The sequence below is a fragment of the Coturnix japonica genome, chromosome 8, assembly GCF_054131305.1.
Source record: "Coturnix japonica strain WE chromosome 8, WE-NBRP24, whole genome shotgun sequence".
NCBI lineage: Eukaryota > Metazoa > Chordata > Aves > Galliformes > Phasianidae > Coturnix > Coturnix japonica.
Genome location: NC_140670.1, coordinates 17555942 through 17673372, shown reverse-complemented (window position 1 = coordinate 17673372; position 117431 = coordinate 17555942). Strand labels below are relative to the sequence as shown.

At 39.2% G+C, this 117431-nt stretch overlaps 2 protein-coding genes across 3 annotated transcripts; one reads left to right on the top strand and one right to left on the bottom strand.

The window, feature by feature from the left end:
- Positions 1-1666: 1666 nt before the first annotated feature.
- WDFY4 (WDFY family member 4) lies at positions 1667-113151 on the bottom strand. 2 transcript variants are annotated; one of them, XM_015866825.3, is made up of 63 exons: positions 113018-113151; positions 111262-111307; positions 108759-109020; positions 104865-104979; positions 104192-104295; positions 102725-102862; positions 101961-102150; positions 100899-101088; positions 100178-100338; positions 99420-99872; positions 97744-97848; positions 96960-97150; positions 93992-94602; positions 91312-91405; positions 85627-85841; positions 84718-84830; positions 83811-84012; positions 83456-83532; positions 82555-82773; positions 81448-81632; positions 79805-80036; positions 78311-78462; positions 77738-77849; positions 77426-77616; positions 75718-75870; positions 75031-75104; positions 74042-74203; positions 72365-72456; positions 71351-71450; positions 70415-70620; positions 69663-69832; positions 69028-69153; positions 68462-68623; positions 68160-68354; positions 66830-66947; positions 66144-66301; positions 65491-65729; positions 64268-64377; positions 63252-63443; positions 62643-62782; positions 51000-51077; positions 50321-50524; positions 49577-49628; positions 48613-48779; positions 39462-39610; positions 38158-38278; positions 37215-37300; positions 36188-36250; positions 26905-26947; positions 25994-26113; positions 25307-25424; positions 24554-24663; positions 20101-20254; positions 19000-19091; positions 14234-14446; positions 13984-14131; positions 13139-13296; positions 11463-11621; positions 8434-8613; positions 6140-6322; positions 5367-5454; positions 3075-3186; positions 1667-2077 (listed from the first exon to the last, which is right to left on the bottom strand). In XM_015866825.3, the coding sequence occupies exons 3-63, from the start codon at positions 109017-109019 to the stop codon at positions 2011-2013; spliced, it is 9573 nt and encodes a 3190-aa protein (XP_015722311.2). In that variant the 5' UTR covers position 109020; positions 111262-111307; positions 113018-113151; the 3' UTR covers positions 1667-2010. The 2 variants fall into 2 exon arrangements, with proteins under 2 accessions (XP_015722311.2, XP_032301307.2); XM_032445416.2 differs by having other exon boundaries at positions 64292-64377.
- LRRC18 (leucine rich repeat containing 18) lies at positions 29949-34709 on the top strand. The gene is made up of 2 exons (XM_015866827.3): positions 29949-30068; positions 33778-34709. The coding sequence occupies exon 2, from the start codon at positions 33857-33859 to the stop codon at positions 34634-34636; it is 780 nt and encodes a 259-aa protein (XP_015722313.1). The 5' UTR covers positions 29949-30068; positions 33778-33856; the 3' UTR covers positions 34637-34709.
- Positions 113152-117431: the final 4280 nt, after the last annotated feature.

Sequence of the window (117431 nt, the reverse complement as noted above, 5' to 3'; positions counted from 1 at the left end):
CAGTTGAGGCAACCTGATGTCTCACTGAAGATCTAAGAAAAACAACGTAAAGTACACGGAGATTAGCCAGCTATATCCATGCACAGTTAATCTGCACCTTCAAGTGGCCTCTTCTTATGCCTGACAAAGCCAGGTTGCTATGTAGAGGACATGTAACATTAGTACTGCTGTGTGGGCAGCAAAGTAGTTTCTGGAGCCAGCACTAAGAAAGAGAATGTCTGCTGTTGGCAAAGACAGGCTAGACGAAAATACAAAGGGAGCAGATAATTAGGAAGCCATCAGAATGTCTGATAGGTAAATGAAAGCATGGATAGCAAGTTTTTTTCATGGCTTTTAATTACCTTTACAATGTTTCAGCACAGCTATATTCCCAACTGAAAGTAGTCCAAATCCTGCTGTGTAGACAAATCACAGTTTACTTTCAAGGAGTGCAAGGAGAGGGAGAAAGCTAAAAGGAGTGTACCTAATTGTTGAATTCTCTGACAATTGATCTTTCTCCAGTCCTCAAGAAAACTGGGCATGACAACAGGGTTATTTGAAATAATGCTGGTGAATTTGTGTCTACTTCCAAGTGTACGTTTTCACCAAACACAGGAAGATTGGTATTGGAGTCATCAAGTCATGCACTTGAACCTGGGATGTCCTCTGTGTAGACATAACACAGCCTTCCTCATATGCCTGCATCAGGAGCTGATCAGTAAAATCTACTCTAGATTCCTCCTAATGAGGCTTACAAGTTTCTAAGCACATACGGTGGTTCTTCACGTTCCTTGGTCTCCTGCTGTTCAGCACAGCACACACATGGCTTCTTTCCTGCAGCACTAAGCAGTCAGTGCAGTAGAAATCATGAAACTCCCATGGCTCTGGCTGTCCAAGGGTATGTATGGTGGCATGAACACACAGATCTTTATGGACACAATGTCCTTTGCATTCATCCAGGCTCAACCCTGATCCAGTCTGTGATGTTCAGGAAGACACTTTGCCTAACCGGTTTCCTCACGCCTTCCCTTAATAAGCTAAGAGATACAACTTCTTTACCAAAGCAAGACAGAAGAAGTGATGGGAAAGGGGCAATTATCACTAATATAGCTCCCTCAAATTTGTTAATAAAATATTAAGGAGCTTGCTTTTTCACACTTCCTCCATTTCGACTAGTAACATAAATCACCTTTATATTTGTTCTATTATGTCCTCAGCTTTCTTATAATACAAAAATCCACTTCTACCACACAGAATGATTATGAAGGTAAATCCTGATACTGATAGCCAAAATAGCATCACAACACACCCAAGAAAGGAGGCAGGAGGGGAAAATAAAGAAATATTTATCAGCTGTGTCAGATCACTGTGAAAATAAAGTCATTAATTTCAAAATAAAGACTGCTCCATGACATTTACAGCTGCATTGAATGAAGGCAACACAGTCTAGGATCTAAGAGTTCTTACCTTCATTTTGCAGACAAAATACCTTTCCTGAAGGCACACATTCATTTTCTTCATGCAGATTCAAGAAGGAGGAATGGCAGGAAGAGATGTTAACATACTTGTACGTCAGTAAGAACAAAGATTCTGCTACAAATTCAGTTAACACCAGTTTGAAGATTCAGTAGTTTTTGATCTCATGATTGTAGAACTAGAATTGGTTCATTTTACTAAGCTACGTTGCTTTCAGCATAAATCAAAAATACTTTATTTGCAAACCATTATTTGTGAACAACGAAGCGTTATGCCAAATTCAGTATTTAAAATAACATTTAAAAGACAGAAGTTTTCCAAGGACAAATACCACAAATTCTTACTGTCTGTGTGCATGTCTGTCAGTGTCTTTCCCACCACTTTGGAGTCCTTTATTTGATTTGCATTAGAGCTGACTGCACTCTCAGTCCAACAATTCCTTTGAGATTCAGTCCCCAGCCATGTACTCCAGATGTCTGTGACTCTTTCATGCTCTGAATGGCATTTTTCTCCCCATTCAAAAGGCTGAAAACATAAGTTCCTGACTAGTTCTTCCTACCCATCCACAGACCAGCAGCAGATTCTTCCCCATTCATCACCAACTAGAAGTTTGGAGGAATTTCTTGAAAAAGAGAGAAAAAAAAAGTGTTTAGGAATAAGAAGCAAATAGAGTAAGACTTTCTCCTCTCTGTGCAGCAATAAGGAGAATGCAACAGGCAGGACAGCAAGTAGTCTTTCATGTTAACAAAGATCTAGACTAGACAAAAGACTGAGCTTAGAAATAGACCCACATTTTCCTGAATGTCATGAGGTTCTTCGTAATGATCAACCCAGATCAGGCGCTTTTAACCTCCTCTGATCCAGAGAATCTTTAATTGTTAACTAAATCACCAGGGCAGCTTCAGAACTCAGACCTGTCAGCATATTGAAATCTTCGCTGTATGCAGATCAGCAACACCTTCACACCTTTCATACATATAAGTATCACATGAAGAGCTCTACCTCTCGGTATAGAGAATATTGAGATCGTTTTAGCAACCATCAAAATGCCAGCACTTCTGGAGATGAAGAGACCAGCTGTTTTACAGAACATTACAACATCATGGGGTAGAAGAGAGCAACAAATATTACTGCCAGATGACACTGCAGGAGGGGGGATTGAGTAAACTAAAATACTGCTGGCTGTGCAAGCTGAGTTTAACTGCAAAGTTATCCTTTTGCCAAAAACTTCCAGATTACATTTCTGTTAAGGAGATAGCACCTCCAGCAATTCCTCAGACAGGGTTCTTTCTGTGGTACAGAGACAGTGTAGCATCCACTAATCTCTCCAACTATTCTACTCAAAAGCTGCTGCTGCTTCTGAGCTGTCTCCCCTCTGACTATTGCCAGTTCCAACACCCTTCATGTAATGCTGCTAGCCAAGGCCAGCTCCTAGAATGACTGAATCTGGCAAAAAGCAATTTGAATGAAAACTAAAAAGCAACCCCCAAACCAAAACTTGCAAACAGAACAAAAACAAAACACAAACTTTGGAATGAAATAACCTGAGAATTTAGGACAGAAGCTGACACATTGCTCTCTGCCAGGCATACGCTATGATGCAAAGGACAGAACCATACCTGGATACAGTGACCGCTGTCACTGCTGGGCTGTTCTTACTTGGCTTTCCAGTCAAGGCAAGGCTGGGATTCAGTTCCCGAAAGAGAACAAGATGTTTTCCACACTTGTTACCTGTTGTTTGGTTTTTAAAAAATAAATATTTAGAAAGTACCTGGGGGGCAACGTGGAAGGGATTGTTATTATTTACAGTCAGCAAGTTGTTGAGAATGAATATATTCAATCCCGGCCTGTGCTGTTGCAAAATAGGCCCATCCCAATTTAATTTGTGGCTATGATAGTTACATGTGCTGACGTGTGGCTGTATCAATTGTGTGCTAAATTGGATTTGTGTATTATTGCTTTCTAAATTGCATGCCTAGTTCAGCAAAATTGTTCATCAGTTTTCACTGGCTCTATGCTTAATAAGATGCCCCACAATACCTTGCTGCCAGGATATAATACAGCTCATAATTGCCTAGTAAAAAGAAATTGCATAAAGCCCCGTTATTATCAACTTATCTAAATCTGCGCATAACAGAACCAATAATTAAATGCTGAGAACATTTCACATACACACACATACATACACAGACCTAACAACATAATTCAATCCTAGTTACTTTAGTCTTCTTAATGACTTGTGTTTTGTATTAATTTTATTTTCTTTAATGCACAGAATGAGATGTGGGAATACTCGGCCATTTAAAATAATTCTGAAATCATCTGGATACTTTTAAGGGAGAATGTCACAGCGCTGATCACACTTCAGCTCTTCAATAAGGGATGCTGTTGCTGCATGCATCTGAGAACATGCTTCTTTACTCTTGTGTGAGAACAGGTGCGTGTACATACACACCAATGGATGCCTGGTTAAAGCATATCTTTCTTTATGATCCTCCACTACAAATGCACAAACAGAAGTATCATGCTGTGCTCCCATAGGCAGCTTTTTAAGTCCTAGCTTAGAAAATTGGTTAAGAAGATCACTTTTTAAATTTTATTATTTTTAATAGCAAAAATCACAGTTTGACAGACAAAAATGACACGATTGTATTTGAGTAAAACTAAAATGGAAATATCTACCACAGGGAGTGAAGGACAAGAGTCTAGAAAATTCTTAAAATTAATTAGGTGCTCCTACATGAAAAAAGAATCTGCAAAGTAACTGCTGAACACTACAAGGATTCCAAAAAGAGTTGAAACCTGTGCTTTGACTTGCAGCAATCTCTGATTAGAGACTGCAATGAAACCAAAACAGCCCAGCTACTGCAGGCAGACTGCCTCACATCTGGCATCTCTGGTGTTCTCACTCCTTCCCTAGAAGCATCTGGCTCTACCTACTCTCAGAGATGTGACAAAAGGCAGGATGGGCATCTGGTCTGGCATTTTCAATATGCCTCTGTACCTATAAATATTTCTGCATCTCAATCTGAGTACTTCAGATGCCAAGTTCCACAAACAGCAGTTCTGAAGATCTCAGTGGTAATGTGCAATTAGTGCATAATATCTTTGTGCAGATGTTAACATCTACAACTAACTTCATGTAAACTGTATGCCTAAAACTGAAGCTATAGAGAATGTCTAACGTAGTTCAGAGCAAATAAGTGGTGTAAATTATACATGTTAACAACACAGCTTTTCTTTTTTTATTTTAAATGTATTGTGAACAGAAGCACGCTGTGCTATTAGGACATGCCTTAAAAGCTCCCTGGCAGGCTTCAGCTCCTGCATTTGTTAGAAAACAGAAGTGTTTGCCTGAGTTGTTTTTAATACCAGCCAGTACTGTATAGCACTATCACCTCGTTCATTTTGGCTCTGCAAGAACTCCAGGGCATCAGTTTGGCACTGCTTTCAATATACAGCATCACACTGCTGGAATCCCACTGGCTTGGATGAACTCTGACCTCATTTAAGGCAGCAAAGACAACAGCCTGCCTGCTGTGACTTCTCAGCCCACGCTGGTACAGGCTATCAGTAGATGTGCTAAGGAAATGGAATTTACGGAGCCAGGATAGTTCATTAGCTTCATGGGTTTATGCAGAAAGATAGTCTGTCAAGCTTAAAAGAACCTATGAAGAACCTCTCAGCTTCATCAACATATGATTTGTCCATGAGACCAGTGGCTCAGGTCCGTTCTGTAGCTCTAAGGCAGTGCAGTGGCCACCCACTACTGTTGCTCATACATTCACACTGTATGAGCCCCTGAACTGTCCTAGTCACACCACTGTGCTCTCACACCCTCTTTTTTCTCACAATAGAACAAGGCCTGCAGTAAGTCACCCTTCAGTTCACAGCCCACACTATGGTCATACCTGGGCTGCTTGCCTCTCCCACGGCTCCTCTCTGTGAGCTCGGGCCAGCAGCTTGCCCTTGACTGGTGGTGTATTCAGTCTTCCACAGCTGTGCCAGCCAAGAGGGGAAAAGGAAAATAAAAACGGATTATAACAGAACTATCACATGAGAAACAGGGCTGTTTTCTTCCTATTAAGGGCTGAAAATTGGACTTTTATGGTCTGAACAGGACTTGGCAAGGTTCTCTCTCTCCTACCACTATGTTACAGTATGTCACACTGGAGAAAGGTATGTAGGGAGCTGGCAGGGCTTCCCAGCAGGGCAGTAACCTTAATCCCAGTCACTCAGGAAGCTCTCCCACCAGACTGGAAGCAGAACCAGCAGAGAACTTCTGCTCCTGAGAACATGATTTCATAAACCAACCTGTGAACCAGCTCTCAGAAACTATGGATCCCAAAGGGCTCTGCAGTACTGACTTATGCAAAATTAAACCTCAGTGCTTTTCTCACTTTTTCCCTGCAAAGAACTGCTTCTGGTAGAAACACAGATATATTTCTGATAGGCAATAGCATTTTTGCTTTCAAAAACACACCAGGTTGAAAAGTGTATTTTCAAAACTCTTCCCAAATGACAGACATGCCTCATCGAGGAGGACAAAAGTTGACTCCAGTTTTCAGTTCTATTACTTGTGCTGCCCTGTTGAGAAAGTGGCATGGGCTTTTAGTAGTTCTGTCCCTCCATTCAGGTTTACACTGAATTAGGATTCCTCCTTTTCTCATCCCTGGCCACCTACCCTGACCACTCCATCTGTGCTTCCTGTAACGATGATGCTGCGTGTATCCCAGTCCATCACTTCAGCAAAGCAGCAGCAAGCAATACAGCTCTTGGGGTTGCAGGTGGTGTTAACACTCACAAGAGGCTGGCCATTGACTGTCCACAGGTGGAGGTAGGATCCAGCACAGGAGGCAATATCACCCTGTAACAAAACAAAAGGCAATGCTTTCAAGATCCTACACTCATCCTTCTCACAGGAGGGCAGAGGTAATGGATTTAGGATGCAAATCATCAGCAAACTTTTGGTACAAAATGGGGAGGCCTTCACATATTCACCAGAAAGCATTTAGTAACTTGGATTAGAATAGTAATGCCCATTCATAAAATAAAAGCAGCTGGATGACATTTTGAATGACACTTCCTTTTGCAAAACACTTTGAGGCTATAAAATACCCACAGAACCTTGTGCCCTCCAATCTACTTCCACTCTCCTGTAGTCTTGCTGGTTCTAAAGCATTTAATTACTAAGCACTCTTTCCTTCACATCCTCATGAATAGGCAAGCCTCAGCACCCGATTCTCCACTTTTGTGCTTGCCAAACTCTTTCCACTCTTGACTTGCCAGTAAAATCTTAGCTTCAACTTTTGATAAAAATACACAGACATGTCAGATACAGATCACCTGATGCTGTGTCCAAAAAGAAAAAGAGAAAAAGGAAAAAAACAATGCCTCATTTCATGCCAACCACAGATACAACCTTGAGATACATTTCCTATAATTGGGCAGGGGAGGACTAAAGGAGTTTCTCAGTACCATTCTGCAGTCCTGGGCACACACCACAGCCAAGCACAGGCTGCACAGGGTTACAGCACAGCGGGCTGCACCAAGATAACTGTCCATTAGCTTTATGTCAGGCAACCAAAAGAATCCTCTCCTTGCCTATCAAGAAAGACAATTTTTGAGAATGACAAATGATTTGAAGAACCATATAAAAATAGGTAAGCAGAGAAAAGAATATGGAAAGCTAACTGCTATGCTCTGCCCTTACCTTTTAGTCTGCACACAGCCCAGCTGAGCATCAGCTGATCCCCAGCTACTGCTAGGGATGGCAACTGTACACAGTCAGCACCTAGTGTAGGTTCTGGGCCAGAACTAGAGCTTTTAAATCTTACCGGTACACAAATAAAAGTTCTCTTAAATAAGGACAAAGCATTTACCTCCTTAGCTGTGAAGCCTTTGGTGATTTCACAATCTTCCTCTGCCCCTCACAGGGAGCTTAATGTCATCGCATTTTTATACTGCTTTGCATTGTAGCAATGACCAGCTCAGCATTCAGTGAGCTGTACACTGCATGCAAAAAACATCTTTGTGACAGACTTTCATCTTTTCTGTCAGTGAAGGTTCATGGTCTTACCAGTGACTGTACAGAAGGAGCAGATACACACGTAATCCCTTAGAGCAAGTAACTTAGAAAACCAAAAGCCAATGCTGCAGCTTTAAGTAATTAGTCATCAGACTGTATGGTTAGTAGAGCTCTAGTATGGCACAGGTTAAGTAGAGAATGTCTTCTTAGTCTTACTGCTAGATGCAAGATCAAATTGCCCAAGCAGCTGGAACCCTGCTCTAGTATACTAAAAGACATATAAAAGACAAAAGTGGAAGCAACAATCTTGGGTGGTAGAAGGTTGGGAAAAAAAAACACCAACACCAAGAGTGTTTACAGTTCAAACCCAACACAGAATATTTTCCTATCAGCGTGCACGCAGTTGCAGCCAGGCCACAATAGCATTTTTTCCACTGCTGGCAAATGCAAATCCAACCACTGCTATCAGCAGCATGCTTCTCAGCTGATGGTAGGAAAGAAAAAAAAAACAACCAACCTAACAAAAACAACACAACACTCTCTGCAAGGGTGTAAGAAAGTTGTCAACTGAGGTGGCAGACTGAGGTCCAACAGGTATTAGCTGAACCTGGTCTGTTGCCTGAATGTCAGGAGAAATCAATGGAATAATGGAAACAATGAGGCTATGGGTAAGCCAGATCCAATACTTCACACTCTGTAAACTAGAAGATTCTTAATCCTGCTGCCTACCTATCCAAAGATGCTTCTGCATAGCTACTCAGTCTAAGATGTTGCTTTTAGTGCTCCCCTCTCATCATTAAGAACACTATTAGCAATCTCAATAGAAAGGAAAAAAAAAAAAAATCAATGTATTAGACTCAGGATGTTTTTCTGTTGGGAAGAGTACCCATTAAGTTATCATAAAATGTTCATGGATGCATCAGAAGAAAGATGATAAATGAAGATCTTACTGTTGAATTGTTGATGGCAACAGAAGAAATACTCGCCCCGTGGGCAGGAAGCTGGGTTATGTCCGTCAGATGGTTCAGGTCCCAAATGATGCAGGTTCTGTCATCAGATCCACTCACAATGATGCTGTAGGTCACAGACACAGCAAGGCAGGTCACTGCCTGAGAGTGCCCATACAAAGCCTAGTGGGGGAAAAGTAACCAACAAATCAGAGGGTGGCTGAATTATTAGGGAACCACAGTCCTACTGCCATTTACTTATTAAGAGCAAGTGACCCAGCCACTTTCTGGAAAATCGAAAATGGTATGAAGTGAAAATCCCGAAGTATCTTACAGAATTATTCTTGTCTACAACTTGTAGTTCAGGAAAGTTGAGTCCCCAAAGAGATTAAATGGCTTGTTCTAAGCTGCCCAGTGACTCAGATGGAACAACTGAACCCTGGCTTACATTTCTGAGTCTACCACAGTGGTTTGTGTGCAGGAACAAATTGTCACCTTTTATTTCAGTCAATATTTCAGTCTTAAGCAAGTAGAATTTGGACCTGAGAATTATCACTTTTCAGAATTTAGAAAATATTTTAACATAAAACTTGTCAAATGTCAGTGACCTTCCCATCCTTTCTCTTTTTCTGAACAAGCAGTAACATTTTTCCAATTTTAGTTCAGAATAAAAATTGCATTTGTAGGAGAATTTTTGCTTTAAAAACCATACACTTCTTCCTCTCACATCAATCATTAATCCAGCACTTTTATTTTCTCCTGTTTTCCAGGTATCAGAGTCATGCAGAATACCTAGTTTAACTTGAAACAAATTTGTAATAAATACACAAGTAAATTACATTTTAAGTGATTTAATGTCACAGAAGTCATAGACAGAAATATGCTAACGACAGTTGTGTAATGCAGCACTCTCAAGTGACAACAGCATTTCTGCTGCATAATCACCAGTGACATTAAATTCTGTAGGGCAGAGAAAGACTTTCACAACTTTCCTAAAAAGCCTTTCAGGGTTCAATTATTAACTGCCTTACTGTGAAAAATCAGAGCCACCAGTTTTATTGCTAGTTTTAACAGTAACTGCATACTCCCTGCTGACTTTCGCTACATGACATAATTACCAGATCTTCAGGGTCTGTGTCAGAGAGCCTCATATCTCAAATAATTTTTGCAAACACATCTCATACTATTCCAGCCTGTGACTGTCAGACTGAACTTTTGTTGGCTAGCATGCGCTGTTAGTAGACAAGGTTATTAGGACAACAGTATTAAAACATAACACAAGGATATGGCTGAGCTGCAGCAGCCTATGATGTACAGAAAGTGTGTTGCAATTGCAAGGGACAAATTTCTGTTTGTAACTTATTCCATTGAAGAATACTGCCAATTTAAAATACTGACAAAAATGGGGCTTTCTCTCCAACAGTGGTCCTCAGAGATCCTCTCTACAGTAACTTTGGCAGTAGAACGGTCTGTTTTACAAAGGGCTGGGCATAACCTTATGCCTGTGTTCAAGAACTAAACAGGAGCACTGCAGAAAGGGCTGGGGTAAGGCAATATCAGGGGCTCCAGATTTCCCCTCCCTTCCTCAGAAGGATGAAAGGAAGCATACCTGCTGTGACAGCATCCATATTGCCAGACAAGCTATGCTTCTATGCAAATTTTAATCAAGATTTTTTCCATTTTTAACTCAGGAAGACCTCCTGCTTGGTGATGAATTACTTTAAATGCAGGCTAAGTGTGGAAAAGAAATATAGATTTGAACTCAGCTAAAAATCTCAGCTTCAATCCACTGGTGTTTCAGTATGCATTAATGCAAAAAACAGACAAGTGCTGTCTAATATCTCATTATTCCTCTGTGAAGACTTTGGGGAAAAAATGAGAGGCCTGCGTCCACAGTAAATTGACTAATATTAACAAACAAACAAGAGGATCAGCTTCACTGCAGGAATGCTCGTCCATCAAAATTAAACCAGGCTGGTTTAATTTTAATTTTAATTTTAATTAATCCAACTTAACTGGCTGACATGGGCACAACTACTCCACAGTTATGTTCAGCACCTCCCTGGCAGGTCTGCACAGCAGATATGGCACAGCTGGCCCAAGGGCTTCTCCAACCTGGTGGTTAATTTGGCCGAGACATTCTGGGGGTGGGATTGCATTGGTTGCTACACTCATGAATACTGAGGGAACCAGTAAATAGCATGGATCGATACTGAGGCTATTATGCTCAATCTTCAGTATTCCACAAAACTGTGGAAGCAGCCCCTGCTTGAGAGGAAAAAGTGACTTTTTATGGTGAAATATACTTTCTGCACTTTACTACATTCCAAACCAGAATGTGTCAGTCCCATGAGACAACTGGTAAGTGAACAGCATCCACTTTATAGCACATCAGCTTTACTTAAGCAAAGCTCACTCTCAGGAAAGATGATACCTTTTTCTTTTCTTTTTTCTTTTTTTTTTTTTCCCCTCAGAAACAAACAAAACAAAAACAAACAAACAAACAAACAAAACCACCACCAAAAACAAACAAAAAACCCAGCCCCCACAAAACTCTGAATGACATGAAAGCAACACATAATTCACTGGAAATCATTTAGAACCATGGTACAAATTTACATCTATCCCAGTCATCAAAAACCAAAACCTTTGCAAGTAAAGAAAAGGAAAAAAATAGATACAACATTTGTCACTGTATGACCTCATGCCTTTTGATGGACTAATGGGTAATATCAGATTAGTCACAGTGGAACACATCAAAGGCAATTCTGAATTTTCTTTAACAAAAGAGAAAGGCACTGTACTGAAGATAAAACAGAGCCTCTTTACTGAGTTGCTTGAAACTCAAGCAGATCCCCAGATTGATATAATTTTGATGGTTGTAAAGATTACTGCTTAAATTTTTTCTACTGCTTTTTCTTCCATTACTATGTTCATCTCCTGTCTTGGAATACTAAGCAGAGTGATTAAAAAGATCATCACTGAAGAGCTTGTCTCCTGTTTTTGGTTTCTTCTAAGAGGAAGTCTCTCACCTGTCTCAAGTGTAGACGTTTCACTTTGTCCTTGACCAAAGAAAGTTCCCACACACACACAACTGAGCTCGTTCCAGATGTGATTAGAGTAGTTGCTGAAGGACACACAGCACAGAGGCACTTTCCCCAGTCTGCCATGCACTCAAATGTAGTCATGTTCTGTATGAGAAAGCAGCTGTCAGACAAATACTCATCTGGTGATACTATGCATTTATTAAATGCAGATTTCATTTTCAGAACTCAACCTCTTTGTCTTCAAACAAAGGAAATAAAAGCTCATCCCACATCTGAGCTGACAACACGACCGCAAATTATGTACAAGGGCTTCTCCAAAAGTAACACCTCCTGTTTTATTCTGTTGGCCCACAATGTCAGATGTGGATGTTGGTGCTATGACAGTAGATGAACCCCTCCTACCAATATTTCATTACATTCTGATGCCATGTGACAGATGGCAGCAGAGAGGCAGCCTGGCAGAACAGCATCTGACACAGAAGTGGGTATGAAGCAAAAGTTTGGAATGGAATTCTTCTACCCAGGGAAAAAAAAAGTACTCATTTACAGTCATAACTCTTGCTGAATGTTTATGGAGGCCAAACAGTGGATGCCAGCAGTCAGGCAGTGGGAGGTGCATTTCAACAGTGGTGAAAGTGACGATGGGCAACCTCTGCTGGTACAAATTTTGAATGCAGTATGGAGATTCTCATTTTCATCACCAGCTAATGATGGTGATCATGTTGAAAAACAGTGTTTCGCAGAGAGAAGTTGCTTTATATGTTAACTCAGTGTCTTAGGACACCAGAGTTCCAACCTCTCACATTACGAACTTCCTACATGGCCTCAGTCCTCACTCTGCTACCATATAGTGACGATGAGCAAGCATACAATATCAAAGCTCAGCTTTTACAGCCACTCCAATATTGGAACTAACAGAAAAGTCTTTGTGATTTTATAGGGCACAGACTGCAAAATAAATCTCTTTTTTTGTTTTTTCATGTCCAGTGACTGTGGGTATGTCTATAAAAACATAACCATGTGGCATACACTGGTACCCAAGCTGAACAACATACTTTTGGTATCCAAGCTAATGTGCGTGTCTTAGCACACCATAATGTTATCCCAAACACATTCCAAATCAGTGTGTTTGTAACAGAGAAAAGCTGAATCTGCCCAGTGGCCCGGCCAGAAATGCGGTGACACAGACTCTTGATTTTTAACAGAAGAAGCAAGAGTATTAACTTCCCAGAATAGGAAACATTATTACATTGAATTAATGCATTGGACTAAACTTGCAAGCCAGAGAGGAACTGACAGATAGTCCTATCTATATTCCAGCAGAAAGTTCTGCACAATGGAATTTCTAATCAGAGGCCAGGAGACCTTGTTTTGTCCTTATAACATATGAAATGAGGTTTCTCCATTGTGATAGACAGCACAATCACTTGAAGGAAAGCTTGAGATAATTTAGAGGGGAAATGTCACATTTTTTAGCAGTTGAATGATTTTGTACTCCACTGGAATACTCAATTTGACTTTTCTCAAAAAGCCTGACTGCAAAAGAAGTATTGCAAAGCACCCTCCAGAATCAGCTCCTCAACAGCCTCTGAAAATGGTCCCCAAACAAGGCAAAGGTCACAACATAATTTCTGAAGCACTTAGATTTTGTCTTCATTTACCTTTTCAGACCCATAGTTGCCAAAGCAACAGGTGAAGTCATCAAATCCCCAGCAGAATGTTTTGTTCCAAAGAGGAGGAATCAAAACTTTATTTTTTTCAACGGCCAGAATGCCTTTCTCAGTATGAACAATGTGTCCAACAGCTCCCTTTGGATATTCTGACAAGACAGAGAATGTATTTCGTTCTATTATTTTTAGAACACTAAGGTTAGCTTATTGTCTTACACAGTTTTGTGGTGAGCTAGCAAGCCCTATAGCTGGGCTTAGTGACTGGTGGCCAGGTCCATGGAGAAACCCACTCTGCCACTGCAATTCCAGGCAACTCCCCATTTGAATAAATCCATGCAGAGACAGAGACTGACTCCAAAGGTGGGGATTTAACAGCACTGCAATTAAGCTTCTTTTCACTGGCAAAATGCCTTATGCTATGAACTAAAGGATGTCACCAACAGCCTCTGAATTACAGCTGCAGGAGCCTGTTAGCACCACAAAACTGTGATGCAACCACTGCCATGGGATTAAAAAAAATACACACAATGCATTTTTTCAGGATTCTACAACTTAAGAATAATAGACTAAAAAGAAGATCAAGACCAAGATAAAGAGTCAGGGAAAGAACATATTTATATTGCTGATTAATATAAAAAAAAAAAAAGAGAAATAGAAGGGAAAACAGTGAATAGGTACTGAATTTTAATTTGATATATTCAGAACGCTGAAGATAAAAAAGATTTAGATGTCATTAAAAAATCTGCTCTGAACTCTGCTCTTAAAAATTCAGATTAACCTCATTTAAGAATTCAGCGCTTATTAGCTCAGAAAATGGAGCACAGCCCCTGCTGTACCTTTTACCGTAACTGGTGAGAACTTCAGGTTTTGCAGGCTGTTGATAAATGGAGGAAGAGTTCCACTTGATTGAAAGGACAGTACTGCTTCTCTTCCTGATGAACTTTTACTCTGAGCATTCCTGGGTGGATGTGGCTTAGTGAAGAGCTAGAACAAAAGAATTAAATTGAAAAATGCATCTCCATCAGTCAGGTTGCAAAGGAAATTGTGCTCTCTGCCTTTCTTACTGCTCTCATAATAAAGTGATACCTGCTTTGGTATCTGTCCAAAGTTGCTGATAAAACCCAGGATGGTGCTCTTAATAAGAGGATCTTTGATATTGTTGAGATCCATCTTGTCTCCATAGAAGTAAGGATGGTAGGTGTTAACTGCTTCCACAGCAGCTGATCCCTGTTGTTTGTAGCCAAAAATCAGGTCTATCCAGCAATGGAGGTGTGCGCTGACATAGTCACTTTCCAGGGCCTGAAACCAAAGAAAATGAATTAATTCAGCAGAGCATATTCATTGCAGATATATTATCACTCCCTGTTAGAGACAAATTCTCTGCAGCACTCACTGCTGACAGAAGCTTCATTACTGCCTGGGTTTCACCAGTACACACAATTCTATTATCCTTAAAAGGTTTAAGCATAAAATGTTGCAAAAACTAGATTCCATCATGTTGGAAAACCACAGGGTCTGGTTTTTTTTTATACCAATATAAGAAATATCTATTTTTGCCTGACCAGATCTGCAATCCAAGTCACAAGCATGTGAATTAACATAACCAGAAGAAATAATTACTGCTGGAGAATACCATAAAAGACACTACAAGGCAGCACGTATCCAACCCAACATGGACTCCCTAGAAAACTGAGTGATCATAAATGAAATTTGTGCATGCAAGACCCAGACGAGTTTACAGGCAACAGCCACAAGTTCATGTCCAACCCTTGCTCATCTCCAGTTTTACCTATAAAGCCTCCGGTAAGCTTTACCTATGAAGCTTCACTAAACAGTACTGACCCTAATATTACCTGCAAATGCCAAATATTTGTATATTCCCCAGTGACCTTGCCCAATGATTCAAGCACCAGTGTTAAGCATGATTAAAACTACTTTCCTGACTCCAAATCATTTGACTGTATAATACTCCCTGATGCTCAGTTAAAGGTCTCCCAAACAGGCCATCCTACCCAAAGCACAGCAGAATTAAACATGCTAATGGGATCCAGAACAATGGCTCATTTCACAGAGCAGACAGTGAGCCCAGTACAGCTGGTTTAAATGACCATGCCCACAGCTAAACAGCTCACAGGGCAGCTCAGAGCACAAGTACAGCATGCGATCTGTCCTCTGCAAATAACATGAAAACACCTCCAAACCTACTCAGAATTCATCCTTATTAATAAAAGCAGTTAGTGCATGAATTACAAACTATACATTTTGCCTGGCATCACTACCAGAGCAAAACAAAGCAACTAACAGAGCTGCAACCATGAAGTCATTCACTTTCACTGAGCACTGTGATTTGCCCAGCAAGGAAGAGAGAACTTAATCTAAAAAGAGAGTAAACAATTACTTTATGTAAACCTAACCTATAGATTCCTAACTTAATACACATGAAACAAGAGCTACTCATAAACTTATAATCCACATCAATCTTTGCTCTCGTGTTCCTTAAAGAAATAGCCAGGTTTCACAACAGTGCTTAACTGGATCTTTTTAGTTCTTCAAACTCTGCAAAGCTTCCTAAAAAGGATGACAACACCAGTAACAAGTACATCTAGTACTGCAGGTGATTTCAGAGGAGAGAAGCTTCAGCATTGTGGAGTTCAAGACCTCTAACTCTTCACTTCAGGATTAGACAAAGCTTTCCCAGGCAGCCTAATCACAACTAAATTTCCATGACAAGCCTTCTTGCACCCTCCTGTGCAGCATCTGGTGCTAGCTATGGTTGGAGAGAAAATACTGGACTGACTGTACTTGAGGTCTGATCAGGCCTGGCAAATCATTAAGAATATGAATCTATAAGCATGATTTTCACTTGCTAAACTGCTCCTCTTTGAGATTTCAATTAATTTGTACAAGTCATGCGGCTTAATCATCTGTGCCAATGTTATCAAACAGTGCAGCTCAGTGGAAGCAGGTCTGCAAAACACAACAGCTGGTAGAGAGGACCCAATACCCACATTACATGCACTGTGGGGGCTTTACTTCAAATTAGATCTAGTCTGCTCCCTCCGGCTGAGTGCCACCAGTGGCAAGAGTATACCTTAGGTGCACAACTGGAGCAGAGCTTTTGGTTTTATTTCATCCAAAGCTAATCTAGTTAACAATCAGAGATCTCTTTACAATGAGAACAGAAGCATGCTATGCAGGGATGACTGACAGATCATTTCAAAACTGCACCCTTGCTCCAAACTACAAGGCTAAAGCAGATGGTCCTATTGTATCTAAGTGCCTTCAGAGTAGCCAGCATTACACAAGAAATAAGGAGCAAAGCTCAGTATTTTATATCCAAACAAGCCAGAATATAGGCCAGAATGCCTCCCTACACTTTTCTTTAAAAAATAACAGTAAAAATTGCAGGAGCTCCTAGGCATCTATAGATTTCTGTTTTCAGTATTTCTGTTAAGGAACAATGGTGTCATCCCCATATTTAGCTAACTGGAAGACAGAGATTAAGCACCTTGTAGGGTTACACAGTGAGCACAAGACAGAGCAGAGGAAGAAACCAGACCCTCCAAACCTACACACCTTCTTTGGAGTCTGCACACCTTCTTCAAAGACACTGGAGAACACCAAGCAAGAGTTATGTACTTGATACCAATAGCCAAAGCCTGCATGCACTGAGTTGCATCACTAAGTGATGGAACTGGGCATTCCTTAGGCTCAACTCTTCATTTTGGAAATACTTGAACCAGGCACGCTCACTGTGCCCACAACTCTTACAACAAGAATCTCCATCCTTACAGTAGATGAATTGTCATGGGGTGATGAGCACCATCTTTCAGCGTGTCTACAGCTCTGAGCCTTTAGATCACTCTCTAGGCACTTTCTGTGGCACCTCAGTAATACCCATTACTGTGTACATACAAGAGCCTGAGCAGCCGAAAATGGAATGCCGAAATGATTGAGAACTTGTCACACCAGCAACACTGAGTTATAGGTTTAACAGCTACAGAAATACAAAAGAAATCAACAAAGATAAACATAGACTCTGTGAAGTTACTTTGTATTCAGTGACTTATGAGTAAGTTCAACATACTGGTTTAAGTTATGTAGTTATGTAGCAACACACCACAGCATCTAAGTACTAAGCATGGGGAATCTGGAGACTTGCTAATAATAACAAGCAGTTATTCACTCCACTCTGTGACTTGCAATATCACTAATTCACCAGCTAACATGCAAACACTGCACATTTCCAGGAGCCTGTTTCTTTTAAAAGTGGTTTCGTAGAAGAAAACTTTTCACCAGGATGGATTTACAACATGTAAACCAGCTTATAAAGGATATATAAATTAAAAACAAAGGCAAAAACAACCATGGATAAAAAAGGTTTTGCCAAACATGGAACTAAAGCAAAATTGCTGACAGCACCCAGGTGGCTGCAGGGAGAAGAATTTGTAAGAGGAGATGAGAACAAATGAATGAAGCAGACAGAGGGAGAGGAATCTTAGGTATGAGGAGTGGAGCTAGAGAAATCCCAAAAATAAAGGCACAGAGAAGGAGGCTTGTACATAACACCAGGCACATGAAGACAGTCACCTCCTAGTTCTCTGACATGAAATAAGGTATTGGTAGAAAGGAATGAAATGAAGATTAAAGAAAATACACAGGAAAAACTGGGAAATATTTTAATAGTACAGATAGTGACAGAAAACATGCCCTAAATGCAGTGCAGAAGTGCAAAGTGAGGGATATAAAAGTAATGGTAATTTAATGGAAGAAAAGCAGTCGCTGTCAATTGTGAAGTAGAAAGTGGAGAAAAGAATATTTAGAGAAGAATGAGTCTGATTTTTGTTCAAAACAGGAATAAAAAGTTGATACAGTCATCAAGAATGTCAGAGAAAGGATTTAGGAACCAGCACACGGGGAAATAAAGATAGGCTTATTTGAAGATACCAAAACAGAGACGATCACATTCACTTTTGTGGGTTACTGTCATGTAATGAAGTGATAATAGAACAAATAATGGGCTACTTGCTTTGACAACTCAATGCTAACACACAGTTGCCTCACACCTTGTACAAAGCAGCAACACTTCATGCACTCACAAATACACCTTTTTTTTTTTTTTTTTCCCTTGAAGAAATCTGATAAAATAAGGTAGATACACCCAGAAGGGGGGCAGGTAGTACAGCCCATTCTATTATTAGCCCTAACAAATACCTACACCACAGCAGTCAGCTGCAAATTCTGTGTTCAGTGGCAAATCTTCATACAGAATTGCCTTTGTACTCATTACTATATAGAAATTCCTACACCTGTCCTGCTACCTATGGATGCATTAACTGCAGTAAGTTTCACAGCCTTATATCTATTAGCATTCAGATTGTCAAGACTGACTTTATTTAAGGCAGAAACATTAGATTTACTCCCATTAAAACACCGAATTGACTCTAAAATATTGGATTTTACTCCTTTCCTCTACCTGCCCCCAGAAAAGTAATTGCAGTGCCAGCATGCATCAGGTGGAGGAAGGTAGTTTGAATACACACGTAGCTGGTTAGCAACAACATGGAACTGCATGCATGTGGATGTCATGTGCATGCATTAAATTATGTTCACATGCTCTTAGAGGCTGAGATCAGATCTAGGTCTGTAGCTTGGATCTAATTTCATCCAGTCTGCAAAGTTGGTCTTGAGTGAATTGTCAGGCAGACAAGCAAAGTCCAAAACACAATGTGAGCTCCACAGAGGCAGGATTTATTTGGGTGTTAACCTTTGTTTGTGACTCAGGCCTTTAGGGTTTCATTTTCAATGGGAATCAGTTCAGTATTATGTCCCAAAATACCATATTCACTAACCTGTCTGTGCAGGAGAATGAACTTATGGGGATCTCCATCTGCCCAAGGAGGAAGCTGCACATCTCCCAGCACTGTTCCATTCTGCATGCATCCTGCAGGAATTAAAAGGAAGAATTAAAACCAAGAATCACACACTCTGCAAATAGTAACAGCTTTTCCAAAACAGTGAAGTCAAGGTGAATTTAGGTGACTTTCACACAAGCAACTTCAGAATCTATGCTATAGTGTCACAGAACACTGAAGAATTTTTTTCTCCTTTGGTGAGAAAGGAGCAGATGTAATTAATACAGTAATGATATCCATGTCCTCACCACAAACCATTTTAGCCCTGGATGTAAATTCAGACAAGACAGACCTGTTAACACAACTTTTTTCTTATAGATAATCCCACTGGACTAACTGCCAACTATTCCTGCTAAAGCAGCCTCTAGGAAGTATTTTTTTCTCAAGTCCTTTGCAGTCTGATTCCTTTCAGAAGGTAATCATAAGTTCTCAAATCAGGACAAGAGTTGCACAACTTGATGATCTAAGTTAAGGCTTAGGTCTGCGACTGCAAGTTTTCTAACAGGGCACTAGTGAACAGATTTGGATTATTGGATTGAACTATTGCAAAATCTTTCTATTTATTTGCTATCAGTGAGATTCTGGTTCCTTTTATTTAGGTCCTTCTGTTTAATACGTTCAGGTCAGTTTCTGGATCTTGGTATCAGACAGGCTCTGCTCCTTGGTCTCCTCTCAAAGATAAAAATGCCCAAATTCTTGACAATATTTTAACAGCCTTCTAACATCCATTCCCTACTCTGCCTTTTTTATTGCATATTTCACCCCACTGAGCTCTTATGTGAAATTTATAACTACATCTCAGCATCACCCTACAGGTCGAGAGATAGTGTCCACTCATTCAGAAGGGACTATGACACTGCTTGATGCCAAGTATGAATCTTTCGAAGTGATAGTCAGGTCACATGTGGCAAATTTAAGCACCACAGACAGATTTTAAAAAGACCATTCATCATTACTATTTAGCAACCAATCTATCTCCAAAAATCAAATTAATATATATTTCACAGCCATAGAGGTAAGGTCCCTTCTAGCACTTACCAAGTTCAAAGTGATTAGCATTGGTGAGGAACTCTGGCAAGTAGAAGAATTCAGGGATGAGCTCCCTGACATCACTCATATTGTCCCTTGATGCTGATTCCCACGTGCTCTTGACACTATGAAACATCCTGTCTGCAACATCAAAGCTCCCACCCTGTAAAATGTAGACAGACCAAAAAAACTGCATTGTGAATATTCTGTTAAACAAGAAGGAGATAGAGAATCTCAGACAATTCTGCAATCATCATCACATTTGATTAGGTGGTATCTCATGACCTGTCCCAAGTCTGTTTACTACCTCAGTCCCAATTTGCAGATAGATAAAGAATACCATACAGCTTGGAATCTGTGTAGCTTGTAATAACCTGGAAGCAAGCAGAAATGATCAAGGACTGCTTGAAAATATTGTAACCAATATTAATGCTTCTCAATGTAACTCCTTTCATCACAAAGTGATTTGTAAGTAACAAACACAGCTTTGGTGTTTTCATCTGTGACCCAAAGAGTTGTGAGAAATCTTAAGTTCAGTCCTCCAGAGAAGATACAGACAAGCAGAAAATATCCAGTGGGCAGGGGACAGCAGGAAAGGAAACACAGCGCAGAAGGGAGAAGAGGGAAAGAACGTCTGAACACAAGGCTTGAATTGCTGCATGTGAAAGGAAAAACTAACTCAAGTCCTAAGAGCTTTTGAATATGTTTACTTTAGCAGCAGTCAAGCACTAGACAGCAGCACCCTTCTTAGCCTTAACCACCATTACGAGCCAAGACCTTCAAATAAAAATAAATCAGCCACTGAGTGACAGGTGTATGCTTTATGATGGAACTGTATTTCCTACAGGATATTCTAATGGGATTTCAGATACACTATGAATTTGTGAAAATCCCACGAGCACATCTATACAGAGATCCCCGCATTGAACAAAGGATTTATTTAAAGTTTTACAGTAACAGAGATAACCCAATGGACAATCAGTTTCTGGAGATCATCAAACTGAGCTTTTTAGAATGATCAAGTTGATTCAGATTATCAACAAAAGCATCAGCTCTACATCAGAACATAACACTGCTTCATCTCTGTGCATTTCAAGTCCTTCATCCTTACCCCACCAGCAATTGTGAAGCTTTCCCACAGCCACTGAAGGGACTGAGCAAGAAAGTGGCTGCAATCACATGAGTAAGCCTAGCTGGAGTTAATCTGATACACAAGGTCATCTTGCTCTTGATCATTATTAGAGAGGGACCCTTGGAGTCAAATTCAAATTGAAATTAAAACAGAGTAGAAGAAGCACTATAAATAAATCAACAGCTAACAAGTATCTCATTGAAGCATATTAAAGGGCTTTGTATATTTAATCTACACACAGTGTGCCGTGTCTGGTGGTGATTGATGCTTTTTCATCTTTTTTTACAGCTTTTATGAGAGCCGATAGTAATCTCCTGAGAAACAATATGATTTGTAATAAAAAGATTACCTGTATTAAATAAAAATAATATATACATAGGAAATGCTGTTAGCGCGACAAATCTGGTTAAAGATATTACCACCACGAAAAAATGTGATTTTTTCCCTGGCTGTCTAATTCATTTTAGGGAAAAGTAATATCTTTAAAAGTTAAGCCTGTATTATTTATAAAGGAAGCAATAACTGATTTTCCCATTTCCTATATTAATAAATTTATTTGCATATATTTATATCAGAATTAATGAGTTTTCTCTCTCTCTATGAATGCAAAAAGTGCACTGAAAGGAAAAAAGAATCAAAAATTGCTTTATGCCTTTAGATTGTGAGTCAACGTAAACTCTTACTGCTTTTCTATAGCTAGATACACTAAGTCTGTTGGTGTACCACTAAGCGTGGTACATAAAAGACAACTGGTCAAAGTGATCTCTGCAGTGAAGTTGGAACTCCACACATTCATAAAACTAAGCAACAAGTCTTTCTTTTTTTCTTTTTCTTTTTTTTTTTTTTAAAAAAAAAAAGCCAAAGACATCCAAGCATTTCTAAGAAACACTCATAGTGCAAAGACTTACCACACCCCTCGAGATACAATTGTAGATAGTGCTTAAACTCACTAGGAGAGTGGTTAGGCCCTGGAACAGGCTGCCCAGGGAGGTTGTGGATACCCCGTCCTTGGAGGTGTTCAAGACCAGGTTGGACAGGGTCCTGGGCAACCTGATCTAGTAAAGGCATATGTTTGGTGGCCCTGCCAGGCAGGGGGGTTGGAACTACATGATCCTCTAGGTCCCTTCCAACCCGGGTGATTCTGTGATTCTGTGTAAACGACTGCTCAACAACACAATGGAGAACACGAAACCTATTCTCTCTAAGTACCTCAGAGAGGCAAACACCAGAAGGAAAATCAGCCTGCTAGCTGAAATGCAGCAGTGGGATAGGAACAAAGGGGAATAAGAACCATTCAGATATTGTACTACTGGACATGGTTTAGCAGGGAAATACGGGCGATAAAATGGATGATCTTGGGAAGTCTTTGTCAACTGTGGTGATTTTATGATTCTAAAATACAAGGTAAATCACAAGTATCACTACTTTACTGAGCCCAAGAAGCCCCAGAATACCTTTCCAACAGAAACACTAAGAACAGAAACCTTTACTATGCTTTTGTGACATGAGACCAATTCCTGAAAGGAGTTTTATGAGATACCTCAAAAAGGTAACTGCAGGAATCAGTGGAAGAAGATGTACCAGTCAATGCTTATGTGATGAGAACCTTTCATCTGTGCTAGCATAATATGCAAAGTACTTTATTTTTACTTCAGCCAGATTTCAATACACTTAAATAAATCGTGAAACATAAGGTTTTGTAACCTCCTGTACACTGACTTCTTCTGTGGCTAGGTGCAAATCACATATCCAGTGTGACAAACAGGATGTTTTGCAACATCAGTTTTCCACAAGGAGTACACCCAAGTACCTGCCTTTCCTGTCACGTGCATTCAGAAAGGCACTTTAGGATTATAAGTATAGCTTTTCCAATTTTTAAGATGTGGAGAAGCTTTCCCAGCCTCTGATTCAGCGTCTTTCCAATGCCTTAACTTCAGGAGTGCTTTCCCAATATGCTCTTTACTAAGTATAAAGGCTTCCGTTCCGCTGTTTGCCTGACTGCATCTCACTCTTAGTAATTCCTATGCCACTGTAGGACTGCTCACCTATAGGAAACAAGCACAGCTTAACATGTAGCAACAAAAGAGCAAAGGAATGAGAATGGGAGTTCAGCAGTTTTAGTGAATCCATACCCAGGCAACATTTTAAATGCTTTAGTTCTCAGCAGTCTTAGAATGTTACCATCCATGCAGAAATGGCAGTTACCTGCTAATTACAAAAGAACAACCACAAAGCAGGCTAGGAATTTGTTCTGCATAAAAACTGTGCCAGTGAGACATAGCAACCTTTATCATTTACAAGGAATAGCTGCTGCACAGAAATACATGGCTGCAGCTAACATATGGCTCACAGAGCATGATGATAACCATTGCCTCAGGTGGTTCGCTAACTCATCTACTGCTGGTAACAGCAGATATCATAGGGCTCATTATTTAATTAGCATACTGCTTTATTTGTATTAGCTCATTCTGAAAAATTAGAGAACAGCTCAACAGCAAAGCTTTTGGAGAGCTGCAGGACATATCACCATTGCTATACAAGCAGCCTGTAGAAAATTCTGGCCCAGCTGCCTCTCTCACACTGCCCCACGAACTGAGGCAAACCTCAACAAAAGGTCTCCTAAATTACATGTTTGACAACATGTCCTCCTGGTGCCAGGTTCAGAACAAGTAAAATCAAAATATTCTTTCTGGGGCACTAGATCTATCTCACTCTACTTCTACTTCTGATACATCATTTCTATGGTTCCTGTCATAATCCAGACAGCCTTCATTTGTGCCAGCTCCAAGTGTTTGCTGATAATCATGTTATTGTATGAGCGCTTGAGACTTTGGTAACAGGCATTCTAAGTGCATGCGCCCCAAAGTCAGAAGGCAACATTCAGAGCAATAGTAAAACATGGACTTGGTGGCTAAATGTCTCCAAAACTGTAAAATACAACACAGAACCAAAACAAAATAACCCTTCTGCATCATTCTGCCCCATTAAAAAATTTCCACTGAATTGAGCAGACACAACACATAGCCTTCGGTTAACCCAGAGTCCACATAGAACAGACTAGAGGTGCCAAAAGAATGAATTTATCTTCATTACATGGTCAGCATAGTGTGCTCCATGACCACAGAATGGTTTGGGCTGGAAGGGACCTTAAAAACCACCTAGTTCTAATTCCCCCTGATGTGAGCAGGGTTGCCAGTCACTAGATCAGGTTGTCCAGGGCTCCAACCAAATTGGCCTTGAACACCTCCAGGGATAGGGCATCCACAACTTCTCTGGGCAACCTATTCCAGCACCTAAGGAGGTGTAAGATAGAAGCTATCTCCCCCTTACCTGCAGAGAACAGAAGGTCTGTGTAAATGGCTCCAGTCGGACCAGATAAGATGCCACTATAATTGCTGAGGAATAGTGAGTACAATAATGGCACTGGGCTGACAAGTCTCCTGGAAATTTGACACAAAATCATATTTCAATAGAAAACTTCACAATTTCAAGTCCATAACACTAATTATTATGGCACAATTGAGTAATCCTTTAAAGTAGATGTGTTCAAAGATGTGAAAAATGCACACCTTTATGTCTGTATTGAACATGCAGTCACAACCATCTGTGTATTCTTTTGCTTTACCTCCTACCTTTCAATTTCTGATGAATAAGGTCTTTAACTTTATCCTCTTATATCACCATGTTAGTAATGAAAAATGGCCTTAATCTCCAGAGGTCAATACTTTCAATGCCTTGTGCTCTTAGTGTAGCTGTCATTAGCTATACTGCATGTAGCAGTCTTCTATGTGCAGGTGAGCTATCAGAGAAGACAGATGCATACAACCTAACTAACAGAGCAATCTTTTCTCAGACAATGCCTTCTGCTGTTGTGTCTTTCTGCCCAAGGGAAGAGGACAGAATGCAGCAGGGTAAGGCATATAAGAAGGAAACATTTGCAAGAAAGTAATTTCTCTTTCAGTCCTCAAGCAAGTGGGCCTCCTTGGTATGATTCTTCCTATGACTACAGATCCAGAAAGACCAAGGGACCTCACAAGCATGCCTTAAAGCCTCTGCTGTCTGCTAGCCTTCTAAAACACTCACCTTCACTCTTCTCCACTTCCTTGTAGCGCTGAATGAACTTTTGTTTCCTTTCCATAGTTTGTGCTCCCATTGGCTTTGACAGGTCCCGAAATGTGTGGGGATTACTAAGGTTTAGAGTCTGAAGCACAAAAATAACAAACATGGGATTTTTTAGAACACAGACTAAAGCACTGTGATCATCTCAGTGACACTGGATGATGGCACAGCTGGTTAGAAGTTCCACCTGTACAAGGTAGCCACAGATTCAGTACTGAAATACTCATCTCCAGAACTGGGAAGGGACTTGTAAACAGAATGGCAACATGCCCCACTGAAAAGACAGCATGTACAAGATGTTTCACAAATAAAGGACCTACCAGGTACTGAATAAAAGTCTTGGCATATTTCAAATTGTTTTCAAAGGCTCTTCTGCCTAGATCTCCTTAGCAAGTGACAGAAGTCTGCCCCGACTACTTACAAAGCCAGCATAGTCTTCATTTAAGTAAGCATGGAACACGTGCTTGTCCACCTTACTGAGGCAGAACACATTCCTTAGCAAGCTGACCTGAAGACAAGGCTAATGTAGAAATTTTCAGTACAGTTTGACTTTACTACATCAAACTTTGATTCTTTGGTCCAGGCCCTTCTACTGCAGTAACGTCACACAACAAATCACAGGAAGAGTCCTGCTAAGGAGCACAAACTAACCTGGGAATGATAGTCAGCAAGGACCCATGGAAACACAGGATACTGCATGTAATCATTGTAGCTGCGGCCAGCCAGTGTATTCAGGTACATGAGGTAATCAAAGTTGCTGATCTCCCTCTTCTGTTGAAGAGAAGAAGCAGACATTAAAATCTCCTAACTCCATCCCCGAAAACCATGCCTCAAAGGCAACCTCAGAGCTCCATAGCTCCCCCGTCCACCAAGGTAAACATTAAACATAGTGGAATCAATCCCCCATTGCCATTCAGATCAACACAACAGCTCTTATGCCACAGCCCATTCAACAGAATCTAAGTCTTCCTTCAGACTCTTCTTCAGACAGTCTATTTGCATTTGTCTATAATCAACCCATGCTTTTATGTGGTATTCAAGTAACAGAGCACTTGTGTTTTTTTGGATTTTAGAAGAGCCAAATGCAAACAATCTGTGTATTTGCAAATTCTGGACAACTGTTTGTAGGAAAGGATTCATAAAGTGCTGCATTTAATCAAAACGATACAGATTTCTTCAGTGTGTCTTGAACCACCAAGATCAGGAGTACAAGAAAGTGAGTGCATTTCTCAGCTCAGTATAAAGTCAGTGGAGACAAAAGATGAACATTGATTTAAATGATCTGCCACTCAACTAGGAGGCTTTTTTTGGGCTCCATTTTAAAACATGCATAGGATCACACAATCTGTCAGACAGTTGGCCATATGCTTCACAGTGGGAAGAGCAAAACCTCTGCAATAACCAGATGTAAATACTCTGCTCGTCTTGCCAATAACCCCACCTCCAGCTGTGAGAGGATAGCTTAGGTCTTGAAGCACATACACACACAACATATAACTGTGAGTGGACACATGGGTAATGAAAATCTTTGGTTAATCACACGCAGCCAAGATTTAGTTTACCTGCCACTTTTGGAGCATTGTTTTTTCTCCTCCTGAGTGTTTCCTGTATGAAACAGATATTTGATTGAAATGACTTCTTCAAAACCATAAGAGAAAAAAATCAATACATTAATGCCTCCCTGAGCCCCTGTTCTCATCCTATGACAACATTAAAAGAATACTGAGATTTCAACAGCGACCAAATAATTTCAAAATCAGAGAGCGTTGATGCTTAGGTCAGCGTTGCAGGATCCCAGTTTCATTCCTGCTTTCAGCAGGAGGCAAGGTGCTGCCTGATGAATAGGCATGGCCAGCTTCAGACAACAGATGAGGTTACCACAGCCAGTCACTCTCCCTAACTGCACAGAGTGCTAAGCTACATGTCAGATTGCTTCTGAATGAAATATCACCTCAAGTACAATAACTCTGAAACAGTTCAGAAATTGCCAAACAGGGGGAGAAGATAACCTGCAGCAGGAATGGAAAGACAGCTGAAAACAAAAGTCTCTCATTCCCCATATCAAAGATTATTTTGCATAAAGAACCTTGAAACTAATGTAGTTTTGAAAAAGTAGTTTGTTGATTTATTGCTTTTTTAGTTGCTTTTTTTTTTCATTCCTTACAATTTTAAAACTTTTTTTTTTTTTTAAACTTTCTTTGTTCTCAAAATTCAGAGCAACTTCTGCCAATGCTTTAAATTAAAACAAACCAGCCAAAGGCAGATTCTGAACAGGGAAATTTATTTGAAAAAGTGAAATGGTTAAAGAATAGGAAGAGGCAAAAGTAACTCTCCAGCTCAGCTTAACCAGCTTTGTTAATATCAGAAGGGCATGGATTTGTTCTTGCCAGCTGCAGGCAATCAAGCTGAGACAAGTGATGGCTTCTTGATTAAAGAGACTCTATCTGCCAAAATAAAGAGGTTAGCAACATGATATGACATAACTGGAGGTGGAAGATGCTTTTCCTTTTGAGTACATAGCTTCACACCAAAGCTGATGCCAGTTCAGAGATGAAGTTACTAACTTCATAAAGTATGATGGAATAAGTTCAATCACAGAAAATAAAACAGCTATAGGAAAAACTAGCTGTTACTTTGCACTCCTGTGCTCTGTATTGGATCACCCTAGCAGTCCACAAAGTTAGTCTCAAAGACCTAAATAAAATACTAGGATGGTCTATGATCATTACAATTTTATTGAATTTGTGGTAGTAAATTCTTGTAAACAGCATCTCATGATTATGAATCATTCTTTTACTGCCTATTCAGTCTCAGACCAGCTAATAGCATACATTAAGGATAAACTGTACTGTCTACTCAACAAAGTATTTTATTCCTTGCTTAGGAATTCTTGCCAGATAGGATGGTAGGTAGTTAAGGCAAGGATTTTGCACAGGCTGAATTATAATATATAATTGATTAGTTTTCCTGCTAAGCATATGAAACCTAACAATGATAGGTTATACTTGTAACAAACAGGAAACACAAAAAGGTATTCAAATAGGAAGATAGGACCTTGACTCTTCGTCAAAAAAAAAAAAAAAAAAAAAGAGATTAAATGATGTTTTAATTTACACAGCGCAAAATGGAAGAAAGTCTAAAAATGGAAAGTCTACAGACTGGAGAAGAGTTATGCTGGTTTTGCACCCAGCTTTCTGAACTATAAGTAACTCAAGAATTCTCAACTGGAAAACACATCTGTGGGCCTTTATAATACAGAACTTCCATACTACAGTTTCACTGAGAGTTTTGCTCCACTGGCCTTTGTAAGGTCTCCAACAGCTTTTGCCTTGCAGAGCATCTCAAATAGAAAGTAAGGGGATAAGGAATTCAGACAGTCTGTTGCTGGGTTAGAGTATTTGTCCAGTAATGATCAGGTTAGGCTCTTCCTAGCACAGTAAAACTGTCCAGCTTTATTTTGGATTTATGGTGAATGAGTAAAAGTGAGAGTATTATAAGAGAAGGGAACTGAAATATTACAGACAGGGCTAAACTGGCCTAGTCTGTGTGCATGTTTTACAAATGCACATAATATATGTTGATTTGTGTGTGCCACTCTCCTCCATTGGAAATCTTGCTCTGTCACAAGTCTTAGCCCAATAAGAATTCTTCAAGAGCTAAAGCAACCTCCTTTAGGTGGAAACTACCATATGACACAAAGTTCAACTCTTTATGAGAACATAAAAGGCTCAGAGTAGTCATTTCCTGAAGGAGCCATGCTTCTGGGCCTCAGTGGTCCAAATGGGATGCTCTGAGTACTTAATCTCCCTTGTCAACTCAGAAGTGCTCTGTGTATTGACTTTGTTAGCTCTTCAGAAGTTTTTTTTTGTTTTGTTTTTTGTTTTTTTTGCCCCAAATACAATTTTGAAATAATTGCAACCAGTTGCTTAAAATAATGAGCTGTAGCCATACAGAAAAATTCCAGGAAATTCACACTGTACAAGAAGAAACTGTTGTAACTGCACTTTTGAAGGGTCACAGATAAATGAATGCAAGCTGCAGCTCAGGGCTGAACAAACTTTCCCTCCTAGTCTGTATCTACCTGGTCTGACATGTGGTATGGATGGTATCACAAACGTTGGAAGTTCTAACATATACATACAGGCATTTCACACTCAGTTACAGCTAAGTAAAATGAAATAGCCAAGTTACTAAGATGGACAGCTAAGGCAGCAAGCTGACAAATAGCTTCTAACCAGGTCCAGATGCTTTTTCTTTCTGCATAATTTGAAATCTAACATTTCCAGACACGACATGCAGTTCAGTTCTTTTCCCTCCAGCCTGAACCTGCATGCTGGAACCACACATTATGCTAATGATCTCCAAGGACCCAGCACTGCTGTTGCTTAGGAACAGAAGTTTTACAGGCTGCAGACAGAGAACTGAACAGAGGCACTGTAGCCAGGGAAGTCCTTTTCCAACTCTTCTTCCCCTCAGTAAACTCATAAACACAGCAGTTTCTTGAAGGCCTACCATTTTCTTTCAAGGAAGTCCAATTCCAAATTTAAAAGCCTCTGAAAAGGAAATTATCCTGTGCTCCCCTGCTTTGCCAGCTGAAAGACAAATTCATTTCTCACAGAAGAGCAGACCAGAGGAAGAGCATGAAGGCTCATCTCACACTGCTGAAAGGAAGAAGCAGCTTGTGACATCGGTACCACAGCTTTTAAGACTTCCTAGCTGCTAGCTGGTAAGATCTTAACAGGGCAGCAGAACTGCTGAGATCAGGCAGTAACTTTGTATATCCTTGGTGGGGTGGGTATTTATTGGTTTTACAAGTGACCTTGCACGTGCTGATAGCACAGTAGCAATCTAGAAAAGAAGGAAAACTAAAGAAGGAAAATAGTATCTATTAATTCCTGGTAGTATTTAGTTTCCAACAGCCTGTTAGCAAGAGAATGCATCTAAAATAGTCAAGGAATTAATCTCTCTTCCACAATAGGTCGTATCCAACAACAAAGAAACAGTAACAGGCTTGTAAGTAGGGAAATAAAATGGTCCCATTTGGAGCTGCTTGGCTTCATGTAACTTCATTTGCTGTATGAATGCTGTATTTAAGTGGTATGTGAAATGGTTTCTTTTGAGCCAGAACATGTTGCCTCACTGTCCTGGCCCCAGAGAGGCTCTACTGGACTGGGCAGGCCTGCTGCTCTGCAACACACAATTTCCAGGAGAGAAACAGAACAAACTTTTCCATGGGCAAGTTCAAGATGGAATTGAGATAGGGTACAGTGAAGTAAGAAGCAGCAACCCACTGGAGGGAAAGAACAAGGAGAATTCCAGAGAAGGTCCTGAAACACTCAAGACAGTGTGGGCAGAAAGCATATCTCTTCCTGCCAACACAATGCTGAGGAAGGAAAAAGAAACAGTGAGAAATAAGAGAATGCACCAGGGTCAAAATCTGTATTCTTCTAGCACCAAACCTGCTTCCCACGACAGGCCTAAAATACAATGAGTCGTGGCAAGGCTGCGTGCAAGTAAGGAGTGATCTGCAAGCCTTCCTTGGCTCACAGCCCTAGTCTTCATGGTCTAGTCTTCAAACAATAAGAAATGCAGCACCTTGTCCAGGGGCAGAGGCCTCCCAGAAGCTCAGAATGGAATGTGAAGGGTTAAAGTCAAACACAAGTGAAGTTGCTATTTAGCACCATTCTTTCATAAGCAGAATGGTGCACATGTACCTCTTTTTCTGCTGCCACCAGAGATGCACTGTGAGCAGGAGATCAAATGAGCATAATTAATATTTACAGCAAGGAGGGCTCCTGTGATTCCTGAATTTTTAATATCAGTGGCAACAGAACTGGATCCCTCTTACACAAAGCTGAGGAAAACAACACGGCTAACTAAGCTCCATTATCTTCAGCTACAGCCCTGAAAAACACTGATAATTAGTTTACAAGCATACAGAGGCAAGAGCTATTCATGCTCTGCATGCCGGTGTGCTACAGTTGTGCTTCAGAAACTCTCATGCTGATCTCTGTCTCTGGGAAATTAATTTTAAAACCCAGATCCCACTTCCAGCCCAAAACAAGCAGCCCCTTAGAAGTGAGAGAACACCTTGTGCAGCAAGTTTCATTGGTAGAGAAGTACCGAAAAGATTAAACCACGCTGTTATTCCCGACCAATTTTCCTCCAGCACTTAGCTGTCCACATCAGGCTCCCTCTAGTGTTCTCAAGTGCACAAAGCATAGAGTAACAGCAGCACCGGGAACCAGCATTAATATATCGTGTTATTCTTTAAAAACTATTTTTATTTTAAGAAAATTATTCGGAATGAGAGCAGAGCTACCTTCTCTCATTGATTTCTTCCCCCCACTGAGCAACTCCCCCCCTACCTCAGGATTTGCACTGAAAAGTTTCAGAAAAAAAAATCACAAGGAAATGAACAAAATATTTTTCTTGTGAGAGTTTTAAAGATGTCTTTAAAAGTATTTTAAAAGATTATCATATTGAAATTAGAAAACAAATATTCTTTCTTGAGGCCAATTCAATTTCTATCAAAGGCTATTTAGTTGAAAAAAAAAAAAAAAGCACAAAACCTCACTGATTAAAATTGCAAGTTTTCATCAACAAGTTCAACATCAACAACAAGTTCAAGCAAAAAGGGAAAAGTCAGACCCCAGTCACCAAGTTCACATCAGTTTCAGAAAATCTCTCTCCAGCCTGCCCAAGCCTAATGCAGTTGTTCTGCAGATCTTTTTCCATCAACTCCTTTAAAATGAGAATTGCAATTTAAAAAAAAAAAAAAAGTTTTTGTTCCTGCAAAATCCTGGGCAAATTATTTAAGCTAACATTTATGAAGTGCTTGATTTTCCACAGTAATTTCTTGTTTCCTTCAGTTTCCAGTCTATACTACGAGAGCAATAGCACTGATACTGCTCCTGAGGCAGTAACTTTAAATGTAGAAAAAGGTAAGAGGTCTTCAGATACAATGTTAATATATCCCTGTTAATCACTAGTGAGAGACAGAATCTTGTAGGTTTAAACCTTTTAAATTATTATTTTTTTTAAATATCAGAAAGATTCAATTTTGGAACATACCCTCAGGGCAAGACTGACCCCACTACACTGCTTCCTGGAGTGGCTGCCTCATTATGGAACTCCCGGGAAGGCAGAGATCATTTCGCTTTTGCATCGTTTTTGGCTATGGCATGTATTTGAAAGAAGCCGAAATGCCTTCATTGTAGCCTGAGCTAACCCTTCATGTATTTGCACATGATTAATGAGGAGCCAAAGAGCCTGAAGGGTTTGTAATGAAGCCTTTTTAATAGGGCAGTGTACGGTAGACAAATCCATATTTTGTCACAATCAGTCATCCATCAAAACTGTGATTTGCCTCTTCACATCTAAATGCCGGAGCACCCAGACTATCCCATGGTTACTCAGCTCACCCCATGCTCCTCTCAGCATGGGTCATTCACCCTTTGTCACTAGCTGTGACTATTATTTGTATTTAATGATGTTCAGTTATATAGACAGGCCACCAACCCTGAGACTACAATGAGCTACTACTCACACAGATCCCCATTCACAGCACATAGTATGTATTTAGTATCAGCACTGACAAGCCTGACTAGAAAACTTACATGTGTTATTTGAGGACAACACACCTTCACCATGGGAGTTGATCTGTCCTACAACATTCATGCAACAACAAAGAAGTATCTAGAGTCTGTGCTTGAGAGGACAGAGACACAGACATCTAGCTTAGCCTATCAATAAGCAGCACTGACACAGCCCTTGTTCAGTCTGCCCTGCTAAAAATATGTGAACTGCAACCAGTTCCGGCAAATCTGTGAGCCAACTGGGTCTCTCAAATCCCACTTAAAGAAAAACTCTTGATCACTTGCTTTATAAACATTCCGTTTTTCTTTCAGGAGCGTCCAGAGTTGAAAGTCTCAGGTCCATTCAACAGGATACTTAACCAACCTATCTTCCTATGCCAAGCCTGTAAAAAAGGTTACCTCTTTGTCTGCTAGAATATATACAACGATGCTTTCTTTTAGTGCTGTCCTCAAAGACTGCATGGAGGCCCATAACATATTTCACCTGAGTCCTTATAGAGCAAATGGATAACGTATTTCATTCAGTTTCATTACATGCTGGGCTCAAACCAGTATCCAGGGATGAAAGACAGCAAATTCCTCCCACTTGTAATACTTTTAATTTCATCCTGTAACACTTATATTGCTTTACAGAGCAATGCAAGTGTCGTGGTGCAATAAAATTATATTTTTAATGATTAGAATTTCACCTACTCAAAATGCTTTCAGAAAAACCTTTCAAAGTTGCAGCCCTAGGGTTGAAAAGTCATGAGTTTAACAAAAAAAAACAACAACTTCTGAAGAGTCCTACAGTCATGTATTACTTGATGACTAAGACCTTATTTTGTTTTTAATTAGGAATTAACAGTCACTGCTTTCAAAGGCTGGGACTCCCCAATTCTTCTAGAGTCTGGTGCGTTTGTCTCACTGAGGAAAGATGGCCAAGAAAAAAGGTGGTCCTAAAGGAAGAAAAATTACTTTGAAAATGGCAAAAAATTCCATGAGGATCTCTCCTGAAGGAGGTATCCGTCTTGACTTAAGTAAGATGGGTATCACTACCTTTCCCAAGTGCATTCTAAAGCTGGCTGATGTGGATGAGCTTGATTTGAGCAGAAACATGCTTAAAAAGATTCCAAACACCATTGAGAAATTCCAGAAACTGCGCTGGCTGGACCTGCACAGCAATCAGCTTGAAGACTTGCCCAAGGCAGTAGGTACACTTCAGAATCTGTACTACCTGAATGTATGTAACAACAAGCTGACTACCAACAAGCTGCCAGAGGAGTTGAATCTTCTCAAGAACCTGCGTATTCTCAATCTTGGCTTGAACTGTCTTGAAAGTATCCCCCCCTCACTTGGGGCCCTGAAGGAACTTAAGGAGTTAGGTCTCTTTGACAATTTGTTGACCACCATCCCAAAGAGTGTGAAAAGGCTCCCTAAGCTCGAGAAAATGAATACATTAAGAAACCCATTCCCTGAGCCAAAAGAAGAGTACATTGACCCCATTAAGCGCGTAGAATCACTTTACTTAGTTCAAGAGAAAGACCTGTGCTCTTCTTGCCTGAAGAACTGTCAGGGAGAAAAGGACAAACTTAACCAGTTCAAAGACACAGAACTCTGCCCCCCCAAGAAGCTCAGTTTCCCTTCACTCCTTACACCCAACTCCACTGCAATGGATGACCAAGAACAATGGAGATTAAAAGATGAACATCTCTGAAATCTACAAATATGCTCCATGGGCAACGTCTGATGAAAATCAGCTCAAGTTAATTAAAAAGGTATCCACCTGCCTTTTTCTGCAGTTCTCTTCATTTAAAGACATCCAGTTTCAGAAGCAGATCTGAGGAGGTATATAGAACCGAATCCCAGACGAGTAAAACAAATGCACATTTAGGAAAGACTAGTTTCTAGCACCTGAACCTGTTCCTACAGCGTGGTCTTTTTTTCATTGCTTTTTCATTTTGTTCAGAATTTTGTGTCCTTGTCACATGTCCATTGAAGAAATAACTATTTTTGTGAAGATTCCTATTAACTGTCTCACACCATTTGCCCCCCAAACACTAGTCTTGTTAATTTTCACAGTGTGAGGCACAGTCATCACAGTCTCAGTGAATACAGTATACAGGTGCAAGCAATTAGCAGATTATAAAAGAAAATGAGCATGGCACAAGTAGAGGTGCTGACTGCTGCCCCAGTAACATATGGTGACAACACAGACTTAACTATATTTAAATAAACAATGAAGTTCAATGGGTGAAGCATTCAGCAGTCCAGAAATATCCAATTATCAATATTTAAATGGCCAGAGTAGCATCTAAGAGTCAGAACTCTTACATAGTATACTGACAGACTAGATTGAAAAACTTGGTATCTAATTTCCAAGAAACAACACTACTTGAAGATCACATACTAAAATAAACTAATCCTTTCTCCTTTCCATGTTTCAGCTCTGCCATTATTAATAGCATGTCTGGACAAAGACCTTAGTCTGGTCTGCCCCCATCTCATGTAAGGCAAGAGCAGGAATGCTATGGAGTGAATTAGCAGTTGCTCCACACAGAACACATCCATCTCCATAGAGTTAACAGTCACTTCTGGCTCAGATTATGCTTTAGTCAGAGCTGCTTGCACACTTCACTGATGCTTCTTGCAAGCAGATGGCTAGCACTCAAGGTGAAAGCGTTCACTTCTAAGATAGGTAATGACCTGCAACAGGTGGAGTGAAAACAAACGAAAAAGAGGCCTGCACTCAAGGCCCGCACTGAACAGTCTCATTTAACTGACACTGGAAAGAAAGCCTTCTTTTCCTGCAGTGGTAAATCTGATGGACAACAAATTGGAATCTCCACTGAGCAGTTACTGTAGTGTTCCAAAATGTCCGTGCACACATCAGTCACTGTCTACTATAAACACGCAATAGAGAGCCCATTGTGTAGAAACCTCATGGATTAGCTCTATAACCTCAGCCTCACTGACTGTCTCTATTCCACACTAACCATCTGTGTAGATTTTACCAATAAAGCCACATTAAGGAGGTAATAATTATTAACCAGCTCTGCAGTCTGTTACTTAACACATTCCTCATGCCTTCAAATCATGGATGCTGTACACCAGAACACTTCAGAGTTCTGGAGACGCAACCAAATCTTTAAAATAGAGGGTACAAACAGCAATGTTTCCAGTTTCTGTTCTTGTTTGTTTTTAAGGTACAGCTTATCCACATATTTGCTCTTATTTTCTACCATTATCCAATGATCCCCATTTTTACCTTATATTCAGGGAATCCTCTGTTACCCCCTTCGACTTCAAAGCAGGTTGGAAAAAGCAAAATCTACAGATGTAAAAGATAACAAAACAATCTTTCAAATAGTTATTTATATGCAAGATGTATGTATATAATTTAATATCTGCATATAATCTATTAAATAATGCCATATCTTAACTGCAGCTTATCCCATGAAGAATGGTTTGGGTTGGAAGGGATCTTTAAGAACATCTAGTTCCAACCTTCTGCTATAGGCAGGGACATCTTCCACTAAACCAACTTGGAGGTGTCCCCACCTATAGTAATGGAACATCCCAATATTTCACCAACCCAGGCTGGCAAAATTGGCAGAAAGGAATACCAACTCACATAGCAGCCTCCCCTCTTTACTTTGAGTAGGTATTGGTTTTTTTTTTTTTTTTTTTTTTTTTTTTTTTTTAAATGTCAGACACTAAACCCATGGGTTTGGTAACCTGCACCTAAATGGCAACACAGGCAGTTAAAGATTAATGCACTGACTTGAACTGTCTCAGCAAGATGACACCAGCAGATGCATTTCAGAGCTAAGATACAGCTAAGATAAGGACTAAAAGCAACCATCTCTCAGGCAGAATTTGGTAACTTTAAGAAGTCACACTATGCATCCAGTTTTGAAAGGAAAAAATGGATAAATTCACATTGTCTTTTTAATGAATTCTCCATTAGAGTGCTCAGACATCAGGAGCAGAAAGATCTTGGAGAGGAAGCAGCGCAGCTACAATTGCATTTCTCTGGGATGCAAGGATATATAACACAATATGTCATCTGGTGCTAGAAGAGCGTTACAGATGCATTAGCTCCCTTGATAAATCAATGACTACGTAATGCTTCAAAGAATTCACAAGTCAGCAAATGGAAAATTTCATAGCTTTGTTTATGTGTAAGTCATTAAAGACCAAAAAGTTATAATCTAAGAAAGAGACAGCACAAAGACAGACATCTGAAGCCAAGATAAAAACAAACCATTCACGTAGTATTATGAAGTTATTACCTCTTAAATATCTTTTTTCGGTCACGATCATGGAAGACAAGAAATCTGGAGTAACCATTTTTGAAGAATATTTCTAAGGCAATCTCCTAGAAAGGTAAATCATTTACAGGTTGAAGGAACGCAGAGCTAACATCAGCACTGTGAAGAGGTCACTATAGCCTGTCAAGTTCTTCAAGGCTTTAAAAACAAAGGCCATGACTTAGTAGCAAGTGTGAAAAAGCATAGCAAAATAGGCAGCAGAAAGGGTATATGAAAGCAGCTATGACAATAGACAACTTGAAGCATTTGATCTGAAGCACACCTTCACATTTTCACCCAAGGTCCAATCAGAGACTACTTTCACAAGTCTCTGTTTTTCAGTTTGGGTAACACAAAACACTTCCATTTCTCATGTTCAAAAACAAAACAAAAAACATATATATCAATTCATGTGAAGAAAGTCAGTAATTCTACTGGCAACTCTGATTTTCACAAAATGGAGGAAGAGGTGACATTCGGTTGCTCTGATAGCTCATCAGTGATGTAAGAAAACATGCTTCATACAGTTACTCATAAGAAGACTTAACATCTGTCTACATATCTGGAGAGTGACCTAACCACTGAAGTACCCCATACCCTATATATCCTGAAGTAGGTTTCACCTGCTGAAACAGGTGAAACAGTCTATTTCACATACATCATAGCATATGAACTGAATATCACTGAAAAATTAGACACTTACTAGGAACTTCAGTTAAAACAAAGCATCTTTTCAAAACCACTGGGATGGACTGTAAGAAATAGTGTCAGCCTAACAACTAATGGGCTGATCACTCAATTGAGGGGTGTCTTTTGCACAGAGAAACTCAACAGTCTAAGCAAAAATTGTACAAGTAGTTATCAAGCACCTAATATTACTGCAGCAGCAGCTTTTACTCAAACAACTGGGAATGTTATTACCTACCTGCAGAAGAAAGCGCATTAGATGGATTTCTTTTATATCATGATATGAATAACGGGAACACTTCTGATCTCCTACAACATGATCTTTATGACATAAGTTGAAAATGAATGGATCACTGATGCTGAAAAAGTAAAAACAAAAAAAAATGAATTTTAAACAAAAGAGACCTGGGAAACCTTCATGAACATGGTAAGTCCTCTTTACAAGACATCTGGAGCACACATGAATTGAAAAGAAGACTACACAACAACAGCAGTTTTGGTTTTTTTTCTTACTAGCTCCTAAAGTAATAACAAATAATTTGAAAACTGGAAAAAAAAAACATTCAATTTATTTTATTTATTTTTACACAAATGCCTGTGGAAGCTGAAGGAAGATTTGGAATGATGAATTTAGGGTATGCAAGAATGTAGACAGCAGTGCTTCCCATCTGCTGAAGTCTGAGCAGCAGCAAGGGAAAGAATTGGGTGGAAGAGCATGAAAGCCAGGGTCAAAGGCAAGCGTCTTGTGGATATGCTGCTGTTATTAACAGATATCAACTTAATGGTTAGTTCCAGTTAATAAGTCATTACTACTATACTACTATAGGTGCATACATGTACTTCAATTAATATCCACAATCTGACCCACAGCAAGCCCCGTAGAAAAGCAACTCAAGTTGTTTGTTTTTTTTTTTTTAATCAGACTGTCCAATCAATCTGGAAGTCATTCGATCAGATCGACTGGTATTGGATTTCGTAAGAATCGGATGCAGAGCAGACAGACTTTCAGTGAATAAAAATACTGAGTTGCTCACCGTCCCACTGGGCCCTGCACATGAACACACAGTATGAGCAAAGAGCTAAGTCTAAAAGACTCATTTTCAATATTGATCAGTATCAATAAATCATGAGTCAAAGATGATAGCAGTGTGCCAAATATTAATTATGATTCTCTCTGTCTTGGAGAAACAAACAGAAACTTATGAGATAATGAAGTAAAAGACTCTTGTAATGACTGCTCCGTATGAATAAAAGATGGGAGCCAGCCAGAAAGGAACATTAACAGCACTTGAAAAGAATGAAAGAACAGAGACATGTTAGACTGCTCACCATCTCCACCTGTTGGAATTGGGTGTCCCTAAAACATCTCCAAGAACCTACAGTGAATTAGGTTAAACAGTTTCACAAACATGGAAAGGATGGCAAGCTTCTTGCTGGTCTAATTTCATCCTGAAATCCCCCAAAGTCTGTGCAACATCAAAGGCTGAATGTGCTAACACTGAAGTTAATCAAGCAGATCTCTGGGAGGAAAGAATGACTCACCTGGACAAACAGTGTTGCGTACAGGAGACTTCTTCTAGAGGTGACAATACAAAGCATTCACAGATGTAGAAGTGCTCTCTGCCAAAGAGCAGTACTCCTTCCAGAGCTGTGTGCCCCTGCACAACTGCCACAGAGCACTTGAATGAGACCTATTACAGAAGTAAACATAATCAAGAGTGGTTTACACAAGCAAGAGGGACAGCAGGAGCAAGACTTGATGCAGAATGACATATTTGCACCAAAATGGACATCATATTAACTTGCAAGTCTATAGGGATGCAGTCATAAAATCACCAAAAAATTAAGAGCATATGCCTCTTTGGAACAAAAGTGGGAAGGTCTGATCTCCTTTTCACCCAATAAATCTACTCCTTTCCCATCTACCTGGGACTGCATCACTATAGAACATAAGGGTCTTGTAAATGTCACAGAAGACTCGATTGCAAAACTTTGTCAGCAATAGTAACATTACAAGAGCTTGGGGTTGAAGCAGTGAGGAAAGAAGTAGCTGACATAAAAACAGTGGCATATAACAGATATGTGTAAAGAATGCAGCAAAAGGGAAAATATTTTGAAAGTAAAAAAATACACTTATTAAAAAGAAAAACAATAACAACAACAACAACAAAAAACAAAAACAGTAACAAAACCCCACAAGCAGATTCCAAGAAGCGAAGAGTAAGGAAAGGATCTAATACTCTTAGTATCTATCCCTCTATGGTCAGGCAAATCAGAATAGAAAACCTTACACTGGTACTTTCCTATATTTTAAAATATGCCAGTCAAAATACATAAGACTACTATTCCACTTGCCATAAAAGGAAAATTTATTTTAACATTCTGGAATAGCTAAAATGGCCTCCTTCAGCTCCTAAGATTCACTACCCTTTCCTTCCAGTGTAAGAAAAAAACACAACACAAAAACTAGCCCTTAAAACAGAGGAATTTTTAATCTAAAATTAAAACACAGTGGGAATTTTCAAACAGAATTGCTTTGCAGTTTATTTTAGTTCACTGAAACATTTCTTGGGAATGAATCAGTTTTGATTAAAAAAAAATACAAAAATCTATCCCTAAGGAGCAATTTTTAAGGCTGAGAGATGGTTTGGGAAAACAACAACAACAAAACAAACAAACAAACAAAACAAACAAACAAAAAACACAACACAAAGCGATAAAGAGATCAAAAGAATCTCTCATGATTTGGAAAACTGGTGTGCAGGAAATTTAAGTAGAAGTTCTGATTTTAAATTAAGCAAGGTTTCAGTGCAAAGAGTTTTCCTAGCATTCAGAAGCAAGATGCTTTCTGTTTTTCTGCATGAGTTATTTTACTCTTAAAGACTCAGTGACCATATCTCTATGAAACTTAATCAGATCAGGAGTCTAGTATTATTTCTTGCAGATGCTAAAATAGACATGCTCAAAGAGCACTGGATATAGTAAATCACATGAAGACTACTCCAAATCACTATGATGAAGGTACATACAATAAGTCTGTTTTTCTAGAGCCTGCATGTTTTTACTTAGCTTTCTGCCTCTGTTATCTTGCTTTATTTCTGGAGGCAAACCTACAGCCTTTCTTGTGTCCATTCCAAACTGCACACAAGGTTACTCAGGAGACCTGCGCTATTACAAACCTTCCAGTCTTGGATGCTAGCATAATTTGATAAAATTATAAAGTTTTCTGCTTTGAAATTCAGTTCAGAATGATTGAAATTCAATACAGAATGAAAACTGCATGAGATGGAAAGATGCAAGAATTCAAAGTGGCAATCCATAAATAGTTCAAACAAAATTTCGATCCCATATTAAAAAAAAAATAAAAAAAAAAATAAAAAAAATGAAAAGTAGTTCTTTTCAGCAACAAAATGGAGGTGTTTCATTTTAAAAAATCATTCCTGTAGGAATAGAAGATTGATTTCATTCTGGTTACATTCCGGAGAAACAAAAGTATTCTAAAAAAATTTTTACAAACAATTTTTGATAAAAATCTCTCCCTTCCTCTTTCCTCTCCAATTATTCTTAGGAAGAACCCAGCATTTCAGTCACCTCTTCCACAGATCCCTCCAGAATGCTTCTCTCCTGGCAATATGCCACCACAGAACTCTGGAGTGCCCACATGTGCACATGCCACTGCACGATTAGAGGCATGTATGCTTGCACTGAGAGTGCTGTTGTATTCTGCTCACATTAGTGAGCCACATGGCTTCCTGAAGTCATTATATAGCAGAAAGATTGCTTCTTCCCAAATGGAAGGTAACTGAATAATGAAACATCAGGCAGTTGCATAAAAAAGCTAAATGGACATAAAATTGAAATTGAGGCTTCTAAGAAATCTGCCTCAGCAAAACCAGCACTTTGTTCCATGTGAAGGCAAAGTCAATTGACCTATTTAACTCTGCTTTATTATTATTTTGTTCTGCTGCATACACAGCTATCATGGGGTTCTGGGCAGGCAGCAGAAGAAACAGACAGAAAGAAGTCAAGTAGATAAAGGAGATTCTCAAGTAGAACTAGGCTTGAAATTGTATGGGAATAGGTAGCAAGAAAAATAAATAAGAAAGGAGCAGGGAGGTGGTGAGTAAAACAGTAAAGAAAAATAAAGACAAGTATGGCTTATATCTCTAATCTTCTTAATGTTGAAAAGCAAAGAGCCAACAGGAATGGGGTCTGGAATAACTCAAACCACAAATATGGAATTAAAGAGCATTTAGGGTAAAGCTCAGGAAGCAGTAGGGTCAGTCCCAAAATTGCAGAGCTTGATATAGAATTAAAAACAACAAGGAAGTTAAATGCACCAGTGTGAATGCACTTCTTCTATTTATGTCTTATGCTAATCTGAATGCAGATATAAGACACCAGGCACAGCATGCTGAGTCCAGCCGTATATTTACAATAATCAGATAAAAGTTTTCAGTGATAGCCCTTTGACTGTATGCATGGTATGAAATCACATGCTGGTCAGAGCAGTACAGGAGGCAAAGCTGTTTCTTGGAACAGTATAGATGAAGCAAAAAGAAAGGCAAGCATGGGAGACCAGGCAGAGCCATGAGACAGGTTGAAAACCCTGCAAAAACTGCAGCTGGTCACCTAGTTAGTTTACAGCACCCAACAAAGGTCAAACTACATACAATTCCTGGAGCTTTAATTGTGGATCAAGATTGCACAGCATGCAGTGAGGATGGTCTGCAGGTCAGCCTGAGAAAGTATTTCCACAAAACCATTCTCAGACCTCTACAAAAAACACTGCCCAAATAGGGAATTCAGACTAGAGATGACAGACTGTGGGTATATTTAAGAGGTACAGATTGTGGCGGGGGCCTGCATACAATTACTAACATGGTCTAGCACAGATAACTGCTTCAGTATTAGGGCAGGACTAGGGCACATTAACAGGTCTTGAAGAGGAAAACCCATGTACCTCTCCTTCTCAGTACAGTCTGCATTCTGTACCATCAAGCCACTAACAGTCACTGGTTCCAAATCCATTTCTTCATTTCACATTAATACCTCCAGAAGAATTAAATACATTTGCATTGTTAGAAATAGCAGAGACCTTGGGCAGAGTCAGTTCCTCTCATTTGGAGAACAGGGCTTGTTTTTATTTCAGTTGAGTACAACCCTAACAAAGTGGTGTACTACAGAACCCCCACCAGGACAGACTTGTACCTACAAGCCTTGCATCAAAACAGCAGGCAGCATGAAATTACCACAGATTAAATAAAAACTTTACTGTTCTGTCAAAACAGCACAGAATCCAGTTCATCAGCTACTAGAATCATTAATCAATGACGCAAAGCTGACATAAAATAATTGAATAATTACCTTCTAAGGTATTGCCTAAAGCTCTGCATTTCTTGATTGCTCTATTTGTTCGTATGTACAAAGGAATTAAAGCTAAAGGCTTTTTCTTTAATTGAAGGGGGCTAAGGGGAGGTGGGGGTAGGCTCCCCCTTTTCCCTGTTTTTCACAAGAGCTGTTTATAAGTGCATCCAGTTGCAGTTGAACAAACAGCAATAAAACCACACCTGTTCTATAGTTTAGGAGTCAGATTTCCAAAGGAATTACATGCCTGAAAACGCAATCAGTCTTTAAAGGGCATACAAGCACTAGGAAGTTAGCTATCTATTCCTACAGAACCTAGTAGCGTTAGCATTGTCCTTCCAGGGAAAAATACAGAGAAAGGAAATTTAAGTCATAGAACCCTACCAAAGGAACACATTTACCCATGTCATAGGGATTCTGGAGTACAGCGTTTTTACATGTGTACAGAAGAATGGATACCCTGAATCAGGGTAAGCAGCTGCCCCGAGTATTAGTAACAGAAGCCTATGGATAGACTATAAGAAACATGCTAGATATATGAAGAGGAAGAAATATTTAATATCTTCTTCTCAGCAATCAATAGCTTAGTGACATCCTGAAGCTCCCTCATCTCTTTAATACCACATCTTGTATTCCCCTATAAATGCAGCCATCTCTAGACACTTGCTTGGGGATGAGAACGGTATATATATACTATTTCTGTCTGCTCTGTTATGTATCAGGGTGCGTCAGCTACAACAAATCTGTCAGTAAAGTCAGATCAATGTTATTTAGAGACACAGAGTTTAAAACGACTAGGAGTATATGAAACGCAATACGTTGCTTTCACAACTTTTGCTAGGTAAACAGATGCATGCTTTCATAGTGATAGCCATATACGTCCAGCTCTCGACACCCCTCACAAGATCTTTCCTGCAGTGTTTGTTAGCTTGCTTGTTGTTGAAGACTCATCTTACTTTTCAACAGACACACATGCAGCTCATTAATCACAGCTTAAGAATACATGACAGATTGTTTCATTCTCCTCAGCAGCTCAGTGACCAAAGGAAACGAAACCTGCTTGTCTTTCGTGGCAGGGGTTCAGGCTCAAGTCTGATTCCATCTCAACTGTTAGAAACATTGGCTCAAATTCCTTCTACTTGGAATTAAATTAAACTATTGCAAACACCAAAAAGATAGTAACAAGCTTTGTGATGCCAACTTTGCTTCCTAAGACACACAACACAACACTTTCACAGGTAGCTTCTATCCACTCTCTTCTCCCTCCCAACATCTGTTGGAGCAAAAGCCCTATGCACAGGAGGTGTTTCCTAAGCATGCACTTATCAGGTTTTTAACAATTTCCCAAATGCTGCAGGAAAAGAATATTGGGCATTTCAGAGGAAGGAGACGGAAGAAGATTCATGCCATGGGCACTGCGGCTGCTCTTTGTCCTTGCTTTCTGTTCTGAAAGCTGCCATCTGTCCCGGCCCATTGCCAGCCTGAGAAGTTGGCATCCCTCAGCTGATGATAGCATCTGGAAGCCAGCACTAATAGGATTGTGCTCATACCTCTTGCACACTCAGACGTCTGTCTCACTCCAGGCTCCTCTCAAACAGAAAATGGTGCCAAAAACTAATATGAGTCCTTTAATTTTCCCCTCACGCTAGTTCACTTGAGTTCATGTCCTTCCTCATGACTCCCAGGAATAAACACAGCAAAGCTTGTCCACACCACACCCTGCTCCATCACTCTACAGAAAGTGACAGTGTTAAGGGGTGGGCTGTGCTAACTAGATGGTGCAGTCAGGGTCACGGAGCTGTCAGGAGCTCAGCAGAGATCCTGGGAGATACCATGGGCTTAGAACTGCAAGACATTTTTCAAAGCAAAAAAGCAGGGGAGCACATACAAAAGGAGGTGGGAGGTATTCAAAGAGTACAAAGTACCATAGTGAAGCAGTACATTCAGGAAAGCAGAGAATTAGCTGAAGATGGTCTGTTTGGATCTTTGGGCTGGTTGTCTTTTCTTGACACAGTACAAATCAGACACTGCCCTTTGTGCCTGGTAGCACACCTGTTGGCTGAGCTGGGGTAAGGCTGCAAGAAGACACTCCCAGCAGCCACTCAACTGCAGCAGAACCCCAGAGGAGGCAAGTCAGAGGAATAACCATCTGAACATGTCCTTCTTCAGGCAGTCCCATCTGAACATAGGAAAAGTTTAACACCAAAAACACTTATGAATATTCAGCACTAATTTCAGCAGCAAGGCAGCCATCAGAGCTTCTGCACATGTACCAGGGAAAAAAAAAAAAGAGGCTGAGGCACAGAAAAGGGGATGACTTGTTCCAATCTCCTGACTTCCCACCCTCCTACTTGGATCCCAAGAGGCAGTCCCTGTTCATACTGCACATTAGTACATGCAGAGTTTTTTCAGACTAACAAAGCGTCTTTGAACTGCAATGAACTGTAACTGTTCTCCCACAAAAACAAATTGCCTTGGTGTCCTACATAGCTGAGAAGTTATTGCGATGCTCCTAAGATCACTGGCTTCACTATGTGGATGCAGAGCTGCTTCACACTTCCATCTGCCCCAGATGCTGAACCTTACAGCTGCTCACTCCTTCAGCTGAACCTGTTCTTTAATAAGCTCCTTTCTTGCAGCCATGGATTTCAATCTCCCCTTTAATTGATTTATACTAGTCATTTCTATTACTGTCCTTGGCATCTTCCATGCTCTCCCCAGCCCCTCCTTTAAGGAAAGGCATTGTGCCCAGATTTCTGATAGGCCATGCCCTCTTGTTAACTTCAGATTCATTACTCCAGCTGCTTGGATTTCTTAGTCTCCAACGACTTGCTGGCAAACAGAGCTTTATCTTTCTCAACAACAACAAAAAAAGTCAGTTTCTACACCAAAAACCATTTCCCAACCCTTTCGTACTTTCTTCACCTATTACATGCTAACTGCACCTTAACAATCTGGTAGGATTGCTTCAGGCTTGAAAAGATCAGGGAGACAATCCAGCAGCTGGGGACTCAGGTTGCAGATAGAGGAATCCAGTCTCCCTGTCTCAGCTGGTAGACCAGGGTTATTTATAAAGGACTGGCCCTGTTTTTTGGTAGGCAAACAGGTTCCTATCTGCATTTCTCTCAAACAACTCCGCAGCGTCATGTTATCCACCCACCTCTTCCACCATGACATACACAGTCTCTGTACTAAAGATAAATGCAAAACCATCTTCGCCTGTATACACACACTGCTATTATACAGCTCTCCTAAGCCCACCAAGAGGTGTCCTTTGGCCTAGGTTTCACAAGTGGTCACTGCTGGGGCTATCTGTAAGGAAGGAGTAGAAGCATCAAAATTTCTCGGCACCCTGCCTGCCATTCTCCTTTGATGTGGTGACAACTGCCATGAACCTCCATTCTATGAGCCTAGACTTAGGGTGGGGTAAACTACAGACATACAAGTCTTCTTACCAGCAGCTTATTTCTTTTTGTACCAACACCAAGCTAAAAAATGGCACTCTGCATCTAGTTTCACCAGCACCACACATATAGATTTGGCTTTTGGATCTGGCACTAACAGATCACTGAAAGGTGATAAGAACTTGGGAAAACTGGTGCAGAGTATATAAAGAAACAGGAAAAGAACCTCACAGTGCCTCACAACTGGAAATTCTAGTGATAAGTTACCACTGTGAAAAGAAAATGCCTAGAGGTCAAATTCTCTTTAACTGTATAACATTGAAAGTGCAACAATGTGTGTTACACGGTCTATGGATGGAAGAGGCAAAACTTACAGTTAATACAAGTAAATTAACTACTTTCAAGGTATGAATTTGTATATACATACCTTCAATCCTATGTACTGGCAGAGCAGAAGGGAGTCCAAATCAGAGTGCTTGACTTTGAAAATCTGTTCCTCTACAGTTACTTTAATGTATTTTTTTTTTTTAAAAAAAAAAAAAGGCAAGGAAAAGGACTTGTCTAAAGGCTGAACTTCACAGTGATTGAGTGCTGTTCAAACATGATATAAGGGAGAAGTCACAATCCATTTGCCTAAACAAGTGACTAGCTGACATTAGGATAACACCCCACCTGCACCCATATGCTCCTGACTTGCTGATAAACTCTGAGCCAACAACATCAACAGCGCTGGATCTGCTGATTTTAATGCAAACAGCCACCTCACGTCTGAATACGTGAAGTTTTCTGTTTAATAGCAATACAAAAAAAAAAAGCAACAAATATCACTTCACAACAATATGAACAATATGAAACAACGACCAATATCCAGACTAGAGCCATCCCTGTGCTGCAGAAATTAATCAAGCAGCTTCCAAGGCATCACAACATGCACTCTGTGCAGTGCAGTAGGTAGGACGGCTCCAGTTGCCTGGTTAAAGTGCAAACAGCTCACGAGGCAGCCATTTACAAGGCAGGACTGCAGTGCACTAAGTGAGCACAGGACAGTTAATGTCACCCCCCACTGCTTTTTTTAATACTTCTGTCAGCAACACAGTGACTGCTGCTGGAAGAAACACGCCTAGTGTTTCTGACAGCTTCCTGTGGAGTTACACGGAGAAGAGACAGACAGCCTAAAGGCACAAAATGAGATCAGCACACGGAAAACATGCTTCACATTTTCATGCCTGTCTCCTTCTGTTGGGGGAGAGGTACATGTGGGCAGGGAAGAGGAGCAGGAACAGGGGAATGAATTATGTTGTGTAGATAGACAGTGTACCAACAGATCTAATAACATAAGGAAGCCACCACACTGGAGAGCACCAATATGACCCCTGGCAGAATGCCATAAAATTCAACTATGATATTGAGGCAAAAATAAAATAACTATTTCTATATCTAGTTGTAAACATCACGTAGCACTTGAACAGCTCAATCTGAGTGATTAAGACTGACCCCCAGCATCCACAATGGGATGCTAGCTCCTGAGCCAACTTTCCTCTGGAAGTAAGAGGTATGCTGCAGAAGACGAGAGAATGAGGTCAGCTCTGCTCTTTGTGACAAAATTCCTCACAACTGTAGGGAAAATAGCTTTGTGTGGTGTATTTCCAACATCAAGGATTTGGTCTGAAGACACCATTTGTGGGGACTATGCCAAGAGTGGAAGGCAGGTTGCCAGGTCTCTATGGCCTCAGGGGGTTGAATCTATCCAGTATTCAGGGGAAGGTGTAGAAAAAGGTGTGTGAAAGGACAATTAACATATATTGATGTTTTCTCTAGTGTAGACAGAATTAGCCTGAACCAAAAACTGAAAGGAACAGATAGGCCTTCACATCCAAATCACCCCCTGTAATGCCAACTCAAGAAAAGCTAATCTTTACTACCTTTTCATTTTCTGCAAACTCCTGCAATATGATTTGTCTCTCCACACACAGTTCCAAGAAGTCTTCTGAATGGAAACTTTCATGTAGAGCAGGGAAGAATGTTAGCTGGTTGCAGTCCAATCCTTTCTCATCCCTCTCCTCTCCTGATCCATTTAACATCAGCTCTCCTATACCAGTAAGAAAGAGATTGCAATTTTAATGGCAGCTGGATGACAGCAAAAGCATTGGCAATTTAGACATTTGCTTAAACTGTTCTATCTTGGGAAACTGCAGTATTTATCTGCCAAAAGAAAACAAAAACAGTCAAGAAGTTTCTCAGTTTCCCCCACCTCTGAAAAAAATTATCAACTTCTGTACTGCATTTCACAAGTCTGGGGTTTTTGTTTGTTTGTTTGTTTTTGTTTTTTTTTTAAATTATTTCAGTGTCTCAAGTAGCAGAAAACCTGTCCTGGAAAAATGAAATACATTGACAACCATCATATTTTGAAAAATCTGGTTCCATTTTGAACACTGAAAAACAATTTTAGAAGCTAATTTTTGGCAGTTTCTCCATCGTTCTGTCCACATCTTTGGAAAGTCACTTTTCATTTACCACTTCCCTAAGCCATTTATCATCTGGGTTTAAAGACTATTTTAGAAGTAGAACTGAAGAATCTATAAAATCAGAGGAAAGGGTACACAGTTTTCCTCCTGAAGTTAAGCCATTGAGAACTTTTCAGATGCACAGGAAAGCAAAAAAATAAAGTCTTCATTTCTATTTAGCATTTTCACTTTCAGACCTCTCTGGTGGCAACATAAAATAAATGGAATGTTTATATACTGCCAATAAAAACTGTACCCGTGCTTTTTAGGCCAGAACACTATTTTTCCCAAGACTAAATTCTAACTCGGAGCTCCATCCTCTATCTCCAGCTCTCCTTGTGTCCATCCAGTACCCCTACGTAATTTAGCCCTAAATAGTTACCTGAACCCACTTCAGCAGTAGGGGTTGTTACATTTCTGTTTGCTAGGAGAACCTGAAAAGAGACTAGATGTGATGACACTGGAATATGTTGTTAGATAAACATAACTCAAAACATTGCTGTAGAGCAAAACATAGATTTAGAACCACGTTGCAAATAAGTGCCTTGGAAATTCAAATAAATGCATTTCAAAGAACCTAAAGGAATAATTAGATGTAAGAATAAATGTCAACAATTAAGGAAAAGTCTATTGCCCTTTGAAAGGTGACCCTCCACAAGGACTTTTATAGCATAAAATGGTACAGTCCAGTCTGCAGAAGTCTGTCAGATTTAGAACTTTGCATAAGAGCTGAAAATGCCTTGAAGATGGGAACCTCTCGACACTTAAATTGCTTCATCTTCTGACTGATAGAATTTAGCACTTAGACACTATGGAGACAGACAGTACTAAACGTCTCACATATACAGTTCAAAGCTCAGTTCAAATGACTCAAACTATTTTTTCTTTTAATTCATCCACCAATTTTAGCTGCTCTAATATGCATATGACCCAGCTGGATACATACCAAAATACCGTACCTTTGGTATACTGCAAGCAAAAAAAATACCCCAGGTTATAATCAAGCTTATCATACGCACGGCAGAGCAAGTTGGTAAATCAGCTGATGGAAATCAGAGGAAAGCAGGGAATATAAATTCACTAGTAACTGCTACAGGATTTGTGCACTTCCTGTTAAAGCTTTTACCTCACTCTTCATTCGCATCATTGTCGCTCGGTTGCTTGCCTGCTGAATCCTCCTCCTCATTCGTGAAGGCCCTTCATAACAATCAAGAATCCATCGCAGCTCTAATGACTGTGAGGAAACTCCCCATGGGCCCCGCCTATGGAAGAGTTGCTCCTCAAGTACCATCCAGTCCTTAGCGGCTTTGTTGTAACCACACTGCAGCATCTATAGGACAGAACCACTCTGTGTCATTGCTGTGTGCCTACTTCCTCCCATTCAGTGACAGAACCACCCCAGATTCAGAGGGACCAATCTGCTGAATGGGATCACTGTAGACTGCCACAGACCCAGCAAATTTGGGACCAACAGCTCACTGAAAAAGTACTTTGAGAAAAGCTACTAGTCAGATACAGCAACAAATACAAGAACTTAGCAAACTCCAGTCTCGTCAAGAATAGCTGTTTCCATTAGATTGCCAGCTCAAAAGCACCAAGCCAAGAGAGCAGCATTGGAGGACTTATTCACTCAATTTTCTTTTCCTAGCCAATGCTCATGTCTAACAGCAACAACTACGCTCAGTGAAAGCAAAACCTGAAAGTCTCAGGAGTATACTGTACTCCTGCTTAGTCCAGCACGAATCTAAATACATATTCCTGGGGAAAAGGTGAAGAAGAACATGAAAAAATATTGCTGTGTTTACCTGTACATGATTCCTGTACAAAGAGGCATACAGCTCCTGTCCAGTTCTTCGGTATCGTTCCATACAGGACACAAATCCCTACGAAAAAAACATCAGAACACATTATGCTGATACAAGGTGCTAAAGGTAAACAGAAAGGCAGAAGTAGGCATTACTATGTTTTTCACAAGAATAATTAGGGACTATGGCCTGTGTTTATGAGCTTGACAGCTCTCCAGAACAGTATAGAGATGCAGCAAATATCTGAGAACAAGCTGCATGATCCAGGGAGGTGAACACCACTTTTAATGAGGGTCGTTAGTGGAATTATTCAAGAAGGAGAATGAAAACATTAAATGAGATGGTAATGTTTCTTCCGTTGAATCTGAAATAGCGTTGCAAATAGTATAAAAGACCATTATCTGTTGTTGAGATTCCAAGTGACGTAAGGATTCAAGATTTCTCACTATAGAGAGAGCTCCTTGTATAAACAGAAAGTACAGACAAAGGAATGAGCCACATCACCTTTCTGCAAACAGGAAACCAACTGTTCCTAAAAATATTTTTGATATTTAGGAGCCTGAGTCCAATTTGGCCACAAGTGATTTTCACTATAAATACACTACTTACTGGGAATGTGATGCAGAGATCTCTGAGCTAGCTCTACAGCTATAATATTGTAGAACTGTGCCAGTGTAAAAAGATACCTACAGTAACTGCCTGCTTCGCCACACAGCCCTGAACTCCATCACCACCCAGATACTTCTGGAAACACACATCCAAAAGCAGTCTGACAGAATTTCCTGGCCACCTTTCTTTCCAGAATGCACTAGACTCACAGAACAGTGAAGGTGCATCATCGCTCATGCATTTCATTTGTTATTTTATTTGAAAGAACTTCTCAAGCTGAAAGTCTCCGTTCAAGCACAAAACTGATGCAGTGTTGACAGGAGATTATGAGCTGCACTTTGAACTTCACAAACAGACGTGGCTTTCTGTATGATATGCAACTGCTTTAAGTCTACTTCTCCAGTCACATAACAGAATATAAATCTAGCATCACAGAAGTATATAGGTTAAGTGGTCCATTGTGGGGATTATTAATTTCAGGGAACAGGGAAATGAAATGAGTTTGATTATCTTCACACCTATTTCCCCAAAACCTATATCTTTATAAATATTGGATCACAAGATGTAGCACTCACAGTAGAGACCAATATAAAACACAAACCAGAGAATTTCAAACCATACATCCTGTCTAAGCCTCCCTTCTGGAATGATCAGTAGAAAAATTAAACATAATGGAATACATCATAAGCTGAACTACTATCATCTGAATAGTAGCAAAATAGAACCTAGGGTACTTAGTGTCATACTAATTCACTAAAATCTTATTTTAGGCTTCAAAGACAATCTTCCAAGCTTCGAAAATGCCAGGTTGGTTTTTTGCTATTTCCTTTCAACCTAGGAAATACTGGGTCCCAAGGACTTGAAACAAGAAGCATTAGTTGTCATTATATCTGCTGCCTGATCAAAGACACACAGCATACTGAAAGTCTGTATATACAGTTGAAGCGCTAAGCCACTGCTGAGTAAGCTGCTGGCTTGTTTTACCTTATCTCACAAAGGCACTGAAGAAACAGCTCAGGGTTTGACTTTAATAGACTCTCCTACACTCATGGGACTGCTCTCCAGTGTTGTAAAAATTTTTTCTATGCTAACAAAGATTGTTGCTCTATCCATATCTCTCTCCTTGCTCAGTATCTTACCCTGTAGCTGCCAGCAAGAAGGGGCTAGGATGAGTTCAGCACTTTATTGTTCTTAAGTTAAAAAAAAATAAACAAACAACACCCTCCTGTTTGAGGGTGCATTCCCTAGATAAATATTCTACCCTATTACAACTACAGTCTGCCATGTCTGACAGAACATGTTCAGAGATCACATAGGATAGGTTAGAGAGCCTCAAGTACCATGCTAAAGCTTTTGTGCCCACCAGATGGGTTTCCAACAAAGGTAAAAATTCAGATTGCTGCAAGTCACAGCCCATGTCTAAACTGGCTGTGGAAATTCCATATCCTTACTACCTAAAGCCATGGATCAGATGGATAACTTTTAAATGCATGGACTCTGTGCCATGCTGGCAGTGATTCCTCACAGCAAACTGTCTGACTGCTGCTTGCACTGTGCTATAATTAAGTTAACACACAAGGTCTATGTGGTGTGCCGATTACTGCTGGCTGCCAGCCAGGTCTGTACCCCTGCCGTGAAGTCACATTTATTGGTGTTTCCCTGCAGGAAGCCCCTGTTTTACACTGATGAAAGTCATTACATTTTTGTTTGTTTAAAGCATCATTAAACCTGTAATCACAGTTGTGGCCTCACAAAAGTATTCCATAATTCATATAAAACTCCCATAAAGGCTGGACCTAGTAAGCAACAGCATCTCTGTGCTGTTGAGCCAGGCTCAGTGCAGGAGGAGAGCAAAGATCCCAGTTTTTTGTGGACATAGGGTAAAAGCCACTCAGAGAAGATGACCAATTCCTCCATGTATTAGCAGCCATTTCAGATACCCGTAGGCTATTCAAGCAGAGCTGGAGCCCTACTGGCAGCTGTTTCAATGTTGCACATAGCTTGTACTTCAGTCATGGTCATCGATCAGACCCCTGAGGTCAAAGCCCACACTCCAAAGACTCTCACCGACTTTGCTGCCCCAGCCCCTCATCTTTGGAACCCATATAGGGATCTAAGAAGGAAAAACTTCTTGTCAGATGAGGCCAGCAGGAAAGACTAACACCACTTCAGCTTCCAAATAACTAGTCATCTTCAACCAGATGAACATGCCCCTCCTAGTGATCATCCTCACAAGAAATCCATCTGGTTATAAAAATGAATGGTTAACAAAACTGGAGATCACCATTACTGGGAAAAGAAAAAACACCATTTAAAAACATATCCAATAAATACAGCATATAGACTAGGCTATCATTCACTCAGTGTTTGCTCAAAACAATTAGAATATATAGCAGTGATTGATGAATGACTATTTGCCATAACCTCTGAATGAATAAGCAGGTTCCATTACAAATGCAATTGAAATCATATGCTATAAGTGGTTATCCTTTAAAATGTCAACTCTATGCAGCAGATGTAATTCAACAGTGCCACAGGTTAGTATTTCTTTCAAACAAAAAGGAAGTAACTGGCTTTGATAAGTGTTTGTACTGCGTGACATAAGGTTTGTGTTTTTACATAAAAGCAAATCTGAAGGAGGGAAACATGACTAGTATGCAAAGAAAGATCAGACCAAAAGGCCATACTGATCCATGCTTGCTTAGAAGTCCTAGGGTGGTATCATGCTTTAAGTCTTCCTTACAGCAACTCCTCTACTTTGTAGCACTTGCATTGAAGTATAATCAGGTCATCTTGTTGCTTCACATTTTCCAGATAATACTTACAAGCTTGAAAAGATGATGCGATTTATAAGCTCTCTCTCAAAAAACAAAACAAGCAAAAAAAAAAAACCACAATGAAACAGGCAACAAAAAACAAAACAACACAACCAACAAATGAACAACCAGAAACCAAAGCCATTTTTCCTCATCTTGCAGCATGGAGACATCATGCAAATAAAAACAAACGTGATTAGCATTGAGGTTGGTACGCAATAAATGATTGGAGACCTTATATGTGACAGTAAAGCATGCTTAAAACCTCTGTGGGCAGTGACTGCTAAAGCCAGTATCCAAAAAACAAGCATCACTAGAAACACAAAAAACACGTGAAACTAATGCAAGTTCTATATTTCAATCTTTTGTCCTGTCTTGAATCGAGCAGTGAAATGCATTTTTAATGACACAGAACTCAAAGAAATGTGATTTTAAAAGTTCAGTTTCACTTTCAGTTTCTACATGAAACTGAATCTAGAGCCAACAATTGTCTTGACAGAAAATTTCTGAAATGCCATTACATGCTACAGAGCTAGATTGGCAACAATTCAGTTTTGAAGCTAAACTCTTCCAAAATACAAATACCATCTTGTAGTACTCACTTCATTTCCCATATTCATCCTTTTTCTTCTAATCTAACCAGAACTTCTTTCCCCCTCCTAAAAAGATGCAACTAAATCTGAATACTTCTGGACTTTCCCTGCTAGATCAGGAAAAACACATCAGCCTCAGAAGCAGAGGAATCCAGTTCGCATCCAGAGCATTACAGACAAGCACCCAAGTGTCACAGCGAATTACTAAAGCTGGCTGAAGTCTCCAGTTCACTGACACTGTGGTGCTCAGCCACAGAAGACACAGGGCTTTCCAAGGAAAGCCAAGTCAACCACCACTTCAACATCTAACATAGTGTATCAGAGGCCAGATAACCCAAACAAGCCACCCATCCTGTGACTCAACTACTTTTTAAGTAACAGACCACACACTGGGAAGTGAGTATGTTTACTAAAGAGGATAAATTGTCCACTTCGATATCAGGTAGCAAACCAGTATACTAAGGCAAATAATGTTCTTAGCAGATCAAAAAGCAGTTTGTCCTAGTCCTTGGCACACACTCTCCACACTGAAGACTGTTTGCACTCTTTTGAATAACAAAATTGTTATTACCATGTGGATTTTGTTACTTTGCCAAAATTCATTTAGCTTTTCAACAGACTGTAGTTCCAGCAGTTAAGTGTGGCATGTGAGCTTCATGCCTCAACCCACTAGGAGGCTAATGCACACTGCCAACTGCTCCTAAGGATCATGGATGGATTCCTGGCATCACCAGTTGGTTGGGGAATAGCAGACTTAATGAGAAAAACCTCTGTATTTCAGTGCACCATAAACATTTCCACACACAGGAGTGATGAGTTTCAAGAGGATAAAACCCAAACTACAGGGTACAAGTGATGAGATTTTTACACTGTATTATCAGCTATATTTTGGCAGCACAGAATCTGCCCCACTTCTATAGCAACTATGTATAATACATATGTAAGCATGCGCACACATCCCTCTTCAACAGCTGATACTACTGAAGACATGGATTCCTATCAAAACAGTTAAAAGTCACTTCCTAATAGCAAAAAGCACAATGTAAGGTGAGGCCTGTGCTTTATTTCTGTCTCTGAGAATGGCTTCTGTGACTCTGGGACAATTCACTCCACCTCTTCAGCACAGTTTCCCTCCTGTTACAGAAGAGGTAGTGAGCACTAAAAGGTAAGGTTTCAGCAATACTGTGACACTGGTATAGGCTTTGAACTCAGGGTCCCAAACACTTCTTTCTCCTGGCTTCCAAGATTATGTTTGGTAAAATGGCACACATTTAAAGGTGATAAAATAATTCTGTAGCTTTTTAGTATCTGTAGGACAATCCTATATTCCACATGATACGCTGCAACAGAAAGCATGAACGGAACACAGACAAGTGCAGCAAAGCTGTATCTTTAACTTGGCTAACAAGGTTGAAAAGAGCATGGAATGACAGCACAGGCCTACACCCTCATTCAGGAGAAATGTTTAAGACCATTCTGCAGAGATTTCTAGGACCTCTGCTGATTTCATGTTCTTTATTTGCATGTACCACTACCGTTATACTCTCAGCTCTTTTCAAACCCCGCCCCTTGATGGAAATTTAATATCCTCACTACGTGAACTCCTATGTGTAGTTCATACTGCTCTCTGCAATATAAACCTCATAACTTGTGGAAAAGTTGATCATAATTCTTCTCCTTTTAAAGATTTTCAATAAAAAAATAATATGATTTAGAAATCCCCGTGTATAGCAATTTAAATCAAATCGTTCTCCTGAAATTAATATGAATATGAAACTCCTGAAGAAAATGGATGTCTCTGAACCAAGAAACATGGACAGTGATTTTTCTTTCCATATATTATGCAGAGAAAAATAATTCTGTTTCTAGGGCTTGCCTGTACCAAAATAAAACTTTATCTGCATTCACCCCATTCAATTCAATTGGCACAATCTCTGCTATGTGAAAACAAAACTTTGCATCCAGCAGCTCTTGAAAGATGAGATTTCAATGCTACCAGCTTTAGGCATCAATCTCCTTGGACTGGAATTCCATATCCAAGCTTAAACTTGAACCAGACAAGCTTGAATAAAAAAAATAGAAAAAAGATGAAAAAACTCAATTTTTTTTTCACATAACATGTAATTAAGAGACACAGGAATTAACTGTGTAAAAAACACTGAAAATTTCCCTTGGAAGGAAGAGCTGCCAGTAAGAAATTTTGGAAGGGTAACTGATCTTTTGTTGCAGGTTTTAGATAAACTGTAATTGCTATAAATCAAAAAAGGAAAAATGTTCCTAGGATAGATTCCCTACACTGCATTGTGCTGAGACACACCACCTCCTGTAGCAATTACTGTTGGCTTTTTATGGGGAGACAGCCCAATGATTTGTACTCTCCATTATACTATGTTTATATTCTAATTCCTCTATCAAACAGTGGAAATAAATTCCAAATATTCCAGGATTTTCTATGATTTGTAGCATATAAAATTACATAGCCTCATATTTTTTGCTTTCATTAAGCTGTTCTCCAACCTGCTGACCTCTTGGGCTATTTCTTTATCATCTTCAAAGTATCTGAAACTGATAAATGAACAGTACATCAGATAACTGCTTAAGAGGACATAAAAAATTCTTTGTTCAAAGTTAAAGAAACTTTTACAGCTTGCTGCAGCATACTGTAATTTAGCTTTGAGCCAGTTATTAAACAAGACAATAATATTATAATGGAAATTGTTTAATATACATCATTAATAGCAAAGTGCCTGCGTTCAACTAAACTAAAAATGTGTGCTATGAGCAGTTTTGAAATGAATATTTGATTCCAATCTTCCCTTGTGCATTTAATGACATGCTAATTTACATTTTAATTACTTCCTAAGAAATCAAAGCATTTGTTGACAGTAGAACATAATGTCAACTTCACAGTGCACTGTTGGTAGATGGTTAATGAACTTAATTAGATAATTAGTGATGTTAATTATCCTTCTATTATGAAGACAAAAATGTTACACAAATAATGCACTTTTCTAAGAAATACTATTACGTTTGCTTATTTTAACTCTGCTAACTTGAAATGCTGGGATAAGACCAACAGAGTGAAAAGAAAAATATTTGTATAAATAATAATTGTGATACTATGTTTCAGAAATTTATTTAACTTTTATTTCACCTACCATGAACTGTTAAGCATGTGCCTCCCTGTATCCCAAATATAACACATACATTAGTAAGTTCACTTTGTCCAATCCCTGTCTGCTCTTCACTTCACCTCCTATAGTCATTTACCAAAGGAGGTCATAACAAAACAGGAAAGAAGCAGCCAGTGTTTGAAGGCACTGACCCAGTATAAGCAGCTGAACAAAATGTTGAGCTTTACATTTGGGTGATCAAGGCCAAGTCTTTAAGTCCACATCCACCACGTTGAGATAAAGTTTCTTTCTCACAGACAAAAACAAACATCACTGGCAGCATGTTGAGTTAATACTCACTTTATGTGCTGGAGCCAAGTATTCTCAGCAAGAGTCTGGAGATGTGCATCAGCCTTCCAGTTTAATATTAAACACTCCTGCTTGAGAAGATTTAAACAAAACAACCCTCTGAAATACAGATATCTGCATGCAAATGTGTGACCCAATAGTTTGTGAATGAGCTAAGAATTTTAGTTTCAAGCAGATAATTTCTCCACGTTCCTTTGCACCTAATGCAAAAATCAGTATGTCTATGGCAACCAAAACAGGGAAGCAAAATTAACAGTCAGGAGAGAATGAAGGCATCATACTCATTTTTTAATTGACTCATGTTGGGGGAAAAAGCCAGGCTGAACTAATTCCATATCTGGAACAAAGCTACATTACAGATAAGTCAGTCCTGACACTGCACAAAACAAGTTAAAAGTCTCCTGTACAATTTGTAAGTGCTACAGAAGCACCTGACTTTGTCTAGTGGTTTGTTCTAAACCCATAGCAAATCTTATTACTGTTTCATCTTCTTTAATCTGAGTATCAAGTGCAAATAATAACCCACTAATCAACCCCTTTCCTCTCTCTGCTGTGCAAAGCTTTCATATTTTGACTGGCTTCTTACATCATTCTCAAATTCACTAAGATTTTTCCCACTTAGGAACAACAGCACTTAGTTCTCAGTAAATATATTCCATCTAGAGTACTGTGTCCAGTTGGAGGCTCCCCAGTAGAAAAAACAGATGGAGATGCAGGATAAGAGTCCTGCAAAGGATCGCTAACACGAGCAAAGATTTGAGCATCTCTTATATGATAAAATACTGGGAAAGCTGAGACTATGTTGTCTAGAAAAAGAGAAGGTTCAAGGGATTCTTAATGTGTATAAGATGCCTGACAACGCACTTGCACTTCTGAAGGCTAGGCTGTAAATGCAAAAGCAGTGCGTTCAGTGGCACCCAGTCACAGGACAACAGGCAATGGGCACAAACAAATGAATGTCTCATCTGAGCATCAGGAAACTCTTACTGTGAATGTGACTAAGCACTGAGGTTGCCCAGAAAGCTTATGAAATGTAAGTCCTTGGAGACACTCAGAAACTACTTGGACGTGTTCCTAAGTAATCTGCTCTAGGTGATACTGTTTGATCAGCAGATTTAAACAAGATACCTTCCAACTTCAGCCTTTATATGATCATCTTTTTCCTTCAACACATGCATTTAAGTTAGAGGCAATAATATAATATAATACCAAATCAAGTTCCAAGTGACATTATTTACACATTTTCCATTACAGACATTTTGACACTATAAGATACTATTTTCATCTAACAACCTGTTGCTGTAACTTATAGTCATTTCTATACTGGTACAGCAGTGTAGAGACACTCTTCAAGTCCAAAAAACTTCATCCAGGATACAGCTAAATTAAATCTGCAGAAGCTTATAAATTGCATTTGATGAGAATCTCATTTACTTTAAAGGTAACTTGTGCTCCAAGATTACTTTGTTACAGAGAAACCCATCTTTTATTTCTCTTATGAAGGCAAAGGACTACAGAAAAGCATATTTTCTTCCCCTTAAATTTTTTTATCTCTGCAAAGTGTAGCAATGTTTTTTCAAATATTGGCTGGAGGGAGAAGGAGAGTGGAGAACAATATTTGGAACTGTAGCTTTGCATCTCAATGAGAGGAACAATTTATCAGAGCTAGGGAGCTGTCAGTCCTTGACATGATAAGGAATAACATCAAATGAGTAATGTTTCCTTCAGACCCAGCTCCTTTAATTACAAGCCGCTTCCTTGCAGAAGAGAGACAGAAGATGCAGAAACACCAATTTCATGCACTTGTGCCTGAATAATGTCTCCATGCTGCCTTTTCCAGATGGCAACCTTTTCAGTGGAGGAACTAATGATGTGGGCATATTTAGGGAAAAACCAATAACGGAGTCTTTAACCTTCAACAGCAGAAAGCATGTTGTACAAAATGTTCCTTGGGATACATTTACAAATATCAATTACATTGCTCACTGAGGTGTAATCAGCTGTAATAATCAAAATTAATTTTAAAAAATAATTAAACAGACCCCAGGGCAAATAGTCAATGCTCTTGCAGTATGACATCACAGTCTACATATGTACCTGGGAAGTACTTGCTCACTCTGAGCAGCAGCATGATTTTAAGGAATGAGAAGGATGCTGTGGCATACTGAAAAGACTGCTGCTCAGCAAGGCACTATCATCAGACATATTACTATCATAGCCTCTCACCAACACACCTGGAAATGAAGCAGTGATCACTGGGAATATAGCTTCAGCATGCTGCATCTTGAGCTAGCAGATTCAAATACCCTTAGCAGGTTCTGTAGCAGACAGTCTCTTCAACAGGAGAAAAGACCTTGATACTTTCTGCACAGATGAGAATGCCAAACTCTAAGGTGACCCACTGAAACAGCTCTGAATAGTCTGCCAATACAGTGTGTCCCTACCCTATAGCTACCTGCAGTCCCGACACACACAACTAACTGGTATGCTAGACAAGCACCTAGCAAAACACAAATGTCCCCGTCTCCATTCCTAAAGGAAAAGCTTACAAATGGAAAAGCAAGTCCAGCTGCATCACTTCTACTAAGGAACATCAGAGAACATAAATGTTGGCAATAGGAATGCTGCATACACTCCAGACCTACCTTTGCTTTGTATAAGCTCTCCTTATCTCTTGACACACACAAAAAAAAAAATCAAGATCTGGACCTCTAATCTTTAGCATTAGGTAAGAAATGAGAGAACAGTGCTATGGTAACACCTGATCCTTTTTCGTAATTCAGTGTCTTAAGGACAAGGTTTACATAAGAGTCAAAAGGAGCATCATTAATACATGTTATTATGTTAAGGCTGCCTAACTAAGGCCATGGTTCGATGCTACTAGAGCATTACAAATAATATGGCCCTGGCTACTGTAACTTCTTAGAAATCACATTCAGTAAAACATACATTCTTATTGTACTCCATTTTACAGCTAGAAGTGTAGGATTCACCAAGACTCAGAAAGCTATGAATGTCATAGAGAAAGAGCAGAGTAAATAAGTGTAAAGTGAAAATGTGCCTATAGGTAGACACCACCAATTCTATCATTAGAGTTGCAGCCTAGAAATACAAATGCCAGATTTACTCCACTCAGATAAGTGGGGCAAACCTTTCTGGATTAACCATTCTCACACTTCACTCCTCCTAGTCATAAAAATCAATACTGCCAACATAAGTAGTTCATGAAGGGAGATCTCAGTGAATCCCAGTCTTTAGTTTATTACCTGGCTATTCAGTTTCCTACTCTTCCCACCCTAAAAATACATTACTCCCCTACACTTTTTTTTGCCTTGCTTTTTAAACTTGATTATTTAGAAAGTTCATAAAGTTTTTGACCGTCAGAGTTAGTTGGATTTAGAATTATAGATACTATTACGCCTCAGTTACTTAAAAGCACTACAGAACTAACAGATAGTGTTGACAAGCAGGACTTAGGTCACTAAATGTGAGGTACATGAAGGAATACGAAAAGCATATGGATGACCAGGCACTATTAACAAATCCAGTTGGTAGCATTATAAGCACAACTTCTGAACTTCACTTTCTACACAGACATGAATCCCATCACTTTTCCCAACAGAAACAGCTATACATGCACACAAAATGACAACAATTCTAGGAAAAAAAAATCATGTTTTCTCACTCCCATGTGAGCTACATAATCATTCCATACATGGACAGGTGATCTGTTGGTCTAAAGCCATTTCACAGCATGTCAGTACTGCTCTAAGACTGATCAAATAAACTTTAGATGACTAATCAGGGTTGTGTAGGTACCTCTGCCCAGTCCCAATGAGTGCTCCCGACACTACTGCACAAACACCTGGATTGCCCTGAGCTCCAACACTGCTTTATGTCTTTAGCTCACTGAAAGGCAAACCCGAAGTAAAGCTTTCTGGCCACTGCTATCCAGGTCAGAAAAATATTACACAGAACTGTCTTTTTCTAGTCTTGAAGGCTAGGAAAGCAACCTTAATAGCAATGGCTAATTCCAGAGGAACATTTCAACTGACATTTCCCAAAAGCCTTCAAAATCCAGACAAATTCCCCAGAACCATGCCAGAGGAAGAGCAGAGACAAAAGACAAAAAACAGATGTTACCTCAGATTTGCACATCACTTCCTTTGTATTTCGGCTAGGCATCAACCTCATAGCAGAAGAAAGGCTTTCACTCCAAGAATTATGCTTGCTTTGAGACAGGCCTAGTATTGATTTATTCTGGAGAACTCTCTTCTCAGATGCTGTGAGCCAGAAAAGAAAAAGTATCTTGAAGTTGAGCTTTTGGAAAAGTCATGTATAACATATCCATCTGACACTAGTGAAAAATTTCTACTTACAAGAACATTAAAAACCTGTATTTGAAAATCTTACTGAGGTTTTCTTACTGAGGTTTGCTATAGACAGCTGTCATTGGAATGACCTTCACCCAAATATTCCCCCCCCCCCCCCCCCCCCCCATTAGACTGTTAAAATAAACTGGATACAACTGTCAAAGAACATCCTTCTTGCAGTGCAACACCAGCCCTACAACCTCACCAGATGATTACAGAAGGTCTGAGGACAGCATAGAAAACAGTCACAGTAGTCAATTACTGAAAATGAGATGCGTACAGCCAAGAAACAGGCAGTTTTACATTATATGCTGTATTCACTGCAGAACTTTTGCTTACTAGAGTGAGTGTTATGCTAAAAAAAAAAAAAAGTAGATACCTAGAAAATTTTGCCAAGCCTTTGACATCATTTCTTCCCATAACGGGGTGATCTCAGTTATCTTCATGTCCCTTTCTCTGTCACTTCCTTTTACAGAGAGATCCATGTCATAAATGTCCTCCAAAGCCTGCCGCCTCTGTGAGATGAGTTGCTTCCAGATGACTTCTATTTTTCTCAGTATCTCCTGATGAACTGACAACAGTATGAATGAAGAATCAATTTATCAGTAACATGTCAAGCAACAGATAAAGTGAAAGCATCTAATTTGGCAAAACACTGCCAAAAAGTTGTTCATTCTGCTCACTGCCTCCACACATTTGAAGCCAGACTATTCAGTTTAATACACAAAAACACATTTCAGCTGCCTGAGTGAAACGAGTAGGAACTACAAATGATTCTTTCTGGCTCCTCTCTTGGAAAACATCTCATCCGAAGTTTGATGACCTTATTACATGGAGTTCTAAAGAACCTAAATGTCCTCAAATGTCAGAGACAGTGGGAGGAAACAATCTGAACATGCCAAGTCATGAAACAATCTGATATAGCAGCAGGAGATTTACAAGGAAGTGCTGAGCTGTTTTGCTATCTTTCCTTGCAAATCAGACCAATTTGGAATATCCTTCTGCAGTAAGGTTCAACTGACAGAACTGACAGCCTCCCCAGTGAATCATGCTCATATATTTTCACAAGAACCACATGCTCCTCCTTATGTGTAACAGTAATCTAAATGCATCCTGGAAAAAAAATCAACTATAAATTAGAAGTAGCAGTGCACTGATAGTGGTAATGATCTGATGAAGAGATTGCCAAACATAACTATTATTCCCAAGGACACAGAATATGAATTTGAAATAAAAATATATTGCATAAGTAACACCTTTTCCACAATGTGATTTGAAGCTCCTACAAACTCTAAAGAGAGAATTCAGCAGCATTTGCACAAGCTGTATGGATAGCTGTCTAGACCAGGCACCTTCCTACTCTGTAAGCTGAAGTCAATGTGTGCAATGAATTACCATCATCTGGAGTAGGCAGGTTACCTTTCTCCTCTTCACTGGGTGCAAGGAAAATTTGGTGATATGAAGCCAGTTTTGGTTTTGCATCCACCCCAAAACCTTCTGGATAACTATGGCAAAAGGAAAGAAGAGCATGTGAGGAAAGGAAATGTAGAACAAACCAAGAACAGTAAAAAAAAAGCCAGAGGAACTTCCACTCAACCTCTACTATCTGATTCACACAGCAGGTCAATATTCCCAGACTCAATAGCTTACACCAATCAGATGACACAGCAGAATTTACAGGAAATGGAAACTAAGTGACAGCAAGTCTGGCTTTCAAAGTTATGGAGCACTCATCAAGATCCTATGGATCATTATGTCCTACAGGTCTTATACCTGCAATCCTTGATGTAGTCATAACTACCATTTACCTCAATTAGCCAAAGCACAGGACTGTTCTGAGGCAGCCAAACTGCATCCACCTTTCCTGCATCTCTCCCGAGCATCTTGTATGTGAACTGTTTGCTCTAAATTTCTTCACTGAAGCTATCACCCATTTTGCAGTAAACACTGTGTTGCCATATCCTAGAGCTGACCTGCTTACTTACTCATTTGGTTTACAAAAGCATTCAGCACATCAAAGCCACATACTTAAACACCATATTATTAGGATCAGGTAGATATTATTACAGTTAAGAATATTATGGCCAAAAATAATTATAGTTGTTAGGATGTGGAGTGTCAGGGAATTTCAGTAGGTAAAGAACACAAGGAACTTCATCTAAGCAGTAATACTCAAAGTAAACATAATGAAGTTCATAAAACCAGCAGACAACTTGTACACGGATCCAGAAATGCTATCAGTAACTGGAGAATAAAAGATGACAATCCTTCTTAAAATCCATGTAAGCAAAATAGACCATCACAAAATATAAAACCATCTACAAAGTGATCCCAAATGGTCAGAAAGTTCATGAACTGAAGAGACTAGAGATTAAAAGAATCAAGTAGGGAAGCATCACTTAGCATTTGCTCTGTTCTCATTCTTCTCTAAAGGCCAGAATTAGACAACATAGGAGTCAGGGCCTAGATCTTTTTTCTGACCCACTAAAGGCACTTGTAACATACTATATTATTTCAACTGTAAGCAGGAACCACTGCAAGATTCCTCCTTTTGTACACACTGCTATACATGACAGCACAGAGTTAAGTAGACATCACACTGAGACAGACATTTGTACCTGCCAGAATTCAGTTGGCAAAGACAGTGCATTAGGCAGATAATGAAATTAGTACTTGAGTTATAAGTTGCAAAAATAATGTCCCACTGCTCCTGCAGAACACTGAGCGTGTTAAGGACATAAAACTGTTCTGGAAGTGACTGTTGTGGTCTGGACAGGCAGTAGAGGATGGCTCTGTTTAAAAAGCCATACATGGCACTGAGTAAAACATCCTTTTGAGAAACAGGGGCTTCTAAGGCCTGTGAAAATAAAAAAAAACAAGCAGTAGTGCATTTGGCTTGTTCAATGAACTCCCATCACCAAGGATCCATTCCTCTCACTTCTTTTAGCTGCTGTAAAATTATTTCAGGAATATTCCCCCAGACCACCTGTTACATGGAGACTCACTCTTCCTGTAGTTTGGTGGAAGTCTATTCAATTGTGGAACAGTAATTTTTTCTCATTCTGTAACACACGTGTAGACAATAGACAGTGGCACAGGGAGAAGAGCTAACAATCCAGCTCTAGCTGTCATTTACAGCCACAATGAGCTCATGCAAGAAAAGAGGAATAACAACAAGCAAATTGTAGCCATCTTGAGAACTGTGTCATCACTAACAGCATGAAACAGAAAATGTTGACAGTGGTTTGAAAAAGTCTTGCATGTGACTCACCTTTGTAATCTGCTTGGCAATGAAGAGCAGGATTTGCTTGGTGTCTGTGGCAAACATTCTGCTGATCATTTTCTCAATCAGCTTCTGAACAAAATAAATAACATTCATCATGGATACAGATGCAGTTGATTCCGAAGAACTATGAAGATCGCTGTTCCCTGGAGAGAATATAGGATAGTTGATGAATATGCTGAGATTAAAACACGTGGTGTGAGATACGATATTATCAGAGCTAAATCTTAACAGATTGATGTCAGTGACTCAGAGGTGGGACATGTCTAAGAAAACTATGTATAGCAGAAGCATGCTAATTAGATTGGAAGGGACTGCTCCACCCAAAGGACAGAATCAAACCCACTAAAATGCTGCACGGAAGGACAGGTCCCACCAATGACTCAGCAGTAGAGCAGCAACAACTAAGTCAACCAGGGCTGTTTCCAGAAGCACTCAAGGAATGCCCTAGGTTTATTTCTTATGAAGTACTCCATTCTAATGTTCAGAGTCTGTTCAAAGTAACTGAGAAACACAATAATACTACAGTAATTTATGCAATCTGGTCTGTGACAGGATTAAATACACAGACCAGATTGTTGAACTGAGTCTTACATATTGTTTCCAAGCCTGCCTAATAGTTACAGCTAAATAACAAATGCCAGCTAACTAATGATCTGCATCTTACTACTCACCTCTTGTTCTTGTTTTCCCTTCGCCTTGGCTGATAACATGGAAGACATCCATAGCAGAAAGCAAGACTTTTGTCTGAAAATGTCTTTTCTGCTCACTGGTGGCATCCTCTGGAGAAGCCTGTATAGTCACCATGTACACATTACTACAGCAGACAAACACCCAGAAAATTAGAGACTCTGACATTCATTTTCAGCTTTTATTCAATGGCCTTTCATTTTACTAGATCTTTAGTAGTTTGGTAAAAGCTTTGCTCAGAGCAATAAGAAGAGGTCCTAAGTGAAGGAGCATACCCTGAGATAATTTAGATTGCTAAACATCTCCCTTAACCCCCTTGGCACTGCTTTAGGAAGATAAGGAGAAAAACAACACAGAAAGAACAATAACTATTTCACTTCTGTGCTTGAATCCTTACTGAGGGCATATGAAAAGCTGATGCAGTGTGACAAGTTACCTTTGGCATCATATTCACAGAGAACACAAACAGAACTGGCATTCAAAGACAAAATAGTAGCTCTCAAAGCCTGTCAAAAGTACATTCCCGAACTGTTAACAGACAAATGTAACAGCAGATCCTCATATCCTAGCTGGGAGAAGAGAATATCTTACTAAATCAACACTCTTTTAAGAGAGCCAGCACAATGCACTTCTGCATACTGAGCACAAGCAAAGCTGTGCACAAGGGTAGAAAAGAGGCTCACAGATGGCTCCCAAGAAATCTTGTCTTCAGTGAATCTGGACTATTGACAATTTGATGATTAAATCTTTCCACTCTGAGTGGCTGGAATTCATAACCAAGGTTCAACTGTACAGATTTTACTTATCTATTTTAAGAGGGAGGAAAGACAGTTGATTTGGGGTTAATAGGGCACTAAAAAGAAATTGTCTGAAAAAACAGTATACAGGAATGCTTCATATAAAATCTTTCATTCTCAGAATTCAAGAGGAAGTTCTAATGATACACAGGCATTACTGAGGAAAAGGGATGAATTCCATGCCTTACTTTAATGTTAGGTTTTTCCTGAAAAAATTCATTTGCTTTTGTCTAGAGGTAGCATTCTCTTAGTTCACATGAAGGCAGAGCAGGTAGAAAAGAAGTCTCTTCCTTGCAGATAAGGTTGGAATTCTATTAAATATGTTGTCCTGATCTGCCAGGAAGTTATGCATGCTAAGAGTTGTGATCCAGCCTTGTCCTGGGCTGCAGACATTTCTCACAGAATACATTCTTCACCACTCCCAGCCCTTCACTAGGCCACTAGCATGTTAATTGCCTCCTGTCCTTCCACCCCTAACACAAAGCAGAGCAGCAAAGCCTGAGGACTATGGAAAAACCTCAAGAAGCAGCTCAAGTGGATGTCCTTGTTTGTTTGCTGGGATGTTGAGAAGACTGTCTGTCAAGATGATGTGCAAGAAATCCCACACTTGTTTCTTGGCAGGATGTGGCAGGAGTGGGAGAGAAGAATCAGTGCAGCCTTTCCCTTCAGCAATTGCTGGACATTCAGGGGTCAAAAGACCTTCAGAACCTCCCTGTAGACACAGATCAAGAACAGGATTTTAATTTCTAACCTGCTTCGAAGCTTACTTTTCATAGCAACACATTTCTGAAGGGTTTGTGATGTCTCACATTCACATACCTTGGCTGGTCCAGAATGGAAGGCAACCATAGCTAAAGTTTTCAAGAATTCAGGACAGTGCCACACTGGGTCCTGAGTGTAACTATGATAGATCAAGCAGAGAAATTGTATAACATTCCCTGGATAGACAGTCTCCCAGGAGGCTTCTGCACCTGTAATGGGCTAAACACAAGCATCCATCTGGTCAAGAAAGCATTCCACACTCAGATAAAGCTTATCTTTGCTCCTTTACAGGTATTTCTAAGCAGGGAAGCAAACACACCATCACCACAGGGAAGCCAGAAAAGGCACAAATACTTAACTCCCAGCTTGCAGACCAAAGATTCACCTGATCCAGAAAGGTTATATATCTCAATCACAAAGAATGTGCAAAATGGGTGATGCTGTGGGTAAAACTCGAATCCTTGTTTGGAATTCTTAAACATGAATCTATCACTTCATCAAATATATATACTAACATTTTGAAGTCCATGCTCACCAGTTAAGCTCAGTACTGCCATGCACCTCTAACATTCACATAGTTAATTATGTCATTTACATTACACGTTCCTTGCCACAAGTCTTACCTTGTCCACAATGACTCTAACCATTTCTAGCAATAAGGCAGCTGCCTCTGCACACAACCCATTTTTGAGGACATTCTCTGTAACATGCTGCTGCAAGATCCACTGCAACATAGAGTCAAGATCTCCCTACATCAGGAAGAGATATTTTAAGAAGGAATTGGATTTATGACACATCAAGTACAATGTCTGCTCTAAGAAAAACACACACAAAAAACACATCAGTTCACATCTTCACATCTAGCACTAATACATTTCTCCCTTCTGAAAGACATCTTTGGCATTATTTGTGGAGTGGAAAGCCTTATGCCTTCTCAGAACACCAGGAGAAAGTACCTAAATCCACTAATTCTGAGATTTTAAAGAGTTCTGACAACATAAAAACAGATGGAAAAACTAGAATGAATTGCCTTCTAATGTGAATTATTTAAAAGGTATTAAAAGACTTAAAGAAATTTGCTCAGAAAACATTTTCTCAAATCAAACTTACTTCATTCTTAAAGTGTGGATGACTGATTTTAACTACCACAAAAACAAAAAGTATGGCAGGATTTACAAAAACGTTACCATACAGAAGGCAGTAAAATGTCGAAGTGGTAAAGTTACAGCAGCTTTATGCTTGTCCACTACTTTCTTACCTTAACTGTTTCAGGTGGCTCACTGTATGGAGTTGCCAAAAAGAGCCCTGCCACCAGCAAGTAGATCTCAGGAATGTGGATATGATCAGTCAGACATTTTTGCAACACAGAAAACCCAAAAATCAAGATGGAGCCACTGTCAGGTACCAGAGGATGAGTTTTTAAATTATCTGTAAAGGAAAACATTCTGAGGAAGTGTCTACAAATAAATGCCAAATTGAAGATAAAATTACTGACCCAACTTCGTCCTCCTCTGTCTGTGCCCTAGGCCACTTAGAGCTCTGCTAGATTCAAACATTAAAAGTTCACAAAACTACTTCAGATTAACAAGTAACAATTTTTTCCCATTGCCAGTTTTGTTACAGGAGTCTGTCCCTGAATTCTTCCTCTTCTCTTTCCTAAACACAGATCTAATGTCCAGCTGGGAAGAAGCTGCTAAAAACTACTCAGAAAAAAAGCAAGCTGGAAAGAAAAAAAGGGTTCAGTACACAAGCTGACATTCAAATTCCTCACAGGCTTGATTTCAAGCAAGAAAAAAAAGTCATGTCTATAACTTCTCATTGGAAAAGCCAACATCTTCAGTGCAAGCAGGAGTGCTTTCCATCTTTCACCACAGAAGAGCCAAGGCACTAAGATAAGCCCGTTCTGAAAAGTAATACTAGTTCTTGGTCTAGCCAGATTAGTAGGAATTCTGCTACTGAGTTTGAATCAAGTGATTGTTTCAGGAGCATTAAAAACCAACACATACATACCCATTAGAATACTCAATCCAGCAGTGCTGTTCTCCAGCCAGCGCCCAGCCACTATTCCTTCCTTGAACTTGTTCAGCAGCAAACGATTGTGTAGGAAATACAGAAGTAGCTTGATTCCTAGCACTACTGTGCTAGAGTGCAGGTAGCTCTGTGTGAACAGCAGAAACCAGTCTGGCCCTAAAGCCAAAAAAGCTTCCTCTTGTGCCCTGCAATAAACAAGAGAAATGGAAGTACAAGGAAAGATATGGTAAATAAAAATTTCCTCACTTTTAAAATCACCTCTTAGTAATTTAGACACCCAAGTTTCCCCGGAAAAAATCTGATTAAAATTTTGCCACAGCACAGACTTAGGAAGATTTAAAGACATTTGCAGTTTGAGCCACTTCATTTGCCCTAAATTCAACCACTTTTTACAAAAAGCTTATTAGCATTGCTGTCCCCTTTGAGAAAGCACAGGGATAGCTGATATAAACGACATCACCAACTAGGTCTTTCAGCCTGGGAATTCAGAATCCAAGTTTAAATTCTGAAGTCCAATGTAAGCTAACAAATGGAAATGCACAGTTACAGCATCTAGCAATGTAAACTCCTCTTTTTACTTACTCAAGGTACAACTATAACTGCATATTTATGACTGTGATACAAGGACTTCAGTAATTCCATGTTAGATTTTCACAGACAGTTGAGAGATTTTTCCAATTCTTGCAATGAAGAACCATCAACCCTGCATTCCTTCAAGATATTTTTCAGAAAACATGAAACTTCTTTCATGGATATCAGTGTCAATCCCAAGTTAATCACTATCAAAACAATTCTGAATCCACTCTGATCTTACCATTTTGCTGACACAAAAATGCATCATTGTGCTATGTTATGATCAAACATGAAGATCAAGTCTGGATGAGTCACTCTTAGCTCCCAATTCTTCCTACTTACTCAGAGGACAGATGAATTTTGGCTGAGCAAATTACATCTAACAGCATCTTCAGTAACTGGTTTCGAAGCCAGATTGTCTTTCCAGATGTTTGGCTTAAGGCTACAAATATCAGAAAATATAAGAGTAATGAAGAAACAAAACACACGTTCCATTGCTTTGACGAGCAACCTTGTTTGCATTAGATTATCCCAATAGAAGCACTTCTAACAATTCTTGCAAAGTAAAAAGATGCCAACATCAGATTTTACGAAAATTAGAAATGACTTCTGCTTACATTATAAAAGTTCTGCCTTTAGAGCTTCTTAAAACTCATCTGAACTACATTTTAAATAATAATTCATAGGAAGCAATCTCAAGTTAACTAGAGAGGAAAATGTGTGACATGCATTTCCTAGCTGTGATGTCTATTGGTACAAACTACAGTTACTGGTATATACTTAAAAAACTGTTTAAAGGTACAATATCCCATATAATCTAAACTGAGAGATCACAGTCAGTTGTTTGGAAGCTCCTCCACATATAGGAGACTTAAACGAATGGATATTCTTAGTAGGAGCAGAGCTCAATATAATTAACTGCCATAAGTGTAGCAAATTATTCATAGAAAATCCAGAATGTCAAATGAAATCAGTATATTGGAAGCAATTTCATTTTAACTAGCCTTCACTTCAGTGTGTATCTGTGAAATCCAACATTATGTGTATGGTCTGGACAAAGCAGTTAAAATACTGGTGGCTTAGCAGAGAGAAGCTAAGAGAGAGAAACCAGGCCTTCCTGGATAAATATTATGATTACCACTCCATTCCTCACATTGGGACTTCATAACAACGCAACTCTTCCCCACAATTTTATGTCATGTGAGTGTAACCTGTCCCTTAGTCATCTGAGCTGTGTCTCTTCCTGCCACTAGTGGCAGCAGCAATATGTTAGTTACATTTAGAGTCCATCATGTAGGGAAAAGAGAATGTGGTCAGCCATCAATGAGAACATATGCACCAAAGGTAGTTCCTCACCTTCACTGGGCATCTCAGCTGTACTGTCCAGGCAAAGCTGATTTTCATCCACAGAAGAAGGTTTCAAAGTGTAAACAAGGAACAAACCAATCCTTCCAGAGATAGAAGGAAGCAGTTTTGGTCAGCGGAATAAAAAACATTTGTCAAATTACTTTGGGATAACATTCTCTGCCAGTAAACATTAGTGTGTTGATGACTGCTAGAAATTCTAATTGCTTGAAAAAACAAGCTGGAAATAGGATGGTAAACATGTATAACATAGGAAGTAAACAAAAGTTATTTATCTAATATAAATGATGTCTATTCTACTGCACATGTGTTTTTATCTCCTAATTTGAAAGGTGTTTTACTCTAAGGATGGCAAAACTGGGTTAAGCACTGTGTTTACGTAAAGCTGGAGGCAAACTCTGAACTTGGGACATTTGGATATCACTGTCATTAGCATTTGCCTTCCAACTATATAGTCAAAAGCAGAGAAACCTCAGCAGCTACTAAGGGAGGAAAACTGGTAATTTCTGTTCACCAGTAGCTTGCCTTAACACTTTATCTTGTTATAAAGATAGATGTTACATACACATTTTGTGTAGCTTCATGATAAAGGTGTTCCTTAAGGGATAGGATATCATTTATTCTGAGGGAATTTTCCAATGGTCATGTGTAAAATCTAGGAGCAGTAGAAAACCTCAGCACCTTTCAGTGCCATAGAGAGCCTGCTATAGTCTCTGTTCTCAGGCAGGTTAAAATATGGTGACAATTTTCATCCACTTAGTCCACACCAATGGGCCGGGCCTGACAACCAAATTCTCATGGAATAGCCTTTTATAAGATTTTAGAAGACAGTTTTATGCTCACTCCTTAGCATAAGACAAATGTAAGGTAATAAATCCATTACTTACACCTTTGAAAAAAAAAACCCCAAAAAACAGAAAACATGCCAACTCATTCAGCCTAAGGTAGGAACACACAATTTCACCAAAAAAAAGGAGGGCTAGCAGTAAGTTCACATTAGCTTACTCCACAGTAATGACTTGAATACCTTTCAATAGAGCTAATAGCTAACTGCAGAGACCACGGATTTCAGCAGCTGCCTCTACAATTTGCTTGGTCAAAGACAGAGCTTTTAAACAGCTTTTTTCTGTGCAGTGCATTTGCTTTGTGTTAAGTCAGAATATAAATGGGACCACTGTTAGCATTTTGTGGAAAGCAAACAAGTAATGAAACACTCCACTTCATGAAATCCTGACAATTCCATGTTTAGCTGACAGAAATTCAAAACCAAGTAGTACAGTTACTGGGATACAAGACAAGCCAATGTGGTTAAGCACATAGACAAGTGGGGCCATGTTCCAATATTGAAGGTGTTGCAATACTTCCAGAATAGGCTTTAGTAAGTCCAAATATTAAGTACAGACTCTCTGTAGTCACAGCCATATCAGTGGGACTATTTGTAACATCACTGTAAGGACAATCACCTGGCCTGTGAGTTACATAAATGTAAGCTTAAGTAACACTGGTTTGAAGGCATAAGAGTCATTAATAAGTGGGAACTTGGAGTTGCCAGAGATTTGGGGATCCTACCAAACATAAGGTTAGAGAAGTTCTATCGGATTTCTCTCTAACACAGGCAGGAGAATAGTTCATCTGCAAGCTGAGAAAAAAAAAAAAAGATTTTGTTACCTGAGAACATCCTTTGTGTTAAAGTATCCTTGCAACACATGGGATAGGATAGTGCAGATCACAGTGATCCTGGAGTTACTGATTTCAGGATCATTGAAGAGGAAAATGAGCTTGGGTACCATTTGCACCCGGTGGGCAACTTCAGCATTCTGACATCCACCTCTGCATAAAAGCACAGGGACTATTAAAAGCTTTTACTGGAAAGGACAAAATTTGCTGGGTTTCAGCTAAAGGAATTCTCAGGTTGCATTGATACTTTGCACCTTTGGCTTCTGATGATGCCTTGGCAACTAATCAAACATTATCAGACAAATTGAATATGTGTCAACAATGGAGATCTAAAGACTTCTTTGTGTATTTTCCACCTTTTGCATTCACCCTCTCCCCAGGAACCTGCTGCATTTGAGTTCAAAGAAAATAGTATTGACTTTCCAAGCAGTGAGTTGGTGGTAATAAATGCTGTTCTTGTAAAACTCGGCAAGGGACGTCAAATAGTTCTGCAGAGAGCTTTCAGATGCCAAAATGAAAGAATCCAGCATTGTGCTCTATTCAGCCCCTCTGCACTGCTACATCTCCTCAGATACATTTAACTTCAGTGAACTGGTTAAGAAAGTATACTAATTAAAAAAAAACCCAAAACAACAACAGATCATCCTAGTTGCTTTCTGGCTAAAAACATGACTCTCTCCCCCCTTTTTCTATTTAATAAACTCCACACTCCTTCAAAGATTCAGATGCCTCTCCCTAGCATGCATTTTAACTTTTATTGTGCACTCATAGTTCCATATATACCAAGGTCAAAGAACTTCTCCTAGTCTGGTCTTGCTGTCATCTGTCTGATGAAATCACCAACTCCACACCTGAAGTTAGAGATGAGTATAGATGCATCACTCACTCTGAGAACCCAATCATTCCAACTAGGATAAGGCCCTCCACATCAATCTTTCAGTCTCAGCCATGTGCTTCTGATTGAAATACTAGCTGTGTACCTGGAGCATTGCAAGATCTCCACAAGATGTGCAAAAAGAGTAAGGTCAAGATTTTCTGGTGCCTTCATCCAAAGCTGAAAGATAAAGGAAAGAAGAAATTTCACTACTGTGATGAACTTACGGTACAGTTACCTGCGGCAGAGGAAGATTAGAAAGTGGTTCAGAGAAAATAACCTCAAACTGCTAGTCTCTGAAAAACAATGTGTGGAATTCTTTATTTTCATGCATATGTACAAAGATTAAGCAAGTAAATAAAAGTACAAATACTATTCTCAGCATATGAATGGTTTCTGTAGTTTAGGAAGGAGGAACACAGTAACAGTTATATTTCTCAAGGCAAAGAAGCAAAATGGAAAGGATGCCTAAAAAGGAAATCTGATTGAAGGGAACAATTTACTTATAGGAGGAGCAGGAAAATCACAACACTCTTCTGTGGAATGAAGAGCTAAAACCAAGACATAACTGGAAATAAAAAGAAGCTACCAAATACCACAAATGAAGGGATATTTTATTTCTGACACAACAACTTCCAGCCATGTTGTGCCTTACAGATATGCTTGGAGAATGAAACCAGGAAGGTAGAGGGGGCAGTGACCAATATGTCCTTGCAGAGACAGAAGGTGCTAAGAGCAAACTGAACTTTATATGTTAAATGCATCTTTACTAAGATCAAACTCACAGTATTACCTCAAAGTTGCAGAGAATATACTGGAAAGCATTATAATTCTTGATGACTGAAGACCCAAAACCAAGTTCAGCTGTGCCAACTAGAGAGAACATTAACTGTAAAATCCTGTTGTTTAGCAGCTGTGTTTTCCTCTTTAATAGGTATGTCAGCAGCTGGAAGTAAAATCAAAAAAGGTCAAGTATTTGCTGAAAACACAATTGTAACACTATTTTAAAATCCAAGTCAAATACACCATTTACCTGGCTGTGATAGTCATGTGTTCATACAACATGCCTCATGCATGTAACATGCATGTAAATATCTGAGTTTAGACAAACTCGTGTGCTAAGTGAAAAGTAAAATTTCTGAAGGTGTTTGAAAATCGTGCCATTGAACAAGCACAGAATATGTACCATACTACATTCAATTAATTTATGAAGAATAACATACAAGTTGTAAATTGCCGTTTACAGCAAGTCATTTCAAAGAACCTCAGTCGGTTTTCTACTCTGTTCCTTAAGTTGCTTGCAAAGTGTGCTAGTCAAAAAACTATACTAACCTCTTCAAATGAAAGAGTTTTGTGAAACATTTCTAGTGCTTAAAATGAAGCAGTGTTTAACTACTCAAACAATTCCTGGTATAGTAAGAAAAATGTTCAGCAAATCACTACAGTTTACATAAGTTGGGAGGAACAGACTTCCTTTGAAAATATGTATCACAACACATGCTTATCAGTCGCCTACTTAAAATTAAAAAAAGGCTCTGATATATAAAGAGCAAAATCATTCCATTGCAACATGAGAATACTGTTTAGCACAGAATAGAAAGGAACAGTTTGTGCACAATCTACCGTTTATCTGCTAGAAAGTACTGAGCAAGTAGTACCTAAGACTGATAAATATATTCATAGGAATGAGGATCAATTCATGAAAAATTGACAAACTGGGAACATGGAAACTCTATAATCAATCATTCATGAAGCCCTAATGTTAAGAGTGTTTTGCTTGAAACCATCTCTGCACAATATAAGTCTGCTTAGCCTACAAAGCATAAATAGAGGATACTGAACCAAAACTCCACACTTCAGTCTTAAAACACCCATTATATACACAGTGCTGTAAACTTGCCCATTCCCTCAAAGCTCCGATACGGCCAGACTCTCAAGTCTGAATGGCTTTCAGGTTTGAAAGATCAATTTACAACACTTACATTCAAAAATGCAGACAGCACTTATTTCTCTCAGCACAGTTCATCATACATTGTAAAGACTGAGGCATAGGAACACCCTGTCAGCCCCATGTCTGTGAAAATGAATCTGAGGGTGGATGAACCACAGGCAAAAAGTAGATTTGTTAGAGAACAGGTCTTTGTGGGAAATGTGAAGCATGTTGTTAAAAGGTGGATAACTCACAAATCTTCCTCACTGACTTTACCAACTATACACAACATTCTTAAATGAGGAACATGACACCTTCCATTATTAGACTGTGTCTGACCAAAATGCATTTGTCCTCACCTGCACCAGTAGATATAATGTTATAGAAGTTCACAAAAATCATGGAATTCAAAAGAGAACTGTAAGCACAGGATTTCCATATTCCCCCCTCCAAGATCCCAGAACTGCACAGTTCCAATCACTAGGGCTGATAGCCAGTATATTCGTTGCCACTGACAAATTTTAAAATAAGGTTTTCTAAAGAAAAGATGAATGAACAAAAGAGCACTCACCTGGTATCCACCAAAGTGTCTCATCAGTTTTTCACTCATTGGGCTACTGTTCAGGATGGAGTTGAGGACTTTGACAGCTGCATACATGGTGTGGTCATCAGATGCCATAGCAATGAGACCGAGGAGAATGGAAGGGCCTCCAATGAAGTTCAGGCTGGTAGCTGCTGGAGAGGACTTGAATACTCTCACCCCTAGGAAATTATAGCGTTACTTTGTCAGTAAGTCATACAGACTGTATCTATTATCAGACAGTGATCATCCCATAAAAACAAAAACACAAAACTCAGAAACATTAAAGCATTGTGCATTTACCGTATTGGCCCACAGCAACAGATCCAATAGTCCTCAAGGAACCTGAGAGGTGTCCAGCAATATTCTTGGCCAAGAATACTGGAGTTGAACTGTCCCGAGAATTAATCCCAATCTGAAACAGATAAGAGACATCCTAGTGGAGTTACTGGGAGACAAAAAGCAACAAGTAAAGGATATAATACTTCAGATGTTTTACTTACAGAATACAGAAAAGTTCTCTGTATATAAGAGTTCATTAGGACAAACACCCACCCAAAAACACTGCACAACTTAATCTTTTTGGCACATCAAGTAGGCCTGGCACTGTCAAGAATGCAGCAGTAGTGTATGAAAATTCACCAAGTAAATGAATTATCCTTGGACCCTATCTCTTGCTATTTCAAGAAAGGCTTTCAGTATTGTGTTCACACCATTCCATCTATTTATCTCTATAGATGAAAACTAAAGCAATTAACAGACAAGTGAAGGAATGGGTAAAGAAGCTGAAATGAATAAATAAAGGTATGGAATGAAGAAAAGTCACAAATTTTGCTCAGAGTAAACCAAGCAAATGAGAAATAAAGAGAACAATACCTCTTTAGCAACCAGTCGGCCATCCACTTCATTGTAGGAGCTCTTTATATCTTGAATTGTAATGAAAGATGAGCACACAGCATTGATTCCAAAAGAAATCTTCTCTTCCACCACGAGCTGTGCAGGATTCTGTTCACCATACTGGTTCTCACCTAAAATGAGAGACTGTGAGCTTCTGAAAGAATGTTTTGAACTTCATAAAGACAGAAGAGAGGAAAATGAAAAATATTTGAAGGAAAACAAAGTTCAGACAGGAATTTAATTTTGGCTTAACTAGAATTAGAAAAATTCCTGAATCTTCAAACAAGCGCAGGGCAACTTGACCATTTCATAAAGTGGAAAAACAGTTGATCTATGAAGCTGTTTAGTAATGGTGACGGCCCTTAAAGGGACATGGAATTGTAGCACAGTATTTGGGACTTTTGCACTGAAACTTAAAGTCAAAGTTCTTATTTGGAAAGTTTCTCTGAATTTTTTTAATGAAATAGAAAGCTGTGAGATATTTCCCAAAGAGGGGGCAGATAGAAAGATTGCTTCACAATGATCTGATTACATAATGATTTTTCTGCACAAGGACATGGCTGGAGTCAAATGTATACAATACTTGTTTAGTTCTGAAGTCACCTGGGAAGACCAGCATTCAAAGGAGAACAAGCACTAGACTTGAAGACTAAGTACATAAAAAAAAAAAATCCATCTGACTTCTATCAGTATTATTTTTTATTTTAGGGACTTATTTTTCCATCTAATTTGTCTTACAACCCCACACCTCCTCCTGCATCCTGACTGAGATTTCTCTTCCCCCCTACACAGACATCATTCTGAAGGAGGGCTTTCCACTCTGTTTTAGGCTAGCAAATGATAAGGTGGTGTTATTCTGCTCTTTTCTTACAGGAGATGACCATCTTACTTTACTCTTGATTTCTAGTACACAGAGGAATGCATTACTTGTTGAACAAATAGTAATCAATAACTGAAATGTTTTATCTGCTTGTTTAATAATTGAAGCTAATAATATGGCTTTAGTTAAAAAGCCTCTTCATTAAACTTAATGTAACTTATTCCCTACCCCTCCTCTTGACCCTACTTTGCAAACATTTACAATGACAGATGTTTCTTTTGCTGCCATATTATTCAGTAGTACCATAAATGCAGAAGACTTCTGTTACAAAGCTCCATCCTTAACATTTGTCCAACAGAAATTGCAATCTTGCATCTGAAGGAAATGTTATCCCTCTTTAAAAGAATCAGGATAAAATTCCTTCTTGATTCTTCCTCCCCCCCCCCCCCCCTTTCTTTTTCTTCCTGTTTTTGCAGTATGTTAAAACATCCTTGTTGCATATTACTATAACTTTGTACAACATCCATCAACATGGAATTCCATGATTTTCAAGAGAGCTTTATGGACAGCTATAATTCTAATGGCAGTTAGTAAAAATAAAAGAAAACTTTGCCCTGAAAGACAAATATTGTCAGAGAAAAGTTATCACATACCTTGAAGTTGTACTGCCTGGAAATTGCTACAATACTGTGGACCAAGCTTATTAATCATCTCCATGGTTTCCACAGAAATGGCTTCTTCAAATAAGTATGTGGGGCCAAGGCGCCAAATCAAGGAAGACTTCTGTTTCCAAACTCGAGGAGTAGCTATATACCCATAGACATCAATAAAAGAAGATGGATCCATGGAAACACAACTGCCTGGTAACGTCTGGAAATACCGCATCTGCAACATAGGAAGAACTTACTGAGGGGACTCACACTCAGAGTCCCTTGAGGTCCTGGTCTTTTTTCAAAAGGTACAGCCTGCCTCCTCTTTCCTTAGTGAAGTCTCACAACCATGTGAGATGATTATCATCAACTACAGCTTACAACTTGTGTTTTCATAAGTAACACAAACATAATTATTATGGGAAGTTCAAAGCTATTTGGTCAGTAACAAGAGGCAGGACTTGGTGATTAAACGAATGATTTTTAGTCCAGGTGCAACACTGTAGCCCTCTCTCCCCACCCTCGCCCCCACAACCCAAAAGCAGTTTCCGATGTTGTTAACAACTGTTGTGCAGCTATTGTTTATTACACAATCTTTTTTTCCACTGTAAGTCAAGAAGGTTTGCATCATGTCAGAGACCCCAGTATAGGGACCATTTTTATTTACTAAATGCTAGTTTAATTTATTATGAGCTGTAACTGTATGTTAAATATATTTGCTGTGAATTCTTTTATCAATTGCAATGCTGAGGCCTAGTGTTATTGATGACTTTCAGTCTCATTTGAAGGAAGGCAAATTAAATTAAATTTTCATTCTTGAAATGGATATAGGTCCCGAAAGACATTTAGAAGACAGATCATTTTTCTCAAGTATGTGAAAGAGAATATTTTGGAATTAAGCAGGTTGCTTTTACAGAGGAAGTAGAAAGCTCACAAGTGAGCTCTGCATATATTAAGTCTGATTTGAAGCATGGGAACTGATTGGAAGAGACCAAGGTTGTGAATTCCAATTAATAAAAGGAATCAAAAAAACCTCACAAAACAAATAACACCACACTAGTTAGAGCTGCAATAGAAATAGGCTGCACTTTCAGCACTCATGCATTCAATATCTATAAATCACAATAATTATGTGAGATTAGCTTCAGAACTAGGAGCATGATGATGACATCTCATTGGCTCTGTAGGTTGCTTTCTTGTGATATCTCACACAAACTAAAAACACTTTAATTCACCATTTTTCTGTGTGAAAAACCCTATACAGAAGACAGACTGCAAGGAAAGTACATTTGATTTTCATGAACAGAAATAACCCAGGGTTACCCGTAGACCAGGTAAACCTGACTCCCAAGTATAACAACTCAATTTTGACAAGTTACCTGCTTGCTAGGGGAAGGGGGAAACAAGAAAAAAAACAACAAACACTCAACCTAGTTCAAACCATCAGTGTAAGCTTCTAAAGTTCTGAACAGCAGAGTTATTTCCTACTTCATATGGATTACTCTTTCCATTCAAGTGCAGGTATGTATATCTTAAGTAAATATGGTTGCACTGAGAAGACATGGTATGTGCAAAGTGATACAAAAATGAAATACTATGAAAGGCAAATGCTAAGCTGTAAGGCACAAGTTCTATGCAGTTCTCACCTTTGCAGAGCCAAGCATCTGACCATTTATAAATGCTGACACAATGCAGTTCTTCTTTGCTTCCTTAGCAACCGTCACTGTGAGATGATGCCACTGGCCAGTGACCAGCAGCTTCCCACAGCCAAACTGGACTTGCTCTGGAAATGGGGAGATATTTTGGATCTCTCCTTCAGGTTCCATGATATCTAACAAGAAATATAGTGGACAGTCAATAGCAAGTCTCTCACCTCCCCATCTCTGGAACACAGCCATCAAATGTGACAAAATTAAGAAGTCTGAATATAGAATGAGTTGATGCTATTCCATTGAATATCTATAAAATTTACCCTAAAGGGACCTGAGACTCACACAACTCCCATGACTGCTCCAGGAGCCCTAGGAATACTGTAAAAACACTGTAAAACTAGAGAGAACTACGCCAAATTCAAAATATTAGCTGAAATGAGAAACCCTCAGGCTATTCAATGAATTCACTGACAGAAAGAAATTCCTAGCACATTCAATAGATAAAACTCTGTAAATTAAATTGTGGTTCTTATGAAAAAGCAGCAAGCTGGGATTTTTAACTTCATCTATAGGAATCAAAGCACTCAAAACTACCATGAAATTCCCACCTACTATTCTCATTCCATTTCCATCCTTCTCTGTAAAGTTCAATCAAATCCACACTTGAAGTACCTACTGTATTCAATGAGGACCAAGGGACAAATGCTAACAAGGAAAGATGATAAACAGGCTGGCATGATAACAAACATGTAGAATGAAGAAAGAAAATAAGCTGTTTGATTAGAAAGCAATACTGCTCCAAAATTCCTCAGTCCTACTCTCCAAACCTGTAAGCTGCCACGCTAGAACAGTCAGGAGCCAGCTGGTTCCTCACACCCAGTCCCTACAGCTTTGCACAGTAACGTACGAACAGCTCATGTTCAATGATTCACTGGAGTATTCATTAGTTTTATCACTTATTGCAGGCCAGAAGATAATTTTCAATGCTTAAAGCAAACTTAAATACGATCAAGAACAGTATGCTGCAAGAAGAAAACCAGAGACAAAGTGTCATTCACACACCACAGAATAACACAGCAGCTTGACTGAGAAAAGCCTCACCAAGTGGCTGGAATTCTACTTCTTCTGTGGAAACGACCAAGGAACAGTCCTGAGGGGAGAAGCTTACTGAAAAGCAAACAAATTCTTGCTCTGTTCTTGACATGTGCCTCACAATAGTGAGGAAACGGAGTGGGTGACTATTGTGCACCACACCAAATTTGCTAACCAGAAACCAACAGGAGAGAGTCAGACCACTTGAGGGAGGGAACATTCTGTTGCCTGTAAATAGGAAACAAAAGGTAGTTAAGAAGGAGGTTTCTCTCCATGCAGACAACAGCGGACTTTTTGCTGTTTGATTTATAGCACAACATTTGAATTTGAGATTTCATTTCCCATCTGTTTTACTTGATTTTACTGCCTGTCTTCAATATCAGGGACCGCAGATGCAAATGCACATGTGTGTGTAATTGAACTAAAACTGACTGCTGAGAAATTACTAGATCCCTATGTCACAGACTTCATTGTTTGGGTAGCACCAAGCCATAAAGAACTTCAAACAGACTCCTTAACAGTCAGGAAGCAAAAGATACAGTATGAATAATCATTTCCCACTAAACAGAAAAGAGGATTTTCACATATAAAACAATCTTATCTAATATTAACTGACAATTTCGAGTTTCTCCCTGGAAGACAACTTTAAAACCTGGTATTTCTTACTTGCTTACTTAGTAGTTACATTTAAATTTATGATGCTGAAGTTCATGTCAACATGTAACACTGCACAGCTGCATGTAATGTATAATTTTTGAGAGGTGAGTTCTACAGCTCAGAGCTGTACTGGGGCACAGATGGAAGTGTATTAAAGCACACAGCTACCATTTCTTACAAAAATGGAACGCCTTTAATGTGCCAGAAAAATCTGTGTTTTCAGAAATCTGTAGGTGAAGTAAGAAGTACTTACCCATGCCAATTCCACCTGAGACAGATTGCTCTGCACTTGGGCCCAATACAGTGGCTAAAGTAGGGAGGTATAAGCACCTACAAGAGCAAGCAAATATTCAGAGAAATGTAAAGTCATCCCTAAAAAGCATCAATGTCTTAATACCGCAGAGTCAAGGTAGCAAGGCAGAGTCCATGCAGTCTGCAGTAAGTTGATATACTTTCTACAGACCAAAAACACTGGCAACTTTGCTGTGAGGAAGGCAGCTAAAGGGCATGAAGGAATAACTGAGATGAGAAATCTGACTAGTAGTGTCCAGAATAAGGTCTTGGAAAGACTGCAAAGCAGCTAACAAGAAGAACAGCTGCAGAAATACCCATATCCTTCCATGGACATGTCAAATTCCACAAACGATGGAGCCAAAGCAGTGCTGTGGAGCTGTAAGTTTCGCGGTGATGTCATGGAGATGAGACTCATTGCAGTCTGGAGTGCCAATGCAGATCCCTTTGACACCCAAGGTGAGTTGCTGAGAGATACAGCTGCCTGAAGAGCAGTTTTATTGTCTGCTGCCACCTCCTCTGCAGGTACGAGATCAACAAAGCACAAAGTCAGACCAAAACCACAACACTTTGTATTCAGTTCATCACTGCTAAGATCTAGCGCTACATAAAGCATTAGCTTTTTAAGTAATACAGCCTCAGCTGTATACTAATACAGTCTGCAGAAATTCTCAGTAGCAGACAAAAGAATAGCACTGAAGGAATCTCAAAATGGCAGGTTGGCAAAATAGATGAGTTCGCAGAAGTGACAGGCAGTGAAGGTTTCTTTCCATATCTTCAGGCAGCTCTGAACTCCATTTCCAGTAAAAGGTTCCCAAGCTCTTTGGTTCCATTTTTCCTCACACTTAGAAAAGTCAATAGCACCATTACAAATGTTTACAAACCACATGTGGGAGATCTAAAAAAAGTGACTGCAAAAAATTTAAGTCTCAAATCTGCAACGCTATATTAGGTATCTTAAGCATTAAAAGTGCAAAATACCAATATGGTAGCTTTTCACATGAAAAACAGAATAGTTAAAGGACTGGGACAGCAAACAGACCATGTGAGCAGGCAGACTAAGATATCCTAAGGATTACAAAAAACGGCTCTCATTCACATGCTTAACTATTTCCAACTATGACTAGCTTGGGACAGCTCGCTCCAATAGCAGTTTTCTGTCATTATACAGACATCTATAATCCAGCTACAGTATCAGTAATAGACTGTTCATTGAGTGCTTACCTCCATTCAAACCCGTTTTAGATGAATCACTCTCCAGACATGAAAGGACCTCAGTGCTCTTTGTGTTGGACTGGGAAGGTACTGACAAAGAACCTCCCAAACAAAGAAACTGTCTGAAAAACAATGGAAGAAAAGCCCCAAACAATCAATACAATATTTGGTAGTAAAAGAAACCACACAATTAAAACTCAAGCCAAGGGAGAACAAATTTATGATTGGAAACATAAGTTTAAAGATATCTCAAATAAAACAGAAAGAGTGCTTTCCATTGTATCATCACAAATATGTTTGGGCTTATACTTTCAATTTTAAAGTCCTCCACTGGAAAAAAATTGAAGGTTTGACTTTTTTTTTAGCAGAGCTTTTTTTAATATTTCTAATTTTCCTTCCGCTCCCCCCCCTCCCCCCCAAAAAAAAAATTAAAAAAAAAAAGATCTTTGGATCTATTTTTTAATCAGAAAAATACACTGCACTACATACCTGCACTCCAATCTCCACCATGTATTTCACACCAAGCCATATGAAAATTTAAGGAAAAAGCACATCCTCAACATAGAAACAAAACTTTTTATTTCTGCATCTCAAGGAGACTGGACTCAGTGACCTCTGGAGGTCCCTTCCAACCCCTGCGATTCCGTGATCTGTCATTAGCATTGACCTGAACCAAGTGAATCACTTCAACTCTTGAGCAGAATAATCCTAAATAATTCTAGTTGATTTACAATTATTTAGTTATCATTCATGAATGGCTTTACAACCCTTGCAGAGATGATGCATGAGACCGAAGACTTATACCAGCTTCAGTAATTCATTTAATCATATAACCCATCTTGATGAATCAAGGTGTAACATGGAGTTTCCAACTATCACAGACTTTACAGCAAATTCATTCAATTAAATATGTGATACCTTAACACATCTGGCTCAATAGATTGTGAGGCAAGCTTCTCAAAAACTCTTGTGAGGGGCAGATGCAGAGGGTGGCTGCCATTGCGGAAGGCATCCTGGCAGGAAGTTATGATAGTGCTCAACAAGCCAGATCCACACATCACCTGGCGGCTCTTCTCTGACTTCACCAGGGACTGAATATGATCTACCACAGCACACTGGATTTCCTGAGAAATCTGTAAGACAGACCTGAAGTCAGACACCAGGAACATACATGACAAGTGAACTTGGTTTTGCAATTTGAGTCTCTGAGCACAGAAATCTGGCCCCTTAAAGTCAGAGTCTCACATGCAACTATATGACTGTTCTATAAAACTGTGCACCTCAGCAGTCTGGATATATCCACATCTGAGTAATTGCTCAGCTATCTGCAGTTAAGTTCTCCTGTCACACCACCGTAATAGCAAAAGGATGACAGCAATCACCTCTCATGCAAAAGAGGGAAGCACCTAGGGCAGGTTATTAGACATTAGTTTCAACACCAATACAGTTACTCAGAACGTACATAAGGTGGAGAGTCACACTGACATGATCTCTGTGTTCTGAAAGAGCTATTGCTTAAAGAAAACAATATAGCAAAGCCCTTAAACACTTGCTGATTTTTCTTAACTGATGTTTTACTTCTTTGCTGCATCTTAATGGTCTTAAAGCACCTGAATTTTCATGAATTATCTTTAGAACAATTTGCTTCCACTTAAGAATGAAGTCTAACCCTGACCAAACTAGCTTTCTTTCAAAAGTAACTTTAAAAAACAAAGAAGAATGCAGGTGGCAAGCACAGAGATAATAACTCAAGCAATCAGAAACTTCAGTGAATTTTGAACAAACAGGCATAAGAGTAAAGTGTAATCCAGCTCTTTTGTATAAAGGCCCAATTTGGAGAGCTAAAAACAAATACAGGACAGATAAAGTATACAGGAAAGTTCTTTTTAAGAGTACCCAGCAACCAAAAGCCTTAGCTGTAATTGAAACACTTAGGCAATAACTAGCACTTGCATTTTTATGACAACTGGTTTTTATACCTGAGATTTTTTCAGAAAAATCTTTTCTGCTATCTCAAAACAATCATTCCTAGGGAAACAAGTTCCAGCGTGCTTCCAAATAAATCAGAACAAACTTCTTCAAAAGAGAGGAACTGATTCTGTACTGTGAGTAACAAAACCTCACCATCTTTTTGGACATTTAATTGTCATCTCACACCACCTTTTCACTGGATGAAGGAAAGCCTCTGGGTACATAAGACCAGGAGAGCATAAATAAAGAAATTTACAGTCTTGGCTAAGTGAAAATACTGGTTTACTCCAAAATAAATCCAATAAAACCACAATGACATAGAAAAATATTGAACATTTTCATCAAGCTTAGCAGCTTAGTCAATACTGGCATTGCCTTGTTTTGAATAAAATGCGCTGTTTTCAAGGATGTTAGTTCCAGTAAAATGAGATTTTAGTGGAAATAGCAGTGATGGACAGAAAATAAGGCTGTTTCTATAAACATAAATTGATTTTCCTAACACATATTACCTGCACCATGAATCAAGTTATTGAAGGTGCAATTAGAATGCAGTTGGGCTCACAGCTCCACTTCAGATTACAGTTAAAAGGCCAAAATGTCAACTAGCAATTTGCCCAGATTGTTTAAGTAGTTCCCAGATTCTTGCTCCTAAGGACCTATAGTTTCAAAATTTGGTATTTGATTTTAAATCTGTTACTCCATTTCATAATGATTATGTGATATGGAAGATGATTAAGAACTTTGAACCTTTACTGATGAGGATTAATTTCATAAGGATTTTCAATTTTCTTATGTTTAAGAATTATATTTTAATAATTGAGCATACAATTGGAAAAAGAAAATACTTTTCAAATTCAGAGCACATCGCACTTGAAAAGCTATCAGCCCATTGCAGAAAATTATAATTAATATTCTAACAGACTGGCAATTACCTGGCAAAGAAATCAAGGCATCAAAAGTAATGTTTTCAAAAACTCAGGGTTTTATGTCATGCATTCAAAGAAAAAGTGAACATCCATGAGTTAAAAAACATTGATCATAGTTTGGTTCTACTTCTGAAATATCAGTTGTGCATTTTACTCTTTAAAATATGTATTAACACACACAAAAAAACACTCAAATTAGTTATAGCTGAAATCACAGATGCAGTTCCCAGCCACAAGCATGTTCCCATTCTATTACAAAAATTTGCTGATTATTCTCACTCACTGATCTTAACAAAGTTTACTTTGCTAACTGTCTGTATAACTTAGCTTTACAAACTTACAGTATGACTGGTGCTCACATGGTTCCCACAAATAAACAGGAAAAAGAAGCACTATGAACTACATATTACTGCATATGTGAACTACTTCTACTTTTCCAGCAGATTGAATCTAACTAGGTCTATCTTAATTATACCACATAAGTTCTCTCTGTCACAATATCATCTTCCATCTTGGTAGAACTCATAATAGAAGCCACAGAGCTTTCCTTCTTTGAATACCAGGTTTGCTACTACCTTCTAAAAATATATACACACCAACAAGTTTTGACCACTTGAAGTTAGCCAACAAAACTTTTTTTTAGTATTAGGAATTCCTCTGTTAATTCTGGTACTTAGTTTTTGCAGCATGCAATGATGCCATCATTAGGCAGTGAATAAGCAGCACAATAAAGAAAGAATCTTCAATGTGATCAAACTACATGCAGTTCAGTGGGAACTGGCATGTGACTCCCATGCAATAATAAGACCAATAACCTCTAAATAACATCTATCAATTCAAAGACTTTCTCTTAGGAATTTAAAGGCTCCTAAGGTTTCATATCCATATGACATTTAAATGATCTTAAATCTAGAAATTGCTGCAATATCTGTTCTCAACTTCTAATTTTCTTTCGGATGCTCAGAAGAAATGGTTTATCTGCTACACAATATGTTTTACTTTCAATTATTTCTTCTAAGCAAACATACTCAATGTTGCTTTAGCCCATTACTGCTTGGGTCCCACAAAGGCCACCTATCAGCAACAATTTTGGCAGGAAATGGATATTATTTCTGAGGGTCAGAATAAAAACAAGTTCCTTTTATTGAGTTCCATTAACATTTCTCTTAAAGCAGGGCTTTCTCATTGCCATTCTGCTGAAAGCAAAAGATTTACACTTGACCTGGCCCTATTCTGATTATTTTTCAGGGTGACACTTTTAAAGATCTATCATAGCACTAAAAAACAAGCTGTAAGACATGAGCTACACTCTCTGTTCTTCACCATTGCTCCTTAAAAATACATACTATTTGGCTCAGCATTAAGCTCAGTGCAAGAAGCCTCCCTAGATTTTTTTAAAAGAAAAACTTCATTAAGAAAGCTCTATCCACAAAGGAATTACTTCATCTCTCATAACTATCAAACTAAGAGTAAAAAAGCACCGTATTTGTTACAGACGAAAACCCAAGGGAAAATCCTTCAGTTACTCCTCAGTAACTTTGTCATTGGATCTTGCCTGACTTGCACTTTCCCAGAAGGACTTCATTTCACAAGTGTTCATGCAGTGGCATACATTAAAAGTAAGGGTAATTAAGTTTAGCATTTTGTGTCATTGCCTGGTAGCACCATTCAGTTGTCCAAACAGCAAGACACAAGGTTCTATTCATTCATTCAGCATCTTTAGACAGAATTAGTCACCAAAACATATGGGTACAACTTCCTCCATCCTTTTTTGTAGTTCATTTGTTGAACAGAATTTCAAGATGTTAAACTCTATTGAGTCTACTGAGCATAAGAGTAATCCCATTCTACCTGAGGCAGTTCTATTCACAACAGCAACACTGAATAAGCACTATCAGTAAGGATTTCTTACTAGCTAAGAAAAAAAAAAAAAAGAGGGAAAAATGAACACATTTAAATACAAGATTGAAATTGCTTGAATTTGTGCTCTAGACTTTCATATTTTTAAGAACACTGCCATCTACTGAGGGTCTCCACAAACTCTCACAGCTTAACCACAGAGCCAGTTCTGATGCACATCCTTAATAGCGCTCTCTCATCCAATTAACCATCCTACTTGTTTTCCAGAAATTAATTATTGCAATTACCAAAATTTCAAAGCTGATGCCTTGGTTCTGTTACACAGATCTGAGATGTGCCAGCAGTTAGCTGCAATCACACCGTGCATAGCTCTGGATGAACAATCTGGTTTTATTTCCATCTCTGCATATACATTACCTATTCAAATATTTAAGATGAGACAGAAGAATATAATGTATGCAAGTTACTGCTCCAATTCCCTATCCATATGGAAGGCCTGATAAAGCAAAGGTGAGTCTAAGTTATGCAATAAGTTTATGGATCAAAAAGGTCAGATTGTTCTGGCTGCCGGATATATCAACATTTCAACAATTATCAGTGGGCTAGTTCAGTTCATTCTTAGCTACATTCCATGTGATTTTATTAAAGATACCAAAGCCCAGCTTACTCAGGATTGCAAACAAAAGCCACATAAGCAAGACACCAAGGCACAGGTAAAAATGATTGTTTTGAAAGAAATTTTGGCTACTGTGTTGCAGACAGGAAATGTAGTATACGAAAAATATGGTAAAGTCAAATCCCTGGGATTTAAAGGAATAATAATGATGAGGATATTTAATAATTAATGGTGCTTGCCTTGCTGGTGTACTCACATATTAAAGAGATGTAGCCAATGCAGTTTGTGCTTGTGAGTTTGTGGCACCTCAGGGTCAGGAAGTTTTAGATACAACCATAAGAGATGAGCGTGTTTGGTTTTTTTTGTTTTGTTTTGTTTTTTTCTAAGGTCCTCCAGAACCTTCAAAATTTATCTGCACTAAAAATGTTATGCTTGGTGCAGAGAGAGTGCACTTGAAATAGAGACAAAGATGGCCGTCTTAAGTAGCTTCTGTGCCTTGGTACATAGAATATGCATAGTGCACCTACAAGTGTCTGTGTTCTTTTATTACTGTGAGGAAGCACGATGCAGTTCCTGGTCATTGACACACCATTAAGTGAGGGCAGTGGCAGAAATGTTCACACATGCAATTTAGGCAACTAAACAGAGCTTTTAGTATTTAATTATAACTTATTTGAAAGGAACAACAGTAATTTTTGTCGCTTAGTGGCTCACTCAACCAACCACCAGGTTTATTTTGAAATGGAACTTAAGAGACACACTATTTAAAACAGTTTTACCATTATAACAGAAACAAAATTCAAAGTAACATTCACCTGCCCCATTCCCATCTCTCTACCTGAGTGTTATTCCTATTTCCTTCATTTTTTCCACTCAAACCCAAGGAAATTAATGACCTCACTTCAGAAAGTGGAATTATTCTCTCCCCACCTCATTCCTTGGGTATGACTCCACCATTCTATAGTTAAAATGAAACTAACATCTCATTGCTGCCTTTGCAGTATCCTGGAACCCAGACCAACACACTGCATCAGATAGGTGTATGAGTGCTTAGTCAAATCAATAACCATGAATTTTTAATTGATCTGGTCTGATACAGTAGAATTCTGTGCTGCTATTGCCAGAACTCCATGGTAAATTCTACTCTTTACTAATGTAGAAATATTAATTAAAATTTCAAAAACAAAGCTAGAGAAGAGTAGCAGACAACCTAATATGGCTCATACTCACCTGAGAGTGTCCTTCTTTGTACAACTTGGGCAGCAGCCTTACCATAACACAGACAGCACCTGGATTTACAATGACACAGTCCCTCATTTCTGACCTGCAAGAAAACATATAAGACTTAACATTACAATTAACAGCAGAGAAGGGGGTTTTTATCCAATGTTCTAGCAGAGTACAGTGTTAAAACTGCCTGACAGTAACAAGGCTCAGCATTCTTAGCAGTAACTACCTTGAGCACCACAGGTTCAGCAGGATCAGAGAATTATTTCTGGGTGCACCTCGGAATTGGAGTTACGATGCACTCTGCCAGAAACACATGCCCCAAATAGATTTTGAGGGAAGACAACAGATAACATAAAAATAGGCATAAAGAAAAAAAAGTGTTACAATGTGCTTTATGGGTAGTATAAGGAGTTTAAGTAAAAGAGCAACCATCGAAATTTTGGACAAGAGACATAAAGGAGAATAAAAAGTCATTATTAACGCCTTTTATTCTAAATGTCTCAGAACAGCAAGTACCGTGTAACACCGCCACACAGCGGCAAATAACCCGTACTGCAGACTCAAGAAACTACAAAAGCAGGAGCTTGCTTGCTGCATTTTCTGCCCCCTTTAGCTAATTTGTTTTCAGCCTAAGCCTGCTGTGATTTCCCAAAGCCTGCAATTTATGCACTAAAATAAATTGCCAGGCAGCAAGCACAGTTCTAACAAACAACAACTTCCCTAAAAGATTTGACCACTGAAGAAATACAGTTACCTCAGAATCCCATCATCCTTTTCAAATATGAATTTTCATTCTGATATACCATGTAGCAAATGCAAAACATGACCTACCAAATCATAAACATCAGAAGACAAGACAGGAAGATCATTCTTCCAAAAAGAATAAAATAAAATTAAGTAGTTAAGTCTTTATCATCGCTTTGTTACTTTTGAACACTGCCTGGTAGGCTTAGTGCTATTTTGGGCTTTTGAACACAGAACAAATGAGTAAAATCCAGAGCCGGACCAATACCAAACTCATCACACCAGCACCCACTCCCTCAAGAATGTCAGATCAATGTATCATGCAAGTCTCGTCTCTGTGGTTTTCTGAGATGCCTTCATTGGCCGACTTGTCTCAGTAGAAAAGCTGTCTCCATATACCAACTCCTCAATCCTACAAATATCACAGCCTCAGAGTTATCCAGTCAGCCTAGTGACTCAACCCTTTACCCCATCACTACTGCTACTTGGATCTCAAACATTCTATTGCTTGCCATTACCTAAAAGTCAGACAAGATGGCCAGGGGATAAAATGAAAAGATACAAAGGATCTAAAGAGCCATTAGCACAGTTAATGCACCCAACAGCAGCTGCAGCAACCATTCTGCTGGGGTGGGCATTCAGCTTCCCTCCCAAAGCATGGTCAGCCTTACTAACATGGCTTGCTGCAAGCAGTCTCAAATCATCATGATCAAAAGGAAAAACAGAAGATGGTTCAAACATTAACACAAGGGCAGGAACACAGAGGGCCATTTCTCAGATGGGAATGAAAGGGTAAATTCCCCTGTTACCCAGCAGCCTGTTGCATCACTGATCACAGAATAGTGTAAGGGGATATGAATATTATCCAGTATAAATGCCAGTTTTCCCCATGTCTGACACATCACATCCTGATCCCCCTCTTCAGGGCACGTTAAATCCATGTCACAGGACAGGGTATCACAGGCTAACAACACTGACTGCACTCAAGTTCCTCCTTTCAATTTGCATAGCTCCCTACTGAAAGTTTCAGGAGGAAGTGAGTGGAGTACAGCTAGGAGGAAGCTGCTTTAGGGGAACTACAGGCTTGCAGAAACTCTGAGAATGTTTTATTTAAAAAAGAAATACTACTGGAGAAGTATATATGCTGTACATCATGAAAACTGACGGTTTGCCAGAATACCTTTGACCTTGTTTGTATATAGTGACAAGCAAGGGACAGTTTAAAACAAAGGTCGAAGGAATTACCCATTACAAACATTGAATTTTTTTTTTTTTTAACTGGAGTTCCAGTCAGAAACATTATTGAGAAAAGGACTGCAGACACAGAAAGAGGCTTAAGATCTCAAAAAAATTTCAAAACATCAATAATTCATAGCTGAAAGCTACACTGATTTCTGGTATAGCCTTTCCTTATTGCCATACTCATATCAGGAATGCTCATAACCATTCCTTTTTCATTTTTCTCTATGCTGTACAAGTAGATGATTCAGCACATGCACAGCAGGACATACACCTGGGTACATATAAAAAGGAGAGCATTGAAAACAATTAAAAAGCTTTATCAGATAACTGGAAACATCTTTCCATATCATTAAAAAAAAGCCAAAATCAACTGGAGAATGTTCAAACATTAAATGCTAGTCTCAAGCCTCAACAACCCTTTTCTCAGAATCCAATCCTGCTCACACACTGCATATGACAGAACCTTCAGCACTAAATGCATAAATTTCAGCCTCTCATATCCTACTGCTCCACTAAACATTAATGCTTACCATTATTTAACCTTTCAAAAATATGATTTCTGATGTCCTGGAATTTGGGACTGTATGACTAAATAGTTTGTTCTAGGGAAATTTTGCCACACCTTGTCCTTTAACTACCATATAAAATGCAGACATTAGTCTAATTATATTGCCTGTAGTAAATCAGAACTTACTTCTCTTCAGAGTTTCCCCATAAGCTATAAGCAGAGGCACATAATTCACTGACTGGTCTTTTGGAAAAAACAGGACATTCCCCTTGAGCTTGAGTTCCTTCCTGGTCATCTCTTGATTCTTCACCCATCTCTGACCTTATTTCATTCAAGTAATTCTCCAGATGGAGGGTTCCTTTGACCATACGATCAAGAAAACTCAGAACCCATACACAGTTCTTCAGCCATGCTGGGAAAGGTTCTGAAGAATAGAAAGCCGCATCTAAGAATTCTGCAAATGTCCTTGTCTTCTCAAGGCTCAGGGGGATGTGCCATTCTCTTTGCGTCCAGAAGCATCCAAGTGACCCAAGATCCTCTGCCATCTTTTCAAAGAGGCCATTCTTCTGAAAGAAGTTGCTGTTTACAGGGTCCAGGTGAAGAGCTGCTGTTATCCCTTGAAGTGTACGGAAGACAAGCTCCAATATGCAATTCTGTCTAACTGCTGCCCATAGCCCACATGGAGGATCCTGCAAGGCACCTTCCATGTCTGAGAGAAGAGACAGGAGTCCATTGAATCCGCTGCAAGTTCTGAAAGCTGAATGACTTTTGGGACAGTTCAGAATTCTTAAGAGTGACTATAAACATCGGGGAAAAAAGGAAACAAAAGAACAACTTAAAATAAAGAGCAAATATGTAGAATATTTTTTAAATCACTTTGTGTTTGTGTGTGTGTGTGAAATTCTTTCAATGAAACTCCTCTATCAAAAACAAAAATAATTGGTTAAAGCAAGGTCATCACTACATCGCCTCCCTCCTTTTACCTTTCCCCATGTACCTATAAAGTCAAGAGACCAAGATGAGAACACATTCTCAAGAGAAAACCCACATGCAAACCTGTGAGATAGGGAATAGTGCTCACAAAAATAAAGCAACAAAAACAAATTTCCTGCATCATATATCCTAGATAATTTGGCTGGAGGCACTGTTTCAGACCTTTGCTTATTCACTGACCAATCTTTTCAAACTTTCACCAACAATCTTGAAACTGAACAAAAAAAATAAAAAAAAAAAATAAAATAAAAGCCCTGAAGTCATGTCCAAAGACAAATAAGTCCACAGGTTCTCTATTTTTGCAGAGCTTAAAGTCAGGTTATAAGTTAAGTGTCACTTGATGATATTACACAGATATAAAAACAAATGTATTCCACCTGTAAATTTTTGATACCAAGGTTTGCCATTGGAAAACATGTCTAGAAAAGTCATTAAGAGCTAAAGTAGTGGAAGTAAGGTCAGTGGGGAGAAAAAAACAACAAGAACAGGTTGTTGGGAAACAGTCTACTGTAATCTAATGTAACCTATACCAGGTTTTTTGGATATTCCAGTATTTGTTTTGCAAAGATGATGCCCTTTCAGGCACCGTGCATGTTCCAAATGCTAGGCTGCATCTTCTCACATAAAATGAGTTCATTTTAATTTTTTTTTTTTTTTTTTTTTTTGCCTACAGACATCCAATGGAAGTGACTCACTTCATAACCTGCTGAAGAGGAGCAGTTCTAACAAATGTTTATCTCTTTCTCATAGTCATAGATGCTGTTACAATGTTTCTAGAACTATAGGGGGAAGAAAAACACCATTACTGCCATTCAATTTTGTATGATAATGTATCAAACCAGGCAGAGAATTCTGAATAGCAAGTAAATTTAATAACTCAGAGCTGAAGTTTTCAGGATGGCTTTAACACATTTCAGAGAAGGTCAACAGTAACCACATTTCCTCCAGCTCTAACTCAGTTAGAATTTAATCGCCTATGAGTTAGTATTCCTCTGTCTTGAACCTATAAAACTGATGTCTGTTGGAAACCCCCTAACTCAGTTAACGTTAACAGAATTTATTTCACATTCCATTATTTGTTATTCCTCATAATTGTCTACATGCCACACTGGAATACGGCACTCCTAATTACATTTGGGCTCAGGCTTTAACAGCTAAATATATATTAGCAAATCAATCTGAATTTGTGTATAATGCAATCACAGTCCCAATAGATGCAGATAATAAATTCATTTGCTTACATTGTTTTAATACAGTTATCATTTGTCAGAATTAGACACCAAAGCTGCATTTATTTTCATATTAGTTTAGACTCTGTACTCAACTTCTGCATAAATACTGTTAAGTTTACTGTTTCATATCAAAGCTATAAAAACAAACATGCTACAAAGTTTAGAGTAACACAGTTTTGTTTTATTTTTTAAATCACAAAAGCTGCTCTACTGCAGTGAAAGGTGAATTGCATTCACACTTGATAAAAAAGGTAAACCCTGACTTAGTTTCATGCTAACACACCACTGCTTTTCAATTTGCTGTTCAAGAACTAAACCAAATTTAAACATGTGAATTCTTTCCTCTCCTTCAGTTGCTAATGGATCAAAGACTGTACACACAATAGAGGCCACAAATAGTTCTAACTTCACCCTCCAAACATTCTCTTTTCCACCAACTTACCTGTGTTTTTTATTTCCCCTGGCACTGGTATACCCAAGAGATTACCAAAATTAGGAGAGCAAAGCTACAACCTTGGAAAAATAAAAATCAAGCTGTTCTCATGCCTGCCTACACTCTCCCCCCCTGTATTATTCCTCTAGCTCCTCTCACATCCTCTCCCCACATCTCCATTTCATTCACATTAGATTGTCCTTTCTCTGTCACATTACATAGTTGCACCTACAACTGTGTCCTAACATTTGTCACCTCTGTTTCTCTGCCCTGCATTTCTAATTAAGTCTTCAAAATACTTCAGCCTGATACTGAGTGGAAGTGCTGACCATACATACACACCCTGATAAAAAAACAGAGGAACAGATCTAGCAAAGCCTTGTTCACTAGTTCACAGTCTTCCTCTTCTGTGTTAGGGATGAGATTAAGAGCAATTTGCCACAAGACAAGCAGTTTCCAAGAAAACAACAAGCAACTTGGAAGCCATGTGAATTACCTTCAGCAGATCTAGTTTCAGATGTAGTTCCCCTTGAGTAGAAGAACAAAGGGCTCCAATAACAATGCTCATATATTCCTCATAGTTGATGACTGATAGCTGCTCCAAGATGCTGAGAGTAGCACCCCTGTAGCACTCATCATCCAAAAATATCTTGATGTATGGCACCATTCCATAGTCCTTTAAAACAACTTGGGACAAGTAAGGTATCATTTGTTACTTAAACTATCCTTTAATTGTTGTTCTCAAAGGCATATTCTCAGTGTGGTGCCACATTTCTACTCATACAGAAGAGAGTCAAGAAAGAAGAGAGTTACACTGAAGGACACAAACTGAAGAGCACAACAATTAGAAATAAAACTACAGGATGATAATGGTCTCTAATAATTAGAAATGGTAGTTTCCCAAAACAATCATGCATGAAATTGTGCCTAATTAGTTTTTAGATTAAACATTCCTCCAGTTTATGAAGGAGGCTTGTTTGTAAGAATACATTCACACCATTCATGTTGAATGTACTGAGCAGATTCTGGTATTCAGAAGATCCTTTCCACTACTTTCTTACTCTTTTCCATTAGATTCCCCACACAAACCTTTCCCAACAGACTCTCTAGCAGGGTCTGTCACAGTAGGCCAAGACAAAATGGTTTCTGACTAAAAGAGGGGAGATTAAGCGCAACACCACTCAGTGAACCACAAAAGACAAAGTTTGTTCTTCTTAAGAGGCAACATGACTACTTACCATAAAGCATCACAAAGGTAATGCAGTCATATCATTTCTTACCAGTGTTTCTCACACATCCCACAGTAAGGGCAGCCACCATCTTCAGCATTACAGCATTTAATTCCTTATCAGTGCCTTCTTCCAGACCAGGCAGAGAGGTTCCAGCTATCAGAGGATTGTTAAAAACAAAAATTATACAAGATTTAGTTAGCCATAGCTAAAGTACCGTAAGAAGAAAACCAATCCTCCAGCAAATTCTAGCTCTAACTTAAATACTACTTACAGGCTACTTGAACTCAAAGGCAAGCAACAAAACACAGACATGGCAGTGTGTAATGACCAGGATGTAATCTGAGATTGGGAAACACAGGTCTGACTCTATGCGCTGCATCTCACATCTCTTGCATAACTACAGAAAATACTGCTAATAGTTGTGTTTTTACTTCCCATTTATAAAGCTGATGTAGTCACCTTTTTTGGTGAAACCTAGCAGGTACACGTATGAACAAAATGTTGTAGCTTCTGAAGTGTAAATTGGTAAAATAGCATAGCAACAGAGAGTAATTAAGAATATAAACTATAAGTGGAAAACAAGAACTCCGCATTCAAAGGCAAGAACTTCCAGAATCAAACAGTGTAAGATAAGTTGTTAGATCTAAAGTCCATGAAGTTTGCAGATTAAATTGCTGGAAACCAAGAGAGGGAAGCAGTGACCTCTTCACACTGCGTTCTCATTTGCCCTTCTTTACTCATGTATCCAGTGTCATAAATTAACAAGCTTTTCAGTCACTCATTCTGTACAATTTACATCCCCAAGCAATCTAAGGCAGTAAAATAGAACTGATAAATGCAAGATAAATGCCACAGTTCTTGGCAACTTGTCTTGATGTTCCTTATTTAAGAGCTCTCAAAATACTAGTTCTCTGATATCAAGAACACAAATCTGTTTCCTTACAGTTAACAGAACCCACACACTAGAACTGGTGTTGCAATTCCTATTCAATTTATTGCTTAACATAAATGCATAAAAATAATTCAATATTGCTTGCTACATTAGAAGTTAAATCTAGTACTTTGGGTTTCTTTTTAACTAAATAAAAAATCATACTAGAATTTAAATGAATTTCCCAGTTCATACAGCACAAAATGTTATCATGCTTTATATAAATTAGCAGTTAAAAAACACCTTTCAGATATGTGAGTGCATACAATAAATCAGCTATACTCAACACTTACCACACCTGAACTCTTACCTTCCTGTCAGATAACCATATAGGAGACAACTATAGCAGATGACAATGGGAGGCAGTAATTGTGATTAATATATGGCCAAAATTGAAGAAACCACCTTCCATAACCAGTCCTCCCAACTAAGTGTTGTTTTAAGATGACCTGAGTACTGTGCAAAACTTTTTCTCAGAGAACTCTAAGTCAAAATCAGTTTATAGAAGTGTGGGATGAACGGTACCCTCCAGAGTAATCAATTGTACATTGGTAAAGAACAGTACATGAGCTCCTTAGAACAGTGCACAGAATGATATACAATTAAGATTTCAGAGGGCACCTTAGTAGGGCTTAGCATGACAGAAACATCCCAAATTTAAACTTGGGCCAGTCGGCTTCCAAACAAGCCTAGCTACTCAGTATATAAAATGTATTAATTGATAGTACAAAGATGCATTCATTCCTATTGGTATGCCTGCCTCCACAGTCATCATGAACCAGTTAAATTGTACCTGACTTCCTTAGGATTTTGGCTTGCTTCCTTAGAAGTGCCAGCAGTAGACCTAGTAGCCCAGAGTCCCGAAATATGTCACTGAAGAGCAGATCCTTCTTGGTAATGCTGAGAAGACACCGGAGAGCTGTCAAAGTGCAGAAAGGCACTACATTTTCCTTTATCAAACACTGAATCTTTTTCAGAATTTCATGGGGGATGTAGCACAGGTCCAAAACAATTGACTCTACCAGTCCGAAGAACTGGATCTGGACTGGATGTGGTTTGAAATGGATTATATCAATAAACTGGTTGATAGGTTGCAGTGTCCATTCCAGAAGGAAGAAGTTCACTGTGTCCCAGGCCCATATGGTACCAATTGCTCCTAAGACTGTTCCACACAGATGCTGATCATTACTTTTCTGAAAAATGGACTGCAAGACCTGAAAAGCCTGGAGGTTTTTGACTGTCATTCCTGCAAGACAAACAGGTGAGATAGCCCTTTTTGTGTGTGTTCTGTTTTTAAGCATCAGTGCTACTTAAGCACTGCAGCCTCAGAGCTTAATCACATCTGAGACCAGAAACAAGATTCACAGACACACATCCTCAACCTAAAACCAGTACAGCTGACAAACAGTTCATTTTGGTGTAGGTAACATTCAGGTTTCTGTAATGTTAAGCGCATAGATCAGTGGATGCTATTTCATACACCATCTAGAGACAAGCAGCAAACAGTTTTGTTTTACGACCCACCTACATTGCCACATATATATACTGTACCAGAAGACCGCGTCCATTCATAATCAAACTGAGGTAATTGTGGATGTATAATATTGCCTGAAACCTTCAGTTCAGTTTTCCCACAGGTTGTAAGGCAAGTCAGCATATCCAGAATCTCATTCAGATAGGAATCTCCTTCATTTTGCTGCAGCCCCTCACATCTGGCAACAAAAGTTGGGACAGTCATATATTCATGCCTTAGTAACACAAACTTTTTTGGATAAATCACTCAGGCACTGAACACACATTTTCCTCTCCTCATTTATTTTGTCACCTTTTTGCTTTATTTAGTCATCCTAGAAACAGTAACTTCACACCTTGGTGGATTTTTGTTTATTTTCTGCACAGCAAGATCTTCTTTCTTTCCCTAGCTGATTGTATTCCTGAATTAAGAGTCCACCCTAACTGAAACAAGTGTCCTAGATCTCTTCTAATGCTAGTAATTGATGAATAACCTTTGTCATGTGTTCAGCAAGTCCCTACCCGACTTATGGACTAACTGCTTCTCTTGAAACCATAACAAAAATTAACTGTATCAGAAATTGTAAACTGCTTCCCCTCCTAAAATAGCAATGAAAAAAAATCCATCAGAGCCTTTGTTATTGGTTTTACACCCACACAGAATTACATATGTAACTAACATTTAAGAACAGACCGCCATGCATTCTGAAAATGAAGTACTACCACCTCCTAGAAACCCACAGAACATCTCTATACTTACCTAAGTAAAACTTTTAGCAGGAGTTGGTAGCCATCATTACTTTCAAACTCTGTTAATAAAGCTGATGATACAGGATAGGAGTCTTTCACAAAGCACAAGACAATACTAACAGCTTGACATGCATCACAAGCAGGTAGCGTATCAGCCAATTTGAAGAGATTCTGAACAGCTATTTTAATGCAGTCCACAGCTGTGGGGCAGAAAAAAAATCAGCTGTTTAAGAATGATAGTCAAATAAGTCCAAAGTTATTGATAAAAATGGAACAACAAACAAGTTTGTAAAGTTTTCCTAATAAAATAGAAGACACTAAGCTCTTGCCAGAAAGAAGGAAAACATTAAGCTTACCTGCAAGCTAAATGCAGAACATGTCTGTTCTTAAAGCACACATACATTTCTTTACTTCACCTAGGGAAGCTCACTCTGAAGAACATAAACACGTAGCCCACCCACCCAAATTCATATTCTTTGAATTCAGCTGCCTCAGTAGAAGACAAGTGGGAAGCAGACATATTTGACACGTATTAAGTCAGTCACATTCTGTGCAGAACTCACAAATGAATTTTCTGCTTAATGATGCATATGCATTGAGCTGTATGCAGTTTGCTCTGAGCAAAGACTACTCTTTCTTGTCTAATCTAATGGACAGTTCTTCCAGGATAGCTTCCAAACTACTAAACCATTCAATACTTGAAACTATTATTCCTCAATCTCTTAATTTAGAAAGTTGACAAGCCTCATACACTGAGTCACATTACTTAAAAATAAAAATAAAAATAAAACCAAACCATAATACATCTTGTGCTAGTCTACATTAGTGAGACAGACCCTTGCCAGAAGTTTTTTTTATGCGTACATAGGAAAAATCCTCAGTTTCCAGATGTTTGTAAGCACTAAATAACATTCTTGCCCAGAAAATCAAAAGCCTGTACTTTGCAGTTGACTGAGTACCAAATTTTATTTCTACCACATAGAAGCAAAAAACTACACAGGAGACTGGTTTCTTGAGAATTAATTCTCAGGGAAACCACAAGGAAAGGAGGAGCCAAATCACAAAACCATACCTTGTAAGTACAAGATGCTGTTTTTGGTCTGAGCCTTTGAAATTGTTCGTAGCACACGGCCTGTGGGTACTTTCCATGGATGGCTACACTGGTCCCAGAGGGAAGCAGCTGCAATAATTAATGACTGAAGCTTATCAGCTGCCAGAAGTTCCTCTACACCTTGTTCCTCTCTGTACATGTTAAGCATTATCTGGAAAGAAAAAAAAAAAACAACAGCTGGAATAAACACCCTTATAAATGCTTGAGAAATGAAGGCCAGCACTAACCCACAGTCATACACAAGCACCGAAAAACAAAACAGCACAAAATTCTGAACAGGTCATGCATAGCTTACAGGGAGACCACAGCACCATAGTATCGAAGCCCTCCCAAGCATCTGAACAACAGTACTGTGAAATGAGAACTGAGTTTTGTGAACCAGGTCTGAGAAACAAAAAAAAAACTAAACCACTGGTTGTTCCATCCATCAGCAGTTTTGGAGAAGTTAAGCAGGGGATGAATAGGGAAATTAAAAAATTAAGAAACAGAACACCACAGTTCTTATACAGGTACCAGAAGGTACAATGACAACTTCTAGTAGGATATTCTGGAGTTTTCCCCAGTTTTGTTACTTTTTTATTAAACAAGAAATTACTGTATAATCTCAAATTATTCAATAATTTTCCATCCCTTCTTTGGTCATTTGAATTACCACCAGCTCCAGTCCCAAACCTGCATGAATATATAGGTACTCAGGCGAAGTAGCTCCTAGAACGGTATCTCACCTCAATAAGCATCTCCTGAGTTTCATCTTCGTTTGTCTCACCATCACTGTTTTTTTCCAGAGGAAAAGTAAAGAAAAGGTACAGGCACTGCAATAGAGCTGCTGGAAGGCCCGATCCAATGATGTTCCACATTGTTCTCTATGTTAGGAAAATAAAAGTTATCCCCTTCTGTTACCAGCTGTGCTTTCCTCATTCCTACACACTATGAGTACCCATGAAAGCTTAATCAGCTACTTGAGAATTTTATTCTTAAGAAAGATCATCGCAATCATACCACAGCTCTACAGACTTGCTTAGGAGAACACGCTGATCGTGCATAGCTGTTCCCAAGACTTCCCACCCCAGCTGTATTACAGCTTTAACACATACCATACTCTGTGTAAGGGGATCTGCAGTTGATAAAGCATGCAATCTACACACTAGCAGCTAAAATAATAGTATGATCTATCTGGGACAGGGTTTCCTTTATCATTAGTTCAAAGGAGATACCCTGTATCTATAGGAGCCTAAAAGGACAGCTGTATGAATTCTTCATTCCATCCTTGACTCAGCATAGAGGCAGTTTAGCTATAATTCCTTTATTTTTGTAACTTACCAAATAACTGTACAAACAGTTCTTATTACCCCTTTTATAAATTTAAGGCACTGTTTCTCTGCAGTATTTCTCAGCATTTAGTTTCTTTCTACTTCCACTAACGACTCTGCACAACTTAGAGAAGTGGCATCCCAGGGTGCCCATTTGGCATGCAATAATCAAAATAAAAATCAGCAGCAAACTAAAGGAAAGAGCAGGGTTTGTGATAGGAAGTTTTGTGAGAGTCTATACTTAAAAAAAAAAAAAAAAAAGCAACATTTTATATTTGAAAAGAACAAATCTCATTAGAAACTTCCCACTGTGTCTAACTATAGAGCTCCTTTTGTGACATAGACTAAGCCTACTAAAATAATTCATCTGAATAAGGAGACAAACTGCACAGCTCAATATGAGGGCAGACATACCCTTCACACCCCCCCACCATGCTGTAGTGCTGATAGCAGTCTTCATCAAGAGCAGCTGTACAGACAGACACACTCTAAAGTGCTTGAAAATGACAATCTAACCACTATGTTATCAGACAAACAGATCCTTACTAGTTATCTGCCTGCTACATAAGTTGAAGCAAAAGAAAAGTTAAGGATCAGAGGAACACTAGAGAAAACAGGTACCTTTCTTGTTTTGCCCATCAGGCATCTGAAAACACAGAGCACTTCTTTTAGAAAAGCCTCAACTATAAACCACGTCATGTGTTCTCTTTGGCTGTGTACCTGAGGCATGCTGATGTACAAAGCTTCAGGAATAACACAAACATAAGCTCTATACATTTCACTGCTGGGGCAAAAAAAAAAACCCCAAAAACAAACAAACAAACAAACAAAAAAACCAAACAAAGCAACAACAAAATAATCACCAGTAGTGATTTCTCTTACCAAGTCAGCCCGTGAGAGCAGATATACTGATTTCAGGAGCAAATGGCCATCTTCTACTTCCCCTTTCTTTTGTAGTAAATGCTCCAAACCCAGCCGAGCTTCCTCTGTTAGTACAAAAACACTGAACTTTTAATTCCTTAATGAAAGGTGAAAACATTGCACTGATCTTTTAAGTAATCTGACAAATTATATAAAATTGTATTAGCAAGAGTCCAATGAGGTGGATGAAAATACATTAAACAGTTTTGATCCAACATCAGGCTCAGGCTGGTTTATGTAAAGTGCTTTTCATAAAGTGATGAGCTTCACTGCAAATACCATCTCAGTTGATTTGGTTGGCCAGCTGGCTGGTGCAAAGAGTGCACAACAGCCACAAGGAAAGCCATGTAGGGCTAGCAGAATTTTTTCCATTAAAGAAAGCTCTTTGGAATATTAAGTGTAGCCTACTCTTTTACTTCACAGCAAGTTCCAAAATAAGGTCAGCATGGCATACAAAGCCAGATCTTCAGCGCAGTCATACAAAACCAATGCTAGCTGACACCTACTAGAAGATCTGGCTTCCTACACCTAGCATTTTCTGTCTTTTTTCTTTCCTTTCATTAAGTGTACCACACAGCATAGAAGACAGGCAGATGACAGCAAACTCCCAGTGGATGTGCTACAGGATCATTACCTGCAGATTTGCCATTGAGCGTCCTCTTAATCTCCTTTGTCAGAAGCTTGGAAACCTCACTGGCTAGCAGCTGAATGCTGGGGAATACAATTACTCCAGCAGACTCTTCCCAGGCCTGAAATCCAAGTTTGAAAAACAGTTAAAATGTTTCTGATAGAGCATGTCTTTGATGGATTGCAAAGTACCAATAAATACACATGAAACTGACATTCCCCAGTAAGTTTCCAGTGTTGTTTGTCAAATGCTTCTGAATGGACTGGTAGTGTTGATGCACTACAAATACAGGAGTCTACCTGGAACTAATATTTGAATCCTGTAATACATCTGCCAGACAGTATTTACTTAATTTTCCTCAATGGACACAATCATAACTGTGTAAATGTCTGTCATGCCCCTGTGCCAATAATTATTTGTATCAAAAAGCATGCTAGAGCTTTTCCAAGTTGTTTGTTCCTCCTTGTTCTGCTTAGGGCAGACTGCAGAAAAGCTGTTTCATTCCTACACAAAGCAAACTGTAAACAGAGAACAACTCAGGCAATAAGGCAAGCACTTTCATTTCACTTCATTAGAGTTTCACTTAATTGTCTTCTCTGAACATGCCTCTTTTTGAGAGGCTACATGAGAGTGAAATGCAGCTGCACAGTGATCCTGGTAATTAATTTTAAACAAACCAAGAACATTATGCTACTTACAGATCAGGCCACTAGCATTCCAATTTAATTCTATGGGTGATCATCCTGTGAGTCAGACACTAATCCCTAAAATATGGTCTCCTCAAAAAACGTATTAGTCTTTGAACATATAAAGATCTGTATCTTGAAGAAAATCAACCCAACTCCATTCCAGAGTGTCTGCCCCCAGAAGAAAATGAAGTAACGTGATGTCAACCTAATCTGTTCTCTCTTCCTCTTAAGCCAGGCTGTTTTGTAGACGTCTAAGATTCTGCCACAAGCTCCTTGTCTGCTCTTACCATCTGTCCTTCCTACTCACAGACTGGAGGAACAAGCAGAAAAGTACAAATTCCCAACTGTTTTACAGAGCATTACGTTAGAATTGCCTATGCTGAACAACAAACTGTTTCAGTGTTAAGGAGGATGACATTTCCCTCTGAAGTTTGAGCAAAGCTTAATGGAGAAATGCTAAGCTGAAAGCCATCCACGTATTAGAACATTCTAATGCTTTCTGAGGCACCAGGAGGGAAGATGCAAAGGTCATATTAAAATGCCTCCCAGCCTACTCCTAGATAGCTGACATTTTTCTCTTTTCCTTCTGCTTGAAGGAGTGCTGGTGGCTAATGAGCCTCCATATCTCAGTCGGCTCCTAGTTAGCGCCCTCCCTCTACACCCAGTAAAATCCAAAGCTCTCAGAGGGTGATGTATTAGCACTTGCATGCTTCAGCAAGGAAAGGACAGATGAAAATCCTTAAAGGGGCACGAGGAGTAGTTAGCATAACTGAGAGCTTTATAACAGCTACAGCTTGAACAAAGATGGTCTTCCCAGGTCAAATCAGGGACTCAGCAGAAAGCAGGAAGCTCTTACGAGAAGGGAGTAAAGGTCATAAGGGAAAGGACATGATGAGGCATACATTTGGTCCTAAATGCCCACAAAGCATCTCCAAGCTCTTCTGATAAATTTAAGAAATGGGAAGGTAAAGAATCCCTCTCTTAGAGCACAAGAGATAAGTGTTCATTCTTAATACATTTTGTAACCATAATATCCTTTAGAATTTTAAAATAAATACTGTGTTTCAGCACATTTACAAATTCCTACAATTTGCAATACATTGTTTATGCTTAGGAAAGGGGGAGTGGGCAGTTTGAAGAGACTATTACAAAGGAAAGCTATCTTAATTGGGATCAATTTACATCTTGAAAGCATTAAGGATGCTTCCCACATAGCTTCAAGAGAAGGAAGGAAAGGAATTCTGAGAACGGCCCTAGGAAAAACAGAACATCCTAATACAAATGAAAAAGTTGCACCTCATTGTCTCAGAGATCTAGCAGTGCAATCTGCGGTAAGCTATTTAAAAAGTAGATCCATGAAATAAGACAGAAAACTTTTAAGTCAGGACTGATAATGTTACAGAGCACTATCTGAAGACTGAGAGGAAAACACTGACCCTTTTCAAGGCCATAATTCTGGGAGCTCAAAAAGCTGCAGTGAGCTCACAAGAGAGACAAGTCTGTCCATGCACTTGTAATGCCATATGCAGGGTGAGAGACTGAGATTCATTTTCAGAGGCAGGAGAGTGTATACAGATACACAGTACTACTGTCCAGATCCAGCTCTTGGTTCAGGAGGGACACAATTCTATGTAAACAAATTCAGATGATGAAGTTGTGAAAAGAGGAAGTGTTACTCATTATGCAAAACACATGTAGAACGATTCAGATTAAATGAAAAGGCCACTTCTGAGACTCAGGCAATGTACTCCCTGACTCTTCATACCCTTCAGTTCCTTTTGTCTGCACTACCCTGGATCCTGGCGAGCTTGCCTTCATATGTACGAGAGTAGCCCCTGCCAGATACTACCAGCAACTCAGTCTGCAGTGAATTGGTTTGCAACACACTGACACCAAAGGCTTACCTCATTCAGTTTAACTGACATGAGCCCCTGTAGCATTTTCAAAACTCTACACTGTATCAAGATTTGCAAGCTTCACAGGTTCATTCTTCACACAGCTAAGTGAAATACTCTCCACTATCTAGAAGTTATTTTCTTCCTTGCCACAACGGACAGCAAAGATTTCATAGGACTGAGCACAGTGATTTACCATCACACGTTTCAATACATTCTTTGTAGTAGCATCTCTTTTGTGTCTCACACCGCTCTCACATATACAGTTACCAAGTCTAAAAACATTTTTTCCTTATTTGCTCATTACTTTTTGGAAATCTGGCTCAGATACGGAGGTAATGGATAGGTCTGAGTTTGTTCACCTAAGAACACAGAAAGCACTTGAATACAGACATAATACGCCACCATTAAAATACAGTTTCAAGAAAATCAAGCTCTTGTTTTCTTTCTGAAAGGTTTATAAGATGAGAGTGCAAAATCTCAGACTCTACACCCATAAATATCATAGGTAATTAAGGAAAAAAATATATATATTTCTTTCTATACTACATGGTCACAAAACATTTAAGTTCAGGCCAGGTTTTCTGCCTCTCAGGATTATGCCATGCTATCATGCCACTGTACAGCTTGCTTCATTTCTCAAACTAATAAAATGAACCAATGAGGCTCCCATTCATTAAGGGGTTCTTCTAGGTTCACCTTTCAACATCACCACATTAGAAGTTGTTGGCTGATGAGAGATCTAAGGAACATGGCAGCGGAGCTTATTACCGGAAGCTTTCTACTTCAAAGCTCTTTTCTCACCCACAGTATGACCTTCCGCTTTTCATGCTGCAGTTTCCCTATCTGTAACAACACCTCTCAAGTACTAGAATTAGACATCAACCCCAAAATCCTGTCTTTCACACTGCACCCCTTCACTTTCCCTAGCTAGCTGCATACCACAGTCACATTTTCCCTAGACTGAAACTATGCCCAGCCTTCACTAAGTAAGAGAATAGTGGAGGCATACATGAGATAACCACTTCACAGGGTACGCACTTTGAAAGAGCATATTCCAGCAAGTTAGCCATTCACATAAACAAAGCCATGCTCCACTATATGCTTTTTTCATGCTAATATAGCAGGTTAGTTAGATGAGAGATGATCAAGACACTGTATCCTAAGGCTCTCAATGAAACAGAAGAGCCCACCTCCTAGCCAGAGATCATATGCTAATCAACTCTGTTGGCAGTTAAAGTGGTCACATAATACACAGAAGCAGATCTCAGTGTACATCTTTGGCATCTGCATCAAAGGCAATAAGGAGAACAAACCTTTAAGAAGAGGGGAAGAAAGTCCAGCAGCCTTCTCTGTTGTTCCTCCGCAATAAGAAATGGAGCCACCTGCTCATATTCTACAAACTGTTTGCCTAGAGCCTCCCACTGGAGAGTATGACTCTGGGGTAGTTTGTCCTTTTTGTGTGCAGGCTGTTCAGGCGCTTCTGATTTATTGACATCATCAGGGCTTTGATCTTGCTGTCCTGCTTCACAAGGTGAATCCTCCAGCTGCCACATGAGCTCAGCTGTTTTGTCCATGCTAAAATCAGAAATGAAGTTAAAGATATTTACAGTTTACATCATCCCATTCTATCCCACTGTCTTGAAAAACAAGACTGTTAGTCATAGTGATTCGAGTTTGTGTGTTCATAGGCATGGGAATGCTTGCAGCCACTGATTCTTTTTTACTTTTAGTAGGTAAGCATGCTGCTCCTGGACAATAACATTAACACCTTGCAATCATATAAATGAGCTATCTCCCAAGAGACACGGATTTTTTTTCCTACACAGTTCATATAGGCTTTAGCAGGACAAACTGATAAACCCAGGTAGGAAACCCAGATTCTACATACAACTTTGATACTGAGTCAGTCTTCATTTGCCCCATAGTCAAAGAAAAAATTTTAACTATTACCATAATCAGATCCACAACAGATTGGCACAAAAGATCCTGGTTATACATTTCATGAAGTATGAATGCTAATCACTGTGCACCACACTGTCTGCAGCAAGCCAACAGTCACACGAGACCTAAATTTGAATACAGATACTGATCCTTCAAACTACAGAGGATGGTAACTCTACTGTGGCTGATACTCAATCTTTCACTAGGAGATGGAGGGTTGTGAGATTTTCATCACTCTCCAACAGTGTCAGTCTGGAACTTCCTACCTCAACAACAGTTTGTGTTTCACTGCTGTTGTTTTCCTTAATTATCTGTGTCAGAACAACACATCATGCTTTTTCTACTCACAGGGCTGACTATGAAGAGTAAACAGGAAGACACTGCTCCTCATGACTGTGTGGGAGAAACATTTGTCATATGTTATACTTTGCCCTGGTACAGGATTTCAGCCCACTTGAGTCATCATGGTGCTGTACCATGTTCTGAAAATGCCTGGGTACTGCTCTACAGAGTCAATGAGAGCACAGCTCAGAGACAATTTTTCAAGGAGGCTGCAATCCCATCCCAAACTGCACCATCCTCCTACCTAATGGAAATATCTTGCCTTGGAAACTACTCTGCTAAGCTTAAATCAATGCTAAGTAAAAAGTAACCCAACTCTCATTCCCTAGATTCACCTTGATCATTTGTATAAGAAGATCAAATGCAGACATTTTACATATACTGAAATTGGGGCTGAGAGATAAAATGCAGTGTTTCTGGCTACATCACAAAGCCAACACTTGAGCAAGCAGTGACACTACATGAACAGAGCCAAAAATATTTACCAATTTCTTCCTCTTTCTATTCACAGGTTACTTTGCAAGCCCTTCCTCCTGGCTGCACAGCTAAGAAAAGAAATCAGTGCCACCCCTCTGCTCCCTGTGAGGAGGTAGGTCAGAGAAGAACCCTCAGAGGGTCTTTGTGCTGAACAAACCTAGGGAGTCAACAGATCCATCCAACTTAGTATTATCAATAAATTACACAGTGCAGATTTGAGATCTGTATTCAGATCATTTATTAAAACAAAAATTGGCCCTAAAATGGACTCATTGCAACTACTTAAGATATTAGCACTCTGAAATTGTTAATCTCAAGAAGTACATGAAAGCAAAATGGCAATTACAATTCACATATTTACTCCATCAGTTGAGACTAAAACTGACATTCTAAATTAGATGTCAGACACGTAATATACTATTAGTATGTTCTCTCCACTTGGATCTTCTGTTTTATGTATTCTTAATCCTAACAGTCCTTCAGTGGATCTACAGACCCATTCAGACTTTTAAGTCCTTTGCATTTTCTGTTGCTGATGGAGGATAATGAATCTCCTGGAGCTGTCTCCATATCCCAGGGCCTAGGAATAAAGCATCCTTAGAAACGAGGGCAAATTAGATATTTTGAGAAGGCCTAATCTGTTGACTTTCTACTACACTCCAATATTTGTCCTAATCCTCATTTTAAATTAAGGGGTCCTTTCAGTTTGGGTGAGTTGTAACTATCACAATTATAAAAAAAAAAGTGAGTCCAAATACTAATAATTTTAAAAAGCCATGAAAGTGAAAATATACAAAAGAAACCTAATGCTATCATTCAGAAAGTGGAGTCAGGTAACAAAGAGGAAGTGGAACTTATTCCTGTGTTTTCCCTTATGTTATACAAGAAGCCTGTGTGAAATCACACTGCAGTTTGCCTTTGTCTTTTCAGACTGATAGCATAAAAGAGAATAAGGGCTTCACCAAAGCTGGCAAAAGATGAGCAATGTTGATATAAGGACTGAACAAGCATTACTGTTTTTCAAAATACGTATTTCTAATTAAAAATTCTATTTACCTGAGATTTCGATGCCACCAGCAGTTTAAAGGATGATCTCATAATGCTACAAAAAAGGAACCACAAACTGATCAGCACCACAATCAAGACCTTTCCTTAAATACTTAAATCATTTGCTATCAGAGAAGGGTCTCACAGCAAGATGACTGACCAAGACACAATGAAGCCTGAAACCAAATTTCAGAGCATCTGCAAAGAAATAAAAAAGGAAATTTAAGAACTAGGACTGGTAACTGTTAGAATCACACAGCTCACAACACCCCAAAAATCCAGCAACAATATCTCTTTACCCATTTCCTCTCCTAGGCAGCCAAGATAGCTTGCTAATTGGACAATCATGCCAGTCAATATTCTGAAATATTTAAAATAAGAATTCCCCTACCTCCTCACAAAAAAGCTGCCCAAAGGTGTAATATCTAAGTTGTAGGAAATATTTCAATTCTTTAACAAACTGGCTTATCCCCCAAATTCCCTCTTTGTAACTCATACCATTCTGTCCTTACAGGTGCCTTAGAACCAGCGCAGTACAAGACTATCTACTATTTTATTTCTGCACCTCCTAATCACGCTTGTTCCTTCTACTGAGCTTGCACTGTACTGAATTTACAACTTTCAGTCCTAATTCTACTGATACTTGACATATTATTTCATGAGAAAAAACCAAAAGGCACACCAACAAGATTTATACCTTGATATTATCGCACTATTTACCTTCTCACCCTTACAAGGGTTGCAGAGGTCACTAACATGCAAGACTCAAGTTTCCTACCCATCATTTCCAGAGTCTTTTAACTGTAGATTATTTGAGAAAAGGATTTGCTCTTCATAACTTTTGGCACAGCACTTCATACAACAGAAGCCTAACCTGGTTGATGATTTGAACCAAGTTTTGTGGACAAAACACAAAATACAAACAAGTTTAAAAACACCTGTCAGCTTTGCATAGGTTGAATACTGTTCAAAGTTGCACTTCAGTAGGAAACAGTCCTCACTTTTTCAGCAGTAAATATAATTTCAGCTAGTTTCAAGAAAGTGTAACTATTACTGCCAAAGGAGTCCCCTTAATTTACACTAGAACATAATTTGTTCAAGCATATCAGTATCTTTGAGATATTCAAGTTGGACACACTTCTGAAGCACAACCTCTCAAAATCATTTCAGTCTCAAACACTTAAGAGCATTTACCTTTTAAGAGCATCTCCATGGAATTCAAAAACACATACAAAAATGTCTTAAACTGTCTCTCATGCATTCACTCTTCATTTCTTCCCCTCCCTCCCCTCCCCCCTTTAAAAAGTCTTGCCTAGATATCTTATGTGGGAACAGTTTCTTCTCTGACTTGTATATGTCCCTGATGAAGCCAAGAGAGAAGCAGCTCAGGTATCAGGAACACCTGCTTTTGAGATGTTGTCCTTCCCACAACACAAGGGTAAAGAGAGTAATTCTCATTAGTCACAGGCAGAATAGTGGTACAAACTCAAAGGAACTAGACAATGGCAACTGCATATATCTCAAAACAGTAGCTCATTATAAGGACCAAATCTAATGAGTTTCCACTATCAGCAGCAAAAGAAATATTGTTAACATTACTAGAACAAAAAATACAAGCAAACAGCTCTGATTTTTCTTTCAACTTCTGCTGCTTTTGCCGCTAGAAAATGATTCTGCAAAAATAAACCAGTTGCAAACCACACTGCAGATCCTTTCAACAGTTAAACCTGTTCATTTTGCTTTTACAGAAATCCGCACGACATACCTGTGCTCCTAGATCCAGCAGCTCCTCTTACAGTCAACATGGACATCCAGATAAAGAGAGCTTTATTGCTTCTGTCCAATTAGGCACCTTGGTGCATGCAGTAGCTCTCACTCTGTTCTTTGAACTTTCCACTGTGAATCACTTGATGAGCTGCTGCACTTATTTCCTGAGGAAAGCAGAAGTGAAGAAGAGCAAATGAACCACATGCTCAGGACCTACCAAGCTCCCAAAACAACTTAATTGAGCTGAAATATGAACCTGCCAGGCATTGCATCCCCCTGCCTAGATTGAGAGCAACCAGGAATTTTTCCTGAAAACCATACTCACAAAGTAAAGCACGTGATGAGTGTTACTTTTGTTTTTAAATTGAAGGTTTACCAAACAACTACAGGAACACAGCACCACAAAACTCACACTGCGCACAACTTCTGCGCAAAGCACGGTTCTTCCTCAAATGCAGTACACTTAAAATAAATATATTTGCAAGCTGAGTTGAATAATCAAGTCTGTGACCTCTACTGAAGTAGTCACAGCATCTATTCAGATTAAGAGACAAATAAGCACTGCAAACTCTACCTACAATATAAGGAAGCTCTGATTAGCCACAAGGTGGTAGAGGACTACTTCTCAGTAGTCTGTTTGCTTTTTTTTTGTTCTTCATGACACATCTGGAAGTCTTGGTAATTTGTTTTTAAGAGGAGGTGATGTTTAAGCAGTTTTACAGAGGAAATTGAGATATTTCCCAAAACTGCTTATGCTAGAGAATTTTACAATTACTTGGAGAATTAGTGGGACTGTGGCATTGCAGTGACTAAAATCTTGTGAGATTTTCCTCTAGGTAGTTAAATCCATCAGCTTTCTGTTAGTATTTTCTTCACTCAAATGCTTGAAAAAGAATTCAGGAAGAAAAAATGCTTTCTCTTTCAGCTTAAACTCACAGAAATACTCCGAGTGGAAACATCTAACGTTTCTAAAGGTATAAGTAGCAAGGCCTGAAGGGAGAAGGCTCTGGGGAGACCTGAGAGCAGCCTTTCAGTTTAAAAAGGGGGCTTTCAGAAAGAAGGGGACAGGCTAAGCAGAGTTTGCTGTGATAGAACAAGGGGAAAGGTTTCAGACTAAAAGGGACATTTCAATTGAATATAAGGGAAAAATGTTTTTACAAAAGGAGTGGCAAGGCACTAGCACAGGTTGCCCAAAGAGGTGGTAGATACCCCATCTCTGGAGGCATCCAGTGTCAGACTGGACAGGGCTCTAACAACTTGATCAAGTTGTAGGTGTTCACCACAAGGGAGTATGATTAGATAACTTTTAAGGGTTCCCTTCCAACTCAAAGGATTCTATGATTAGCTAGACTAATCATATCTGCATGCTTTTTTCAAGCAAATACAAGGTCACCCTCTGAGCCAGCTGCACTGAGGGGGTAGTAGCTCCAGTTAACATGACAATGGCCACTCTTGGTGAGCTCAGCTGAGAGCCACATGCACAGGCCTCCAGGCAGCTTGGAGCACATGCAGACCATGCACCCACAGAGCCTGCTAAAGGTTATGCCAACATGCTTTACTACTTTAGGCTGCTCATTTATTAGCCAATACTTTCCTAGTTGCAATCTAAGCTAAAACCAGTGACAAAATGATCAAGAGAAGCACTAAGGCGAATTTTCACATCGTTCCAGAGATAACACCATTGTTTTCCCTTTCCCATCTTATAAGCAAGCCTAACCATTACCGATGATCCATTTTCCCCTTTGTTAGATTAAAATCACACCACTTGCAGCAGCTTGTCCAGTGCTATTTGATCAGAGAGTATTGCTTTCCAAGAGTCTCTTCCTACCTTGCATCGCACCCTCCCCAGACACTGTCTGGATACAGACAGCTGCAACATTATTGGCAGATCTTTAACCCATGCAGCAGAGGAAGCATCATTTCTCATTTTCATTCCGCACTAACTGCTAATGGTGCTGAAAGTCCAGAGTTTCAACACACCCTCTCACTTAATCTGTGCTTCAGTGGAGCAGAACAGCTGTACCCAAATTATCTGCAGAAAAAATAACACAAAAGCTAAAAGCAAGCTAATAGCTAATGCAGTAGGAGGAGGTGCCACAACTCCCTGCATCAGTTTAAGCAGTTCACATTAATAGCCTAGACAACCACAAAAACTGAGGAACAAACCTTACTTTCTTAGACCTTACCCACACCAAGTCTCACAGAAAAAAGGTGCATCTACACACATACATTTGTATCTGTGCGCGTGGAAGATAACACAAAGTACTCTTCCCCTTGTTAAGATTTCAAAAAGCTCAATAAGAACCTCCTAGACCCATGAGTTAGCTCTACCAAGACTGGTTATAAATGGCTCTCTGATAAGAACAGCACATCCTGCATGGTTCAGTGGGGATGAGATGGCACCTGATGTCAGACATCAGTGCCTTTCTGTCCTCAAAACCTGCTGGAAATAGTCTGGCTTAGCCCAAACATCCAACTACAAGACAAATACAAGGACTGAAGTAAGTAATCTTAAGATCCAGCCTCTCTAACCCTTGAATGCCACACATTCAATAAGTGCATAACAGTCTCTATTGCACTGAACACAACACAGCTGTCAATCTGAACAGGCAGGACTGAAAGTACACTACAACCAATTAAGCCCTGATGCCATTTCCACCACTTCTAGTTTCTCAGAGCAGGGCTGACACTGTCCATTCAGAAACAGTACACTTAAGAAAATGAACAGGTATAAGGGTACTCTGTTTCAAGACATCCCATCTAGTACTGCCAGGAAAGTAAGCAAGATACACCTCCCCACAGAGAGAAAATTTCAAGCACCCAAACTTGTGTAATGCAGAATGGCCTCACAAAACCAAATTCACTCTGAAAGATTCCTAAGGCTATCAAAAATGACAGGAAGCAGGTATTTCAGCTACAGAAAAAGTCAGCAATATTAAAACAGACAACAAGAAATAAAAAAAAGAAAATTCTCCTCTAGCTGTCATCCAGGTACAGGTAGCTCCCTCCTGTCATACATGAGGTAGCCTCAAGCAAGGATCCATCAACAGCCTGTCTCACATCATCAAATAACATCCCTGTCTTCATAGAATCAACAAGGTTGTAAAAGACCTGAAAGATCATCCAGTCCAACCATTCACCTGTTACCAATAGCTCCCACTAAACCATGTCCCTCAACACAGCATCCAATTGTTCCTTGAACACCCTCAGGGTCAGTGACTCCACCACCTCCCTTGTTAAACTTCACTGCTCCAGCATCCACACACAAAAGGAAATAACACTTCAGGCCCATGCAGCACTGAGAACACCCACAGCAGTGCATCTTAGTAAGAAGCACAGGTGGCATCATGAGGCTGTAGGTCAGTGACTGAAAGTGCCTCCTGAAACACTGCACATTTTGGCTCCACTAGATTCACCAAACAGCCTGAATGGTTACACCAAGAGCAAATGCCTTCTGAGATCTTCTGTGGAGTGGAAAATGTAGAGGCTGATAGTTCAAATCAAATGGGGTGGAAGCCTGCTGTAAAACCCTTAACTCTACACATCCCCATCAAGTTTCTCTCCTTGCAGACATAGCAAATAAAGTTCAACTCAAGTTGCTGAGACAATACATTTCCTGCTTTGCTGGCAGCCATGAGGCACAGAAATCAGACTTGAGTACTGGTTTTCAAATTTCAAACTGCATTCTTTTGTTTCTGTGCATAAACAAACACCACCAAAACTATTCCAGTTTGTAAAATAATACCAACTCTTAAATACACAAGAAAGCAGTCATGTATAGAAATTAAGCTGTAAGAAAAGTTTTACATTCTTGTTTGTATACTGTCAAACCAAACATTCTGATCAAATGAACAGATTTATTTATTTATTTCACAGAAGAATAACATTATCAAATCTTAAAGTCACTATTTTCACTAGATGCCACCAACTGACCAGAACTACGTTGTGCAGGAAAATGGTGAAACAGCTTGATTAAACACATGATCTTTGCATATTAGTCCAATTAAGACTGAAGAAGCTGGAAGACAAATGCAACATATAACGGCATGCCATTCCCCCCCTCCTGTGCCACAGATTACCTTTCTGCTAGATGATGCAGAGGAATTAATTTTTCAGGATTGTGAATATTCAAATTAAAGGATCATACTGCAGAAATCATGCAGCAAATCACTTATTAAATAGGAAGTTAGACCTGACCACTCATTGGAAAGCAACACTAAGACAGACTCAGACAGAAGCACAAGATGTAATTATATAAACATACGTTGCTCATGAAATGTTTCCAGGGAAGGTTTATTCCTCTCACTCTGGAGAATCAGCACCAAAACCTCTTAAGAACACCACTTTCTTTAAGTCTCAGAAATCTACCCTACTTCCTTTTTAACACCCCCATTTGTTCTCCACGCAGCCTG

What these genes read in the sequence shown, in the direction of transcription:
- LRRC18 (XM_015866827.3), top strand. Translation starts at nt 33,857, where the DNA reads ATGGCCAAGAAAAAAGGTGGTCCTAAAGGAAGAAAAATTACTTTGAAA.
- WDFY4 (XM_015866825.3), bottom strand. Translation starts at nt 109,019, where the DNA reads ATGGACAAAACAGCTGAGCTCATGTGGCAGCTGGAGGATTCACCTTGT. An exon ending in CAAAATCCTAAGGAAGTCAG is followed by an intron (nt 97,849 to 99,419) that starts GTACAATTTAAC and finishes ATCCTCTGATAG; the next exon opens with CTGGAACCTCTCTGCCTGGT. An exon ending in CACTTGAGCTGCTTCTTGAG is followed by an intron (nt 66,948 to 68,159) that starts GTTTTTCCATAG and finishes GTGACTATACAG; the next exon opens with GCTTCTCCAGAGGATGCCAC.